The sequence below is a fragment of the Ursus maritimus genome, unplaced genomic scaffold (assembly GCF_017311325.1).
Source record: "Ursus maritimus isolate PB19 unplaced genomic scaffold, ASM1731132v1 scaffold_7, whole genome shotgun sequence".
Lineage (NCBI taxonomy): Eukaryota > Metazoa > Chordata > Mammalia > Carnivora > Ursidae > Ursus > Ursus maritimus.
The window spans coordinates 79911578-80043126 of NW_024426885.1; the positions used below are offsets into that span (position 1 = coordinate 79911578).

General features: G+C 45.4%; 3 protein-coding genes and 1 long non-coding RNA gene across 5 annotated transcripts in view; 3 read left to right on the forward strand and 1 right to left on the reverse strand.

Moving 5' to 3' along the window:
- Positions 1 to 26132: 26132 nt before the first annotated feature.
- Positions 26133 to 71411, forward strand: STAMBPL1 (STAM binding protein like 1). Of its 2 annotated transcripts, none has more exons than XM_040624740.1 (11): positions 26133 to 26230; positions 50514 to 50596; positions 54164 to 54381; positions 57303 to 57378; positions 59164 to 59259; positions 61342 to 61699; positions 62757 to 62881; positions 64846 to 64983; positions 69014 to 69126; positions 70258 to 70357; positions 71090 to 71411. In XM_040624740.1, exons 2-11 carry the CDS (start codon positions 50567 to 50569, stop codon positions 71144 to 71146), a joined length of 1311 nt encoding a protein of 436 aa, XP_040480674.1. In that variant the 5' UTR covers positions 26133 to 26230; positions 50514 to 50566; the 3' UTR covers positions 71147 to 71411. The 2 variants fall into 2 exon arrangements, with proteins under 2 accessions (XP_040480674.1, XP_040480675.1); XM_040624741.1 differs by lacking the exon at positions 26133 to 26230 and adding an exon at positions 53702 to 53957 and having other exon boundaries at positions 50556 to 50596.
- Positions 71412 to 78271: 6860 nt separating this feature from the next.
- LOC103661932 lies at positions 78272 to 81036 on the forward strand. Its single transcript, XR_568331.2, has 2 exons — positions 78272 to 78355; positions 80781 to 81036. It is a non-coding gene; the product is annotated as an uncharacterized LOC103661932 (long non-coding RNA).
- On the reverse strand, positions 80936 to 97735 carry ACTA2 (actin alpha 2, smooth muscle). The gene is made up of 9 exons (XM_008689605.2): positions 97661 to 97735; positions 93456 to 93610; positions 91804 to 91932; positions 89109 to 89219; positions 87215 to 87299; positions 86697 to 86858; positions 85072 to 85263; positions 83691 to 83872; positions 80936 to 81228 (listed from the first exon to the last, which is right to left on the reverse strand). The coding sequence occupies exons 2-9, from the start codon at positions 93582 to 93584 to the stop codon at positions 81085 to 81087; spliced, it is 1134 nt and encodes a 377-aa protein (XP_008687827.1). The 5' UTR covers positions 93585 to 93610; positions 97661 to 97735; the 3' UTR covers positions 80936 to 81084.
- Positions 97736 to 130899: 33164 nt separating this feature from the next.
- FAS (Fas cell surface death receptor) overlaps positions 130900 to 131549 on the forward strand; it is a 27429-nt gene continuing 26779 nt past the window's right edge. Inside the window, exon 1 of the mRNA XM_008689606.2 lies at positions 130900 to 131031. Within this exon, the coding sequence (XP_008687828.1) occupies positions 130987 to 131031 (45 nt within the window). The 5' untranslated portion in view covers positions 130900 to 130986. The remainder of the gene's footprint in view (positions 131032 to 131549) is intronic.

A 131549-nucleotide genomic window follows, 5' to 3' on the forward strand; every position in this document is an offset into this window, starting at 1 on the left:
ATGGAGTTTTTAAGCTATATTATTGTAGATACATAAATGTGTTCACTTCCAAGGGCATTTTGAATAAAGCTGGAGCAATTCAAACCAAAAAAACTAAAATTTTTGAAGAATCAGTCCCATTTACATCCTAGTTAATTATCTTTAAACGTTTAAATTACACTTATAGTATTACTATATTTCATTTTCTTTAATAAGCACTTCAATTTGGAACCTAACAAGTAATATTTCCCAGCTAAATTGTCTTGTAAATCTAATAAACATATTAACATAATAAATATTAAGGTGTCTTAAAAATTCTAATACAGCTTATAAATTCAGCCAGATTATTTTATAATATTCAGTTTTAACATTGTAAGTCTGAAATCAATTGCCCCATTACATATTTTAAATGGAATCACCAGGCAGCTTGGTCAAACATGGTAATATGCCAAATCTCTTCAACATTCTAAACACTTTATATAATAATAATGCCAACCATTCACACATTGTCTCTGAACACAATCATAGCAAAGTGTGGAAATTTCCCAGAATTAGAAAATCCATACACACCCATAAAAGAACCAGTTTCAACCATCCCAAGCAAATTGATGTGATTCTTCCAATCACAGAAGGCTCTTGGGTGGCCAAGAATGAGGGGCCAGGATCCAAGACCTGAGCCTACGTATATTCAGGGAGTTTCTTCCTACTCCACTGATGGACATAATGAGCTATTTTCATAAGTTTTATAACAAGAATCACATACTTTACCTTGGACTTGGCTTTCGGACCCACCTCCCTGGAGTTTAAGAATGTACTAATTCTCCTGTTGAAGATAGGAGTCTGCAGTAACCACTAAAGTTGCAGCTGACTTTCCTTTTGGTTTGGTTTATTTTGCATTTCTTAAAACGCTTAAGACATTTAAGTGTCTTTCCCTTTGACGTAAACATTAATGGTTTTTCCATTGGGTACTTCACGCTCTTATGCAAGACTTCTGTAACCCCTTTTAGCTTCTTTTGTAACCTCTTTTAACTAATTGGTGTGGCCAGAACTCCTCACTCTCCCTACCTCTCTGCTAGGCTGCTGCTAGCTTCCTTCTCCAAGCTCCTTCCTCCGTGACTGACCTCAAGAGGATTCTTTAACTTCCTGCCAGGACCAAAACTCACCTAATTGGATTCTGCGTCTCTCCCTTGACTTCATCTTGAGGGGTAGCAAAATACACCACCCTAAAATATGCCTCTTTGACATAAGGATTGATTTGATGTGGTTGTTTTTGAAAACCTTCAGACACACAAGAGAATCTCTGAAAACAGAGCAGAAGTTACCTTTTTGTAAAGGACATTTACATATATAAAGGAAATTTCCCATTTATAAAGGTGTCTCCCCCCAGGAAGGAGAGGCTGACTCTAAATCTGCATTGGAGATTAATTCTCCAATTAATGGAGAAGGCAAGGACTTAAATCTGCAGGACAATTGACTGTGATTTTCCTGGTAGCATCGCCATAACTGCCCCTCCCCCAACATCTTCCTTTCTCTTCAGCTGGAGATGATATTTAAGGTGTTGGTTTGGACTATATCAAGGGGTTTTACTCAGTTTTCCTGGGTCTCCTGTGGGTACGCATGAGGTACACACGTTATTAAACCTCAGTTGGTTTTTCTCTTGTTAATCTGTCTTTTATGACAGGGGATTGTCAGCCACAGAACCTAGAAGGGTAGAGGAAAGACTTTTCTTCCTCCCCTACAATCTGGTTCTAAAGGCATAATACTTACAATTATAGAAGAGGAACTCATTCGGTGTGGGGTTGACTCTGAAAAATAAACCAATAAAAAAGCAATTGACTCATTGCAATTGGTAAAAACACTGCAGGCCAGTGATTTGCCCCCGGGTAGGGCTGCCAGGTTTAGCAAATAAAAATACAAATGTTTAGTTAAATTTGAATTTTAGATAAATTTCTGAAATACCGCAGGGGGAATGCTTCTACTAAGCAATTATGTTGTTTAACTGAAAATTAAACAGGCGTCCGGGGGGCGCAGTCGTGGAAGCGTCAGCCTTCAGCTCAGGTCATGATCCCAGGGCCCTGGAATTGAGCCCTGAGTCTGGCTCCCTGCTCAGCGGGAAGTCTGCTTCTCCCTGCACACCTCCCAGCCCCCTGTTCTTGCGCTCTTGCTCTCTCTCCCCCCCTCGCAAATAAATAAATAAATAAATAAATAAATAAATAAATAAAATCTTCGATTAAACAGAATAACAAAGTCATCACTCTGGCCACTGTGTGCAGGTGGATTTGAGGCAGGCGGGAGAGGAAGCAGCAAGATCGGTTAGGAGGCAACTGCAGGAGGTCAGAGGGGAGATAACAGCACGCAGGGCAGGAGAGCGGCACTGGGGACGGAGAGAAGGGGAAGTAGGAGGTAGAAATAATGGGCTTTTTGTTGAAAATGCTCTGTTAGGCTGTGCTGAAATAAACTTCTATGTCCGAGATGGAGCTACACGCTTGCCCAGAATGCCACGTCAGCAAACCAAAACTGAGAGAACTTTCGTGTTCCTTGAAATGCTGCATTTGACCAGAAAGGCAGTATTTCCAGCCAGCCATCCCCAACTGCCAAGAATCTGTGCTAATATCGTAGTTCTAAATGACGGCAGATACGCACCCGGCCCATCAGTTTAGACCAAAGACATTTTTACCTTTTTCCCTGATTGACCTGCTAGCCAAGGGTAGCCCTGTTTCCATAGCTTATACTCCATAAAGCTTGACTCTGCCCAATGTCCCTTGAGAAGAGTGTCCCCGTGCTTGGGTGGCACTGTACTCCCCCAATCCAAAGGATATCAAACTAAATTGCTTTATTCTTGTCATTGGACAACTGTTTTCTCCTGGCACCAAACACACGTCCCTATACGTTGTTCTGTGATGCTCATAGTAGCTGTCTGTAAATTACATTCCTCTTCTCCCCACTGGCCTCCTGTTAGATTTCCCCCATGAGGAGCCCTCAACGAAGACTGCAAGACTGAAGAGGCAGAAAGAGAGCCGCTCATTCCTATGGGTTTGCTGATCTCATCAGCCTAAGCCCACAATAGCCCTTCCTCCTGCAAACAGCGATAGGTCTGGCTTTGATCTGCACTCCCTGGGCCAGCTGAATCATACCCTTCAAAGGTACAAACTCCAAACACCTCCTTCCTCCAGCCCAACTAGGTGCAACTCCTCCCCTGAGCTCCTGTAGCAGCGAGCAGACGGTGGTCCCTCCACCATGCCTGGGTCCCAAGAATTTCAGGGTCCTTCCCCCCATGCTCCTACCTCCTGGTAATCCCAACCTCCAACCTCTGGTCCTCGTTCTCCCAGTCCAAGAGGTGGTAGCTGCATCTGCAATTTTGTCACCTCAGTGTTCTCCCTTTGCCTTCTCAGCCTTGCCATACCCACTTTACTGATTTCTTATACTAAATTTTTTCAGTTAAAATAACTGGTGTGGTTGAGGCACCTGGGTAGCTCAGTTGGTTAAGCATCCGACCCTTGATTTCAGCTCGGGTCACGATCTCAGGGTTGTGAGATGGAGCCCCACCTCTGGCTCTGTGCTGGGTGTGGATNTGAAGATTCTCTCTCTCCCTCTCCTTCTGCCCCTACCCCCCACTCGCCCTGGCTCGCTCTCTCTCAAATAAATAAACAAATATACACCAAAAAAATGAAAATTAAAAACTAAGTTGTATGGTTTTCCTTACTGGGCTCTGGCTGATATAGGCTCTGGAGATGCGTAGAAGCTACAGAGAGCCGGAATTCTCAATCCGGTACAAGCGACGTGTGGAATCAAGGAAGGCAGGCATGTTTCCAGCTGGGTGCCGTTCACCAAAGTGCAAAACACTGGAAGGGGAACAAGATTAGGGAAGCGCTGGGGAGACACAATGTGTCCCAGTTTGTAGGAGTGGTGTTTAAGAGACACATCTGCAGTGCATCTCAGTGGAAATATCCAATGGGAAGTTTGTTATCTGGTTCTAGAATTCTACAGTTAAGAGTTGTTCTAGAGGCAAAGATTTGGAGAGTTACCAGCAAATAAATCAGTAGTTCCCCAAATAAGAAATGAGAGAGTTTAGATACCTTATTAAAGTCTTTTCCCCCCTCTACAACCTGTGTAAATTCCTTGACTATATAGGGTTATTTCTTCTTTAAATAACATAAGAACTTTTTCTTTTCATTTTAGCACCTTTAAATGGGAACAATGGCTATCCAATCAAGTAAGTACTTTTGCTAATCAGAATGTTTGTGTTTCTAAGTTTTACGCACTGGAGTCCTGCCATGCCTTTCTGCAATCCTCTTGCTTATGAAAGCTTCTTAGATCGTTTGTTCACTTAAAATAAGGTCCAGGATTCTGTTTCTTTTTTTTTTTAAAGATTTTATTTATTTATTCGACAGAGATAGAGACAGCCAGTGAGAGAGGGAACACAAGCAGGGGGAGTGGGAGAGGAAGAAGCAGGCTCCCAGCAGAGGAGCCTGATGTGGGGCTCCATCCCAGAATGCCGGGATCACGCCCTGAGCCGAAGGCAGACGCTTAACCGCTGTGCCACCCAGGCGCCCCAAGGTCCAGGATTCTGAGGCCAAATTGTAATAATTGTTGTTTTGTACTAAGACCGGGTCTTTACTCCAAGACTTAAGAAATCTTGTTGAAATTTGAAATCACTTTTGAATTTTCCAGAAAGAAATTTATGGTAATGGAAAAGGAAATGGGGTCAGCCAGCCCTTAAAATAAAAGAAATAAAAAATAAATAAAAAAACACATTGGCATTGTAAGTTTACATGTAAAGTAGGTCACTTAATTGTTTAGCACTTACGCAACACTTAATTCCACGGTGGGTTCTATTTCTGTGTCATTGTCCGTCATGGACTCACAGAATTAGTTATTATCATGTACTTCAATGGACAAACAAAGAGTAAATACCATGCTTATGATCCCACAGTCATTGGAATGCTGTGATTTGTGTTTCTCAATTTTTTAGATATGTCCATATATCTGAGATGAGAGTTTATTTCTATTTCTTGGTAAAAACTGAAAAGAAGCTAAGCAGTAACTATATTACGGACAAATCTTGTTACTTTGGATGACTGTTTCAGGATATAACCACCTACATCTGCAAACTGTCCACTATTCCTCCAGTGACCGGGGAATCTCCTGGATAAATTAAATTATAAGGCTCTCGCCATTCTGCAGTAAACCCAGTTTCACAGTGTGAGACAAGCTATACTCTTTAGGGTGTGGATTTACTCCTCTGCCCTGGGACCGAGGATGTTATCTACTTTATTTACACTTTGAACTGCAATTTTCTCTTGCTCTTGGTGCCTTTTAGGGCTTGAAAAAGAGGATTTATGTCTACTTTCTTGTGGGGCCTTTTTGTTCATCCCGTTACATTCTCTTCTGAGGTTATGAAATGCAATCTCAAGTTTTTATGGGGTTTTGTTTCTTTTGCTCTTTTTCATAATAAAGGGTTGTTTTCTGGATATTTTGTTTTGTTTTTTGAATTCAGCTGTTGTTAAGGTCAGGCCTGTCGGACTGTGGTGGGCCCAGATGCTGATCATTCCTCTGCAGAGCTTGACCTATCTCCCCCAGTTCTTGGTAAAGCCCAGATCTTTTTGGCCAACCTCTTCCCATAGAAAAAGGCAGGGTCCCAAGGCCATTGTCTCACATACCACTCTTTCAATGCAAGGCTTTCTGTCTTTCTCCCCATCAATCATGAATCCACGAAACGAGTGAACAGAGCTATCCCCTGACCTGAGACATTCCATTATGTTGCCATTTTTAAATTGCTTTGAAAGCATTAAGAATGGCAGGATCGAAAAGGCTGAAAAACCATAGTATACCATTCAAGGCCAACCATTCCAGAAGGCACTTAGCATGCTGACTGATGGGAGTTTTTGTCTATGTTGTTAGCCGCTCTTCCCCTTTTTCCATTTTGCATTCCTCACTCTCACAATTATGTTATGAGCCAGCTGTGTGATGCACTGCTTAAACAGACTAATGAAACTCTGGCGGGTAGGCATTCCATGGGCCATTTAAAGTATAAGAAGCATCTCACATCCTTATTTTTTTTTTTAAGATTTTATTTATTGATTTGACAGAGAGAGACAGTCAGTGAGAGAGGGAACACAAGCAGGGGGAGTGGGAGAGGAAGAAGCAGGCTCATAGTGGAGGAGCCTGATGTGGGGCTCGATCCCAGAACGCTGGGATCATGCCCTGAGCCAAAGGCAGACGCCCAACGACTGCGCCACCCAGGAGCCCCTCACATCCTTATTTTTTAAATCAAATTGAAAGTGACTTGAGCCTACTTTCCGAGGCTTTGAAGAAATCCAAGATTGCTCAAGTTCCCTGGGTTTTCCCCTCCTTTGGGATGTATGGGAACCCTTGGGGTCTCGGCACACACCAATTTATGCAAGTGAGCTACCATGGTGATTAGCATCACCCTTATCATTATTCCATAACGTGCTTACAAAAAGCTTGGCAGCTTGCTAAAATGTCAATTCCCCACACTCACACCAGAATATGTGAGGACCTGGGGAACTGCACGTGATAAACATTCCAGATGATTCTGAAGCTGGTGTCCATGGCCACTTTGAGAACTGGTGACTTTTGATCTTTCTGATCCAGAAGCTTGGACAGGAAGCATTCACCTGGCTCCAAAGGCAGTTTTGGACTTGTATATAAATGCACTTGTGAAGCACCTGCCTGGCTCAGTTGGTAAAGCATGTGACTCTTGATCTTGGGGTCATTGAGCATGAGCCCCACATTGGGTGTGGAGCCCACTTTAAAAAAATAAATAAAATATTTAAAATGAATAAATAAATGCATTTGAGTTTGAGATTCTAAAAATTCTTCACATAAAATTAATGAAGCTGTGGGGTGCCTGGGTGGCTCAGTCTGTTAAGTGTCTGCCTTCGGCTCAGGTCATGACCCTGGAGTCCTGGGATTTATCCTTGCATCAGGCTCCCTGCTCAGCAGGGAGTCTGCTTGTCCCTCCCCCCCATTCATGCTCATTCTCTCTCTCTCTTAAATGAATAAATAAAATCTTTTAAAAAAGTAATAAAGCTGTAAAACAAATACTATTCCTGACCTTTGTGGGTCTACTTTCTTGACAATGACACTCATTTCTCAACAGGCAATTCTTGGGCCAGAACTGCCTGCTCATTTCTATTCTAGGCATAAAACCTAAAAAAGATCTTATGGTAAATAACCCATGAAATAGGAACAGATTCAAGCATGTGTTCGAATTGCTGCTACCAAGGTTTTGACCTACTAAATTTTCTACCCTAAGTTTTTCTTCCTTGGCCATCAATATTTGCTTGTTTCTTTTAACTAACGTGTGCACAATGGGGATGATATCACTCCTGCCTCCCAGCAAAATTACTTCTTGGAGGGAGAAGAAAAACTTAGTTTTTGTGAATGTAGCACAGATATAAATACAGCACACAAATGGATATCCAGTATGTCTGTGGTACTACAATTTCATGGAGAAGCATCAATTAGGGAAGGATGTCTGAAAGCCTTCCCTAAAAGAAACAGGAAGAAAAGTTTGAGAAATAATGCTTCACCTGATTTCAATCTTAGTTTTCCAGTTTTTAAAATAAACAACTTTTATGGGGGCACCTGGTTCGCTCAGTCAGTTAAAGGTCTGCCTTCGGCTCAGGTCATGATCTCAGAGTCCTGGGATCGAGCCCCAGGACTCTGTGCTCCCTGCTCAGGGGGGAGCCTCCTTCTCCCTCTCCTCCTCCCCCTCCTTCTGCTCTCTCTCTTTCTTTCTTTCTCACTCAAACAAATAAAGGAAATCTTTAAAAAGAATAATATAAATAAAATAAACAACTTTGAAATTTGGGAAATAGAGAAGAAACTAATTTCCAAGAATCCTGGTGCACAAGCAGCACAAACCTGCAGCATTATCAAACACATGGTTGGCACTTCCTGTTTCAGAGAGTAGTCTGAGCCCTTTATATATATTAACTCCTCTAATATGATCAACAATCTTTGACCACGTTAAACCCAACAATGATTTAACAGATGAGGAAACTGAGGCCCAGAGACATTAAATAACTTGCCAGGGTGATAACGACTCATGAATGGCAACATGAGGTCAAAACCCAGGACACTTGGGCTCCGAATCTGTCACTAGAACCATTATGTTGTCTGGCCTCTCTGTTGGTATATAGCCTTCCAATCTTCTATGGATGTGTGCACCCTTCGTTAATTAACTTGCAAAAAGTGAGATTTTTTGTGCAATTATTTGAATCCTACATTTGCCCCTTACCGGTACTTAGTGACTCCCTCTCCTGTTACAAGATAGTCCTCAGCATCTTTTTTTGTGACTACCTTAACATTTCCTTGGTATCGATGATAACAGCGCTCATTTACTTAGCACTTTTCATGGCCAAGCTGTCTGCCAGGTGCTTCACACATAGTGTCTGAATCAAACTATGAGGATAGTAATTCCCTGAGATAATAATATAAAATAATGGCTAGCATTTATTGAGTGTTTACTATTCACTGGGCACGTCTGAGGGCCCTCATCCACATGAGTGCTCTTTTGCAATCACCCAATGAGGCTGATACTACTATTATCCCCATTGTACTGAGGAAGAGACTAAGACTTTGGAAGGCAAAATTATCTGCTCAAAATCAGCAGGTGGCAAGTGGCCGAACATCAAAAACCTTCATCTCGGTGGACTTCTTGCTGCCGTGATGGTGTCTTGATTGCCAGGCGTTGGCTCATTTTGGCTCCCCAGACATCACTAGATCACTGAAGCTCCAGATTGTTCATTGTGAGCTTGGATTCCCTGACCTTTTTCAAGGTCAACTTGGCCAGCTATTGTCCTGTTGCATTACCACATGAGCATTATTAACTCTGACCAAATAAAGGGCACAGATGATAAATCCGTAATTCTTAGAAAGTCTCCCTCTCAGAGTGGGTCTTCCTGACACTAGCCCAGAGGCAATGACATCATTTGCAGCATTATTTCTAGGTGGTCAAACAAGAAGACTGAATTAGCTAAGAGCTAGTGTCAGGTTTCCCGTGCAATTTCAACAGGAAAAATATTAAGCATATAGGAGTCAATATTTTTCATATTTTATGTTTAAAATATTAAGTAGAAAAAAAGTAACAAGAGTATCCATATTCACTGTGGCTATGTGATGTCTCCATGTAGAAGATGATAAAAAATGCTATTTTCCAACTGAAATCCATATTTCAATGTGTGTCTTCAAAACTGTAAAAAAGAGAGAAATATGCAAAAATTTATTGTGTTGCTGAGTGAGTTGAGTTCCCCATGAGCTTTTGAACCTGGTTTGAACCAAATGTTGACTTCTAGTTTATAATTCTGACCCTTAGGGGACTATACTCAGGACTTTGGCAGTGATTCGGGAAGAAACAAAGTGTGGGTGAAGGAAAGAGCTATCTGACAAAGAAGGACAGTGATTTAGCTGGTGCTAAGAAATATGCGATTCCTATACATACATTCAGTCCACAAACTCAGCATGGGGGCCAAGGGCAGGCAGACCCAAGATGGGCCACTTGGGCATGAAGATCATTTTGAGTTAAAAAGCAATCAAAACCCAGCAGATTCAGGGAAAGCTCTTTTTACCTCCGCCCTCAAAATAATTCAGATAGAGGACTTGCTCCAGTAAGAGAGCTATCACGATCGATAACTCCGTACTGATATGAACTAGGTGTGGTAACCAGGGAGGTACTTAGCAAGGGCTGTTTGATCAAAGTCCTCCATGCCACATTGTTTCTGAAGGGCCCAGTATGCATTTGTTGAAGAACATTTGCTCTTTCATCTTCCTGTGAATTGCATTCCTTCCCTTTGAAGTCCCAGACCCCTACCACCTTTTCCTCAGTTCTAACTCACAGAGATACTTCATTTTGCCTGACTGTCTTTGGAATGTCTATGTCTCTGTGGATTCCACATACACATAAAATTAAATTTGATTTTCTCCTGTTAATCTGTCTTATGTCAGTGTCAATTTGATTCCTACTCCAGCTAGAAGGATCTTGAATGGCAGAGAGAATTCTTCCTCCCCAACATCAGTTAACCACACAAAGAAGTTTGAGGATCCAAGATGGAAGATTCCATTCATCTTCAGACATTTGATGTCCCTCAAAGTTAAAGCCCAGTGCAGGTGGAGTGTGAAATGTTACAGCCACTTGGGAAAGTTTTTTTGGAAGTATCTACTTCAACTCCACCCATAAATATCTTATGATCAGAAAATTCTACTCTTAGCATATGCTTAACCAAAATGTAAATACCAAAGACATTTAAAAAAAGTTCAGGTGGCATTATTTGCAGTGGACCAAAGTTGGACTCCACGAAATGTGGAATAGATAAATAAAATTTGATACAGTAATATAATGGAATACTATATAGCAATACAAATGAACAGACTATGTTACATGCAAAATATGGATGAATCCCACAACCATAATGTTGAGTGAAGAAGCTAGACACAAAAGAGTATGTACATACAATTTCATTTTTATAAAGTTCAAAAGAGCAAACAAATAAGATATTAGAATCAGAGTAGTGGCTATCTTTGAGGAAGGGAAGGAAATGGTAATTGGGAGACACTTGAGAGAGTTTCTGGGTATCGGCAAAGTTCTATTTCTTGATCTGGGGGTATCATTTCACAGGTATATTCACTTTAGAATAATTAATTGAGCTTATTATCTGCACATGTGTGTACATGAATGTTACTCTTAAACATAACACACACACACAAACACACACACACACACACACACACACACACACACACACACACACACTTAAAGACTTCTACAGAATGAGTAGACTAAAACCTCCAATAAATGTGTTTGTCTAGGACCCTCTTCCCCCAGGGCTGCTTCCCCATCTCCACCAGCGCACCATCCTCTTAGAGAACATTCCTATCTCCAGTCCTGCCTTCTCCTTATTGTCCCAGGTGGTGATGACTGAGTTATTGTCTGTTGTTATGGTAGCCGTTGGACACCTGTAACATGCTTCCTCCTAGCCCTGAATCACCCATGGCCCGAGAAGCCATCTTATTTGAGAAATATGATAGGAACAACTGGAATCTGGCCACATTGATCTTCTTTTCCTAGAAGGATTCTGCTCTGCCCTAACAATGCACCCAACACAGCTAGGGGAAAGCAGAAGTATAATCACTACTTAGAGTGCCATCTGGTGTATTTTTTGCTAAGTGGTACAAACATCTCTGCCAGGAGCCATGGAATTTAAAGTCTTTCCCTGAAGAATATTACAGACCTCTGGCTTTGGATTTAACCTTTGATGAAGTCCTAAGAATTCCTGTTCTGTATCAATTTGGGAACTATAGACTAACTACTGATGTAGTGGACATTTGTCTGTTTTTTTTTCCCCCTGTCATCCTGAACAAGCTATGTTTGGAGGCTTTCCCACTATGGAAACTGTAGAAAAACAAATATTGTATTTCCCAGACTCCCTTTACCTCAAGCATCACATGACCTAGGGAAACCAATTAGAAGCACCTACCACCTGAGCTTAGAATTAGAAGCTCAGAAGAGAAAAAGCAGAGACTGCCATCTCTGTTCTAATGACTGGCTCCCATTTCCGAAGACAGCAATGGGAGCAATTCTAGCAGCAAGTGCAAAAGCTAAAGGGTATGAGAATTTGCCCTACTTGCAGGCTAATAGGTTCTTGTGGGAGCAAAGTGGATGAGCCAGATAGATACCTAAATACACAGGAAAACACACTGAATCTTTTATAATGGGCAGTAAGAGTGTCTACCCCTTTGCTCAGTAGGAACATACTATTTTTACTTTCCAAGACTTCTGCTATGCAAGCATCCTTTTTAAAAAAAAATTAAATTTAAATTCAATTAATTAACATAGTTAGTTTCAGAGGTAAAGTTCAGTGATTCATCAGTTGTATATAACACCCAGTGCTCATCACATCACATTGCCAGACACGTCTCCAAAGACAAGGGAGACAAAAGCAAAAATGAACTATTGGTACTTTATCAAGATAAAAAGCTTTTGCCCAGCAAAGGAAACCTACAGAAGACAACCTACAGAATGGGAGAAGATATTTGCAAATGTCTTATCAGCTAAAGTGCTGGTATCTAAATTCTATCAAGAACTTATCGAACTCAATACCCAAAGAACAAATAATCCAGTCAAGAAATGGGCAGAAGACATGAACAGACACTTCTCCAAAGAAGACATCCTAATGGCCAACAGACCTGCAATCATCCTTGACAGATAGTCTGGAACACGGGCAACCAGGGCCTCTGCTTGTAAGACATGCATAAAAACAAGATGCCGATGGAGAAATGTCTCCTAAGGATTCAATGACCAGTGTTGCTGAAATTAGGGGTGTTAATTGCAGTGACTCAATTGAATAATGGTGTCAGTGGTGTCTTCACCAGACCGGTTCTGCGGTATTATTTCTAGCACTGGCCCTGGCCACATTGTCTACCAACCTGGTTCTTGGACCCATTTGGAGTTAGTCAGCTCTGGCCAATATTTTCTACTTGGCTTCTTTCGCTCACACCTATCTGTCCTGACTGATACACCCAAAAAGTGGTGACTTTTCATTGGAAAATGCCTGTACATACCCATCTGTTGCCCTTTATTTTGGTTGGTTCATTTAGTCTCTTAGATATTGGATAAACCATCTGCCTTCTCATCAGGTGTAAGGTCCCTCCTGAGTCCAGTCTTAAAGAACAACCAAGTGGGATCTGTATCACCCAAAGGTCCTGGACCTGAGGTTAAATTCCCAGATCATATGCTTTCTGAAGGCATTGGACGCCTGGCCTGCAAGTTGCCAGGACCCTGGAAATTTTGTCTTAAACTAGGATATAAAGAAACTCAGCTTCATGAGGACCACTGCTGAGTTTCTACATTTGTTGATTGTGTTTGTTGATCTTGTACCCCACCACAGAGCTTCCTAGGATAGTGTCTCATGGTTCTTGCAAGATACAGTCTTTGCTCATAGATTGTTGGATAAGGACCAGAGTTTTAATATTTCTGGGTTAGTATCCACTTTCTTTGCTGAGAATCATTTTTAAAAAAGTTATGCTTGAAGGATCATCTCCCAGTTTCCAATTTGATATTATTTTTCTTGTCTAAAAATGTTATCATTTTTGCATTGTCCTGATTCTAAAAAATACTTTTGTAGCAGTTTTCCAAGACGGAGTGTATATACTGCATCATCTTGCCTCTACGATCAGCTACGTTGATTATATTTTAACTGCACATTTCAAGTAAATTACATATCAAGTCATTCTTCCTCTTCCTTTGAGGACTCATAAACTGGAGTGGGAAGGGGCTGAAGGGGTCGTCCTCTGGTTTACTGCTCAATTTTTAAAGAAGGAAGGAAATCACACATGCTATAAGTTTTAATGCCCTTTCCGTTTCTTTTAAAAACATGCCATTTGTTAGATTTATTTTGAAGAGTAAAGTAATACTTGCTTATTTTTTATTAGAAAATAAACGAACTAGTTTTTAAAAAGTCATCCAAAGAGTATTCGCTATCAATGCCTACATGCATTTTTTTTCCAGACACTCGTTTTTCACTGTATGTATATTTTTACATGCTTTAAATAAAAGTATATATTTCATTTACATCTTGGTTATTTTTCCACTTAGCTACATATCATTGCTTCTTTTTCTTAACATGCCACTGCTTCTAAAGGTGTCCCCCATTCTTTCCCAAGTGGTAAGGAAAGTGAATGGTTTTAGGAGGCAGTTTCTAGATTTTAAGTTGCCTGCAAATTTACTTTTCATTTTCATATACAGAATCACATACAGGTTTGGCTGGGACGGTAGGGAGTAAAGTGCAGTGGCTATAATGAAATGTAAAGTTAGACTTACATTCCTAAATGATGTAGGTGAATGCTGGGCTGGAACTTTCTAGACCAACACGGTCATTAATGTGCTCTGTAACTATGTCACCTGCAAGAAGAGAAAAGAATACAGGAATCCCTACTGGGAATGGCCCAGCCATGCAGGATCAGGATGACAGATGTCACGGATAAGTGTCAACACAAGCATTGTTTAAAATGTTAACAATGGGGTGCCTGGGTGGCTCAGTAGGTTAAGCATTTGACTCTTGGTTTTGGTTCAGGTCGTGATCTCAGGGTCATGGGACTGAGCCCTGCATGGGGCTCTCTGATCAGTGCGGAGCCTGCTTGTCCCTTTCCCACCCCCTCTGTTCCTCCCCCTACTCATGAGTGCTCTCTCAAATAAATAAATAAAGATAAAATCTTTTTAAAAAAATATATTTAAAGATGTGGGGAAATGTTCACCATATGTTAAGAGAAAAAAAGAAGGTTATTTAGGAGCATGTATACGCTAACATTTATTTGGTAAAATAAACACATAGAGCTCTATATGGCATGCACACACATGTGAGTGTGTGTGTGTGTGTGTGTGTGTGTGTTTGCCTACATAGATGATTCCAAGAGCATATATGCCAAGATGTTGGTTCTCTCTGGATAGTAAGATAATGGATGATTTTTATTTTCCTCTTTGAGATCTCTATTTTAGAAATATTCAAGTTTTACAATAAGAAGAAGCAAAAAGGTTGGTTTGGTAGCTGGTTGAATGGTGTTATCAGTCAGGGTTCTCCAGAGAAGCAGAACCAATGGGGTAAATAAAGACATCTATAGAGAGACATATTAGGAAAGATTGCCTCACATGACTATGAGGCCATGGGGCTTCACCATCTGTAGGCTGGAGGCCCAGGAAAGTTGATGGTGCAGTTCCAGTCTGAGCCCAAAGACCTGAGAAGCCGGTGAGCCTATGTGTGAGGGCAGGAGGAGACAGATATCCCAGCTCAAGCAGAGAGAACAAACTGAAAAGCCAGTATGAAAGGGGAGTCGGGCACAGGAAGGGCACAGGAACCTTTTTGTTCTCTTTTCAGGCCTTCAGTGGATGGGGTGGGGAGTGCCCACTTACCCTGGGAAGAGTGATCTTCTTTACTCAGTCTACCAATTCAAATGCTAATCTCTTCCAGAAACATCCTCACAGACATATCCAGAAATCATGTTTTACCAACTCTGGACATCCCTTAGCCCAGTCAACTTGACACATAAAATTAACCATCACAAATGGTATCCTACATCCTAATGCCTGAGATGAGAGGGAAAGAATATCCGTATTGTCATAAAGAGGATGCTGTGGGAAGCAGATGTAAATACCAGCTTTTGTAAAGCCAAATCTCAAGGTCTCATCCTAGATTTATCCTGCAAAACACTCACCAGGGGTTCTTAGTTTATAGTAGAGTGTTGGGGGGCATATCCTCAATCCCTTCATCAGAAAAATCACTGAAGGGCCTTAGCTTTTTTATAAAACCTCAGAGCAATCAGGTCTGTCTCCTAAAGCGAAGTCTTGAAATCCCACCCCACCCCTCCGGCAGCATCAGAAATCTCATATTTCCAGAATGGATTTTTTTTTCCCCAGTGAACAGGAAGACGGGAATGGGAGAGGAGAGAAAAAAAGAACATATTGGAGATAAACTCAAAGTTTTACCACTTTATGCTCAGATGCTTGCCTCCAGGTCCTCCCCTCCCCAAATCCTCTTGACCTTGGTGGCCCCACTCCCCTTTCATACTGGCTTTTCACACTGGTGTGTTAGTAAGACAGGAGATGTATTTCTTTCATAACTTTTAAATCCGTACTGTTATACAAGTAATAGATGTTCTTTGCAGGAAGGTTGGAAAAATAACACACTTAGAGAAATGACAAAGGAAGAGAGGAAACTAAAGATCACATACAAATCTGTTCCCCATCCTCTAAGCACTTCTGGAATTGAAATCATTCTCTAGGCACTGACATAATGCTAGGGGCTGTTCTTTCTCTTGCAACAGCTTCCGTAGGCTAGGTCAATATAGATTTAATCAAGCTAAGTCTGAGCTTAATGAAACATCTGCTGGAGGATGCCTTTGTCTGCTGAGTCTAGCCTACATTGCAGACTTCTCTTTCTGGCTCTGACATCGGGGTTGAAAGAGGAACCAGGGCGTCAAAGCAGAGCACAGCTTTTCCTAAGAAAGGCAGCTTGGATATCTGCACACTACACGGCCCGTTAAGTAAAGAGACAGACTCTGCCCCCCCCCCCCATCCTGCTCTCCCCCAACGCACATGGTTCTGTATCACCCTGTGGCTGATGAACTGGCAGACAGCTCCGGGATGTCTCCCCAGCCGACTCGGCCCATCTGACTGACTGGCTAATCAGAAATTCTCTTTTACTACTGGCCGTAGTGATGACTCTTTACTGAGGGCCCAGGGCATGCTGATCCCCGGGCTGAGCATTTGAGTTTGCCAGATCAGGGAACACTTAACAAACTCCCTGTGAAGTAGTACAACTATCTCTGTCTTTTTTTTTTTTTTTAAGATTTTATTTATTTATCTGAGAATTTGAGAGAGCGAGAGCCTGGGGGGGGGGTGGACAGGGGGAGAGAATCTCAAGCAGACTCTGCACTCAGTGCAGAGCCTGACGTGGAGCTGGGTCTCCCAACCCTGAGATCATGACCTGAGCTGAAATGAAGAATGCCCAACCGACTGAGCCACCCAGGCCCCCCTTACAATCCCTGTTTCGTAGATGGGAAATCTGAAACTCAGAGGAGTTAATCTAATGGCTCAAAGGTCACAGGGCTGCAACGTGCTGCAACCAAGATTCAAACCCAGTCTGTCTCACTCTACATGCATTCTCTTAACCGATCTAGTTCACAGCCTCTCTCTAGTAAATGGACTCACTTTCTAAGGCCGTGGCACATGTTCATGACTCTAATGGTCTAAGAACAGAGGATAAAGCGTCAGCCACTCAAACCCTACCTCCCAAAATATTCCACCTTGAGACCTAAAATCCATTGCTGTGAGGTTAATAACTGCTATATGGTTGAGTACAGGTGACTCTTGAATTTTTCTACTTGGTAAGACCCCTCTTGACTCCCAGAAGCTCGTCTACCTTGTGGAATATCAACTAAAAGAACTTCTTTTGGGGATGGATACAATGTATCTTTGACTCCATACTTTTCATCCTTTCCTTGCATCTCAGATGAATTGTGTGTGACAAGGATACCAGTTTCTCAGGCTTCCACCATCTTCTTAGACTTGGAGAGGCAGCCGAAGGTGGTGAGAGGACCCTTCCTTGCTAGGTTAATCCTGGTTTCTCTTTCCTTGGAGGGAATCTGATTAATGTGAGACTAGATCAGTACAAAGAGTCTAGGAGGCCTTATAGATTTAAAATAAAGTGAAGAGGCTTCGAGTAGAAGAGGAACATAACAAAAACCTTGGAGTGACCACCATTTATAAGACACTAAGAATAAGAAAACAATTAACATTCTGAAAATGACTCTTTTGGCATTTTTGTGACACATACAACAATACTTTAAATTGCTATCTAAAGTTTGGATGCTGGGACACCTGGAGGGCTCACTCAGTTAAGCCTCTGATTCTTAATTTTGGTTTAGGCCATAATCACAGGGTCGTGAGACTAAGCCCTGTGTTGGGCTCTGCGTTCAACTCAAATCTGCTTGAGGTTCTCTCTCTCCTCTCCCTCTGCCCCTCTCCCCACTCTCTCTATATAAATAAATAAATAAATAAATAAATAAATAAATAAATAAAATCTTTAAAAATTAAAAAAAATAAAGTTTGGGTGCTGAATGGATATTTCTTTGAATGCAAAAACTTGTTAAGAAAGAGTTACAACGTAGTAGACTGCGACTCAAGTTTGGTCTTCTTCCCCTGAAAAAGAATCCTCACGCCTGCGTTATTGATCTCAGCCTGTCCTGACTACCTCAGGATCTTACTCTTCTCCTTATGTCTTTCTGTATTCCACAGTCTTTCATCTTCTGTCTACCAGGTCCTTCCTTCTGCTGCCCTGCCTTGCAGGCAGAAGGTGCCAGGCTCTGTGGTTCCCCTGACTGTCCATCTATGTCTTACCTTCCGTTGGGATAACTGGTCCGTGGTTGGCATCCCAGTCCTGCCCCAACACTCACTGATTCCGTGGGACCTGGTGTATGTGCCCACTCCTCTTCTGGAAGCATATCCCCCTTCTGCTGCCCAGCACACATGGACATCCATTGAGCCTCAATCTTTGGTGCTTAGGCCTTTTCCATTCACTGTCCTTGAGGCTTTCATCCATCTTCTGGGTTGTACTTTTCACTCCTCAGCAGAGGACCCCCAACTCGCCATCTCAAGGTTACTTTCGTGGGATTACTAGGTCGTCATTTCCATCTGGCTCTTCATCATCTTACTCCAGCCTTCATTATTGCTTGAGTCGGAAACCTTCGTGCATCCCTTCCCATGCTAGAAACAGTGCACATGCTTTCTAGAAGTGATTTCATGTACTCTTCCTAAGAGTTGTACTGTATTTACTAGTCATTTGGGGCCTGGGAGAATTAATCGACTTGGCTTTAAAGTCCAATCCGTCCAACTCTAAGTAGCCCCATTCTCTGTGCTCAACCCCTCTGCCACCTAATAATCTACTTCCACAAATTCACTTAGCCCTTTACCATATGTAACAGATGCCCATGTGTTTCCAGGTGGCATCTGAGTCCCACTTTTATTCTGACCTTTATTGTCCCGTGGTTTACAGATTTCTAGTCTTGTCCCCATTCTCTTCCATGTACCATTTCTAAAAACACAAGCCTTCATCCTTTGCCCTAACACACGGCCTTCCTTTCACAAGATTGTGAAGAGAACCAATTGGCACAATGCCCAGGAAAGTACATACAATCAGTGAAGGCAAAATCTAACCACACTAGCTGGTGGCGAGCTCATGGCATTTCCCGGCTGTAACAGAACAGCTGCGTGTCGTCCTCAGTGACCTTGACAAATTACCACCGCCTTCTAAGACTTCCGTTTCCTCTTCTGTGAAGTAAGCAGGTTGGACCAGCTGATATCCGTGGTACCTTCTGATTCTAAACCTTGAAGACTCTCCTCTTTCAGAACGCGTTCTAGCTCCCACCTCAAAGTGGCAGGTTTTTCTGATTAAAAAAAAAACCATTAAGTCAGAGAAAGGCAATATCAGCAAGCTTTTAGAATTTCCCCCTTCTCTTTCCAGAGGGGGGAGGGGCTGTTTCCTTGTGTTTATTCGAGCCTCTCAAAACATAAGTCATGCAATATGACTGTGACCCATGAGGGCAAAGTGTGACATTTAATCAGAGAAACTGAATAAATCATTGTGTGCCATGACATACTCATGATTATTTTGTCCCTTGAAGTGCAAAGAATCCTGTAGTTTCTAAGAGACTAGTAGGAAACTATGGGGTTTCATCCATGGTTTATTTTGTACTTATGTTCAAATGGCAGATAAGTGCTATGGACTGAATTCAGTCCCCCACCTCCCCCAAATTTCACATATTGATGGTCTAACTGCCAATGTGACTGTATTCGGAGACAGGAATTTCAGGAAGTAACTGAGGTTAAATAATGTCATGAGGTTGGGGTCCTAATCCTATAGGGTTGGTGGCCTTATAAGAAGAGGAGGAGATGGGGCACCAGGCTGGCTCAGTGGGTAGAGGGTGTGACTCTTAATCTCAATGTTGTGGGTCCAAGACCCACACTGGGTGTAGAGATTACTTAAAAGTAAAATAAAATGTGGGGATCCTGAGTGGCTCAGTCGGTTAAGCGTTGGACTCCTGGTTTCGGCTCAGGTCATGATCTCAGGCTGGTGAGACAGAGTCCCACATCAGGGTCTGCACTTAGTAGGGAGTCTGCCTGAGATTCTCTCTGTCTCCCTCTCCCTCTGCCCCTTCCCCTGCTGGCATGCTCCCTCTCTCTCTCTTTCTCTAAATCAATAAATAAACTTAAAAAAAAGTTAAATAAAATCTTAAAAAAACAAAAGAGTATGAGAGAGGTCTCCCCCCGCCCCACCCATGTGAGGACAGGGCAAGAAGGGGAACATCCGAAAGCCAGGAGGAGAGCTCCCAATAGGAAAGCAATCAGCCAGCCCCTTGACTGTGACTTCCAGTCTCCAGAGCTGGGAGAAGAAATCCCTGTTCCTTAAAGCCCGCAGTCTGTGGCATGTTGTGAAGTCAGTCTGAGCAGGCTCACGCGTAGTGTTACCTGCATTATGAGCCTGAGTTTGAAGCCCAGCAGCACATGCCCCAATATTTATTTACAGATCTGCTATTTTTACTATTTGTCCTTGGAAAAGGTCATGTCTTTGCTTACAGAGCCACAAATTTAAGAATTGTATTTTCAAATAGTATTATTCACTCCAGTAAAAACTTTAGTGGGCACTTTCTTTGCCCCATACACAGAAGATAGCTTTTTCTCTGCTGACCAAAGGGATTTTAAATTTAAAGAACCAATATCATGCCATCTCGTGTGTTTGCACTTTCCCTTTCAAAGGGATGCCACTCGGACCTACTGAAGAGCTGTTCAATACTAGTTAAAGCCTACCGTGGAAGGATTTCTATCGCACAGGAGCAGTCCCAGGAGAGATGAGACTGTTATAGGATATGTTTTGACAGTGAAGGTCAGATGTTTCTATCATTTCCCCTTCTCCTCCCCCCTCTCTCCTTCCCCATACACACTTCATATCTGTAAACAACCCTGCAAAAAAAAAGGGGGGTCTTTAGAAAAAAATCTAACAATACCCCAAACACTATTAGTACTTTTTTAAGTAAGCTCCATGCCCAACGTGGGGCTCGAACTCACAACCCTGAGATCAAGAGTCACACACTCTTCCCACTGAACCAGCCAGGCACCCCTATTAATATTTGAATCACATTTACCAGCATCTCATGGGCCTAAATCCAAGGGATCAAATCATATCAGCTGAAGAGAGAATCTACATTTTCATCACATATCTGCCTGGGTGTTGAAATGTTTAATAGCAGTAAGTCTTCTATCTACAAAGCACACGAGAGTTTGCAAAATGCTTGCGTATTCATTAACTTCTTGACAACCTCAAGAGCTATCTGGAGCCATCATTCCTGTGTTTCCAGGGGAAAACTAGGCTCAGGAAGATGGGTGGGAGGAGAGGACACAGTTCTGGGAATTCTGAAGCCTCATCCAGTATACTGGCTACGGGAACACAGTGGACATAAAGTAATCTGAGCCTAGAGTACTAACAGGAAGGGAGCACTGCAATAAATCTCACAAATGGAAAAAGTCAAATGTGCCTGCCATTTCTGTTTCTGGAGCACTTCCTGCGTTCAGTGATGCGGACTAGTCGCCATAGTTACGATGAAAATCCTCAAATGAAGAATAGGTCATTTATTTTTTTTTAAAGATTTTATTTATTTGACAGAGATAGAGACAGCCAGCGAGAGAGGGAACACAAGCAGGGGGAGTGGGAGAGGAAGAAGCAGGCTCATAGCAGTAGAGCCTGATGTGGGGCTCGATCCCAGATCGCCGGGATCATGCCCTGAGCTGAAGGCAGACGCTTAACCGCTGTGCCACCCAGGCGCCCAGAATAGGTCATTTAGAACTTACTAGTTCGGTAATACCCGAGACCAGTGGTTTGCAAGCTTTAGGGCCTCCGGACTTCTTGACACTCTTCAAATGATCTTAAAAACTATCAAGGACTCAGAGAGCTTTTGTTTACATGACTTCTGACTACCCATTTGTATCGCATTAGAACATAAAATTTAAAAATTTTAAATATCTTATCAATTTGTTAAAAAATAATCAACTGATCACATGTGAAACGAACTATCTCATTTTCACTACAACATAACTATATTTTCCCAAACAAAACCAAAATCGGTGAGAAATCTAGCATGTTGCATAAGTCTGGAAATCTCTTTCACATCTGGCTTCAGAGATCTGGCTCCCTTCTGCTGCCTGGGTCTGTGTTCTAGCTATGGCGACATCATACGTGTAGCTCTGGAAAATTCCACCACAAGCCCATGAGAGAAAGAGAGTGAAAAAGTCAAATGATGTATTCATGTGTTTATGAAATCCGTCTGAGAGGATTTCCAGGGTCCCTGAGCCATACTTTGAGAACTATTGGAATGAATAACAGCAAACCCCTAATTTTAAGAACACATGTTTTTAAGGTACAAGCTTTTAAACACATAATCTCTGAGATGAATATCCCTTCCAGTGCAATCAACTAGGTATTAGAGTTCTTGTCTTTCCCTTGACTTTAATGATAATCCAGAGCCAGGAAATTCTATACAAAGAACAAGGACTCCGGTGCATCTAGACTCAGCAAGGATCCTGGGTGAGGGCGGTTATTACCCCAGGGACTATCACTTTCTGTGCAAACACCGAACAATCACAGAAGTGCACAAATGTAATTTTGGCCTCCTGACTTACATAAATTCAACCCTGCATGCTTCATCTTTGTACTGTGAGTGCCGACAAATAAGTTTCTCCTAGGAGGTCAACAGATGTGGCGACTAGAGACCGTTCCAAACTCTTGGACTTCTGGGGCCCCAAAGAGAGGGCAGACCTCCCTGGGGCGGCCAATCGGAGGCAAAGGGGCCTCTTTGTCTTGAACGCCGACACCCTGTGGTTCTCACACCTTCTCAGATCCGTCTCTGATGTCGTGGGACAGGAAGAAGTCTGAGTGTTGGCTCCATGTTACTCCTCCAACGAGAAAGATATTCAGTGTTTTGCCACACGTCACAATTGGGAAACAGTCAAACGCAGCATAACTTAATAAAGCAATTTAGGCGGCACCTGGGTGGCTCAGTCAGTTAAGTGTCTGCCTTCTGCTCAGGTCATGATCCCAGGGTCCTGGGATTGAGCCCCACATGGAGCTCCCCATCGCGCCAGCAGGGAGCCCCGCATTGGGCTCCCTGCTCAGCGGGGAGTCTGCTTCTCCCTCTGCCCCTTGCCCCACTCTCGTGCTCCCTCTCACTCTCTCTCGGTCTCTCAAATAAATAATATCTTAAAAAAATAAAGTAAAGCAATTTAGAATGCGCTGTCTTGTTTCTACATATGCCATCAACTGAGCAAATGACAGAAGAATCATAATCCCTTAATTCATCATTCTTTGTAAAACAGCGTGACCCCCCTCCCTTCCTCTCTTCTTTCTGCCTGTGTTCTTACCTCAAATATCGATTATGTACCCATTATGAATGAGGCACTGTGATAAACAGAACCTCATATTTTTCTGGCTACCAATTCTGTTTATTTGTAATTATTAAATATTCTTTTTTCCTAAATAAGAGGAAGGCTTGCCCATTATAGGACATTAAAATTATAGTAAAGTGCAAAGAAAGCAAGTATAATTGCCCATAGCTAATCTGTAGGGGTAATTTTAATAAATTCTAGATTTTTTCCCTGTGGTTTCACCTAGTCGAGATTATATGTGGACGCCATTTTGTATCCTGATTTGCTTAACATTGAATCAGGGGCAGCTTCAATGTTATATAAAACTCATCATAAACCTAACTTTAATGCCTAAAGTCGATGATAAGTATCTCAATGGAGAAATCTTATTTTCCAATTGAGATTTCCTTAGCATCAACTCCTTCCTGGAGGTGGAATTACTTGCAGGGAAGGCTACATTTCCCAGCTTCTGTTAACATACTGACAAATTCCTTTCCCTGGCAGTGTCTTAAAGTGACACCACCAGACAAGGGGCTCATTCCATCGCACCCTCACCGGTATTGAGGGCAATGTTTGTTTACGCATGATCTTTGCTAGTACGATGAGTAAGGGGAAAAAAGCCTACCTTTTAAAAAAATTGCACATTGGATTCATAGGAAAATAAAATCTTTAAAAGTGCTAGTAAAGGAGCCCTTGGGTGGCTCAGTGGGTTCAGTATCTGACTTCCACTCCAGCTGGTCGTGATCTTGATATCAGAATCAGGAATCATCCCCATTCAGTGGGGGTGGGGGTGGGGGGTGGGGTCTCCTTGTCCCTCTCCCTCTGCCCCTCCCCTGGCTTATGTTCACTGTATCTCTAAATAAATAAATAAAATCTTTTTAAAAAATTGCAGGTAAAATTTAGAACACTTTAAAATTCCAAGATAAAAGTTGAATAAAAACACTTGTGCCCACTTTTCATTAATTCAATTAATGAAAGGGAGGCAGAGCTGGGTCATCCCAAAAGTCCTGGAACAGAGTTTTGGTGGCAAACACGGAAACCAGTTCTGATTACTTAATCAGAAGAGAGATGTCTCGGAAGGCCAGTAGGTAGCAAACCAAAAGAGATAGGAAGGCTGGAGAATCAGGCTCATCAAACAGGCACAGTTGCTTGGTAGTTGGAATCAGAACACGTCACACAGTCCACATAGGACACCACTTGGAATTGCCACTGGACGTGTCCAACTGTCCCCTCTAGCACTGCTGTCACTTCATAAACATTATGTCTAAAATGTCTTCCATTTGAGTCATAGACTCTGGATTCAAATCTCTGATGGGCTGAACATAGGTCACATGATGGTGCCTGGGATGCTACGGGGTGGGGACAGTGGGCATTAGGCCATTTTGGCTTTTATGAGAGTATGGATTCTAGGTTGCAAGACCTTGATCAAAGACCACTATAAATATTTATGTAAAATTCTTTGTTTCATAATATATTTTAGGAATCTGGTTAATCTTAATTACAACTGAATGTTTATTGTGTAGTAGGTCATGAGATTATCTAGTCCAGAACTGCAAACTCAAATGTCTATTCTATCTTCAAATGTCAGTGGGGTGGGGCATACGGGAGTGGTGGGGACTGTGGAAAACTGAAGAGACTCATGGGTCAGGGGGACACCTCTGACTTGGCTCCAGCTGATGGTGGCTAGAACCCATCACGAACCAAACATTGCCAATTCTTTCAACTTTTCAGAACATGCCCAAAGTCCGTTTTTGTGAAATTTCCTGATTTTAAAATTTGCAACTAAACTCAAAATGAGAAAAACAATGACACCATGGCTTTTCAAAAGTCAGGGCTGCAGGCCGCCTCCAAGAGTGGAAGCTTTTCATTTGAAAAACCAGAACAGGGAGATGAGGCCTAAGAAGGTGGACCATGCCTGAGGCCCAACAGCTTAGCTGGGGGTAGAGACAGGACTCCAAGCTTGGTCTCTCCAAGAAAAGCCAATGTTTCACTACCCATCTCTGCAATCACTTCTCTTGGAAATAACCTCCCCAAATTCGGGAAAAGTGGAACAGTGTCTGTGTTTCTTCCAGCAGCAGCAGTGTTTGTAAAATGTTTATAAATTCCTAGAATCTGCCAGGCCCACAGAAAGAAAGACCGTGTAGTGACGTCAGGTCAGAATTTAAATCTTAACTTGTACTACTTTCTAAGTGGGTAACCAGGGACAAATTACTTCTCCGGGTTGCAGTCATGGGAAACGTAAGAGCACTTTTCATAAGGCTGTGGAGAGGATGAAATAAGATTTCATACTGAGAGTGCCTGGCACGGTGCCAGGACCATACTAAAAAACACTGCACGGGATAATAACACGATACCCAGCGGGAAGCTGTCTTGTTCTCTTACCTACCCGAGTACGCGAAGCAGGGAGGGAAGGACGAGGACTAACGCGTTTCTCGGTGGGGGTGAGTTATGGATGAACCTCCGGACGAAATTCTAACACGAGGATTAAGTGCAGTTTCCACCCACACCCCAGCCTTCCCGGGACTCCAGTGCGAGTTTAAGGCCATGGCCAGCGGCATGGGGCGCGCGTACCCTGCCCGCAGCGTTCGGAGGCACTCTCTCGGGGAGACCTCGGTGAAGCGGATGGTGGAGCACACGCCAGTCCCAGGGGTTCCGGGCTGGGGAGGGGACGCGCGGCGTTTCAGAGGAGAAAGTGGCAGCGGGCGGTTTCACTGGCGCCCTAGGCCCGCCCGCCGGGGGACTCGCTGCCACCTGCGAGCTTTCTCTGCAGAACGCGGGAGCCGCCGCGGCGGCGGAGGGGCGGAGGCAGGGGCGGAGGCGGCACCCAGGGGCCGGGGCCGGGGAGGCCGGGATCATCGCAGCGACAATTTCTTCTCCGGCGGCGGCGGGGACGGCTGCAGGCTCGGGTCGGCCGGCCTGCGCGTGGGTTCTCCAGGGACCTGCCGGGCGCGGGTTCTGGGGAGCGCGCCGCGGAGGGGCGGACGGGGACGAGGACGAGGACGAGGAGAGCCGGGCGCGGGCCGGCGCGAGCGGACGGAGCAGAGCCCCCGCGCTGCGCGGCGGGGAAGCGGGGCAGGCACGGCCGAGGCCGGCGAGCGGGCGCTCCTCCCTGGGGGGGCCGCATCACCCGGCTGCAGGGCCTTCTAGCAAAAGCCACCGCGGCCGGGGCTGCAGAGGCCAGACGGATGCCACGGCCACAAGGCAGGCGCGGGGACAGCCGCCGCAGCCGCCGTCCCACGCGGGCTCCGGACACCGGGGCCGCTGGTGAGTGGACGCGCGCGTGCGTGAGTGTGAGCGCGCTCCGGCCCGGGCGAGGGGGCACGCCGGGGGCAGGTGCCCGCGGGCCCCTTTCCCGCCGGCCGCGTCCAGGGCTTGCTCGGCGGGGAGAAAAGGCGCGCTGCCGGGGCTCACTTCCTTCCTGCCGGTCCTGCGAGCGGCCGCCTCCGCCGCGCCGCCGGTGCGCGGCCCCCGCCGGCCCCTAGGGGTTACTTTCACCTTGATGGGGAAGGCAGGAAGCGGTGGCTCCCGTTGGCGGGGCGGGACTCCGGCGGCTACCTATGCGCCTGGGCTTCCGATCCCCACTCGGGATGCAGCCTTGGGGTGGGTGCCGGCGTTCGGAAGGCCCACTGCGCTGTTTGGGGGGCGCGCGGTGTGGGGACGGCAGCGCGAGGGGCGCGCCTTTCTAGATGGTGTTTACTTTTGTGCCTTTTCTGAGCGACTCTAAGACACGTCCCCTCACCTGAATCATTGTAGCCTTAACCAAAGAATGAGTCCATAAAGGAAGTGGAATGTCGCTGGGACATAATTTTCCAGAACTCTCCAAAACAACCCCCACTTCTGATCCAAGAGCCTAAGGTACTCTAATTACTGGGGGGGAAAATAAGTTGTATAAGTCATAAGTTGTGTAGGAAACAGAACCTGATCGAGAGGATTGAAGAAATTCTTGTGTTTGGCTGGCATGGGGGCAGGGATGGTTTTCTGGAAATCCGTGTTTGATGTTAAGTACAACAGACATCTTTCAAAGTAAGCTCCAGTGAGCACCGTGCTTTCCAAACATCCTGCTAATCACTGAGAATAAAATGAAGGCCTAGGTTTTAGGGGTGTCCAGAATGGTCGTGGCTCTCACTAGGGTGCAGATTTAGATCTCATGGTTCAAGGCCCTGTCAAGGTCAATATGGCAGATTTGTTCCAGCAGTTAAGTTACACCTGGATGTTTGATTTCCTGTTCCAAGATTGGAGTGGGGGTGGGGGTGGGGGCTACTTCTTCTATGGTGGTTTTACACAGAGATTAAGCCACTGTGTTCTGTTTCTTTCCAGGCCTTGTTTGGGTCGGCAATCTTGTATTTGTGGGATGGATGTTCAACTAAACTTGGAGAGTGTGCTGGGCCAGAGCTTGGTAGCGGGCACCGTGTAGCCTCTTCTAAATATCTCTGCTTCTTTTTAATACAAGTTAGTGCCTTGGAGAAAGAGCCTCCTCTTGTTTACCATTTTCTCCATGACAGCGTCTTCATTCAAAGACATGAGCTGTTACTGCAATCTACCTAGAAAATGAGCCGGCTGCTTGTTTTCTGTGCAAGCATGGAGACAGCACATGGTTTGCCCCTTGGGAGTCTGCTTTTGCATGTACTTCAACTGTCATTTCTGTATGGTTCTTGGGAATTTTAAGAAGAAATGTGTTTTCTTTTATTCTTTTGTGAAATAAACACCATTTAAACAATCAGGCAGAGACTCCTAGCCCGATATTCATATTGCCAACTTCCAGGAGCCAGTTTCTTGCCTACTTTTGTGCCTTTTGGTAGGACCCAGTACCAGTGAGAGGCTTGGAGGAAGAAATGGCAGAATCATAGCCCCAGGGTATCTTCCATAGAGAGGTTTCTTCTGGAGAGGAGAATGACTCTGGGGTTGGCCCCTGAAATGACTGATAAAAATAGTTAGGGAATTGTTAATAACAGCTACCTCTTTTTACTTTCAGCATGTAGGACTTAATACAGCTTGGCCAAATTCCTCCTTTAAGGACCCTTCCCAAGCCTACGGACAGCTACAACCCAGGAAGCGAGGTTGCCTTTTACAGGGGAGAAAAGCCTGGTAGTTCTTGCTCAAAATATGACGGGGCAGGAGGAATGTGAGAGATGCCTAGGAAGCTGGGTACTTGGAAGGATACTTTTACCAACTGGACTACATTTTAATCCACTTGTGTTTATGATTGTGTCCAAGGCTAGCAGTTTTTCTCAACACCGTGAGGGATTTGTAAGTAACTTCAGTTGAAACGATGAGGAATGATTCATGGTCATCCTTGAAAATATGTGAGTCACGTTTTGGTCCCTTAGGGCTAATGGATTACAGCTGCTTAATAAATATGTGTTACATGAATAGCAATTCTACAATTTTTATCTTCCCAACTTAGCTCTATCAGCTCTTCTAGTATGGATTGTTATTAGCCATAACTTGGTTTGAATTACCAATCATTTCATCAAAATGAAGCCCAGTTGATACATTCAATGAAGACTGACTTCCTCAACCAAAGGAACAGTAAGGATCCCTCCAACACAAAACAAAAACAAACAGCAGGGTATTGGTACCTGTTGGCTTGCTCATCCCAGCTCTCTGAACATGTGACCGGTCCAATTGGACATGTGAGTGGACATTCAGAAACCCTGAGTTGACATCAGAATGTTCAACTCAGGAATAATCTGGATGTAGCTACATCTGGATGTGGCTTTTGTCAGAAATGATTTGCATCTCTAAGCAAATCAGGTGAACTTCTGGTACATTCCTGTATCTTGTCATGCTAAGTAGAAGAGCCAGTTAAACAGCTGGCAAATTGCTAAGTCTTCAAAGCACATGTTGTTCGAGTTTTTAAATTTTAAATTAAATCCGTGTTATGTTTGTCCATTGATGTGATTGCCTCAGAGATATTAATTCAGACTGCTGGTTACTTAGTAACTTAGATTTATTAAAAGCAGTCCCTGGATATAAGTACAAATAATTCATATGTTTTGATTTGCTCTAGTTAGCCTCTCAAGTTACTCTTGGAAGTGGGAGCATTCCCCGATCTTGAATATTAAGGGTATTACAACTTTCTTTTTCTTTTCTTTTTTTTTAAATAGTGTGACTTTCCGTCCCTAATCATTAGAAGTTTACCCTGTGGTTCGTGATCTAGTTTCAGGGTGCAAGATTAGAAAGCTGTCTGAAATTTACCTGGATATTAACATTAGGGTGCATATTAATAATGCACATCTTCTCTTTGATATCCTTCCTTTTACATCTTTCAATCAAGCTTATTTCATTCTGAACAAAAGTCAGATGAGATCCTTCGACTTGTAAAATTTTTTTCTATTGGGCTGTGTTCAAAATAAATACATAAAATTAAACATTGCTTATCACTGTTTTGAAGTAGCATCAACACTGCTGTTCTCTGTGTAATGAAGCATGACCATTCTTACTAAGGATTTGCTTCATACGTAGGCACTTGAGCACTTGAACCTGAGATAAAGGCATGTTCCTTCCGTGTCTTATTTAGGCCCTTGAAAGCCAGGATGTGGAATTTTGATTAGACAAGGTGGCCAGTTCAAGGTAGGTTCCTTGAAAGGAATAAGTGACAACAGCGTCCTTTTAGAAGAGTATTTGGCACTTGAGTGGATTCATCGAAGAAGGGAATTGGGGTGGAATCTAGTGGCAGATAATGACAGCCTGACGAGGTTGCATCCCAGTGACGCTGAATGGAGAAGGGAGAATGTCAGGCAGTCAGACCGATGTCATGTGGAAGAGGAACAGTGCACCTGACCATGACCATGACCGCTCACCTGTTCCCCATCCAGTTGATCACAGCATCCTTTCCTGCTGAGCCCTGGTGTAACCTCAGAATCTTGCAAACACTTGGCAGGTATTTATTAATAAATATTAGCTACTTGTACAGTGCCAGGCACTGTACAAAACCTTAAGTCATGTCATCTCAAGGATGGTGAAGTGGTTAGAAACATGGATTTTTTTTTTTTTTTGGTCATTGATGAGCTGTGTGTCCTTGGGTAAGTTACTAATGTCTCTGAGCTTTGGTTTCTTCATTTTTCCATTGGGATATTCATATCGGTCTCATAAGATTTGGAGCAGGGTTAAATGAATAAATAGGTGTAAATGAAAAGTGTTTAGAAGTTTCTGGCACAATGTTTAGTGCTGTATGTGTTATTATTAATTCACAGAACAACCTTATGCAATAGGTATCATTTTGCAGATTAAAAAATTGAGTACAGAGAGGCTCAGGATCATAGCTGGGAGTGAAACACAGACAATGACTCCAGTGCTTTCCTAGCGTGTGTACATGCCTGTCTGCTGTACCGCATGCGCGGGGCTCCAAATGCTGCCTGGGGCAGGACATGTGGGCACCGGTCCCATGGAGAGTCAGGGCTCCAGTCATTTCCATTGTGGAATTGGCCATCTCCAATATAGAGTGAATACCCAGATTATCATACAAAATTTTTGCTAGTTTTCCTTGATATTTTGGTCGTGTTTTTCATGAAGTTCTTCGTTAAGAAGGATTCCAATTTGTGTTTTCACATGTGCTTGAAAAACAGGCTGTTTTTTGTTTCTGGCAGGTGACATATGCAGTGCATATCTATTTGTTACATCTTATGCTCAGTGATTCTTTGCTAAAGGCAGAGAGGCTATGTCTCCCTAATGAATGCATAATATTATAATGTATCCATTATATTTATATAATATAATATGGTGTATTTGTATAACATAGGGTATATATGGTTTATACAATGTATATAGTGGGGCGCCTGGGTGGCACAGCGGTTAAGCGTCTGCCTTCGGCTCAGGGCGTGATCCCGGCGGTCTGGGATCGAGCCCCACATCAGGCTCTTCTGCTATGGGCCTGCTTCTTCCTCTCCCGCTCCCCCTGCTTGTGTTCCCTCTCTCGCTGGCTGTCTCTATCTCTGTCAAATAAATAAAATCTTAAAAAAAAAAAAAGAATTTATACAATGTATATAGTATATATATATTGTATGACATGTATTATATACATCTCTATACATTATATAATATATACTTTATCCACTATGTTAGGGAGACACAGTATGTGTAAGGAGTCACTGGGTATGAAGAGAGATATTACTAATGAGTATGTGTATCTTATATTTTTGGGCAGATATCAGTATTCTGGAAAACACCATCCACCATTCCACCATCTATGCGATCCACCTCTCTCTACACCCCCAGAGTCTCATATGTCTTCCACTCCTCAGCCATGGTGGAGTTAATGATGACATTTCATAGCCATTGTTATTTGGGAGGGCACCTGGGGGGCTCAGTCGGTTAAGTGTCCGGCTCTTGATTTTGGCTCAGGTCATGACCTCGGGGTCCTGGGATCAAGCCCCATGTCAGGCTCCCTGCTCGGCACAGAGTCTGCTTGAGATTCTCTCTGCTCTTCCCCCTTACTTGCTGGCTCTCTCTCTGTCTCGAAGATAAATTAATAAATCATGGGGCTCCTGGCGGGCTCAGTTGGTTTCGCATCTGCCTTCGGCTCAGGTCATGATCCCAGGGTCCTGGGATCAAGCCCCATATCGGGCTCCCTGCTCAGCGGGGAGTCTGCTTCTCCCTCTCCCTTTGCCTCCTCCCTGCTTGTGCTCTCTCTCTCTTGCTCTCTCTCTCAAATAAATGAATAAAATCTTTAAAAATAAATAAATAAATCTTTAAAACAGTAACCATTTTTATTCAGAATATTTTATAGAATAACAGCAAAATAATTTTAGCTATTTTTGACTTGCTCAAAAATTATGTTTAATTATAAGGGGCCACATTTTAATTATAGGCGGGAAGACTGCCAGAGCAACAAAGAGTAAAAAAATCCATAATTCCGCCAGAGGTTCTTTAGGGTGGAATACGTCATCACAGATTTCGGTATTTTTACCATTACGTTAATTCTTGCAATTCTTTGGTCTTATAAATATCTTCCAGAAATCTGTAACTGGTATTGTGTTTTTGTTTTTCTGTTTTTTGTTTTCCCTAAGGAGGCAAAAGCTTTCCTTGGTCTTGTAAAAAGTTAATGGGTACTGTTTAGTTGAGAAACATTTTTGAATCTCATCTTTAAAAAAATTGTCTTCGTCCTTTCCTTTAATTTTTCTCATCAACTATACATTATTATTTAAAGTTCAATTCCTTTTATTTTTTTAAAGATTGTATTTATTTACTTGACAGAGAGGGAGAGTGAGCGCAAGGGAGCACAAGCAGGGGCAGGGGCAGGCAGAGGGAGAGGGAGAAGCAGACTCCCTGCTGAGCAGGGAGCCCGGTGTGGGGCTCGATCCCAGGACCTTGGGATCATGACACTCTGATCCACCCAGGTGTCCCTAAAGTTCAATTCCTTTTAAAGGAACTGTTTTTAAATGTTGTGAGTTTAGATCTGATTTAAAGGAAATAAAGATGGGGTTTCCCGCAGGTCCCCACCTGTGGCCGTAGTAAACCTGGAAGGCTTCCTAGCCTGGATTGATCCCTGGAAGCCTGCCTGAGGGTTGGGAGGAGCCGGCTGGCACCCTCTTTGTTTCTCACCACACCTCCTGCCCTCCTGTTTCCAGCACCCCTCCGTGGGTGTGAATCGTGGGCCAAGCCGGCTCATCAGTCCCTCTTTCAGTAGCCTGGGGCTATCACCACCACCCCTAGGATTGCAAGCAAGTCAGGAGCTTGGGCGAGATGCCCTGTGGCCCTGTTCCCCAGGGAGCATAAGGGCACCTGAGAAAAATGTTTCCTAAATTTTAAAAAAAACAAAAAACAAAAAATATAACCCTTATTAAGGATGAAAGAATTTGAGTTCCGGTGGATTTGGTGTTTTGTTTTTTAGACCTTTGCTATACTTTCGTCTCGCTGGTTATCACAGTAACTGAACCAGAGAATCAGCTCAGCCTCATACAAGAGATAACTGTTCAGGGACCTGTCAGGAATTATTCATTTTGATTGTTTGACTTGATGACTCTCAGGGTAATTTGGAAACAGGAGGCCAGTGATGACTTATTGTTAACCCTTCCTGGCCCAGAGTGAAACTTGCCTGTTTTCCTTGGCAGGTGCTCAGAAAGCAAGTGCAGCGTGGGTCCCTTATGAGAGTGTAGCATTCTGAACGTCGGTGGCTGGGGCAACCACCAGCTGTGCCCTTTTAGTTAAAAGGCAGAAAGAAAACCAGAATCAATAATCGCAATTATGGTTCCTTTCAGTTCATCTAAGGACTGTGTGATTTTATTCACCCTGTTACTAGAACCATAGCTTTTAACACTGGAAATGTGCATTTCAACCATGAAGAAGAGAAGTAGAGAGGCCTTTATGCCTGTGGGTTCTTGCTTCAGTCTTCTGATAGGTTGGCTCGGGTTCTTTTTCCAGTCTGTTTTGTCCTTGAAAGGCTGGTTTATGAACTGTTCCACGAGATAAGTTTTCTTTCATGGAAACAAAAAGACATGATGGGTGGAACAAAATTAGAAGAGAGAGGCCTGAAATCAGTCCTCGTAAAAATGGGTCAGAGAAATGGTTCACTGCAGGGCTCACGAGAGTACTTTAAGCAAACAAAGCAAAACAAAAAAGGTGAAAATCACTTGGAATCATTAGTGGGTGTGGAACTTTCTTTTTCCCGTTAATGGAAAATCTATGAGATGAAAATACAGGTTGAAAGCCATGTAGATGGCATCACGTTCTTAGGGTATAAAGGTTATTTTTCTGTTGCCAAGTATAACATTATTGAAAGACCTAGATTATTAACTGGAGTGATGCGTCTCATACTAGTCTCCAAAACCCAAAATGGCCTCCATACCACCAACTTGTAATTCAGTAAGTTTGGATGGGGCCAAGGAGCCTTCATTTTAACCACCTTTGCAGAGGGTTGGTTCTGATGTGCAGTTGGTCAATAAACCACGCTTTGAGAGAAAAGAAACCCAAGGAGCTAGATCTGATTTTGTATTCAGATCTGTGTTTCTATTTTTAAGTAATAACGTTTACAGTAGGGCCGCCTTGGAGTTTTTTTAGTGGCACTGGATTCCGTGGTTCATTTTCTTATTAATACCAGTTTTTGGATGCATGGAATCAGAAAACCACAGGGTTGGTGGGAATGTTTAGACGGAACACCGCACATCCCGAATGGCGTGTGTTGGGATGGAGCAGAGAGGGTTTGATCAAAGAGGGAAGTAGGGGAGAGACATCCACTGGGGAGCAGTGGAACACAAAGTCTCTTCGTGCCCAAGAAAAGGGGTCCGCAGATCTCTGGCACTGAAGGGCCTCCAAGGAAGGGTGTTTAGACCTCTTGTGGTAGGCACTAGGTTACCAGCGTGCCTTGTTGCGTGCCGGTCTTACCCGATGCAAACAAGTGTGACACATGCTTGGGACACACAGCATCTGGTCCAGAAACAGAGGATTACGGAAGAGGTGGGCAAAGCCAACTGGTTTGTCCCCATGAAGGCAGAAGGGAGAAGGGAGAGGGGGCACTTAGGGCCTTCAATTTGGCAGAACTGACACCAAAGGGTTTATGCAGCAGATTTCTCTGTGTTTGACGGTCTGTAGCCAGTTCCATGCTCTTTCCAGCAACTCCGTGTGATGTGTGATAACACTGAGGCCACGACCCAGCGGGGCCGTCAGGCCAGAGCAGCGCCTCTGGATTTAGAGAGCCCCTGAGTAACCATTACGACTCCCTACCTTAAAAATATTGTGAAGGAAGAAGGGCAGAATTCAGCTCTGTTTGGACTGGAAGAACAGACTCAGGAGTTTGCCAAAATTCACACATCTGGAAGGTGGCAGGGCCAGGATTAAAACCTGGAACTGCCCACTCAAAACTGATAGACGTCACGGAGGTATAATTTGTCTGGTTATGAAGTGATACCTGCTAGGAACAAACTGTACAGAATGGGACGAATGGAACGTGGAAGGCCTTCAACCTCCCATCCGTGAGCGAACACCTGGGAAAAATTCAGTGTGTGTTGTTCCAACCTTTTTCTTGCAAATGCCGATATACATTAACTGCATATGTATCACAGGGATGGAGTCATACTTCCTATGTTACTGTACGACTGGCTTTTCCCCCAGTTCATCATGCTGGAACTTGGACATCTTCCTGGTTCCGTGCGCGTAGATGTAAGTCCTCTCCACTGGCTTCATCAACTAGAGATGTTCTCTATTTTAAGTAACACCCTTTTGATGGCTATTTTTACTTCCTAAATTTTCATATTTTTAAACCATGCTGAGATGAGAGAGAAAGAGGGAGGGGTGTGTGTGTGTGTGTGTGTGTGTGTGCATATGGTATATTATTTGGCTTAAGGGAAAATCTTAGAATTGCTTGCTCAACAGGAGTGCGTATTATTTTTAAAAATTGCTAATTTTTCTTCCAATCCTCATCATTGTTTAGTACAGTCAATCATGAGGTTGTATCAATCAAATAAAAGAAGATGCCTTGCTCAAATTTGTGGTTTCTTAATTATTAGTGAAATGAAGCATTTTTCCCATTACTTAGTTGTTTATATTTCTCTTGTGACTTATTCATTCCATTTGCTTGTTTTTACTCAACCCTATCTCTTTCTTATGTTTCTGCAAATGCTCCCTATGCTTTAGAAGCACTAGATGTTATAACTGGCAAGGGATGGAAACTCTTTTTTTGTCATTTTCCTTTCTGAGGGATTTTTAAGGTACTAACTGGACATTAAAAGTAATGCTTTAAAATAATGTCAGACTTTAGTTTTATTTTTTATTTTTTAAAAGATATTATTTATTATTTGACAGAGCGAGAGCATAAGCAGGGGGAGGGGCAGGCAGAGGGAGAAGCAGGTTCCTCACAGAGCAAGGAGCCCGATGCGGGACTCGATCCCCGAACCTTGAGATATGACCTGAGCCGAAGGCAGATGCTTAACCTACTAAGCCACCCAGGTGTCCCAATAATGTCAGACTTTAAAAGTAAATAAATGAATAAAATCATGTCAGACTTCCAAAAAATTGCAAAAATAGTACATGGAATTTTTGTATATCCTTTACCCCCCTTTCCCCAAACATGAACAGCTTACATAGTCACAGTCGTTATCAAACTCAGGAAGGTGATACAGTCACATCGTTGCTGTCTAACGCACACACCTCATTCGCATTTCCCCGGCGTCCTTCTGGACCAGGGTCCCCTGCAGGGTGGTGCCTGGCGTTCAGTTGTTTTGTCTCCGTGTTCTCTTTTAATTTGAAAACCGTTCCTCAGTCTTTCTCTGTCTTTCATCATCAGGACACTTTTTGAGAGCGTAGCCAGTTGTTTTATGGAAACTCCCTCCATTTGAGTGGGCCTGACGTTTCTTCATGAGCGCGTGTGCGCGCGCGCGCGTGTGTGTGTGTGCACGTGCATGTGCAGTGGCAGATTGGCTGTGGACTCAGGGAGGCGGCAGACATGGGGGGAGCTATTTCCAGATTTCACCAGGTGTCGTGCAATTGATTAGATGTTGGTACCGTTCATCGGGGTGGGGGCAAGTTTCGTCTGTGCCAGTCTGCCATTCTGTCCACATCAGCATTGACAATATCTTTGCCTGCGTTTGTCCCACACCTCAGTATGTCCACTAACTTCCAAGGTCTGTGTCTTCTCAGAATCTCCCCCAATAGCTATGTATCCTTCTCCAATCTTTCTACCACTCAGTCCCCGTCTGGGCTACCTCACCCACAGTTGCCTTCCAGCCTGGGGGTTGGTTCCTCTCCTCTGTAACTTGATCCACTGCTGCTAGACTTTTTTTTCCTTTCGGCTTTATTGAGGTGCAATTGGCAGAGACTACTTGAATTTAATAAAGATGTACTAAGTGCCTAGTTTGGGCAGGTGGCCTTATGGGGCAGAGTTGCGAGAAGCTGAGTGTAATCGAGGAGATTCAGGGCCATTTCGCCTAGTGGTCAAAGGAAGCTGTACCCTTGTCTCGCTCTTTACAAAGAACTAATTCCACACAGATCAAAGGTATTTATTCAGAAATATCCAACCATAAAATTACTGGAAGAAAAGATGGGTGGACGTGTTTTTAAAAGTTTTTTTTGGTGTCAGCGAGTTTGAAGATCTTTTATAAAAAATGGTGAAAAACCCAGATCCCATAAAGAAGAGGTGGAACCGTTTAACAGGGTGAAACGTAAACATTTTGTACAAAAACTAAACAACCTTCAAGCAAAAATGCCACCTAAACTAAGAAATGTCGAAGGGAGAATGGAAATAGAAAATTCACCGTTTTCAGGCACCATAGTAATCAATGTTCAGGCAAGAATCGTCTTGGATGTTACAATTAGTGGGCCCAGGTGTATTCGCAGGTTCTCGAAGTAACTCCCTACAAGATACTTTGTAATTATGAAGGAAAAAATAGTATCTTCACAGGGAAGAAGCCTGGCAGACATGATTTAAGCAAGAGATCACAGTTGACATCAACGATAATGGGGCAAAACACTGCCTCCTGTTGCACTGAGGAAGACACTATTGTTTCTGAGGTGTTTTTTTGCAAAAAAAAAAAAAAAGCCTGTCTCTGTTTCCTGTATTTTGTCTTTGTAGCAGTTCCCACACGTCTCTGCCTCACCCTGTCCCCAGCAGAATGTCAGTGTCCTAAGATCAGATGTGATCCGTCTCTTTGGTCACCGTTGTATCACTAGGTCCTAGCACAGACTGTCGGTTAATAAATAATGTTGTCCAAATAAATGAAGAGCTGGATTTACTTGGAGCCGGCGACATTTGTAGGAAAGATGCATTTAGCCGTGGGTGTCCTGGTGGAAGGGGATGGAAGACATTTGAAGACAGCGCTAACGCTCAGATGAAGCGTCAGTTCGAGTCATGAGAGAAACGTGTCCTAAGGAATACAAGTATGTTAACAGAAAAGACAGGAGATTGGTAGTTGAGATGCAGGGTGAGGACAGGTGTGCCTCCGCGTCACAGAGGCCTAGGCAGGAATTTGTTCTGCGGGAGGGAACATGCGGCTGGGCCAGGCCTGGCGGGTTGTAGGAGGTGATTTGTAACGGTCTTACCCACGTGGTGAGCCTCGGGCTTCCACGTGCGTCAAGATCTGCTGGGCTGCTGGATAAAAGTAGAGATTTGTGGGGCGCTCTTCAGAAAATCTGACTCGGTGGCATCTGGAAATCTGTTTTCTTGTGACAGGCACTGTCCTCCTCTACCACGTAATCGTGGTGCAGGTGGCTCAGGAACCACACTCAGGGGAAAGTTATGTCAGAGCGGCGGGATGTCAGCGCCAGGGCGGGAATGGAGGAAGCGAGTGAGCGAGCGGTGAGCGCGCAGGCACAGCAGGCAGCCGGGCCCTTGCTGACCACTTCGGCAGCGTGAGGGGATCGTTAAGCAATTTTAAATGGACTGCCAGGCAAGGCTATCGGAGGACACAGCCCATGTCGCTCCGGTCCGCTCTGTCGAAGAGATCGTCCAGTACAAAACCAAAAATGTGATTGCCGCTCTCCACAGGAACGCGTCGGACACTTACAATCCCTGTGGTCGGGGAACATTGGAGAAGCGCTCGTCCAGAAGTATTCTAGGATCGCTTTTGCTTTTGAGTAGTAGTGCTGGGCTCAATTCATCTTGGTCATGGGCGGTCCTTAGGAAATTTATGAAAATTAAGTAAAATAGATTCATAATGCCCAAGGACTGACCTTGTATCTCTGAGCTTCAGGCAACTGGCAGGCAAGAAAATGAGGTTATTTTTAAAATTTATTCTGACTCATTATGCTTCATCGAATTAGATAACTCCTGGATAGTATTTTGTTACAGGCTTACTGCAGCAAACAAGAGGGAAGTATGTTAAAGGATACATTAAAGCTTACTGGCTTATGGATGGCTTATTTTTATTTTTTTGGATGGCTTATTTTTAGAAGGCCTAATTTCCAGGAAATTTTAGTACCTCCACACCAGAATGACACAGCTAATGTGCTCGTATGGATTTAAGATGACAAAATAATTGTGTACGAATGTGAATTTCTCCCTGACACCTCAGATTCATTTTCTGAGTGTTTTATGATGCATATTAATTGGATAATCTCATTAAGAAAAAAAAACCAGAATCCTAAATTAGCACACTTATGAGCACGTGAAATGCTTTTTGAATATCGCAGTTTAGAGCTTACATTAAAAACCAGCATGTATTTTGAATTGAACTGTGTCTTGGTAGAATAATTATGCATTTGAATTTCTCAACCATGTATTCCAGGTGGTCAATCCACAGACTAAAAAACAAGTGAAGGCAGTGAATGCCCTTTTCTTTCTTTGGCAGAGAGAAGATTAAGAATCAGATATTTGTAAACCTGAACGGAAATTTCATTTCTTTCTTTTGTCTGCTTAGACACATTTGTTGAAAAATTATAAAACGTAGAAAACAAGGAACAATCCTCAAGAAGCTAGAAATGAAGTGGTATCTTAATTCTAAATATGGTGAAAGTAATGAAATAATAAAAAAAAGAACAGAAAGTGATCAAATAAGGTGGTGAGGATAAACCAACCCAAAAGCTGATTCTTTGAAAAACATCAATGAAGTAGCTAAATTTCTGACAATGTTAACCCAGAAAGAGGAAAACCCACAAATAATTAAGAATAAAACGGGAGCCGTAACTACAGACCCATTAATAAGTTATATATTTATTTTGAAACTATTTATTTATTTGAGAGAGAGAGCAGGGGGAGGGGTGGGGAAAGGGACAGAGAGGGGAGAGGGACAGAGAGAGAGGGAGAGAATCTAGAACAGACTCCACCTGAGCCTGGAGCACGACGTGGGGCTCAGTCTCGCAACCCTGAGATCAGGACCTGCGCCGAAACCACGAGTCGGACTCCCAACTGACGGAGCCACCCAGGTGCCCCGTGACCCATTAATAATTTAAAACATCCGAAGAGAACACCGACTATCAGCATTGGACAAACAGATAAAATGGGGGAAAAATAGAAAATTTGAGCTACTAAAATTGACTCTAGAAGAAAGCAGAAAACCTGACTATTCCAAGAACCCTTAGAACAATCCAATCAGTGGTTACGAGTTTCTCCCCAGTTGCCCCAACTCCCCACACCGCCAACCACCTGCATGTATATTCATGGCTCAGATGATTTTTGAAGGAGTGAGCTTTCATTTCTGCAGTAAATCCTGCCGCTCTCATCCAAGCCCCGAGGATCTGACCTTGGCCTGATTTGACCGTCAGCTGTCACATGCTGCTTGAGCCTGACCTCGGGGACCCTGTGTGCCTACTTCTGAGTCTCTGCTCCACCACTTGCTCAGGTTTCTCACCTACTCTGGTCTCTTGCCTCCTCATCGGTAACATGCAGATAATGGTGTGGTCATTTGTTAGCACAAAGCATCGTGCTCTGTGGTTTACAGGCATCACCTCACCCTCTCAGCAACTTTTTTCCTTACTTACTGTTCTCAACCCCACTTTGCAGCTGGAGAAGCTTTGATCCTGCATTTAGTGGTTAGAGTCAGAATATGAACCCAGGTGGTCTGATCCTGGAGGTTGCACATCTGATCTCTAGGCTCAACTGCCCCCGATCTGTTCAGGCTTTGGTGAGGGTTAGTGCTTTATTCCAGTTAACCAGGGAGGGAAAGCTACCTGTTCATAGTCCTTATGATGATGATGATAGCTCTTTTGCTATATTAAAGGTGAAATATAGTGCTGCAGTAATCCCTCACCTGCCCAGAACTTGCCTTGCTCTTATCTGGGAAACAGTGGAGGAAAGAAGGAAGGAAGGAAGGAAGGAAGGAAAGAAAGAAAGAAAGAAAGAAAGAAAGAAAGAAAGAAAGAAAGAAAGAAAAAGAGAAAGAAAAGAAAGAGAGAGAGAGGGAGGGATGGAGGGAGGGAGGAAGAAAGAAGGAAAGAAAGAAGAAGGAAGGAAAAGAAAGAAAGAAAGAGAAAAGAAAGAAAGAAAGAAAAAAGAGGAAAGAAAGAAAGAAAGAAGAGAAAGGAAGGAGGGAGGGAGGGAGAAAGGGAGGAAGGAAAGAAAGAGAAAGAAAAAGAAAGAGAGAGAGGGAGGGAGGGAGGAAAGAAAAAGAAAGAAAGAAAGAAAGAAAGAAAGAGAGAAAGAAAGAAAAGGAAGGAAAGGAAAAGAAAGAAAGAAAAGAAAGAAAAAGAAAGAAAGAAAGAAAAAGAAAGAAAGAAAAAGAAAAGAAAGAAAAGAAAAGAAAAGAAAAGAAAAGAAAAGAAAAGAAAAGAAAAGAAAAGAAAAGAAAATGGTTGTGTAGCCAGGTTGGAAACCCTATAGCACATTCACTGTCATCAGCATACAGTTTACTCACAGGGGGACCCTTTGAGATCCATGTCCAGTCTACACTTTAATTTTACAAATAAGTGTCAATTATTTTGTCAGTGATCTAAAACTAAAAGGACAGAAAGACTGAGGTCAGAAGTTTAGTAAAGCATTGCTTTTTTAATTGATTTTCTAGACAAGAGCAAATGAGAAATGGAGCAACAGCATTGCTGTTGGCAGGTACCAACGTACCAATAAGGTTGACTCATCAAGAAAGAGTTAAGTAGGGGTGCCTGGGTGGCACAGCGGTTAAGTGTCTGCCTTCAGCTCAGGGCGTGATCCCGGCGTTATGGGATCGAGCCCCACATCAGGCTCCTCCGCTATGAGCCTGCTTCTTCCTCCCCCACCCCCCGGCTTGTGTTCCCTCTCTCGCTGGCTGTCTCTATCTCTGTCGAATAAATAAAATCTTTAAAAAAAAAAGAGTTAAGTAATAAGGCTGTTTTAATCAAAGAAGAGTGTAATATCTTGGAGATATTCAAAAATAGTTAAATCTTACAAAATTCTATTATTATTATTTTAGTGATGCAGAATCACTACTTTTGCCATTGGAATTACATAGCTGAAGAGTTCGTCATGTTGCCAGAGAAACCCTCTATCAATTAGGCAATATCTTCCAGAATCCTGGGAGTGTCTCCAACAATGGCACTTCTATCTTATATGGCAACAGTTCAGAGGAGGATAGTTGTAGGGTAAAACTCAGCAGCCTGGCCACGTCACCAAGGAGCCAGGCTCATGCCACTCTTTGGCTCCACCATCCTCTGCACACCGGAAGCTTCTCCGGCTTGACTCCCGTGTCGCAAGACAGAAGTTGCATTTCAAGTCTTGCATGAGGACACTTGTCTGGCTGATGGAAAGGCACATATTCTCCAGAATGTCTCCTGGTATTACAAGATGAAAAGCTCTCACGGAGTCCTCCCAATAGTATTCCCCGTTTTGGTCCCATTGCCCAAGATTTGGTCGCTTACCAACTAGCCAACTAGTTCTGAGTGCAAGGGACACCGGGAAAGGGAAGGGTCTCTGGTGAGGTTAGCGCCTGTGGCAAGAAAGACGTGGCGGGCATGGAGAGACGGTGGCTGCTGGGTGGATAACTGAGAGTGTCTGTCAAAGCTAATTGAAATAAAGCAAGTCCCTCCACGTGAGTCATCTCTGATCTCTACAACAGAAATCAACCCTGGAGGACAGAGGCAATTAACCTCACTTCCCTAGTCACCTCATGTGAGAAGGGGCTGGTTTTCTTTGATTTTTCTATTGCATGCCAGGAACTGTAATAGAACTTTTATTTATTTCTTTATGTTTTACCTTATATATATCCCTCTTATTTATTTAAGCTCAGTCGAGTTCTTTTGGAAAGGTGTTCTTTCCCCCCATTTAATAGAGGAAGATGAAGTACACAGAAAAGGTTAAATAAGATGTCATAGGGGTGTCTGGGTGGCTCAGTCGGTGAAGTGTCTGCCTTCAGCTCAGGTCATGATCCCAGGGTCCTGGGATCGAGGCCTGCGTTGGGCTCCCTGCTCAGCGGGGAGTCTGCTTCTCCCTCTGCCTCTGCCTCTGCCCCTCCCCCTGCTTGTGCTCTCTCTCAAATAAACAAATACAATCTTAAAAAAAAAAAAAGATGTCATAGCACTCCCAACTCATAAATGGTGAAAGCTGGGTTCTCCTACGGGTGTATATGGCCCCAAAGCCTGGGCCGTTGGTGCCAAAGGTCCTCAACCACTTCATTCTGGTGTCAGGTTAAAAATGCTATTATGCTATGAGAAATAATAAACTTAATGGCCAAAATGAGACTTGATAGCTTCCAACGTAGCCTGGACTTACCTTGAAGTGATTTACAACATGCATCAGAGCAGTAATTTATTCAATCACCTTTCCTGTAGGGGCGCCTGGGTGGCACAGCGGTTAAGCGTCTGCCTTCGGCTCAGGGCTTGATCCCGGCGTTATGGGATCGAGCCCCACATCAGGCTCCTCCGCTATGAGCCTGCTTCTTCCTCTCCCACTCCCCCTGCTTGTGTTCCCTCTCTCGCTGGCTGTCTCTATCTCTGTCGGATAAATAAATAAAATCTTTAAAAAAAAATAACCTTTCCTGTAGCAAGTGCATTCTTGCTGATCTAATCTAAACCACACGATTGTGGTATGTTTAACCTGGACTATCCCTCTAGGGGTAAGAGAGAGCACCTGACATCTGGTAGGTTCTCCCCTACAGTACTTACAAGTATAGGGGGAAAATGCAATAAAGCTGTTACTAATATTCTTATCAAGTTTCATATTTATCTTCTCAATGTTTTAGTACAAATAAGGTGTTATCTTACTTGTAAAGGCATATTTATTTGTATCAGCATATTTCTGCTTTGCAGATATTTACAGACGAGGATAAAAGAAAGCAATCTTTGGTTTAGTGTCTGCATTTTTAAATCTTTTGAAGTGAACAGCACGTGTGTGCCTAGGTCATTTGGTCCTAAAGCCGGTCCCAACCTGCAAGAGAGTGACTTGGGCGCTGCTTCTCCCTGCGCCTGTCCTTTAAGGCGTGAAAACGACCCTTGACCTCCTTTTATCTGAATCAGAGGATGACACCTTTGCTCACAGCCTAGCTTATGATCGCTTCCTGTACTTACCTCCACCACAATAAACTGCACCGTGTCGTTCCTGAAAAACATGAACTCTAACCCGGTGGGGACAAGAAGGGCTGCTGGTTGGCCAATTAGAAATGAGAGTCCGGGAGGTGGCATGAGGTGCTCCCAGCCTCTGTCACTGGCCACAGGGCGCCCCTGCTTTTCCAGTTTACCAGGGCGTTCTGGTCCAAGGGAGCGCCCGCAAGCAAATGACACGCCTGGGAGCTTGCCTCGCTGCCTCTTCTGCATGCTGGCCCTCAGAGGGGACTGCTCCCTTCCTGGTAGACGCTCCCTGCCTGCTAGATGCTCCCTGCCTGGTAGATCCTCTGTATTCTGGAAAATATGGTTGTGTGTATGGAAGTGGGTCCAAATTCTGAGCTTAGCCACAAGAAAGTATAAAAAAAAAAAAAAGAAGAAAAGGAGAGTTAAGGACTTAATAGTAAAAGGTCACAAGATAACACTGTGCTAGGTGAGCTATTTTCTTCGTTCTTGGCATTATCTGCAGCTGATTTTTAATGCAAAGGCAGCATCGGAGAGCTGCTTACACACTGCCTTGGGGGGGCAGTTGAGACTTGGACACATCCAACTGGGACCCCAAATTCAAAAGGAATTCTGCTACTGGGCTGTAAAGCTGGGGACGGAGGGAGCGTAAACTCTCACAAACTCAGAGCTGTGAGGTGTCAGCTTGGAGAGGGTTCCCGCCCCCTCCCAGGCCACTCATGAGCGAGACCCGCTTTCTGTCCTGTCCGCCCTGGGCGTGGTTGGGAATGGTTCCATTGGTTCCAGGAGGTACCCCTTAGCAGGACTGCGGGGACAGGAGTTGGCCTCCAGATGTTCAGTGTGAATATACATGGTTTTGACCAGTTCCCCAAGCCCTTGCGTGCCAGGATTCACAGAAGGCAGACACTCCTCCTCTTCCTCTTGAGAAAGTCATTGGAAGAGGAAATTTGTGTCTTTGGAAGCTACCATGGGGAAAAGGGGCTGGAGGTCTAGGCAAGAAGACAGGGGGCTCTAAAGCAAAAAGTACTCTCGAGAGGCCTGCTACATGTTCAGTGTATCTGAGGGCTGGGGTTTGGGTTTGGGAAGTCACAGAGATGTGTGCCCCCCTGGGGGTGGGGGGTGGGGTAGCAAGCAGGCTGAGAATGAAGTGGGTATTCCTGGGGAATGTTTGCAGTTGGTCGTGGGCCTCTCCCAAGTGATGAGCCCAGTTGTGAAGGAGGGAGGTGAGCCTGGGAGGGCCCAGGAGGGCCCAGCGGCAAGTGGACTCCCGCCAGGCCTCTACTTCCAAAGGGAACTTGGGTGTTATCGGTGCGCGCGCCCGATGCTGAGTACTTCCCATCTGCCTTTGGCATTCTCTGCTGTTGATTTTTGATCCTCCAAATTCCAGTGTTTATCTTATCTTTAGCACCTGAAGTCATTGTTGGCCTGCTTCCCGTATGCTTGCTGATGAATGAGGAGCTCGAGGACACGGCCCCGGCCAGCGTAGGGCCGGCCGGCCTCCTCCAACCAGCTGCCTTGCTCTCTCTCAAGCATGGGATGCTTCTACCTCAGGGCCTTTGCACTATCTCTCTCCTCTCCCTCATGTCCTTCAAGCCCTTGCTTCATTTTTGGCCTCAGATAAGACCTACCATGAAAATTCCATTTCATACTTCCATTTGCTGCCCAGTCTATCCCCTCCACAGGGCTCCTGGTTCCCTTTGCTCTTTTTTCTCTTTTCAAAAGCACATATTACCTTCTAACTTACTATACAATTTATTTAAATGGTTTATTGTTTGTCTGTCTCTTCCGACTAGAATGTTAACTTCACAAAGGGCAGGAATCTTTGCCAATTTTTTTCATGTCCTGCATGCTTGGAACAATGCCCGGTATAGCCTAGCTGTTCAGTTGATGTTTGTTGAATGAATATGTGACTGAATTCACGGACAGACATGTGTTAAGAGAAATAAATGAGCTGCCTGTAAGTTCTGGAAGGCTGGTACATTTGGGGGACATATCTGAGCACAGATTTAGAGCCAAACATTTACCAAACTTTTGTTATACCCCCGGGAATGTGATGGGGGAATATACTGTAGACTTAAAGGGAACTGCTTCCTCATTCACATAACAAATACATATGTGTTCTAAACTCAGGATAGATGATAAAAACAAACAAATGTCCCAGGCACTGGGCCCAGTGGTGCCAGATCCTCTGATTTTTTTTTTTTTAGGAGAGCTAAAACCTGAATTTTTCTATGAAATCTCCCAATTTGTAAATATTGATAACTAACTTAATTTTTTTTAATTTACCGTAACAACCAAATTAAACATTTGTAACAATCAAATGTTGCCTTTGGGGCCATAGGTTAATAATATTTGACGAAGTCTGAAACTTCTGGCTGGGAATGTGGGCTCTCCCAGGCTGGGCAGGATTTGGGTGAGTTGTGAGGTCACAAGGAAGGAACAGGCTACCGCCTGATCCCAGGGCCGAGGCGTGGAGGCAGCACAGCCGAGCCCCGGGGCGCACAGGCGCAATGGAGGATGTGGATTTCCTTGTTGGTATCGGCCACCATCGGCCTTGGGCTGTGCTGCGTCACCCTTTCGAGGTCAAACCACTGCATTTGTCAGGATGCAGGCGCAGCTGCCTAAACAAGACACAGGACTGCACAAGGTAGACATTTGTCCCTGTCATCGTCTGTGTGCAAGCACACTGGAGTGCTTCCTTTTTCTTCTCGCTTTTCCGTGCCTGGTGCTCCCGACGGCTCCGGCACCGGCGCGGCCGCACTGCCACTGGCAGGAGGGGCGGGGTGGGTGGAGGAGACCCGGTCCCTTTCTCTACGGGGTAGGATCCAGACTTTGATCACAGAACTTCTGTTCACACCCCACTCTGGCAGAGCTTGGGGATACGGCCACGTCTGAGACCAAGACAGGCTGGAAAATGTAGGTTTTTACCTGGGTGGCTCTATAGCAGCGAAAAATTGTATTTTTTCTATTAGAAAAAGAGTGGGAATGGTAGATATCAAGCAGTGTGTGACATTTGCTCTTCTGGATCTCAGGTTCTGTGAGGTCAGGCACCTCTTATAGGGCCCTCCGTTGTTCGGTTTTTTGTTTTGTTTTGTTTTTAAGATTTATTCATTTATTTTAGAGAGGACCGAGGGCAGAGGGAGAGGGAAATCTCAAGCAGACTCCCCGCTGAGCCTGGAGCCGGACGCGGGGCTCGATCCCACGACCCTGCAATCACCACCCGAGCCAAAATGAACAGACAGTTAACTGACTGAGTCCCCCAAGAGCCCCTGCCCTCAGTTTTTAAAATTATTTTAGCAGGACCCCAGTAGTGCCAATGGCAGGTGATACTTGACATGTACTTTTTCTCTTTTAGATTCTTCTGGGCCACACTATTTGTGTTTAGATTGAAGTCACGTGGCAAGATTTTGTTTTGTTTGTTTGCGTAGTTGGTCTAGTGTGGTGTTTTTCAAACGTCTTGGTCTTGGGACCCCTTTGCATGCTTAAAAATTACTAAGGATCCTAAAAAGCTTTGCTCATGTGGGCTACACTGGTTTATGTTTACCATATGAAAAATTGAAGCAGACATTGACAGAAATATGCAAATAAGCATTCCATTCACTTGGACCCTCTAGAAGTCTCCACTGCAGAGTTGTGACACTTTAATGGTGAAGGACCAAATAACATTTGAGTGATATTATGAAAATAACAGTGACTTTGCACACCCCTTAAAAGGGCCTTGGGGATCCTGTACACACTTCGATGCTACTGGTCTAGAGAACATAACTGGTTATGTTGACTTGGGTAACAGATTGTGTTGAAACTGATGGGTGCTAGGATTAGAGGTTAAAAAACAAATTAAGACAGGACCACTGCCACTGAGTAGTTAATGGTCCAAAGAAATAAGTTGACCGGCCCATCTATAAACTTCTTTCATCCTAGACTTGAGGGGAGTTGGTTTCCATTTCTGAACTATAAATAAATGTATGTGTGGGAGTTAATAGTGACTGGGTTGCATCTATGGCACGTTAATAAATTCTGTTGTCTGTTCAGAAACTCATTACAGAGAAGCTGGTTTGAGTCTTTGGCCACCCAGGCCTGGCACCCGGTACCTTTTCTCACCGGGCATAGCCCACTGCCTGCATTGCAGGTGTCAGGGGCTGGGTGTTTGCACTTTCTGGTGCCAGGCTGCGGACGTGTGACCTATGCTCTGCCAGCCACACACCTCCGTCCCATACTTTGAATGGGAAACTGGTCACATCAAGCAAGACATGGCAGCTGGTGGTGGTGCCGGAAGCTGGGGGCCCCCCCTTCCCACCAGACCAGTGCTGCTGAGTGATTGGGGTGGGTTCTGGATATGGAGCCTCCAAGCCCTGTTTCCCTGGCCTCCTGGAAATCTGTGATCTTTCCATTATCCTGTGAATTCAAGAGTCAGTGCCTTTGCTTGCAACTAGGAACCCTGCTTCAGGCATTCTCAAGGACAGTCTCTCTGCGAGTATTGCTTGGAAACCTCACGTTTCTGTGAGGTCACATCCTAACCGTCAGTGCCCATTGGTGGGCTGACAGCTGCTGGATTCAGAATCCTCGTGGGTGAGTTCTAGGAATCTGCATTTCAAATAAGACTCAGGCATGCATAATTTTTAGATACAGTAAAATTTAAGAACTGCTGTTGTAATGTTTTTAATTTTTAAAATTATTTGTTCTCCGTTTAAGGATCTGAGTGACCTCTAAAAAATAACTCTAGGCTTTTACATGACCCTAGTCAATGACTAACTAGTGTTTCATTGTCCCCTTCCCTCCCTTCCCCCCACCCAGCCCTAAATTCCTCATAAGTCTTTTTGTTTTATCTCTTTAACTGTTTTAATTTCTTTCTTTTTCTCCCTCCTTCTCTCTCCTTCCTTCCTTCCTTCCTTCCTCCCTCCCTGCCTCTTTCTTTCTTTCTTTCTTTCTTTCTTTCTTTCTTTCTTTCTTTCTTTCTTTCTTTCTTTCTCTTTCTTTCTTTCCCTGGTTTATTTCTTCTTACTGAGGACTGGTAATTCCCCAAATGGGGTTGCCTACATTCTGTGACACCAGAATTAATTAGGGTGTTAAGCTACACTGTGACTGTGGCACTCCCCAGGTCATTTCTTTCCCAGCTATTTCTGCAACCTGCAAGCTTAGATCTCCCTGTTTACTCCAGGCATCACTAGAGAGGATGAAGAGGAAAGATTAGAACATGCCACGTGACTTTCCTTGGAGGGTTTCTCGGGCATGGATTCAGGCCAGAAAAAAAGCAGGAAGGGTTGAATGATCTACATGTGAGATTGCTAGAATCACAGAATGCTATGATCTGAATGAATGAATGAATGTAGGTTAAGCCCCTCCTGTCATAAATGAGGAGCTGAAGGGAAGATGTGGCCAGCATCACATAAATGATTAGTGGAGTAAAAGGCCAAAATAAATTTAGAAGAAGTGGGAAGTGGTGATGCAGAGGCTGACCTAAAGTAACGTAAGAGAGGAAACTCATATTCATTGAGTGACTATTTGAACTTGCGTAATTTCACGTAACCCTGAGCCTCCGTTCCTACAACTGCAGAAATAAAGATTGTAATAATAGCTAACACTTCTGTAATCTTCACTGTGCTAGGAACTATTCCAAGCACTTCATATGCTAACTGATTTCATCCTTATCACATCGATATGACATAGGTCATATTATTTCCCCTACTGTCGCTTGCACACAAAAAGGCTGTGTAACTTACGTAAAGTCTCATAGCTGGCATATTTGTTTTCTTGTGCTGCTTTAAAAATCACCACAAGCTTCGTGGCTTGAGACAACGTATATTTATTATCTCAGAGGTTTGTGGGTCTGGAGCCTGGGCACGGCATAACCGGGTCCTCTGCTCAGGATCTCACAAGGCAGCAATGCTGAAAAGGGTAAGGGTCTCATCTGAGGCTCAGGGTGCACTTCCAGACGCACATGATTACTGGCAGAACGATGTCCCTATGGCTCTGGTATTTATGGTGGCTGAGTCTTGAAGGCCAGCGGGAAACTGTCTCAGACTTTGAAAGATTTCACCTGATTAGGCCAGGCCCAGGCAGGATAATCTTTCTTTGGATTGCTTCAGTGCCAGCTGGTTGGACGTCTTAGTATATCTACAAAATCTCTCCATCCTTGCTATGTGACATAACATAAACATGGGAGTAGTGTTCCATCACCTTTGCTGTGTTCTATTAATTAGAAGTCAGTTACAGGTCTCATCCACACTCCAAGGGAGGGAGTTACACAAACCCCGATACCAGGGGGCAGGAGTCACAGAGCTGTCTTATAATTCCGCCTTCCACAGCTCGTAAGGCTTAGCTTGGGCCCAGACGGACTCCGGGTGTAGGAGTCCATGGCCCCAGTGTCTAAGCTCTTCACCCTTAGGATCTTTCTTCCTTTAAACAAAGGTAACCCACTTTATAACCTTGCATGGAGTTCTAAGCAAGACGACGCCCCGAAGACACACTGCGTGCTAAGCAATAACGAATTCTCATCCCCACTTTAAAAGGTCTGCTCTTCAGGAACCCGTAACCACCTGCTGTTTTGTATTTTCAGGAAGAGATTTCCAAAGTCTCTCTAAAAACTCAGGTTATATAAGTCATTTCGATGTGTTTATATTCTGAGCCAGAAATAACCCGGGGTTTGAGATTTGAGACTCGAATTCTCAAAAACAAAAAATAACTGTAACTCTGCTTTGTGTCTTTGAAACAGATGAGGTAATTGAGAAGAAACAGTGAAGAACTTCGTTCTGTGGACAGGACAACATGGATCAGCCATTTACTGTGAATTCTCTGGTAGGTAGCCCCAGCCGATACCTTACATATGGTCTGAAAACCCAGAAAGAAGAACAGAAACGTACCACATGTGAAATGAGTCACCGTTACTTCACGAAGTTTAGTGCTTGTCGCCCTTCATCCATCTGTGCGGTCCTCTCCTTTGAGGAAGTGACTAATAAAGCCAACTTCGCTAGAGTTAAAATAATTCTTTTTGTCCACAAAAGTGTGAAATTTTAATCTCTCTGGTTCGATTCCAAGAGTGTGGTCCTTTAGAACGCTGGGGGAGGGGAACTTGAGACTTGACTTTGTAGCAGGGACTTCAACCTCTTTGTGCCTCGCTTCTATACAGATAAAAATTGGAAGCTTCCCTTGTGTGGCAACGACCGAGGGAAACGTTGTATATATAACACGTAGATGTCGCGTTGGGATCCGGTGTAAAGGTCCACACGCTTGAAACCCTGGTTCTTCTCACGTTCCCCTTCAGAGCCCAACACGGTGCACACCTTCTCTAGCGACAGCTTAGAAGGGGCAACAAGCCTGAGAAGAAATTATGGGAGCCCTGGGGTCACAGGTACATACTGTGTGTCCCAGATCGTTCTCTGGGTGACAATGTAGGCACCTTATATAACCTCCATGGCCCCGTTTTTTGTACTTTGCACATTACGACAGTTGGGAGCAATATTTTTAATGTTCCCAGCCGATCGTGGGGGCTTGTTCAAGGGAAGCTGTGATGACCGTTAGCCTTGTCCTGACGACCGGCAGTGTACTGAACACCTGCTCACGCAAAGCTTTAGCCCGAGGTCACAAGGAAATGGAGGGGGTGCCTGGGTGGCTCAATGGGTTAAGCGTCTGCCTTCGGCTCAGGTCATGATCTCAGGGTCCTGGGATCGAACCCTGCCATTGGCTTCCCTGCTCAGCAGGGAGCCTGCTTCTCTCTCTTCCGCTCCCCCAGCTTGTGTGCTCTCTCTCTTTGTCAAATCAATCAATCAATCAACCTTAAAAAAAAAAAACAGACAAAGAAATGGAGGGCCTGGTTCTTGCTCTGAAATAGGTTGTGACCCAGGAATGTCCTTCACAGATGCTCAGTTGCTTTGAAAGGATAAGGAGTGGAGAACTGTAGGAACTTCTTCACTTTCCGACCCCATGCTTCAGGGCACCGTGGGTGAATAAAGGCAGCCCCCCTTTCCCACTGCGAGGAAGGGATCATCCTTGTGGCGTGTCTTACGTGTTTTCTGGAATATTAGGTAGGAATGTTCACAATGTTAGCGGACATGTCACTGTGAAATGAACACTAAGGCTTTTTCATCTGGAGATTTTGTATTTTCTTCCAAGAACCGCAAACCTAACGTTATAGATTGATGGAGACAGGAGGCTCTTTCCCAGTTTACTTCTGAAATCACTTTTGAATTTGGGAAGGATAGGACTATTCAGTAGAGGAAAAATAAATCTTCTTTTTCCTTCCAGGTAAAAAGATAATCTAGTTATAATCACATTGCTCCTGTTGCTCTCTTCCTCCTTTATTTGGTACCTGTATTGATTATCATCTGTGCTGCCAGGAGTATGCCGCATCCTGGGGAACAGGGATGGGTGGACACTCTACACGAATAATTATAATTCAGTGCAGACTGTATAGCAATAAAAAGGGAGCAGATTACTTTTGCACGTGCAGGAGCATGGAAAGGAAACCCTCTTTGGAAGATGAGCTAATTTCCATAGATTTTTTTCCCAATCATTTTCTGATGTCACTGAAGCCTTCATCTGTGGTCGAATAGCAGCATTTCCTTGAGTGCTGCTGAGCGTGACAGGTACACGTGGTGACGGAAGGGGGGGGTGTGTGGCTGCCGTGTCCCGGGCTGCTCCCTTGGACAAGAAGGCACACACTCAGGCCTGAGGCTCGGACGCCACAGGCTTCGATTCCTGCTTCTCAGAAATTAGAAAGTCTTTCTGAAAACGAGAGGCACGGCACAGCAGGGTTTGGCTAGAGGGAAGTGTGCCTTTGTGTCAGGTGAAGTCAGCGAGGCGGGGCTGAGCGCTGTGTTCAGTCACGCCTTTCCAGATGCCCCGCCCTTGACCTACAGAGGCAGACTGGGGAGCTAGATTTGCTCTGGGCTAATTCCATCCCTGGTGATCAGAGGATGCTAACGGGGTCTAAAGTGGCGCTTCCCATAAGGCAGCGTGTGTCCGTGCCACTGAGAACATCAGTTCAAACATGGGTTCTTCAAGCCCACCTCCAGTCTGTAGATGCCGGGGCAAGCCTGTTGGGAATTGGTACTTTTTTTTTTAAACATTTTTTTAAGAGATTTTATTTATTTACTTTGAGACAGAGAGAGAGAGAGAAAGCAGGAGCAGGGGGAGCGGGAGAGGGAGAAGCAGGCTCCCCGATGAGCAGGGAGCCAGACGCAGGGCTCGATCCCAGGACTCTGGGATCATGACCTGAGCCGAAGGCAGGCACTCCACCGACTGAGCCACCCAGGCGCCTGGGCAATTTGTACTTCTAAGAAACTCACAGTTGCTGCTGCTGCTGCTGCTGGGGCATGGACCGCACTTGGAGAAAAGTGGTCCAAAGCTGGGGTCAGCGAAGTGTGGTCTGAGCGCCAAAGTCACCTGCTCGTTTTGGAAACATTTTTGAAAACAGAGCCGGGATCATTTGCTTACATGGTGTTTGTGGCTGGTCACGCAACGGCTGAGCTAAGCACTTGTGATGGGGACTCTAGGGCCTGCAAAGCCCCAAATATTTGCTATACGGCCTTTAACAGAAAAGAAATTTGTTGACTTTTTTGCCTTTCTGAAGCGCTGACCTTCTCATTGAGTCATTGGATAATTATCCTGAATGTATGCGTTCTGTGTTTTCCCAGATGTGTACAGGTGCTATTTTTATGAATGAAATACAAATGTATGCCTGTATATCACTGACTTTTCTTAGTAGTGATTTTCGTTATTTTCTCAGTCAGGGACTAATTAACCGTGCCTGTTATGTACTGTAACTGTAATGTGCAGGTCTAAGAGTCTTTTTATGTTGAAAAGAAATAGGAGGTATCCTCATGCTTGAAAAGGACTTATGTGTGGGGTTTCATTCCCTTGGTGAAGAAGCAGAGAGGTCCTAAAATCTTCTTATTAAACTAGATATATTCTGGAAGAGAACTGAATCCTTAGAGTGACTTTGAATGAAGACCAGCTCTTGGAAGCCCTTCGGAAGAGAACGACGTGAGCCCTGCCCAGGCAAGAGTCCGCCTCTTGGCCTGCTTTGCATGGGCCAGATGGAAATACCCACGAGGACATAAGGGTCAATAATACTTCACCTGAAATGACCTAAAGCATTTGCATACCCAGGAACTACCACGTACCCTGAACCCTAAAGGAGGTCTACCCCAGCACGAAGGTGTGTTTATCCGAGAGATGCGTGTCTCGTTGGCCTAGGGCCCGTGTGTTTCTGCACCAAGACTCCACTTTTATCGCTACCGTGAACTCTCACGAAACGCTTTCCTTCGGTGCTGGGTGTTGGGTCTTCGGTACAGAAAATACACCTGTAATTTCAGTCCTGTTCCTTTCTTATTTCTACTCAGAGACTCAATTTTTGCTTTGCAGAAGAAGCTAGCCGCTCTGCCTGACCACACGGATGTTTCCCTGAGCCCAGAAGAGCGCGTGCGTGCCCTCAGCAAGCTGGGCTGTAACATCGCCATCACGGAAGACATCACGCCGCGTCGCTACTTCAGGTCTGGGGTGGAGATGGAGAGGATGGCGTCGGTCTATTTGGAAGAAGGAAATTTGGAAAACGCCTTCGTCCTTTATAATAAGTTTATAACGTGAGTCTTTCGTGTGGGAGGTCTTCGAAGAGAGAAAATGGGGAAAATATTTACATGCTATTTCCGTGAGAAAGGTTTGGATTCCAGGAATGTGCCTCCATGTTCAGACCAATTTTGTAGTCTCCAAAAGCATCAAATGTCCCAATTCAAGCTACCAAGTAACGTATTTGAAGGCATCCCCACACCATCCCTGAGGCTCAGGCCCGGAGGGAGGCTCAGGGACGTGGAAGAGTCGCTCAGTAGCCCAGGGTCGTGACCTGCATGTCCCTGCCTCCGGGATTCTTCAGCAAGAAAATGTTGTGTTTTATGCCGTCCTCCCCCCACAGGAATGTAAGCTTTGTGAGAGCAGGAGCCATGTGGCAGCACCGTCCACAGCACCTGGAACAGACCAGTAAAAGTTTTAAAATTCGGCTTGATGGGTTGGGATGGGGTGATACGTTGGCAGTTATAGGACGGATCTGATTCAGGGATAGAAAGTAGCAGTCAGTGTCACATTGTAGTTAGTATTTATTTATATATATATATATACATATATATAATATTTATGTATTTGAGAGAGAGAGGGAGAGAGAATCTCAAGCAGACTCCCCACTAGTGCAGAGCCTGACATGGGGCTTGAACCCAGGACCTGAGGTGAAATCAAGACTTGGCTGCTTCACCTACTGAGCCACTCAGGCACCCCTAGTTAGTAGTTTTTTTAAGGCAATTTACTGGGGCGCCTGAGTGGCTCAGTCAGTGAAGCGTCTGATTTCAGCTCAGGTCATGATTCCAGGGTCCCCGGATCGAGCCCCACATCGGGCTTCCCGCTCAGTGGGGGGCCTGCTTCTTCCTCTTCCTCTCCCCCTCCCCCTGCTTGTGCTCTCTCTCTCTCTCTCTCAAATAAATAAATAAAATCTATTTTAAAAAGAGGCAATTTATTTAGCTGCGTAATAGTGCTATGTATGAAAGAGTTCCAGAGTGTTGAGTACGAGCAGCTGCCCCAGAACAGCCGTGTGAAAATACCGTCCTTGCCAGTAGACGCGTGCTTGTTACTGACATATCCTGAAACCTGTACTTTTGGTTTAATTCACAGTCACGTGCTGATTGACTTCCCTCGCTCAGCCAGGGACTTAATCTGAGAACACGTGAGAAGTGGATGGTTGGCCACACGCAGCCTACCTGGGAAAACCTCTTGTTTCTAGAGAGCTTAACAGTAAATACGAACTTGGAAGCTGTTGGGCATCACTGATAGCACACATTTTCCAAAAACTCTAATGTCTGAACTCTAAGTCACCAGTTGCTAATATTTTTGTTTTGCCTTCTGCGGGTGTGTTTTGCCCATGCTCCTGAGGGGCCGTAAGCACGCAGAAGCAAAAGGCCCCTCCACTGTCTGCGCTACTGAGTCATCAGACCGTGGGAATTTCCGCCTGTCGTTAACCACGTGACAGTTTGTAATTCAGTTATGCTCCAGGGGCCTCGTTCCTGATTACAAGTGGAAGACTTCTCTAAGCTCTCTTCCACTCCAAACACTCGTGACCTTATTCTATTTATAAAGAACAGTTAGTTACTTCAGGCAACTAACAATTTGTGTAGCCTTTTTAAACCATAATTTTCTCCCTAAAGAAATGAGTGATTTTACCATCCCAGTGTCCCCTGAAGGCACCATGATGAGAGCACGTGTGATCTGTAAGCGAGAGGACACCGATCGTTATAAGGTATCACATGTTAGTTGGTCATAAATAGTATTTAGAGCCCATGATGGTCTATCAAGGAAGGACTTTTTGTTTATTTAACAAACATTTATGGAGCACACATCATGAGCTGGACACTATTCTACCAGCTACGGATACATCAGTAAGAAAACAAAAACAAAAACAAAACAGAATTCCCTGCCCTTGTGAAAGCAAAATCTTGACTTTACGTGGAAGTGATGCATCTGGTTTGGTCTAAGGATTTCCCTTTGCCTCTGCTGTCCCTTGTTCCTCAAAAAGGTGATGAAAAATAATGAACTCCTAATTAGCACCTCCTCATCCACTAGGGATTCTGTCATTTCTCTTAGTTGTGAATTTTCAGTTAAGAATTTTTGATATCAGGGAGCCTGGGTGGCTCAGTCGGTGAAGCATCTGCCTTCAGCTCAGGTCATGATCCCGGGGTCCTGCGATCGAGCCCCACATCGGGCTCACTGCTCCTCCACCCTGCTCTCGCTCTCCCGCTCTCTCGCACACACACATAAATAAATAAAATCTTAAAAAAAAAAAAAAGAATGTTTGATACAGACACATAGACAGCATGGCACTAATGATTCATCAGTGGTCCTCTGAGTCTTTTTCAATGGTGAGAAGAGATTACATCGATCCTCCTAAACTCGACATTTTCACATGATCTCTGTGTTGCCAGCAGCACCTGAGAGTAAGATTGTGCTCTGGCAGGATCAACCCCCTGGGACCTGAGAAAGGACCAAGGTGACATGGTCCGTTAGGGAGCATCCTGACCCTCTTAACCTCAGTGCCAAGTCCGCTGAGCTTTCTACCCTGTAATGCCAAAATCATATGCATGCCAGCCTTTGGTAGAAAGGCTGATGGAAAGAACATAGGTTAAATAATAATGTATTAAGCATGTCCTTTTTGAAAAAGAGTTTCATTCTCGTATTAGAAACCATCACTCGTGGGGCTCCTGGGTGGCTCCGTAGGTTAAGCGTCTGACTCTTGATTTCAGCTCAGGTTGTGATCTCAGGGTCATGAGATAGAGCCCCCCCTGGGCTCTGCACTCAGCGGAGGGTCTACTTCTGTCCCTCTCCCTCTGCCCCTCCCCCTGTTCATGCATGCCCTCTCTCTCTCTCTCTCACTCAAAATAAATAAATAAAATCTTTAAAAAAAATAAATAAAGCATCGCTGAGCTTTTTCTGCCCTATAATGCTAAAGATGTGCTTTCTCTTTTCCTAGCTTGTTTGTAGAAAAGCTTCCCAGCCATCGAGATTACCAGCAATGTGCAGTCCCAGAAAAGCAGGATATTATGAAGGTATTGTGGGGTCGATTTTCCCTGGGGATATCAAATGCTCCACACGTCTCCATTATTGATCTCCTCCTCCTCTCCTCCTTCCTCTCATCCTCTGGAGAATTTGAGCACAGAAAATTCATTCCATTAGCCAAGATGTTTCGATTTCTTCTTGGACCTTTAATCATTGTTACTGAGTCAGTGTGGGATGTCTAATTGAAACGGGGGGGGGGGGAAGATCAAGAATGTGCTCGATCTCTTTGTGGCATGAAGAAGGAAGTAGTCACTGCCCTCCCCGGGGATTGCAAGAAAGATGGTCCAGTTCCCCAGATTTGTTTGAGGGTCATTTTGGCTGGTTTCCATTCTTCCCTACAGTCCTGAACCCAAAAACTATTGGAAGATCAGTGTTGATTATTAGGGCAGCCCCAGAGTTCTAGTTCTCTTTCTTGTAGTACCCTGAAAAGCAGGATATTAGGAAGGTATTGTGGGGTGCTAGCCTCGGTGTAACATAGTGTTTAAGGGTAAGGGGTGGCTTGAAACAGTCTCAGGGAAAAGGAAGATGCTCATTGAGAAGTTATTATTCACCATCAACCTTGGCAGCCGGCAGAGCTTCAGGTATTCTTAGCGGAGAATATATATCCTTTTAAATAACATTTTTAAAATGTTTCCCTTGTATCTGTGTTAAGTAGTTTGGGTTGACCTTATATGAAGGAAGATAATAACAGTATATACAAAGCCAATCACAGCATGAAATTTTAAATAACTCTCAAATGATGCTTGACCATATAATGGATGAAGGGCTCTCTTACCAGTATGTCTGGCCTGAGGCTGCCTGTGAGAACTCAGATTTTGCCAAATGGTCATCTACATTTTTAAAAATGTCTATACGCACTAATCTGAAGGGGCCTCGCTGCCATGCCTTGTCTAGCATTTCCACTGAATCCTCTTGTCATTCAAACTCAGGCTGTTCCATATGGGGCTCAAGGGGGCCCAGCTGCCAAGCTGACTCTTCTGATCTGATTTAGTTTTATTCTTATTTCTGCAGAAAAGAAACAATTCTCCGAAAGCATATACATTTTCTTTGTTTATGCTTGGTGAATAAATGGATGGATGGGAGGATGGATGGATGAGAGAAGATTAAAAGAAATTTTAGTAGAAGAGCCTGGCCAGAGTTAGAAGATTGGATGCTAGTCATAGTCGGGCCACCAACTAGTTGCACTTCTGACCTCTGTAGGCCTTTGTTCCCTCATCTCTGAAAAGGAGGGTGATGCTTGGACTAAATCAGATTTCCCAGATTTTCTGGCCATTAAGAGGAATCACTGAGAAGTTGTTTGAGATCTCGATTCCCCAGTTCCTTCCCTAAACATGTTGATTCAGGGGAACTGGGAGTAGGCCTGGGAATCTGTATTTGTATACAATGCGTCAGCCTCTTTTTTACAGTCAAGCCTAGCAATCCCCACCTGCCATGCTCTCCAGTGTCCCTTGTAACTACGATACCATAGCATTTGCATACAATGGACTGTGCAGTTACAAGCCCACTGCTTAAAACTGGGTACCTACCTGGATGGAATGCTTATCTAACTAATGGAGTCCATAGAGGTCTTACAAAAAGGGATAATACTCTCCCTTCCCTACCGAAAAGTTGTGTTCTGGAGCCATAGCAAAGAGAGCTTTATATTTCCACCATCATCTTTGGTTACTTGTGTCTTGATTTCTAATACACATACCAGCTGTTTTTCTTTCTCAGCTGATGAAAGACTATACTGAGAATCCCACTAATCAATATGTATATATATATATTTTTAAAAGAAACTGAAGGAGATTGCATTCCCAAGGACAGATGAATTGAAAAAGGACCTTTTAAAGAAATATAACGTAGAATACCAAGAATATTTGCAAAGCAAAGTAAGTTCAATTGGTACATTTATTTCATGACTGTTTTCTGTGCAAGTATTTTTTGAATTTCATGTTCATGTGAGTTTTTGGAATGTTATGTGCATTTAAATTAAAAATTAAAGGCGCAGTGATGTAAAACCAATAAAAAATTCATATTGATATCCAGGTTAAGCACTTGCACCAAAGATGTGGTGTTTTTATTTCCCTGCAATATCTAATCATGTGATGCATTAGAAAATAAATTTCCTACAGCAATTTAAATGGAGCTTTTTGGCCAACTCTTGCCACCGTAACCTTGAGGCAGATAACAGCTCTTTGGTGATGAACAGAGGCAGTAGGGGATAGTGACAACAGTATATAGTTTCTGATTTATCTTATTATGCAGGCTTTGGAAATGTGAATTCGATTCTTCAGTCACACAGTCAGTATTACATTGAGAGGGAATAATAGCTAACCATATGAGTGAAATGTAATCGTATCACCAATGGATGATGGCTTCTCGATCATTATTACATAAAGAGTGACAATGATAGTGATGTCTAAGAGATTGATTGGCATTAAGAGAAAAAATTGACCAGTCTCCAGGACCTCGAGTTCAAAACTTGGATTCTTAACGTCTTTAACATTGTTATAAAAATGGCTTTGCTTTTTTTGTTCGACTGCATGTTTATGTGCTTCAGAATTGTCATCTGTGCTGACTCTCACTTGGGTTCGGTCGCATGAACTCTGAATGTGGCCCGGGAACTTCCCGGCTTCCTGTGGGCGTAGCTGGAAGTCAGGGTTGAGGGCAGCGTTTTGACCTAGAACAGAAGGAATGTTGAAATCTGAATGTTCCCTATTGATGATGTGCATTTGACTTGAACTGTGAAAGATGAGAATGCTCTTGGAGGCTCAAGCAAGGCAACAGAGGAGAGAAAAGCCCAGGCCCGTCTTCCTTCCTGTCAGCAATGCACGTGTGGCCGTCCCCTTAGGGTCTCCCAGGGAGGGACAGCCTGGCCTGCCTTTGATGACACCAGTTAGGTTCCAGTTGGCAACAGTATCCCGAAGTATATGTCACGGAGAAATCTCTGCGAGATAGAGTGGCACCCTTTATGCCTCGGAGGGATGGACGTGCCCGTCAGTAAGCCCTTGCTATAGGCAGGACGGGCATCATCGGGGGCTTGTTAGAAATGGAGACTCTCAGGCCACACCCCACACCTGCTGAGTCGGCATCGCCCCTTCGGACGAGACCCCAGGGGATTCGTGCACACCACCAAAGTGCTGCTGTAAGCTGTGTCCCCCACCCCGCCCCAGCAAAGCTACTTTTAATCAAAACTATTTGAGGAGCATATTCAAGATGTATATTCTCTGACCTAATAATGTCTGGATTGTTTTTTTTAAGACTGGAGAGCCTGGGAATCTTCATTTTAACAAAATTCCTGGTTCGTCCTGGTAGAGATGATTGGACCACATTTTGGTAACCGTTTCCTAGTGGTTCCCCCTTCTCTGTGCCAAGTTCCAGCAGTCTGAGTTCCAGAGTCCAAGGCAAGAGGTTCTAAAGCAGCGCTGGCCAGTAGAGCTACCGCCCATGGTAGAAATGTTCCGTGTGGCGCTCTGTTGCGGGAGCCGCTGGCCACGTGGTACGTAGAAGGTGGCAGGCAGGGCTGTGGAACTCGATGTCTAATGTCATTTCACTTAAATTAATTTAAACTTAAGTAGCCCACAGGGCTGGAGGCTACTGTCCTGGGCAGTGAGGTCTAGGGTGATAGAACCATTTCTGAGATATTTCGCTCTGATATTCCGATCAGTCAGGCCAAGCAGCCGACCCTGACCTTGATTTTCTACTATTTTTTGAAGGTGCAGGGGAATGGAGGGAACTCGACCGCCATGGCCTGCCTCTGGTAAAACACAAGTGGGTTTAGAGCTGCTGCCTCCGTCAGGCTCAGGGCCTGTGGCCGTGATGGTTTATTACTTCCCTCGCTGTCACCCCCATGTCCCCACGGGCACATTGCAGCGTCTGTGTCTCTCTGTCGCCGCTAGCCTGCAAGTGTCTAATCCGTTTGCTGGCGTTGCTCTGGAAACTAACCTCTTGTTCGGCCACGCATTTTCCAGAACAAATACAAGGCAGAAATCCTCAAACAACTGGAGCATCAGAGCCTGATCGAGGCCGAGAGGAAGCGTGTGGCTCGGATGCGGCAGCAGCAGCTGGAGTCGGAGCAGTTCCTGTTCTTCGAAGACCAGCTCAAGAAGCAGGAGTTGGCGCGGGGGCAGACGCGAAGCCAGGAGACCCCGGTGCGGGCGGAGCAGACAGACGGGAGCGCTCTGTCCTGCTTCTCGGCGCACCGCAACCACGCGCTGCTGGACGTGTTCGCAGACCAGCCGCAGAAGAGCGAGGCGGCGCCTGACGCCACCCACTCTCCTCCCGTGAACCGGGCGCTAAAGCCCGCGGCCGCTCTGAGCGCAGTGCAGAGTAAGTGATGGGCCGCGTCCCTGCAAGGCCCTGTGTCGCTTCTGACCAAGCCTCCTCTCGGTGACAGCTGGGAGGGGGCTCCTCTCTCCATTATCCGCGGTGGTAGGGCCGCAGCCGGATCCGGTGTGAATTTCAGCGCCAGCCGGCTCTTCCCAGCGGGCCATAACCTTAACCTTAAGGATGCATGACTTGTACCCAAGAGAGCAGCCACCCTCTCATAAATGGGACCGTATGTGGTCATGGTGCAGAGATTTGAAAAGAGAATTCCGAGCATTTTTTTTCTTTCCTGTATTTTCACCAAGAAACACCTGAATCTGAAAGGTGAACACTTAACACTGGAAAGAAGACGCCGAGAAAATGATCGGTGCAGACCTCGGCTTAAAAATGTAAATGTAACGTTTCGCCTTCTCCCTGTCCCAGGAGGGTTTGGCGCACACAGGCAGACAGCCTCCAGGTGGATTATGTGCTTCGGCCGACGGTTAGAGCTGCTGCGGGGAGCGAGGGGGGGCCTGCGTCACTGCAGACAAGTTCCCAGATCCGAGCGCAGACACTGTCCTACGGCAACTTGTTTTCATTTATTTTAAATACAATGATAGGCAACCATTTTATAAATTACCCCATTGCGAATTCTTTCTGAAAACGGTGCTTTTATGTAACCATCACCAACTTGCATAAAGACATAAAGTAACACGGGGAAGAGTATCTATCCTGTCGTACGGTCTATGAGATACATTCTCTGCAGCCTCTGCACTTAGCAGTGTATTTGCTTTGTGCTGCAAAAAAACCCTCACACATACGTGTAAACAGTTGATCTAAGGCGCAAAGGTGTTAAAGTGCTGGCACCCCCCCCCATGAAACAATTTATACGCAAAGCGGAATTTTACCTTCCTTCTCATTGATGCTTAGTCCAGTTTAAAAATAACATACAGAAAGTGGAGCGCCTGATAATTTCATCTTTTCTATTTCCATTGCCCTGCAGTTGCTTACCGAAAACAGCGCTGATGGATGGGATGTAAGACTTGTTTCTTTAGCTTTTTCTGCCTTTCCTGTTCCTTAGATTTAGTGGTCGAAGGACTGCGGTGTGTAGTTTTATCAAGAGACCTTTGCCACAGATTTCTGCTGCTGGCAGAATCTAATACCGTGAGAGGAGTAGAAACGTGTGGAATACTGTGTGGAAAACTGGTATGGCCTTTGTTTCGTATCTTTCTGCCCACGATACGTTCATAGTCGTGACTTCCCTGTGAGAAGCAGAACAGAGTGAACGCATCCTAAGAGTTGCAAAAATTATGAAGTTATCTTTATTTAGATTAATGACACAAAACTGCTGTCATTATTAATGGAATGATCCTTCCAGGAAATGGGTTGTAGAATTTTAGGGATACCGTAAAAGCTCTTTGTAAAGAATGAATCAAACCACATATTAAACCTTTGTTTAGCAAGATGATGGATTAGGGTGCCTGGCTGGGTCAGTCGGTTAAGCATCCCGACTCTTGGTTTCAGCTCAGGTCGTGAGATCAAGTCCTGAGTCAGGCTCCAGGCTCAGTGCGAAGTTTGCTTGATAGTCTCCCTCCCCCTCTGCCCCTCCCCCTGCTCTCTCTCTCCCTCTCAAATAAATAAAATCTTAAAAAAAAAAAAAAAGAAAAATGATGGATTACAGGTCTCCAGATTTCCAAAGCCATCTAAATCAGATTTCTGTTGCAATTGTTAGTTTCCCATGTATTTATCTAATTAAGTCTACCCATTCTGATCTGAGGCAGGTGGTCATCTCGCTGCCCTTTTGCGGATCCGTGTGGAATAAAACTCAGGTTTTGTTGTTTCCTTTAGTTTCAGACAGTACTCTCAACAAGATTTCAGCTGAAATCTTACGGCGTAAGTCCTAGTTACGTATGGAAGATATTTTCAGAAATATGCGATGAAAGACAATGTCAAACTAGAAGGAGGACCAAAGAGAGATGATGCGTTTAATTTGCTACTTGCAAGAAGGATGAATAATGTCTTGTGGAAAGTGCCCTTTATAGTGTCACTTGGGTCCAGGCACATCTTCTTCCCTAAACGTTTAGCTTGGGGACCGTTGCTTAACCAGATGTGTTTCATTCAGCACACATTCCCCCTGCAGTATTCCCGTTCTGCATCTTCACGTGTCCTCCAGGAGAGAGGAAGCACAGAGGACCGACGCAGGAGCGTCACCCGCCATGTCCTCCCCTCAGCCACCTTTTCTGTCCTTCAGGGGCAGTGTGGTCTGGATGCTTCCTCAACACCATATGTTGTACTTAGTTTGACTGATTGATTCAGTCATTCATTCCTTCAGCAGACAGACATGTACTCAGTACAACCAGGCATCGTGCTTGGTGCTGGCGTCTGTAGCCTATAACAGCCATAGTTTTTGCCATATGATGCTCACGTGATGGCTCTGAAGAACCAGCCAGATGATTAATTCTCAGAGGGGCAGGAGAGCCCTCAGACCGGAGAGAAGGTGGCACTTGCAGAGGGCGGACAGCTACTCCCAGCACCAGCATCTCCTGACTCAGCATCCGATCACCTCCTCCCAGCCCCCTTCCTTCAGCTCTTCCCTTGGCCCGAAGGGACTAATGTGTTTTTCCTTTCTCTTTTTCTAACTGCGAATCCAAAACATCACCTTAATTATGGAAAATCTCCATGAGCTCCCCCAATGGCTGGAGCAGATTAGGTCTGGGAGGTGAAATGAAGTATAAGCAATAAAATAAAAACAAGACCGTCAACCTCCACAAACCTTAGAAACGTCCTGCAGTAAACCCACAGAATCATTTAATATTTCCCTTCCTAATAAACCTGCTGCTGTTTTGTTCGGATCTTTTCTGCTGCAAATGTAATATATCAAGACATTATTTATTAAGTGAAGGATCACGGACAAGCCCCGGGATGCAAACTCCCTATTTGTCACACGTTTTCTATCATGATAAGAGGTTTTGAGGTCCGGAGAGCTGCCTTTCAAGTTTGGGGCAGGTTGTCCATTTTTAAGTGTGAGACTTTGATTTTGAGGTGGCGGGTGGTGGGGCCGTCTCTAGTCTTCCAGCAAGACAGTGTACCCCCAGCTCAGGCTCTGGGGGTTTGTGTTTTGTTTTTTTTTTCTCAGATGCTTGTTATTCTTTCTGCTGATTGTTTTCTAGACGCATAATGAATTTACTATCACCCATGTAATTGTGCCCAAGCAGTCCGCGGGGCCGGACTACTGTGACGTGGAGAACGTGGAAGAATTATTCAGCGTTCAGGACCAACATGGCCTCCTCACGCTGGGGTGGATCCACGTATGTGTGACCATCGGGTTTCAGTGTATTTTCCGTGGGGCGCTATTTTCCTCCTTGAGGAAACTGAATTTCCTTGAAACCATTTCTTCTTCTTGATTTTTTTCAAGCGGAGTAAATGTTATCCTATGAAAGCATTCTCTTCGGGGCCACGTCTCAATCTGTCAAATCTGGATTTGGACAGGGCTATATTCTGCTCTTTTTTCTTACCATCCAACATTAAAGGAGAGAGCAACGTTTGGAAATTGGGTGATTTGCTTTGATGGTTTTATATAGTCTAATGGAGACCTAATCAGATTTTTAACTAATTTGACAAGACCATTATTAATGTTCCCTTTCTCTTTGCCGTGGGTCAAAAGTAGATGATTTTAAGAAAATTTCTGAAAATGTTACTTTGAAACAGATGCTTTTATATATCAAACAGGGACCATACATTCTTCCACATCTCCCCTACAGGCCAAGAAGGAATTTTTACTGTATAAACAGCCAATGTGGGGCCAAAAATATTGGGTTCCATTGTCCACTGGGCCATCATAGAAGCGAGAAAGGGCTTCTGAATTAAAAGATGTGAGTTTAAATCTCGGCTCTGCTAAAAACTCCTTGCAGGAATGTCGGTAGATTATGTAAGCAATCTGGGCGACAGCTTCACCATCCATAGAACAGATGTCCTCATAATCGACTTCCCACAGTGGTCTGTGTTAAATGAAATAATGTCAGTGAATTTCATGGCCCATTTTTCTAGGAACTCAAAATTGTAGCCATTGGTTTTGGTGTTGATGCTCGAATTTTCCTATCCATGGTTTAATCTGTCTGGGGGACATTTTTCCATTCAGTCTTATACATGTGGACCTAGGGTAGGGACAAGTCATCCCACTGTCATGCGATGATGGCCAAGATTTTCAGAGAGAGTGTGGAAGAATTCAAGAGCGCTTGAGAGCTCTTGAGAAACTAGTGACCATTTTTCATTTTACTTGCTTTACAAGGACACACTGAGGAGGGGCAGGACACGCACTTAGACCCCCCGTCCCTCCCCACACACAAAATCAGCAAGCGCTTGGTGGTACATAATTGCAGAGGGAGAGGAGACTTTAGTCCCAGCTCTACCTAACTTCCTTTTCTTTTTTAAGATTTTATTTATTTATTTATTTATTTATTTATTTGAGAAAGAGCATTAGCAGGAAGAGGGGCAGAGGGAGAGGGAGAAGCAGGCTCCCCGCCAAGCAGGGAGCCCGACATGGGGCTCAATCCCAGGACCCTGAGATCATGACCTGAGCTGAGGGCAGGCGCTTAATTGAGCCACTCAGGCGACCCTCCACCTAGGTTCCTGTGTTCTTCGTCACCTCCTTGCTTCTAGGTGCCCCCACTGAGCAGCTGGGGCTAATGAGTGCCCTCTCTCCCTCACTGGATTTGTGTGAGCCATAAACAGGACATCGAGTGTGAAAGTCCTTTGAAAAATATAAACCACCTCTCAAACGCAAGAAATGATTTATGATGAAGAGTTTGCAAAACTTTCCATAGATCTATTTGTTTTACTTAACAGTAAGTAATGTGCCTTACTGGGTGATTAAAAACCGCTGCATTTTAAAGGTGCTCTTTAGTTTAATGTGATTTTCTGTAACAGGAATGCATTTTAGAGCAAAATAAAATATAGCAAAGGAATCATAACATAAACTGAGAAAGAATGACAGTCCATTAAATTATACTTACATCGAAGAGCCAATGTTAGTTTCTCTTATAAAACATTTTCCAAATTAAAAACAGGTTTCCCTTCATGACCTGTAATACAATATATGCAGTAATGAAGTTAAGTCACTTAGATTATGAATTTAGCAAAATTTTAGAATTCTGGAATTTTGCTTTTTGTTTCACCATGGCAAATCATTGCAGTTCAATGAAAACCCTAAAATGTTGTATTTCTAAATTTTAATGGTTGCAAGTGATATTTTTGTGATTTTTTTTATTGACATAATAGTAGCAACACATTCCAGAGCTATCAGAATCCGATAGGGCTGGATTTGCGTGTGGACTTCTCAGCTTAACTGGCTGTCTGCACGTTGGCATTATTTACTCTTGTGCTTACCTCAGTCTCCTCATCTGGAAAGTAGGGATGATAACAGCACTTTTCTCATGTTGTTGTAAGAGTTGAATGAGGTAATGCGTGGGAGGCGATTCCATCCGTCCCTGAGCGAATGGCACCTGCAGCCATCATCATCATCATGGGCATGGCCATGGTCATGGTCATTTTTATTTCCATAGAGGGGGTAGGGTGGGAGCGCCATTCTCCCATGGAAGAGCTGTTATTATCCGAGTGGAAGTGAAGGGCTCAGGTCTCCCGCGGTGTGCATTCAGTATGCAAATAAATGAACAGGCAGAGCCATTTGTCTGTTTGGCAGTCTGCTTGCTGCCTCACAGTGCCGGGTCCCTCTGAGCAGTTCGTACTTTCTCACCAAGGCATAGACGGTCTGTGTAGTAACAGAAGGTCTGAATTGAATCAGATTAACAGGCAGTCAGACCCTCCTACTCAAACCTCACTAGAGCTTTGGGTTTTCAAAGGTAGGGTAATTTCCAGTCCTCAGTTGACCTATGTCTTTGTAGACCAAGACCAAGAGTTATTTTTTCCTCACAGAATATGTATCTTCTGTAAATAGATATCAACAGCTTTACCTTCATTCTGTTAAATCTATTAAATAAAGTGGAAATGAGTTGTAAAATCTTGCATTTCTTTAGCAGACCATAGTGAAGTGTAAAGGCATGAAGCTATTTTTATGGGTCCTTGCCCTTTAGTTAACAATGACAATATTGGGGGGCCTGGGTGGCTCCGTCGGTTCAGCCTCCAACTCCTGGTTTTGGCTCAGGTCACGATCTCAGAGTCGTGAGATCGAGCCCTGCGTGGGGCTCTGCGCTCAGCAGGGAGTCTGCTTAAGATTCTCTCCTCCTTCTCCCCATAATCCCCCTCTCAAAAAAAACCCAAAAAAAACAAAAACAAAAAAACAATGACAATATTAAAATAGCAAAAGCAATAAGACAGCAACAAACATAGCAAATGATTTTGATTCCTTTCTGTGCTAGGCGCTGTTCTAAGAATTTCGTGTGGATTGTCGCATTTAATTTTAATGTAGCAACCCCATGAAGAAAATGCTTACTGTCCTTGTTGTATAGTTGATGAAATGCACATGAGGGGGTTAAGTAATCTTCTCAGTGTCATAGAGCCAGGGAGCGATGGGCCCAGGACGCAGACAATGCATGCTGGGGGTCTTGCTTTCATGCTTAAAGTGGTCACATTCCTTTTTCAAGGGGAATTGGGGTTAACTATGAATTTTAAAAATCATGATGGGTGCGTGTATTTTTCATATTCAAGTGTAAACCTCTGATTTGTCTCTCACAAGCGTAAGCTTGTATATAGCTAAAACCCTGGAAGATACAGCTTTCGGTTTATAATCTCCCCTTCCTTCTCATCATGCGGGTATTTACTTGCTGTGGGAGATGAGTCCCAAACGCCTCCAACAACTTGGAGAGTTCTGTTCCCCCATTTGTAGGGAATGACGGTCACGAAAGGACACACAGCAAAATGTGGTAAATTCACTGAAAACGTTCCTTTCGTGTCCATGGTTTTGTCTAAAGCATCTCTGGGTTTCCAATCAGAGCTGTGCTGCTGACCAGCTGTGTGACCACGGGCAAGTTACTTAAAGGAGCCTCGGGAGCCTGTGTGTGAAATTGAGATGCCCCTAGAACCATCTCCTAGTTTCGTTGTGATGAGAATCTCTTTAAAGCCTCTGGCAAATTAATTTCCAGTTCTGTCTGTTCTGATAAAGCAGAACACACACGAACGCTTCCAAGAGCCTCTTCTCAAAGCTGTGGTTATTCCAAGGCGCACGAGGGGAAGGATAATGTCAGCCACACATTTTTTAAAATCCTGATTTGATTCATGACGGTAAAAAAGAAAAAGCCAGTCACTAGAGATTTCCCTTAGAATGGGCTGTGGCCTCGGCTAAGACAGCTCCTCCAGTAAGATTGTGCTCTCTTCTGTTTCCAGACACATCCGACCCAAACTGCATTCCTGTCCAGTGTTGATCTTCACACTCACTGTTCCTATCAGCTCATGCTGCCAGAGGCCATTGCCATCGTTTGTTCGCCAAAGCATAAAGAGTGAGTGTCCTTGTGGGCGGGGTCCCAGGGAGGGGTCTGAGGCGCTGGGTCAGGTGCGTCCACGCAGCATGTGGCCACGTGGCAGCACTGGGAGAGGCGGGGCCCCATGCCCTTGGGAAGCAGACATTGGTGGCAGTCAGCTCCCTTTGGTTTTTAAGGTCCTTTCATAGTGGGATTACTGGTTCTCTTTCCTTAGTGAGCACGATCTCCAAGTGGATAAACCGGGTGTTGTTTCAGTTTGCCATTTGAGATCGTAATTCTCCTGTTGTAAGAAAATGCCTAGCCTTAGCTTAATGACCTCCAAAGCCTTTCTAGGTCTGGGAGACAGTGATCATTAGAGAGTGATTATGAGCAGAGGAGTCAGACAAACTTAGAGTGCAGTCCTGCCTCCAGCCTCAAAGGGTGTGTGACACCACCATGAGCCTCAGTCTCTTTATCCCTGACACCGCCTGTGGGGGTTGACGTGAAGAGGCAGGTGAATGGCAGTCTGTAGAAAGGGCTCAGCATAGTGTCTGGCACCAGTTAGCACTCAACAAATATTTGCTGTTTCTTTAAACAGCATCTGCAGTATTAGAAAAAGTAGAAATAACTGCCACCTGTCATTTCCTCCCACGGGGCCTCCATTTTCCATTCCGGTCTCACAGGACAGTTCAGCTGTCTCTTCCCCATTGCAGCCCAGCAGGTGCGTGGAGTTGGCATTGGCCCCTCGGGAGTTTCTCTGCTCTGGGCCGTTATTGCAAAATTGGTTTAAAAGGCCAGTGATGGGTGTTAAGGAGGGCACATATTGCATGGGGCACTGGGTGTTATACGCAAACAATGAATCATGGAACACAACATCAAGAACTAAGGTTGTACTGTGTGGTGACTAACATCATGTAATAAAAAATTATTTAAAAATAAAAAAATAAAAGATTACTGTGGAGGGACGTCTGGGTGGCTCAGTCGTTTAAGAGTCCGGCTCTTGATTTTGGCTCAGGTCAGGATCTCAGGGTCGTGAGATCAAGCCCTGTGCTGAGCATGGAGTCTGCTTAGGATTCTCTCTCTCTGCCCTTCTCCTTCCCTCCCACCTGCTCGCTCTGGAAAGCCAAATGATCTTTAATTTTTGTACCTTTTATTTCCACCCTGAAACAGCACCGGTATTTTCAGGCTCACCAATGCCGGCATGCTTGAGGTTTCTGCTTGTAAGAAGAAGGGCTTTCATCCACACACCAAGGACCCCAGGCTGTTCAGTGTGAGTAGACTCTGCTGGCTCTTTTTTACAGATGCTTATTTTTCACCTCTTCCTTTTTTTTTTTTTTTTCCCCTTTAAGGAGAGAAACAGTAGCAGTATAATACGGGATAAAACACTGAGGTGCTTAGTTTGGGGTTTTCTTCTCCTGAAAATTAATCAATCTTTGTAGTTACTTCTGATTTCTTTGCATTATTATTTTATCTACAAGAAAATGGCAGGATTTCTACAGCACACTTGATTGTGCATGAAGTTACTTTTCCATTTATGTATCTGTGTGATACGTAAAGAAATACAGTTTTCCTCAGACTCCAAGGAAGCAGATAATGAAAGAAAATGATATTTAGTGTCTCATGAGGTCTTTCTGCTCAGTGTGGCCAGATTAATTTTTCAGAACAGTTCACTGAAAGCTGTAATCATACTTCTTGGTTGGCTACATGTAGCCCCAAAGAAACACTTGTGACTACATCTTTTCTTTCCAGCTGCTTGGCTGGTGGTTCTCTGGCGGGAACACCAGAGGAGCATTGTTTTGAAGTTAAGACCTACTTAAAATGACAATCACTTGGCAACCTTTATACGTGTGTTTTTGTTGGAAATGAAGAAATATGATTCTATTTGTTCTCATCAGAAACATTTTCTGAATTAGGAACGTTTTTAAGTTAGGAAATTCACATTCCCTTTCTGCAGAGAACCATGGTAAATATTATGATGTAAAACCAATTTTTTCTCACCTAGATATGCAAACATGTGTTGGTAAAAGACATAAAAATAACCATGCTGGATCTAAGGTGATGTGTTCCGAAGACTAGCACCATCGACAGCAGACGCGAACACGTGGACGTGCGGCTGCCAGATTTTCTTAAGACGTTTCCTGAAGTGACTGATATTTTATATTTATACATTTTAGATGAGAAAGTTTGATATTTATTGTTCTGGCCCATTTTGAAGTTTTCTTTTTGGGTTGCTCTGTCTCCGGAGAGTCACAGTTGTGTTACATTGATAGCTGTGAATTCGCCCAGCTGCTCCGACCGCGTAATAAATGACGCTGCAAACAGTACGTCTGATGCTCGTAGAGCTCTCTGCGCACGCTTTCAGAGCTTTCTGTGCCTCGTTCCCGTGAAAGGCAATTCCAGGGGGCGCCTGGGTGGCTCAGTCGGTTAGGCATCTGCCTTCGGCTCAGGTCATGATCCTGGGGTCCTGGGATTGAGCACCGTGTCGGGCTCCCTGCTCAGCAGGGAGTCTGCTTCTCCCTCCCCCACTCCCCCTGCTTGTGTTCCCTCTCTCACTGGCTCCTCTCTCTCTCTCTCTCTCTCTCTCTGTCAAATAAATAAAATCTTTAAAAAAAAAATCCAAAAATAAAAGTAATTCCAAACGAGAGATGCTGAGTACCAGGGGGTCTCCCAGACAGGCCATCTGTTTCTGCCACCCTTCCCTGTGGTCGAAGATGAGCAGTTTCCACGTGTGAGAAGAAACGTGGCCACAGATGGTAGAGCCATCTTGCGTTCAGTGTCAGCAGGTGGGCTCAGAGATATGTCTGCAGCAGATCCCAGTGGAAGATACCAGAACAGTGAGCTTCTACTCAGGGAGCAGGTGCCAGAGGACTTGGGGTAGCAGACGGCTCATTAACTTGACCGAGAGGACTGAAACCAGACACACTTGACAGAAGAATGTATAAAGTCTCAAATAAAAGTGTACAGCTTGTTACTGTGAAAGGTAATAGGGGTGATAGGGAGAAGAAATGCAGTGTAGGAAATAACTGATAGTTCTTAGCCTGAGAGAATATGTAAGAAAATAATTTGGAAAGCACACTTGCAATTAAAAGCATCTATCTATAAACCATGGCGCAGGGAACTGGAAGAAAAAAATACCTTTAAGCTGAATAAGGTAACATAAATACAACATTATGGTTTTACTGAGGCTTGGATTAGGATTTGTGACTGGTATCTAGATAAGAAAAGCATGTATCTGGATCAAAAGACAGGGATTAAACAGAAGGAATGGGAGGTTTGTGGTCTGTGTTGGCAAGTTGAATTAGGAGGAAAAACATTGTGGAGACAGAATGTGACCATATTCAGAGGTAGAACGTTTAAAGAGGTGATTAAGGTAAAATGAGGCCACTACAGGGCCCTAGTCCAATCTGACTGGGGTCCTTATGTGAAGAAAAAATTAGGACACAGACGCAGAGGGCAGATCACAGGAGGACACAGGGAGACGACGGCCTCTACAAGGAAAGATGCTTCTGAAGAAACAGACCTGTCCACACCTTGATCTCAGACTTCCAGCTTCCAGAACTGTGGGAAACTGAATTTCTGTCGTTTAAACCACCCAATCTGTGGTATTATATTATGGCGGTCCAGCAAACTCATACAGTACTTAATAAATATTTACTGAAGTTGTTTGTCTTCTTTTTCTTCCTCGGGGACAGAATGGAAATGATTTTCTTTGTCATCACGCAGAAATTACTCTCGTCTCCACAGACCTCGTCAATTATAGAAGAGCAAGCAGGCTGTCTGTGGGTTATTCTCAGGTCCTGAAGTTGCTCCTGGATTCCTTTGAGAAGTGTTTTGTTTGTGGAACAGTTGGCATTATATTTGAAATGCAGTGTCAGTGAAGGCCACATCCCAGGGTTGGTTCCATATCTCCCCCCATTTCATCCGTGCTGCAGACACACAGGTCATCCTGGAGACTGTGTTATCACAACTGCTCAGACTGAGACCGAGGTTTTCATTGGGGAACCAGCCACAGAGGCCCCAAAACATGGGAAGCGGACGTTTCTCTCCTGGCACGTCTTGCAGAATCGTATAGCAAGAGAATGTTTTCCATGAAGAGGGTGCTTGAGAAATGTCATGTGTTTGGCCCTGATCAAGGAAGAGATGAAAACGTTCAGCTCCTTGTTGTTAGAAGAATTTAGCGTGTTATCTGTAGTGAAGACAACAAATATGCAAAAAACTCCTCTGTCCTTTAAGAAACGTGTTTCCTTTTCTGACGTCTTGGCTCTTCATGAGGCAAGAATGTATTTTCCTTGGGGACGGCTGACAAAAACATTAGTTAGTGGCTCTGAGAGAGTCATCATACTGATGTCCGAGAAGACTCTTTGTTTAGTTATCAAAAGGCACGTCTTCATTTGGGTTGCTCTGACAAAAATAGCACAAACGGAGTGGCTTAAACAACAGACATTTACTTCTCTCCGTTCTGGAGACCCGGAGTCTGAGGGAATGCCAGCACATTTGGGGCCTGAGTGGGGGCTCTCTTCCAGGTTTACAGATGGCCACCTTCTTGCCATGTCCTCACGTGGTGGACAGAGGTCATCTCCCTCGAGTCTCTTCTTATAAGGACACTAATCCCATCATCAGGGCTCCACCCTCCTGACTCAACCCCCCCCCACATGCCCCCCTCCACACACCGTCACACTAGGGATTAGATTTCAATGTATGGATTTGGGGACAAGGGAGGTACAAACATTTGGTCCATAGCAAGGCAAGTGCCAAAAAGCTACTGTTTAACCATTTGCCATGCTTTATGGTGGCACTGGTATACATGTGAAATCCCATAATTCCATGAGAAAGTACCATTCATGAGAATATGAATAGCTGTTGTTCTGTTTCCTGTGATCTGGTGTTCAAAGGCCTTCAAACAGATTTACAGAATTACTCTTTGCAAAGATAGTTTTCAGAGAGAATTGCCAGTTGATTCAGTCATACTAGGTATTAGTTTCCAAGAACAAATTTCTCGAAAAGAAAGGGTTTTTTTAAATTAAAGCAATATATTTTATGTTAATAATGTTTTATACTTATGATTTTAATCTTATATTTTTTTATAATTAAACAAATTTAATAAAATCCATATTCCTGTATATGTTTGAATAATCAGAGAGGAGCTAGAGAAATGGGTAAAATGATGAAAATCCAGGGGAAAGAACATTACCTAGAGAGGAAAATAGCCAGAATGCAGGGGGCAGTTGGAGCAGTGTGGAGGGTGAGGAAGAGAAAACAGAGTGACAGGGAAGGACCCTGAGGAAGGGGGGGTGGGTAGGAGTGTTGTAGACTGCCGTACTGAATTTGTTTAAAGTAAATACCTTGGGCATTGTCTAGACCAAAAGACATTCTAAAACCACAGCGATAATTTTTTCCCAACCATCAGGGAGGATAACCTTCACAGCCACCTTGACCGTGAAAGTGGTTTATTCAACTTAGTCATGGTCTCCAGGGGTCCCCAATGTACCAGTGAATTGAGTGGTGACACTATATTCTTGAGTCTCAAGAGGATGTTTAAAATTCTTCTGTGCAGTTATTCCAAGAGAGAAAAACATTGACAGACTGTTCAAAAAAGTAAGTTTCATAAGGTTTTTTCTCACCAAAAGACTGATGGACAAGAGAAAACAAAACAACTAGAAGACATTTGCTCTAATCCTGAGTTCAGGCAAGGTTTTCTCATCTCCAGAAATGAGGTGTATGAATTATTGATTTCGCAGGTTCCTTGCAGCAATAAAATTTTGTACTTACTGAAGTTTTTGGGTTTTTTTTTTTTGCAAGGCAATGCATTATAATTTTTCCCTGTTTTTAAAAAACTATTTGTTGAGGTAAAATTCATGCAACGTAAAAGTAACATTTTGAAGTGAACAATTCAGTGACACTCAGTCCGTATGTAGTATCTTCAACCACTACGTCTGACTAGTTCCAAAACATTGGCGTCAGTCCGAAGTGAAACTCCTCACCCACTAAGCTGCTGCTCCCCATTTCCTTCCCTCTGGCTTCCGGCAACCACCAATTTGCGTTGTCTTTGTAAATTTATCTATTCTGGCTATTTCATATAATTGAAATCATACAATGTGTGAACTTTAGGGTCTGGTTTCTTTCACCTTAACATTGTGAAAGCTCATCACATTGTACCGTGTATCAGTACTTCCTTCCTTTTTCCTGGCTGACTAATATTCCATTGACTGGATATGCCACCTACGTTCGTCCATTCATCCGGTGATGGATGTTTGGAATGTGTCTGCCTTTTGGCTATCGTGAATAGTGCTTCTTCGAACATGTGCGTAGATGTACTTTTTGAGTATCTGTTTTCATTGTTTGGGGGTATATTCATAGGAGTAGAATAGCAGGGTCATATGGTAATTCTATGTTTAACTTTTTGAGGGACTGCCAAACTGTTTTCCGTAGAAGCTGAACCATTTTACATTCCTGCCAGCAATGTACAAGGATTCCAATTTCTCCACATCTTTGCCAACACATTTTTATTTTGTGTGATAGCCATCGTAGTACATGTGTTTTTGTAGTATCTCATAGTGGTTCTGACAGAGCAGTACATTATTAACTTAATTCTTTTAAAGTAAAAAATATATATTTTAAGATTTTATTTATTCATTTGAGACAGAGAGATACAGAGAGGGGGAGAGGCAGAGGGAGAGGGAGAAGCAGACTCCCCGCTTAGCTGGGAGCCTAACACAGGGCTCGAAACCAGGACCTGGAGATCATGACCCAAGCCGAAGGCAGAAGCTTAACTGTCTGAGCCACACAGGTGCCCCTAAAGTCAAAATTTTTATAAAAATATTTATTTAAGTAATCTTTACATCCGATGTTCGGGGCTCAAACCCATCACCCCGAGATCAAGAGTTTCTCTCTCTTTGAGCCAGGCGGGTGCCCCAAAGTCAAATTTCAATAATAAAATCCAAGCTGATGTTGAAGATGCCTGAGGCTTCTAGAACTGTCATCACACGCTTATTATTGTGGGACACCCAGCCCCAGGCACTTATTGAGCTCACTAGAATATGTTTAGAAGAAGAAGTCATCACACGCTTATTATTGTGGGACACCCAGCCCCAGGCACTTATTGAGCTCACTAGAATATGTTTAGAAGAAGAATTTTATTTTATCAAGGACAATTGACTCTTTTGACCGGGTAGGATTAGAAAGACAGGAGAGAGAGGCATTTGGGTAGCTCAGTCAGTTGAGTGTCTGCCTTTAGCTCAGGTTGTGATCTCGGGGTCCTGGGGTCAAGCCCCATGTTGGGATCCCTGCTTGGTGGGGAGTCTGCTTCTCCCTCTCCCTCTGCTCCTCCCCTCTGCTTGTGCTCTCTCTCTCTCTCTCTCAGACAAATAAATAAAAAAATCTTAGAAATGCAGGAGAAAACAACCAACAAGAGCCATACCAATGGCACCTAAATATTACTTTTCTTTGCATGAAACTCAGTAGTTTATGTATTCACACGGGAGAAGACCTGGGGACGTCCATCTGAAATCACAAACTTTTCCTTTTTTTAAGAACAAGGGCTAGTTCTCAATTGGAAGGATGGAATTCACCTGCTTCATGTATTTTTGTGTGGACAGGTGATGCTCTTTTGCAGAGGAAGATCTGATGTTGGATGATTTTAGGCCGTTTCTTAAAGGGTTCCAGGTTGTAGCATATGCAGAGGGGAGGAAAGGGTCAACCCAATGATAGGACAGAGGAATACGCTTCAAAACCAAATTTGTTGGGAAAGAAAGAGACATGACCTACGAAGAATACGAACATACCATCTTTGGATTGGGTGGGTCTAGAGTGCCACAGACTTTTCTCAAAGGGACATCTGAGTTTCAGCCTCTGAGAAACTGTCATTAACTACACGGTGTAAAAGCCTGTGTCCTCATCAGTTTTCTTAAAGATAGCAAATGTTACAAAAGCACCAGGCAAACCGTAATCATTTATATTTCCTTCAGACTTCCAAGGGGGCATGGAGTGATTACAAGAACATTCTAGAAGAGCGATAGCATCAGGAACGAATTAGCAAGATGGCAGTGCCTGGATGTTTACTTCCTGGTTATGTTTCTGAAAATGAGATGAAGAATTTAACCCACCAGATGAAGCCCCCGTGAATGGCAAATGAATCCAATACCAAATTTCTCACTCAAAACGGCCTTCATGGCTTATAATTGCTGTCTGATTTCAAGACTGAGGTTTCACAGAGAAAATGTTATAAACTCTGCTTTGGAAAATCAGTCAAGGGGCGCCTGGGTGGCTCAGTCGTTAAGCGTCTGCCTTCGGCTCAGGGTGTGATCCCAGCGTTCTGGGATCGAGCCCCACATCAGGCTCCTCCGCTATGAGCCTGCTTCTTCCTCTCCCACTCCCTCTGCTTGTGTTCCCTCTCTCGCTGGCTGTCTCTATCTCTGTCGAATAAATGAAATCTTAAAAAAAAAAAAAAAAGGAAAATCAGTCAAGTCATAGTCAAACTTCTGAAGTCTATGTGTGGTTTGATTCTTTGGGGTTCTCTTTTCAGTTCCACATAGGGGTGCACTGTCCCATCTCGGCCTCTGCCAAGAACTCGGGCCACCTACACCCTACTTCCCCTTCCCCAGCCTCACCCCCTCAGCTCTCCCACCCTGTTTTCCTGGTTAACTCTTACTAAGTTTCTCGTAAGCACTACCACCTCGGGGGGAGGAGGTTCCCCGGAGCCTCTGGCTGTACGAGCCCATCCCCCATATCCATATTTCCACTTTTGTGATCCTCACAGTGCACCCTAGCTACCTGTGGGATGTCCGTCTTCCTCACTAGACCAGAAGTTCCATCTGAGCAGAGCCAGGCCTGTTCTCTGTATGGTTCCCACCTATCCCAGTCCTAGCTGAAAGCAGGTGCTCTTCACGCAGCCCTTGAACTAACTGGGGTCTCCCGGAAATGAACAGGACTTGTGCATCTGGTTTTCATACTCTGACGTGCAACGGCCACATCTAGGGCTGGGTCATTTTCTTCTCCTCCTCTTTCTCTTCCTCCTCCACTTCCTCTTCCTCCTCCCCTTCCTCTTCCTCCTTCTCCTCTTCTCCGTATCTTTTTGAATAAGCTTCGCTGCAGCAATGGCTGCTGGTGGAACCATGTGTGTTGGCTCAGACGGCCTCCTCCCCCACTGCAATCGGGAAACCTTCCCCAGGCTGTTCTGTATTCGGAATTCTCTTCAAGAGACTCAGGCTCAGCCTGGCTGCATGAATGACACCACGCTGACAACAAAGACTTACTTGGTTCCAAAAAATAAGTGAGTAACACTCCCACTCATCTGTTCATAGCAAAAGTGTGAATCAATGTTCCTAGAAACCTGTGTCATCTTTTGGGGGGTTTTGCAGAAGCCTGTCATGGGGAAATTTGAGTGGGTTTGAGTCTGGTTCCCTATTGCTAAGGGAGGAAAGGGGATTCAGGAGGCAGCCAAATACGTTGCTGGTTTTATCTCCTCGAGATTCATAGGAGGCTCATCCACAGGACTCTGCCACCCGTCCAGCCCTTCAAGGTCACCGGGCATCTTGTGGAATCAAAGGGAGGAGGAACTAACCTGAGACTGGGCAAAGGTGCTGAGGCACCAAAGCTGGGTGCTCACAAGGGAGGAACAGTTCACGCATGCCCATTTAGTGAGGGGTTCTGGTTCTCCTGATTGCTGCCTCTGGCACTGGCGTTTTCAGGTTCTTGGATGGTTCCAGGCCTCATTCCCTTATCGAGAGTTCCCGTGCTCCGGTGGTAGATGTGAGGTACAGCCATGCAGCAGATTTGTTTTACTCTATGCAAACCCTGTAGTGAGGGTGGGAGCCGTTGGGGATTTTTGCCTGAATTACAAGAGCCATCTGGCTATAATTACCTGTGCACTAACGCCCAACTTTAAGTTCTAGTAGGTACGGAGCGCCCTTGACTGGTAAGCGGAAACCTGCAACTGGGAAATTTCCCTCAATCATGACACATTACAGCGGTTCTCAAATTTTGATGTGCAAAGGAATCATCAGAGAAATCTGATTAAAACTCGGGCTCCCAGCCTCAGCTCCAGAGAGTCTAGGTCAGCAGGCTTTGGATTATGACCCAGGAATCTACCCACTTATAATGAGCCCCCAGTGAAGTTGACCTGTGTGACCTGTGCCTTGAGACTTGCTGGCCTAAGGGCTAAGAGTTGGGCTTGGAACCAAGGTCAAGTTGTTCTCTGCCAGGGGCAGGACCACTCAGAGTCTCAGTTCCTCCTTCTATCAAAAGGCAGTAAGAATACCAACTCCATAGGGTTGTCATTGGATAAAATGAGGTCCTAATATATAGGGTTTGGTATGTAGTATTAATATTAATTAGCTCAAGCCACAGGGCCAGAGAAGACCAGGGAGAGCCTGGATTTTCTGGGCCAAACAGGCGTTACGTCTTGGGTAAATCTCTGCAGTGAGTTGCTGCCCTGAGCAGAGACCCCTCACTGGACGGACAGCCAGTGGTTGCTGAGCCCCGCTCAGACTTCCCGCACAAGGGAAACGTGGTGCCCAGCTGGGGGCTGCAGAGGGCCCTGAACAGCCTGGGCAGAAAAGCGCTTTGAGACGAAGGCCCTTATGAGGAGGGAAGGTGTTTCTCTGCCTCTTTGTACCTCCCAGGCCAAATGGCTCAAAGAGAAGTTGAAGTTGATGGCTCCTCTGCATAATGGTATCAAGGGAACAATTTCTGTTTCTTCATCTGTGAAATGGACACAGTAATAATATTGTGCCCGCCTCGTTGTGAAGAACACATGAGGGAGGAGATGCATTAAACCCTTTGTGTGATGACGGACACCGGCGGGACTTGGAGAGACTTGTTAACTCTCCCATCCCTTCTTGTGTGAATGTATCTGTAACATCTTATTTGGACAGATATCGATCAGGAGAAGGGAAACCGACGATCTAGATGGATAGTGAGAGTTTGGAGCATTTCTTGTTCTTTTAAGAATCTGTTTCCCCTGAAAGACTTAAGGTCATACTTTCTCCCAATACACCTACCCAGCTTTTATAATGGTTCAACTTAAGATTTTTTGACTTTATGAGGGTGTGAAAGCAAAAGGCATTCGGTAGCAACTGTACTTGGAATTTGAATTTCGATCTTTCCCCAGGCTAGCGTTGGGTGGTAGGTACCCTCCCCTGAGGCTGGGCTGGAGCAGCAAACACAGCTCCCAGGGTCAACGACACACATACTTCCCGCAATTTTGGACCCATGCAGTCATCTTTCACTTTACAGTATTTCATAAACTACATGAGATATCCAGCACTTGTATTTTTGTTTGTTTGCTTGTTTTTTATAAAATAGGCTTTGTGTTAAATGGTTTCGCCCAAATGGAGGCAACTGTCAGTATTCTAAGCACATTTGAGGTCGGCTGGGCTCATGTTCCGTACTTAGGTGCGTTAAATGCATTTCGACTTGCAATATTTCCAACTCAGGTTGGGTTTGGTGGGATGTAAGCCCATCGCAAGTTGAGGAAAATCTGTATACTTACTGTTTCATATGTTTCATATATATTATAATTATACACCTGTGCGTGTATAATACAGAGTTGTTCTGTTTTCGCACATCAGCCTCCCAGTACTGAGGTTATAAGACAGCAAAGTAATGTGATGACCCAGCAAGTGGTGAAGTCAGGGTGGCTTATCCTATTGATACACTTTCATCCACGTTTCCATTTACCTCCCATGTATTTTCAGATTCTTTCTGCCGACAGCATTTAGTCGGAATGTCCCAGGTTAGTGTGAGCGAGCCCCTCCTAGCCGTATCATGTCCCAGGATCCACCACGAGGGGGAGCCACGGGTCCACCTACAGAAACAGGTGCGTCGCCGGGTGCCTGGCTAAGGCTGCAGGTTCCCAGTAACATATTTCAGATTTATTAAAAAACACATAGGTAACAAGTCAGAGCTTTGGCTAGGAATGATTCGGAAAAGAATTGAAGGCGTTACTCCACATAACATTCACAGTTGTGTGCCAGAGACAGACAGAGAGCAGTAAGTGTTTTAGAAGCATTTGCGGTGGACAATGGATGGCCCCGCCTCATCGTATTCCTGTTTGCTGATCCACATTTGCTGGAAGGTGGACAGAGAGGCCAGGATGGAGCCTCCGATCCAGACAGAGTACTTGCGCTCCGGAGGGGCAATGATCTGTTGGCCAGAATGAGAAAGAAGGGCCGTTAGCACGCTAGGACGGGGCCTGGCATTCCCCCAGGGTCCAGACTGGGTGGACCTTGCTGAGCTCAGTGGACAACAGGGACAGTCTTGCTCTCAGATGCCTGGCCCTAACCCCATCCGGACCCTAAGCCAAGGGAGGCGACGAGTGAATTTAGAGACTCTCCAAGGAGCACCTTTGTTTCCCTGGCTTCCGTTACAGCATCTATTCTGAAACACCTCTGACGACTCTGATGGCGTTGGTCTGCTCAACAAAGGACGGAAGTGAGCCCCGCATCCCGTCTGGCCTCTGCTCAAGAGCCCGGATGATGTCTCTGATTTCCATAAACTGTGTCTCAGAGCTCAGCAAAACACATATATTTTCTGTGAAGACAAACACCGGTGTCCTCCATGAGGGGCTTTGGTTTGCTGGAACTGTCTCTAGGAGTCTCCTTCCACCTGTTTAAGTCCACCGAGCTGCACTGTTTCACCTAGGGGGCTCAGGGTCCCCTGTGGGATGACCGTTTATTTCCCTGGGGTAGGTCCCAGTGGCTCTCCCTGCTACCCAGGCCTGACAGGCAGGGCATGCTAATGTTCCTTAAACAAATGAACGGTTTAGACGCAGAGAGCGGTGACTCAAGCCAGGGGTCCCATCTACCTGCAGGAACCCCAAAACATAACTATAGATGAACAATTCCCAACCCCACTCCCGACTTGGATACTTGGGTAGAGACAAATATCGACACTTGGGCAAAAGGACAAGGTATTTCTGAAACCACGGTGGAAAGGTTTAATTTCTGTTTATCCCCCTAGCTCTGTTTGAACATTTATTTTTCATACACGTAGCTAATATTTACTGAGCACCTACTATGTGCCTACACGATGCTAAGCGTTTTACACGTATTCAGACCAGTGTAGAGAGTGTTGAATTAGCACCATGTTACACATGGGGAAACAGAGCCTGTGAGAGGTTTAAGTACCTGACGTTAGGTCACACTGGTTGCACACCTGTCAGACCCGATATTCAAACCTGGACCTCTCCTAGGTGTGGTTTTGTTTTGTTTTGTTCTGTTTTAGAAGCAACCTTTTCATTTGGGGGTAATTTTAGACGGACAGAAAGGTGGTACCTATAACCCCACCATCCAGTGTCAGTTGTCCCTAAAGTCATCACCTTACGGCCCCAGGTCTTTTAACGGGTTTTCTCTCCCCACACTGGAGCCCCACGTTCCATATTCGTGTTATTCAAGAAGCCAGGTTTGGGGAAGCAGGAACCGGCCGGCTCTGGCTGCCACGGTCTGTAATACACCCCCACCTAGGCGGACTTTGTCAGTGAGCCCTGAGCTGGTGGTGTGGGAGGAAGAGGGGAAGACAGCCAATCAGAGGAGCATCCAAGAAACATCAACGTCAGGAAAGAGTCTCTCCTCTCACCATGCAGTCTTTCAGAGCCTGCACATCGCAGAGAGCTCCGGTCTGGCTCTCTTTCTGTTATCTGCAAACCCTTTTCAAAAACTGACAAGGGAGTGCAAATAACAGAGACCGTGTTTGAATACTTCTCGCAGGTGTGTGATCTGCATGCGGAGTGCCCTTTCTTCCGCTCCCTGGGACATGGGTCAGAGAGTCCCAGCGTGGCTTCTCATTTCCGAGCGCGGTAACAGCCTTTGAGAAGTCACCAGGTACATGTAAGTTTGCCTCCAAAGAACCCTCTTTATTTAATCTCTGAGCTCCCGCGACTGGGACTCAAAACGCATAATATAAGGGTCTTTGGTGGCTCGGGGACTGAGGTGGGTCATCCTGGAGGGATTCTGTGCTTCTGAGCATCGAGATCAAAAAGGAGAGCCAGACGGAGAGCCGAAGATACAACTCATTCTTGGCCACTGAGCTGTGATCACTTTTGGCAGTGGAAAAAAGAGTACAAGGTATAGAATCTACCACATTTAAACCTCTTTGGAAATATGTCCGGCTCATCCAATTTTTTGTAACATTCTATGTGTGAGATGCACTATTTCTGTGATGGGGCAAAATGACACAATGTATATTTTCAAGGGATATGACAGAAATCATCTAGACTTACTGTGGGGATCGTTTCACAATATATGCAAATACTGATCTATGTTATACACCTGAAACTAATATAGTGTTACATGTGGGTTATAAATCAATAGAAAAATAAAGGGATATGCACACATGGGGAGCTCAGTTGAACTTCACTCCTGAAAGTAGCTGATGGACAAGGATAAGTACAGATTAAATTTTGTGCAGAATAATTGAGCTTCTCTGATGAACTGGGCTGACTTCTAACCTGTAAGGGGTGGAACTTGTGGACGTGTACTCACTGCTTAGCCTGGGAAACCACAAGCACATGTGAGGAAGACATGGCCCCTGAAGAGCCCGTCACGTCTGGTGATGGGGTTGGTGTCATAGCCGGCAGCATCGCCATGACACCTGACCTTGAACCGTACCTTGATCTTCATGGTGCTGGGCGCCAGCGCGGTGATCTCCTTCTGCATGCGGTCAGCAATGCCGGGGTACATGGTGGTGCCCCCGGAGAGGACATTGTTGGCATAGAGATCCTTCCTGATGTCAATGTCACACTTCATGATGCTGTTGTAGGTGGTTTCATGGATGCCAGCAGACTCCATCCCTGCAAAGGAGGCATGGGCCATGATCCTTGGGTGGTGGGCAAAACCCAGGTCAGACCTGGAAGAGCTGCGTGAGCTGCTGGAGGGTCTTACGCTGGACTGAAGCTAGGCAGGCACCGCGGTGTAGGGACCACCCTCTTGCCTAGAGAGGAAGCCTAATGTGGTCCCTCCAGGGGAACGAGGGCTACAACATTACATCGCTGATAGTTAACAGACTCACCGCTATGTGCGGTTCAAGTAAGTGCAGAAGGTCCCGTGCGGAGCCAGCGTGCAGCCATAGCTCAGGGCCACCCCAAGTCTCTGCCTGCTCCCTTGCTCACGCCCCTCAAAGCTAAAGGGCACCGAATTACCAGGAGGGTCCTTCACCCGATTTGGACAAAGTCTCCTTTCCCTTCAATTTTGATAATAGTTTGGTTTTGGTTTTTTGTTTTTTTGCCTGCACTTTTAAAAATTTCTGATGTGTGTCTTTTGAAAAGAACCTCCAGGTGGCCCTTCATGATTTGTGGTGCCAGAATGTAATAGTAATAATACCTAGTTAATCATTATTAACAATATCTAATCGTTACCGAGTGCTTGTTTTGGTCAGGCGCTGGGTTAAGTATCCCATGCGTATCTGTCATACTTCTTAGAACGACCCTGTGATGCCGGTACCCTCACAACCCTCACTTTATACACGAGGACACGGAGGCCTGGGGACCTTGAGTGACCTTCCCAAGATCATGACAGTAGAACTGAGACTCAAGCCTGGGCTTACCCCTCTCAGAGCCCACCCTCTGTAAACAACTATGCTAACCTTTGTCCAAGGTCAATGCTAATGTAGGAATAAGCTCTTTCATTTTTCTCACCCCGCCCCCGCCAGCCCAGCAGTCCTCCTGAAGTCTTGGCATTCATCACATCCTTCCCATCCATCCATGGCTCCACTGTGGCCTCATCACAGGCAATATCTGATTTTTTCCCCCATACTCCCCACAGCAAGGATGCTTTTGGCTTGACTACAGCATAGACCGTGTTTGCTCAGAAAGAAAACTCCTTTCCTGACCTCCTTCTGCTCTCCCTAAAAATCTGACACTAGAAATACATTTGGTCTTGTGGCCCCTGGTCCCCGTCCCCACATGCAGAAAGATGCTGAGAGCCAGGGACTGGCTGGATTCGGGGGGCTAGGGTGCTCCCCCCTGCCCAGGGATGGGATGCTGAAGCCTACCGATGAAGGAGGGCTGGAACAGGGTCTCTGGGCAGCGGAAGCGCTCGTTCCCAATGGTGATCACCTGCCCATCGGGCAGCTCGTAGCTCTTCTCAAGGGAGGAGGACGACGCAGCTGTGGCCATCTCGTTTTCAAAGTCCAGAGCCACGTAGCACAGCTTCTCCTTGATGTCCCGGACAATCTCCCGCTCAGCTGCCGAGATACAAACATGAGGGTTTGTGTAGAAATCCACCCGCCTCACTTCAGTTTCTCCTCCAATAAGGGTTCCTTTAAAAACGTGTGTATTCGATATTCTGCAACCCAAAATCCGTGATGGCAATTAAACTACAGGTCCTCGAGGGACCCACTTCTGTCCCTAGCAGAGGGGTAGGCTCCTCAAAAATGTGGTCTGGAAAACGCATAACAGGAAGAAAAGGAGCTAGAAAAGGCACAGAGCAGGACATCCTTTTGTACGTTACATTTGGGGTTTTTTTTCCTCCCAGAATTAACTAGTCACTCTCTGTTATGATTGTCTTACAATAGTTTGTTATATTGGATTTTCAGTGGACCAGGAAGTCTTATGCTTTGAGGCCCCCACGGTTTTCAAAACGCTCCAGAGACCCATGTTGCCTGGCCCGGGCAGGTCCCAGTTCACACCACTGGCATATTCATTACCTTCCAGAAGAAGGCAGGCCGGGGAGGCTCAGTTATGCACAGTCAAAGAGGAAGAAGCGAGCAGGCAGTATCTTTCAGACTCCTGCCCTCTGACCTTCTGAGCTATTTACTCCACCTAGGCCCCTGGAGCCTTTTGGAGATCTTCTGGGGTTCTTTTGTGAGGAGCAGAAGAGGAACATAGGAATGAATTCAACTCCCTACCCCCAAAAGAAACTTTAACACCCACAGGGCTCAAGCTCGGAGTCTGTAATAAACCTCAGGTGTGTCCAGACACGGAAACGTGTGGACAACACCAGATTGATGAGGGGAGGGTAGGCAGCCAGGGCTGGGACACTGAGGACGCCCCAACGTGTCCAGCGCCATCTGAGGTTGCCTCTTGAGGTCACAGCCGGGCGGCACCAGCTTGGGGGCCAAAGACGCAGGAAAAGCTTCCTGCTGGGTTGGTCTTTATACTAACTAACAATTATTGACTTACTGACTTTGAAATATGGAATTACTCAGTGCTGGGAATTCCACATGCTCAGGGTCGTTCGATACGACAATCACGGGAGGGTGAGGAGACCGTGGTTTGCTGAAGTCGGGTCACCTGGCTGGTGAGTGGCAGGACCGGGACCCGGGCTCTCCCCTGGTGTATCCAGGAGTGCCAACCACTGAGCCCAGCAAACGCTGCCCGATGCTGTCCCCTGTATCTGCCCATTCAATGATCTACTTCTGAACAGAGGAGGTGAAAAAATGTCCAAGTGACACAGCCCAGCTTAGCTCTTCTCCTAGAGGTTCTCACTGTCCTTCTCAAGGAAACCGTTTCACGACTTAGAGCGAGAAAGGCCATGCTTCGCACTGGGCATTGGAGTCAGGCCTTGCCACCTGCACGGTCCCCTCCCATCGTTTCCCTGATGGTCACCAGGGTCCTGGACGTCACTCTGAAGGAGACGCGGCCCCTTCGCCCCCGGCCTCACTCCCGCGCCCCTCACCGGTCGTCACGAAGGAGTAGCCGCGCTCAGTCAGGATCTTCATGAGGTAGTCGGTGAGGTCGCGGCCGGCCAGGTCCAGACGCATGATGGCGTGCGGCAGCGCATAGCCCTCATAGATGGGCACGTTGTGGGTGACCCCGTCTCCGGAGTCCAGCACGATACCTGGGGACGAATGGGCACGATGAAATCACCGCGGCAGCAGGGACAGGGGCCCTGGATGGCCGAATGGAAGGGGAGGTTCTGAGCCTCTGATACAAAAGAGAGGAGAGAAAGCACGTGAGAGCATAGGACAAGCAGGACAGGGCTTGGGGAAGATAGAGAAAGGGCAGGAAGAGAGACAGAGAAAATGGCTCGCTGGAAATAGGAGCCCGAGGACTTGTTTTCCAAGGTGGGAAGAAGGCTTTCGGGGCTGGGATTAGCCCTGTCAGTTCTAGCGACCCCCCAGTCCATCCAAAGGCCATGTTTACCACCATCAAACCCCGTCAGGGACGGTGCACCCAATGAGGGCTCCCCCCTACCGGTCGTGCGTCCGGAGGCGTAGAGGGACAGCACAGCCTGGATAGCCACATACATAGCTGGCACGTTGAAAGTCTCAAACATAATCTGCAAATCAAACCAAAGAGCTAAGTTAGTGATGCTGCCCGCCAGTCTCGGCAAGAATGTTCAAGAGAGCGCCCCTCGAAGGTGGGCTTGGAATACAGATGCCCCCCCGCCCCCCCGCCCGGCTCTGGGCAGAGGACACTCTGACCTGAGGGTGCAGGGAAGGGAAGGGGCGGTGCACACATGTGACAAGTGGGGGTATGCAGGGCTCTGGCTCCCATGTGACCTCGGAGAGCTCACCAGGCTACCAGCTGACCACTGTGGGCTTCCCTCCTGGTCTCTCAACCGTGAACAGAGGAGTTTGGACTAGGCGAGCTCCAGTGTGAGCAGCCTAGGACGTATTAATGATATCAAAGCCAAAAGACCAAGAAAAGAAGACAATCGGGCTTGGACTTCTCTGGTCTACAGTAGGACACCTTTGACCAGAAGCTCGGACCGGTTGGGAATGAGCCCAGTTCTGTGATTTGCCTGAGGGTCCTGTTCATCTGTTCCACTTTTTCATGTAGTTGCTGAGTCAATGGCAGCCCTAGAATCCGAGGCCACTTTGGCTTCAACGGAAGGAACCTTGATCCTGGAAGATGAGAAATGCCCACTGGTAGCAGGGGGCTCCATATGAATGCCAGTGTCTCTGCTCGTGCAGTCTGGGGACAAGATTAGGACCAGAGCAGCTGCAGGTCACTCGTAAGAAGGTTGTACACATGGAGATGCCCACGGACCTCCACTTCTCCATCCGCCAAACCCTCCCTGGTCTATCCACCAGAATATCTGACATCATTTCCTAGACAACCGTGATTCCCAACCGTTTTTCTGTCCCCACACCATCCCAGGGACAAGAGCGCCCATCCGAAATGACATCCCTCGCCACATGGAGGGACTCCCAGGCACACAAGCGCCCCCTGCCAACAATGACCGCACGCGTGTGTTGGTGTAAGCACCAAGAGCTCTTCTGAGGAATCGGCCATGCCATATTTACGTTTGTTGGTCTCCAGGCCCCAAAGATCCCAGGTCGGTTCCAGGCTCGGCCGCTTCTATGCGATCCTTGAATTTCTCATTTATATAATCAGATATATCATTGTATAATCACTTACATAACTCTTCCTTTATAGAATATGACCTGCTTCCCATTGTTCAGATTGAAAGAGACAATGCACATAAAATGCTTAACCCAGAGCTTCACTATAACAAGCATTGAGCTGACATTGGATGCTTTTATTGGAGAGCACAACCAGACTGGGAGGCTTGTCCACCTGGTGGAATGGATGCTCTCCTACTCTAAGGTCTTTCAGCTTCAGGCAACTCATAATAATGACAATAAATTCTAGTATTTGTTGAACGTTCATTACATCGGGCACCACAAAACATGTTTGGCATTTTGCCTCATTCATCCTCACATCAACGCTTTGAAAAATAATAGCACTAGTCTTATTCCCGACACATAGACAAGAAAACCAGGAATCCAAGAAATGAAGTGGATTCGTGAAGCTCACGTAGCTGAGAAGTGACAGATTCTCCGCTGTATGTTACCCCACATTTTGAGATGATTTCTTCTTAGAAGTTTTTAACCCAACACATCCAACTTTTTCTGTTACATGTGCTAATTTCCAATTGCTTTTGGAGTCAAGGGGCAGTTCCCCTAGTAATGGTGTGAGGACCATCAAGCTGTTTCCATCCTTGGGGATCCCCAAGTTCCTGGCAAGTCGTTGGTTGCGAGTGGGCTGCTGGGGTGGACCTCCTCTCTGCTGTCCTGCCCCATCCCTTTCAAACAGGACTCTCCCCCAACCCTGGGGGCTGGATCCTGCAGTGGCTCTTTACCTGGGTCATTTTCTCCCGGTTGGCCTTGGGGTTCAGGGGGGCCTCGGTCAGCAGAGTGGGGTGCTCTTCTGGGGCAACACGAAGCTCATTGTAGAAAGAGTGGTGCCAGATCTGGCAGGGACCAAGGAGAAACACAATGAGGCGATGTTGTGGGGGGCTGCAGACCCCCAGAGAGGGACCAGAAGGAGCTGAATGAAACTAGGACCAAATAGTATGCTGCAAGCACTCATGAAATGTCCACGTTTTTTCTGACACAGACACCGAAGCTCAAAGACTATGAGTAACTTACCCACAGTGACTCAGCAGGAACCCAAACCCAGGACAGTGGGGCAGGATGGCATCACGGTTAAGGACACAGGCTCTAGTGTCAAATCTGGGTTCAAATCCCAGCTCCACCACTCCTTGGTTGTGCTTGCTAAGGCAAATTTAACCCTTCCCAGCTCGCCTCACTATGGGTAATATAAAAATAACTAGTACGTCTTGGCGAGAACCCTAGAGTTACTCTTTAGGCCAGTGCCTGGCCCAGAATAAGTATTATTATTATTCTTCAACTATACTTTTGTTTAAACTAATCTTTATGCCCAACGTGGAGTTTGAACTCACAACCCCGCGATCGGGAGTCTCATGCTCTTCGAACTGAGCCAGCCAGGCGCCAACTCTGTCTTTACCCCTACTCCCACTTTAGTTAATATTCCTGGGGAAATGGTTTAGTTTAGCAAGTAAAGGGATAAATGAGTGAATGCATGAATGGATGCATGAAACTGGCCTGAGAAAGCTAGTTACCATTTTTAATACTTTTTGGGACATTTCCCGCCACAACGTATGCTGAGAGAGGAGGACAGGTTTCCCTGTTTCTGCCTCCACGCCCTCTGTCCCCCCTCTGCTCTCCAGGGCTGGGAGAAGCCTGCCCTCATGGGCACACTCCGGGCCTTCCCTTCGTGGGCAGACTGTTGGCCTTCAGCTGTTTTGAGCAAAGTACTGCCTATCGATACCGCGTCCACATGGTGTACTTTGGGCATGAGTGTGTTCGCTTCATGGTTGAGCAGCCTCTTTAATCATCGATGCCAAAAAGAACAGACCATTGTAAGAAGGGCTAAACTGATTATTTTTAAGGGCCTGGAAAGTCTTCCCTAGCATCAGGAATATTAGATTCATCCAAAGCTGAAACAAAACAAAAACTGCGAAAGTTTTTATAAATCGACAAAAGCTAGATTGACTTTAAAGAATCTTTATCTTGTTCCAGTTTCTTTGGTTTTAAAGTTGTGGTTTCTAGAAAGGAAAGAAAGCTCTTGAGAGTTGTACTCCTTTGATGGAATAAAAGTAGCAGAGTGCTCAAGAAATCCCGCCCTTCAGATTAGATACTGTGTTTACCCCAAAACGTCACTGAGAAAACAAGCCCCCCCCCACCGGCAAACCTCTCTCCCCATCCCACCCCCCATCTCTCTCCAGAAGACACATTAAACTGCAATTTTAGAAATGATGAAATGCTTTATTCATCACAATTCTCTAGGTGCCTGCATTCCGAGATGCTGTCGGCCCCACGGAGAAACTCTTAGAGCATTTCCTGCTGCTATTTTTAACTTCTCCTCCGTGCAAACAGCAGCCTGAACCAATCTGGCATCTCAGACTAAGAAACTGAGTGAAATGCAATTGTTGTAGAGAAGTAGAGTCCTGAGCACTATTACTGATAAATTCTAGCAATACTGTTTTCTATTAAACTGGTGTGATTGCGTGTGTGTGTGTGTGTGTGTGTGTGTGTGTGTGTGTGTGTGTGTGTAGGGAGCTGACAAATAAAAGTCCAGATATCGTGTTCTAATATTTTGCTACAGTAAAAAAAATTAATGTCATTTTCTCATTAGTCTGTCTGCTTTTTCTCCAATCACTTGTGTTTCTATGATGTCTAATAACAAACATTAAAATCCTAGAATTTGGGGTGGCTAGGTGGCTCAGTCGGTTAAGTATCCGAATCTTGATTTCCGCTCAGGTCATGATCTCAGGGTCATGAGATCGCTGGGTGTGGAGCCTGCTTAGACTCTCTCTCTCCGCTGCCCCTCCTACCCTCCCCACCCTCATGTGCCCTCTCTCTCTCTCTTTTAATCTGAAAAAAAAAAAATCCTAGGACTTAACTCTTCCCATAAGCTCTTTTATATGAAATTGGGAGATAAAGCAACAAAGAGAGGCAATTTCTAAAATACTTATTTAAAAATTTTTGTCGGTTGCTTGTGCTTCAATATACTGGGGAACATTAGGAATGTACCGAACTTGCAATGTCATGGCTCCCGCTTCTATAGTGAAAACTAAAACACTTAAAAAAAAGGTTCAGGGTGAGTGAATGAAGAACTTTCCGGCGTGGGTGGGGCAGAGCTGCTCCAGCTTCCCTCCTCCGCTGGGAGGCACAGCCTTTCGGCTGCCAGTGAGAGCAAGGGGGGTGGGGGAATCATTCTCCTGGCTGCTGGCCCGGGAAGGTAATCCAGCTGACTGAGACAACAGACTATTAATTCCCACCACAGGCAAAGGGCTGCTGTTCTCCGCAGAACAGTCTCCCTCTAATTAGTTTATAAACCCTGTCAGGCAAGGGATAATTTTTTTAAGAAGCATTTCAGGATTTTTTTTTCAACAGTAGCAAGATGTTTTGAACCAGGGCCACAGAAATTATGCTTCTTGAAGGCTCGACCTCCAGAGAAGCTCCCAGTACCTTTTCCATGTCGTCCCAGTTGGTGATGATGCCGTGTTCTATCGGGTACTTCAAGGTCAGGATTCCCCTTTTGCTTTGTGCTTCGTCACCCACGTAGCTGTCCTTTTGTCCCATTCCCACCATCACTCCCTACAAAGATTCAGCACAGCCTGAGTCAGCCTCCCCAGAACTTGTATGCTCCAATCACGAAGAGTTAAATCATTGCCATAGGAAGTTCCTTGTTCGCTGCCAGGACTTGACATTCTGTCTACGGTCACTATGCTCGTAAACAACGTCCCTCAGTTGATGGCAACAGCCCTGAATCAGTCTCTAAGCAGCAGAGGGCCCAGAGGGTGAAGCAACTTTACACTGTATTTTTTTTTATCCGCTCTGTTTCTTAACGAGCTCTGTTAGGCCAGAGACTGCCCTTGTCTTTTTCGCCACTAGAACAGATTGCCCAGCAAGCATTTATCACTCAGTAATTACCTGTTAAACGAACGTATGAAACTTCACATATTAGTTACATGGCACTTTGCTTCTTATAAATCCTTGGAACTACACTGTTAAAGTTGTCACCCGCCGAAGAGATGTGAATATTTTCTAACCATTATAAGCAAAAGCATTATATCGACAAATGACCACTCAGTGCTTGATTTCTAATAAATAAAAATCCATACCAATCAACATTAAGACATTTACCTAAACTAGTCAGAAGTGTTTTCTTAATCATTAAAGTGAAGCTTAAACAAACAACAACAAAAGAAAGGACATTCTTGTTGGGATTTTTTAATGGCACTGGAATGATTGTTTCAGAATTGCCAAACAGTCATGGCTGCTAGAGAGCCGTAAATGGTGGTTTGTGCAAAATATTTCCATCCCACACAGTTCAACAAAGAGACAGGTTTCAGATTTCATTCATTGGAAGAGGCCATTATTTATTCTTGTGACTATATGCCAAACCAAGAGCCCAATAAGCAACTACATTGCTGATGCGAAGGAGAATTTCTAAGGTGAAATTCTCTGTTTTTACCATGTGGCTGCCCCCAACATTTTGTTTATACATAATGTCCCCTAAAATTACCATGTGGCTGTCCACGCATATGCCATTGACCCCTACAATATGTAAAATTACATCTGGTAGCAAAGCCTCCCCTCATCTAATATCAGGATCTTTGAGAGTGAGTGACCTAGGCATTCATTTTCGTTTCCTTCCAAAGACTGGTTGTGGTAGGCATTACTAGGTAACTCACAGTATTTCTGATGATGATAATGATTGTATTGAGACAAAAAGGAATTGTGAAAAAAGGTTAACTTTATGTCTGATAGACACCCACCAGAAAATCTGTCTATGTGATATATGAAATTCATACTTATTCCTAGACATCAATCATCAGAGGTATGTTTTTAACAAGGTTACATAATTTCTGGGCAGAGAGGAAGAGACAGTCTGTGGATACTCACGGACACACAGACCTAGAAGGACCTAATCTATACCCCCATTTCTCTCTATTCCAGTCAGAATTTCTTTTATTGAATACATTTCATGTGCAACATTGTGTGAGTTTTAGGTGCACAGCTGTTATCTTGATGCATTTATGTATTATATGTTGTCATGTGATTGTCAATGTAGCGATAATTATCAAGTTAGGTAATTATAGTACGATATTGCTCACCTGATGTCTGGGGCGTCCCACGATGGATGGGAAAACAGCCCTGGGAGCATCGTCCCCAGCAAAGCCGGCCTTACAGAGCCCAGAGCCATTGTCACACACCAGGGCAGTGCTGTCCTCTTCTTCACACATTTTGGCTGGAGCTGCTTCACACTGTCCTACGGGAACAGGGAGGAAGCCCACCCAGCTGTCACCCAGCAATCGTGGCCCTTAACTAAGCACTCCTACTCTGTCCTCCTAGAGTACAGACTTCCATGTTCCTACAACTGGCCTCCAACACAGTGTGCTCAGAAGCTCTCTAAAGAACGACCAAGCAAGGGGCGCCTGGGGGGCTCAGTCGGTAAAGCATATGCCTTTGGCTCAGGTCATGATCTCGGGGTCCTGGGATCGAACCCCACATTGGGCTCCCTGTTCAGCCAGGAGTCTCCTTCTCCCTCTCCCTCTGCCCCTCCCCCTGCTCGTGCTCTCTCTCTAATGAATAAATAAAATCTTTAAAAAAAAAAGAAGGAGGAGGAGAAGAAGAATGACCAAGCAAGTGAATGAACGAACAACTGTAGAGCACAGATGGAAATATCAGACTGTGAGACCAGATCTTCAGGGAGACAAGTCACTTGTCATATGTCAAAGAAGTTTCTGGAATTTGCTGTCTGTATCAACCCAAACACATTTTTCTAGATAGGTTATGATGTTTAAGTATTTTCTTAACAAGGTAAATTTTGAGGGATGGGCAGCAGGGGAAAATTTGGAAATGTTGAGATGTTAAAACATTTAATGTAAAGTGTTGAGTGTTGAAAAGAAAAATCTCTTCTTGGTCCTGAGAACAGTTATTTTACCTTTGGAAAAACATGAGCCAATTGAAACTTTCTAAGAAGGTGCTTTAAATTGTAGGGGCCACCGTTATTCTCCATTAACAAAAATCACAGATGGGGCACCTGGGTGGCACAGCGGTTAAGCGTCTGCCTTCGGCTCAGGGCGTGATCCCGGCATTGTGGGATCGAGCCCCACACCAGGCTCCTCTGCTATAAGCCTGCTTCTTCCTCTCCCACTCCCCCTGCTTGTGTTCCCTCTCTCGCTGGCTGTCTCTGTCTCTGTTGAATAAATAAATAAATAAATCTTTTAAAAAACAAAAAAAAACAAAAATCACAGGTAACCTAAACATTCAAGTGAGGGACAGTCTAATAAATTGCAAGTCTGGTAGAAGAACACCTGCTGCCATTAGGAAAGCTGAAGGAGAGGGAAAAGTGTATTCCATGTAAGAATAATAGATTAGAAAAAATCACATTGTACAATCCTATTTAAAATGTATTTTTATGCATTGAGAAAAGATTAATTGTATTTACCAAGACGTTGATGGGTATTATATTGAAGCAGTGGATTTTGTAGGTGTGTTTAATGATCTTCTCTGGGTCCTGTCATATTTTCTAAATTGAGCATGTATTCTTTTAGTAATAAAACAATATTTTTAATATCCTACTCTTACGCTTGGATCCTATCACCAAATTTGAAAGGTTTGGAATGAAAGTAGTAACTTTGTAGCTTTGGGAAATTGAAGGTTTGTTAGAGAGACCATTTTCATTCAATGCCCTCATTTTTATTAATGAGAAAACCCAGAGGAAGTGTTTTGCTCAAGGGGACACAGGACATTGGAGGCAGAGTTGAATCAGAGATCAGGTCCCTTTGGCTACCCCCTTGACTTTCAGTTTAGATTCTCTTCCATTTTTCCAAGCAGAATTAGGTGGAAATATCTCATAAAGAAAGGGACACCCAGAGTTCTCTGCTCAACTTTGAGATTTTAAGATTTCAAGCTGAGGAAGATTTTTCTAAGTTGGTGAACTCACTGCACACCCAGACCCAGATATAAAAGGCAATTCCTTTAAGGAAATTTCTGGGGTGTGAGAAAAGAAACAAAACAAAACAAAACAAAACAAAATGCTTTGCTGTTGGAGTTCTTCCAGATCATTCCCAGGAAATCAGTGCTGTATCTTTCCAGATGCTGTGTAACCCTTTGCAAAGAGCATGAACCTCAAATGAGACCATGCATTTTAAAATCTGGAACAGGTGTTATTCTCTCCAATTGACAAACAAGGAAATTAAGACTCAAGGAATTGAAGTGACTTGTCCAAGATCCCAACACTGGTAAAGTTAGGAGAAGACAGAGCGTGTTTTGTTACGGGCTTGTACTCTGCAGTCAGACTGCCTGGGTTGGAGTCCAGACTCCACCCCTTAGAAGCTGTGTGACTTTGTAAAACATTTAACATCCCTAAATCACAGTTTCCTTCTCTGTAAAGCAATAAGAATATCAGTACATGCTATATAGAGTTCCTATGATGGGGGGGTAGATTTTTTTTAAAAAGCATTTAAAATAATTTGTAGTGGCATACACATTATGAGTTCTCGATAAAGGTTAAAGTTATATGATTCCTAGTATCCTTATGTAATTATCCTCATTATCCGGATCTCTGTATTTCTAGTCTTTGCTTTCTTTCCATACTGCCTCCAGGCATAGCATGGAGATCCTGGACCTGTGGATTCCACTTGTAAGAATGGAAAACAAGGAGGATCGAAGACNTTTCCATCCCCAGCCATCCCTTCCCTTCCCAGACACTGGGTTCTGTTCGGCACTCGTGCGATCTGGCTTCAGTCCTCGCAGAGTGAGAAGCTGGAGGAGAAGTGAGAAATGCAGAGGAGACAAGACAGAACAGGCAGGGAGAGTCAGAGGCATGTGCGAGGGGCAGCCAGCTCCAAGCCGCAGGCTCCCGTGGGTGCGCTAAGCAGACTTTCCAAACCAAAAGAGTTGAAAACAGGACGAATTATGTGGAAATAGGACACTCTGAAAATGTGACGGAGAAGACCACCGTGAGTGCACATGTCCTAACTCTCTTCGCGTCCAGGAGGGCTTGGCGGGGAGTGTTTGGATATGTTGCAGAAAGGGAGGCTGACTTTCAGCATCAGTAAGCATGCAGGAAAAAAAATCTCGAAATTCAATAAATGTGTTTTTATTCAGCAAAAAATGTCCAGAAGGGATTTTCTAATCTCTCGGATGAGCACTGTCATCAGGGAAGAAGTCTCTCTGTCCCCGGAAAGGCTGGGTGATTTACAACCCTTATCTATAACCTGAATGAGCAGCTCGGTTTGGAGCAAAGCATTTCCTAATTAGGTAAAATACACTCGAGTGTCTGCTTTTGGAACTGCCCCCTGGTCAGGGGGGCTGCTCCAACTGCCTGTCATGCATCTTGTGCCAAAAATGAGTAGTTAGTGGCAGGGCGGGGGCGGGGTGGGGGCGGGGTGGGGGCAGCGGCTGAGGGGAGGAGGGAGCACTACAGTTCCCAGCTCATCCTTCTTGAAATGCAAACCATATTTAGTCATGGATCACAAAATGAAAGGAAAATCTCAGTGTGGAAACGCCAGTCCGGGCTGAAGCAGCCCAGCCCTGATTTACAGAGAAGTTGAAGTTCAGCCTGGGGTGGCAGGGCTGGGCTCCGTAGTCCTGCCTGCCTCACCAGGGTGAGAGAAATGCAAACCAGACCTGCCATAGGCTGAGACTGGAGCAGCTGTCAGATGCACGCCCTGCTCCCTCCCTCTTTATTCACAGAGAGTCAGTTGGTTTCCTGCTGCACTCTGCTGCAAATGACCAGTGGGCCGTGTAATGCCCGTCCTGAAGCGTAAGTTCACGGACAGTCTCAAGAGACATGCTTTTCCTACAGACCACACTACCAATCAGAGCCCAGGATCCCAGATGCAAACACACACATAGTCAACACCAAAGACCAGGCAACTAGACTCTGTTCACTTCTAAAACCCACTTCCAGGCACCTTGGCTGCACCAAAAACAGTCCAGTGAGAAATCCCCACACCAAACCTAACCGCAAACAAATGCTGGAGTTTCCAGTGTCTAAATATAAATAAATTTCCTGGAAATAGCTAGACTGCATCTCTGAAATGCCCTGCAAGATCCAGGCTGCTGATTTAGTATAAAGAGATTCTGCAGGTGACACACAGATTCCGTTCCCTCTCCCCCACACCCAGCTGCATCTTTGCTTTGTTTTTGATGTTAGATAATTAGAAGCTAAGAGCTACAATCATTTCACTACTACAGTGTTCATTCAGAAATTTCAGAGAGTGCACCAGCCCAGCCAAATCTCCGTGGATGACGTCTGGTTGTGCTGAGTAATATCAGAGCTGCTGGGATCTGGGTCCGTGCCACTTACCCTGACGATGCTCGGCTGGGCTTCTCCGCTCTGGGTGGTGTTCAGGGAAGCTGAACGCTGAAGGGTTATATAGCCCCTTGGCCTGCTTCCCTCCCACTTGCTTCCCAAACAAGGAACAAAGACAGACTTGGGCCCAACGTTCAGGCTAACACAACCATATAGGGACCTCAGCACAAAACTCTCTAATCTGGGTGGCCGGAGGTCTGGGTCTCTTCCACCGCATTCCACTGCTCTGCTCAAGAACGGGAGGCAGTTCGGCTGCCTGAGGGAGATAAACACCCCAAGCCTTCGGAGCCACTGCTGAGAAGCCCAGAGACACTGAGCTGGTGCAATGGGGCAGAAGCAGGTCCAGGCTGTGCATTTCTGCCGTTGCGCTGGCGGGTAGGGCATCTCCTAGTGAACTGAGCACGGGGAGGAGTGGCCTCAAGAAGTAGGGACTTTAAAACCTTCTTCTACAAAGGTGGCCTGCAACGACGATATTGCTTCAACTGTTCATAAATAGAGCGAGTGCCGTGATTTAAGGGCCGTCATGGTGTGTTTCTAAATCGAGTCCATGTGTGGTGTTCATGGACATAAGAATTGAGGTGTAGACAGCATTGACGGGCCCATGTTTCCCAGAGGAGCTTGGGAGTCAGCATGACCTTAGCCACTTTAGTCCTTTGGCACATCGGAAATGTCCACCATATGTCACAGTGATTTAGCAGAACGATGAGGGGCCACTTTTGACCAGAGCCCGCACAGCGCCCTGTCACAGAAGCAACTTGGGAGAGAAAGAGGCATGTCTAAGGGGGTGGGGGGTGGCTCTCTCGGACCCCCCTCTCTACCTGCTGACCCATATGACAGGTGACAGAGAGAAACAGGCGACCCAGGCAGTTCTCAAAGACAGGTAGTCAACAGGCATGAATCTGGCTTTAAGTTCTCATTCCCGAGGGTCCGTGCATAGCTTCAGGGTTTGACATTTGTCAAGCCAGGGTTCTAACTAAATTCGCAGTAGAAATCTTGTTGGTGGGTATCATGAGTATTTCTGGACTGCTGATACGTGAGAACAATGCCAGAATGAATGGCCTTGTGTTACAGCTGCGGCGAGCTGCTCACGCACGTTACCGGGTCTGGCACATTGGATTCGTGGTACCCAAGCACATACCCGTGTATTCATCTTGGAGAAATGGTACTGTTGATTATTTGAAATTTCAAATGGCTTAAGACTACATAAATCATAACAGGTTTCTCTGTGTTTTTCAGAATCTGTCAACTGGGTCTAGTTTTAATCAACCAGAAAACACAACGGTGTGAATGTTCAAATATGAAGACTTCACAATATAACATAAAATTGGGTTTGGGGGACTAAGCCAGTGTTTTTTAATCCCAGGGACCATGTGAAGCAAAAATTCCTTGTTTTCCTGCTTGGAGGGCAATTTGACTAGAGGTCGTATTCCCGTCTCAGGTAGTGTCTGTGTCATGCTTGGTAACTTCGTAAAGTGAATATTCCTTTAAACACCAAAGACAAGAGTTGTGGTATTCACCTTATTAATTTTTACATTAACTTCTTCCTTGATAATAGTAGTATACATCCACAGCCCTGATAATAACCAGACTACGATGTAAACATACAAGGAGACTTAAGATTTAGTTTTTCTTACGAGTTTTTTCCCTTTTTTCCTTTCTCCCTCCTCCCTCCTTCTCCCCTTCACTTCCCTCCTCCTTCCTCCTTCCTTCTCTCCCCCCGCCCCCGTAACCTCTCTCTCTCTCTTTCTTTTCTTCATCTATGATACTAACCAGGGAGGACCCTTCCCTCCTCCTTCCTCCTTCCTTCTCTCTCCCCCCCCCCCGTAACCTCTCTCTCTCTCTTTCTTTTCTTCATCTATGATACTAACCAGGGAGGACCTAAAACCGAAAATAAATTTCTGAGCAAGTGACTAAACAGTCTCACTGTCTGGGTTTGAGATTTATACTTCCATGCCCCATCCAAGTGCCTTCACTGAGAGAAAGCGGCACCGCGTGAGTGCGTGTGCACGAAGAAATCTCCAGCCAAGTGGCCAGATACCTTCTGTATCCAAGGAGTGAGGAGCCAATTAGCAAAACAGAAGTGTCTGATGACTTGGTTGCAATTCAGGAAAACCATAAAGTAAATTCCAAACCCTAAGCACATAGTCAAGAATCCCCTCCAGACACGCTGTTCTGCAAACATTACACAGACCATCTTGGTAACATTATCCAGTGATGATTTATTGTCAATCCCTGAAGATCTGGGACAAGTTTCATCCTCTTAGGGGCCCCATCTAGAGCTGAGTAAGCAGTGAGTGCTCAATAATCGGTTAACGATTTCTTGATCATTCTCGAGCCCCGTCCCCTTGTAGACTTCACTTAGACCAGGTCAATCCTGGCAAACAGCCATACCATCTGGATTCTGGTAAGGAAGATGATTTTCTGTGGCTGTTGAACATTTGGGCTGTAGGACTAGCTTTCCCTAGACTGATCACACTCATCGGCTATTTTGTATTTTATTCAGCTCATAAAATTCATCTCATCTGAGAAGACACAATGAGAGCAAGGCTCCTATCCTGCCTCCCGTTTCTGACATTCTCCGGGTGTTCTGGAAATCTCTGATCCAAAGGCAGAGTCGTCTTAAGACAGCCCGAGCAGACACACACGGTGCCCATACGGCACATGGCCCCTCTCACCTCCCCTGCAGGCCTTCACCAGGCTCCACTGGGCTCTTCCCTGGAGCGTCGCAGGATCTTCGCGATGGAGGTGGAAGGGCTGGTACCTGGGGGTTACGCTAACTCTCAGTAGATGATTTTAATGTTAGTAGTCTTCTCATTCATTCAAAACCTGAGAAGCCCAAGGACTCTCCCATAAGAGAAGACACTCTGCACACTAAACGTGAGAGGAATAATTCCCAGCACGAGGAAGGAATGCAGTGACGACCGGCACTCACACCCCGGCTTTAAACAAAGGCAAACATTTTTGGAGGGATTTTGGTTCAGACACCAAGTTCTGGATCAACTGTTAACCAGCCCCGTGTCCTCTCTCTGCCTTAGCTTGCTTTCTTTTTCTTTCTTTCTTTCTTTTTTCTTTCTTTCTTTCTTTCTTTCTTTCTTTCTTTCTTTCTTTCTTGATTTTATTTGAGAGAGAGAGAAAAAGCAGGGGAGGGGTAGAGGGAGAGGGAGAAGCAGGCTCCCCAGGCAGGATTCGATCCCAGGACCCTGAGATCATGACCTGAGCCATCAGACACTTCACCAGCTGAGCCACCCAGGCACCCCTGCCTTAGCTTTCTTATATGAAAAATCCGGTTAATAATCCTACAATATCACAAGGCGGTCATGAGATGTGGGGGGGAAATGAGCGGAGTCTGGAACACCGCCTTGCCCTCGGATGTTCTGTAAGAGGAACCTGGATATGCAGGTGAGGAAGATGCTTTCTCAGACAACAGAGGCGGAGAGGAAAACTTGGCCAGAAGAACGTGACACGCCGTGTTCGTTTTCTGTTGCTGCTTTAACGAATCACAACAAACCGACAGGCTTCAAAGAACAGAATTTACCATATTCCAGTTCCCGAGGTCGGAGGTCCACACGAGGTTTCACGGGGCTAATGTCAAGGCCGCTCTGGGGGGAGAAGCTGTTTCAGCCGGCTGGTTTTCAGGGGTGGCCTGCATTCCTTGGCATGTGGCCCCTCCGTCCTCGAGGCCAACAATCTCAATTTCTGACTCTACCCATCCCACCTCCCTCTTCAAAGGACACTGTGATTCCATTGGCCCTGCTGACACAGGGTCCTTTTCCCATTTGAAGATTAGTAATGTCATCACAACTGCAAAGTTCCTTTTTTTTTTTTTTTTAATCTCAGGTACCAAGCCCCTAGGCTTTGGGGATTGGGATGGGAGCACGCACGTGTGGCAGGCCTGTCCCAGCACACACACAGATGTTTCCCGTTGCACGCCAAGGCGTTTGTAGCAGTTTCTCAGTTTAGAAAAAGAGATTTCCACGCATGGTGTTGACATTAAGCATACTTACTAACATTTAATAGACACTTCAGAGATAGTGCCCGGGTCCTGTCTTAGGAGAGGGATCCGAGCACTTCAAAGCTGTCCACCCATGATCCTGTGAAGCCAGTGAGGAAGACGGAGGAAGCCTGTGGACTCCTAGAAGCTTTTCAGAGTGTCTAGAATATGTCACATGTTTCAAGGTTAAGAGACTCCCTACGAGTGCTTTATTTTATTTTTATTTCATGGCATTGCATTTGTGAAAGCATGGAATCGCTGCTGGATTCTGGACACAGAACAACTTCAACACTCTCCTGGTCACCAGAGGATGACCTGGGAAAGGAGGCTGGCCCATGCAGGACAGAGAGCTTCAAAAGCTGCGTTAAATCCCTGGAGGAAAGGACACTCTCTATTATGTCTTTGTTAACTGCACTTAATTTCTTGAGCTTCTTCCCCCTTATCTACCCCCCTCACAAGCACTACGCTCTAACCTGGCCCCAGTGATACTGAAGGATAGACTTTTCCACTAAGAGGTCAGACCAACTCCCAGCTCAGGACCTTTGCTCGTGCTGTTCTTTGCCTGGATCGACCTTCGCACGTTCACCTCTCTACCTCTACCCCCCACCCCAGGTCTTCTTCTGCCGCTCTATGCATCCTCCCCAGCTCAGTCAGGTGTCCCAGCCCTGTGGACCTGCCCTGTCCCCCACCCCCATGGGCCCCCCATACCTCCTGCGGTTGCCCATACCACGCTATGCTCACCTCCCTCGCAGGACTCATGACGCTGTTCTGTAACGACGCACCTCATTCCCAGGCTAGACTCTAGGGTGTCTGAGAGCAAAGACTAAACCGATTTCATCTTTGCATTCCTAGAACTTGGAACATTCAGTAAATGTTTCTTGAGTGGAACTGAACTGAGGCCAGAAAATGCTTAACAAGGGGTTTTCAACCACTAAACGTCGAGAGTATTCTGAGGAGAGGGTAAATAACACTGCGTGCTATCACACGGTACTATGAACTATTTTCCCTACATCCATGAGCTCATCTGAGCAGCACAGCAGCCCCGAGGGAGGCTACCGTTCCCCTTCGTAGGCGAGCACATGGAGGCTCAGCTCAGCTAAACCTCTTGCAAAAGGCTTCATAGCTCATTAGTGGTGGAGACGCATCTGAGTTTGACCGGAGGTGGAGGTCAAGCACAGACACAGAACTGTGGGTAGTGGCCTGCTGTCAGCATCGACTGTGGCAGTGGGGAGCAAGAGGTGACATCATCATGCAAAGGCAGGTGACGTCACTGTTCAACAGTATCTACACGAATCATCCGGAATGGAATCTGTTTTTGACAAGATCCTCAATGATTCATATCTATCTTTCATTTGGGACTCACTGGGCCGAACGGACAGAATCACGTGATGTCCTGGGGTTCTTTCCAACTTGGTAACTCTCTGATTCTCTGAGTGTGGATGACATGGGGAACGGGTGGATTTGCTGGACTCCAGTGGAGACTAACTGATAGTCTATTTAGTCTAGAAACCAAGTCGCGGATCCTCTAGACACAAAACAGTGAATAAATACAGAACTGTTGATATTACCGCCATGGGGTGTTTTGGAATTGGAACCCGGCTTGTTGGAGGAGAAAAAAGGCCACGCCGTGGAGGATGCATACATATATATACAGTGCTCTGGGCCAGAGTCGGACACTGTTGTGGACCCAGCTAAGGAACAGAAAGTACCAGCACCAACTGGAGAAAGGGAGCTATGGAGGAGAAAAGACCTGGGATATAGGAGGCCATGTGAGGAGGGTGACGAGACAGGTGAGTGGTCTGGGGCACTTCAGAGTGACTCTAGCATGAGGAGTAACTCTAACCAAGATTTACTAAGCCATTAGTATGCAGCAGGCATCAATTGGACTAATAAAATACCCATCCCGTAACTTACCCAAGGTCATGCCATGACTGAGTCAGGATTCAAACTCAGGTCCGTATGACCTTAGATCTGAGGTTAGAACAAAGGATCAGGCCAGCTGCATTCTTAGAGGAGCAGGATATCCCCAAAGATACGTGGAGAAGGTAGGGCACCTACAGCAGGAGACAAGCAGCCATGTTCCCACTCAGGAAGGTGGAAGAAGAAAGTAGCCTTACTCACGTCACTGACGCCCGAGAGACAATGTGGGACAGGCCGGCCGAAGGTGGAACCATCAGCCAGAGCGTGGACACGTGGACTATTGACAGAGTTTAGGGCATAGGACATACTTCCGAAACTCATTTATGGAAGGCAGAGCTGTCTCACCGCGGGGAAAGCGCTCGGTGACTGCTGTTTATAAGCCACAGAAAGTCTCCACCACCTGGATCCCTGTGGGCTTTAGCAAACCTGAGGTTAGAGACTTGACCTATCGGTTTCTCAAGTCATGGATGGCTGAAGTATTTTATTTTATTTTATTTTATTTTATTTTATTTTATTTGAAGTGTTCTATTTTAATAGTCAAGGAAATGACCAGTGATGCGTGAAAGGGTGGGGGGGAGGCCCAGAAGCCTGACTACACAGAGGAGAGGCTCAGAGCAACGGAAGGCGTCATGGGAATCAGGCCCTCGGGGAGACTAAGGGCTGCCCAGATGACGTGCTATGAAGGAGGACGGTTGGCATCTTCGAGCTCCTCGTGAAGGTAGAATAAGCACCCATGGGTCACAAGGAAACAGACTTCATTTGCCATCACCAAGCAACTGAAGCGTTTCTAACAACCCAACAGCGCAGAGGATAAATGTCTTTGGGAGGCCCAGAGTGTCTTGTCCATTGAATCAATTAATTGGAAACAAGATGTTATCGGGGCTGTTAGAGAATGAATCCCTGTACTCTGTAGACGTTTGAGTGCCTTTAACTACTTGAGTCCCCATCCGGTGATACAGTATGAGTGACCCCGTACTCAGTGTCTTCAGGAGTGTTATTGCCCATCTCCATTCCTCAAAAAATCCGACAGATCGAGGTCTCTCACTGCCAATACTCGATATACAGCTCTAACGGTGCGATGGTTTTCCCGGTCTGGCTGGTTTGCACACATCAGGCGAAAACTTAGTACAGGTGAGCAGAGAACAACCGACCACTCATGGGGTAAAAGAAAGACCACGGGTGTGGGAGTTCCACAGTCCCGTCTCTGCCACCAGGGAGCCACTGTGGCAAGATCTGTACGTCTCTGGATCTCAATCTTCTGTTTCTAAAGTGGAAGTGTGAGCGATTTCGCCGGTGTTCTTCTGGTCCCGACCTTCTGTGCAATCTTCGCTTTGTCCTTACCTTCAAACAGCGTTTGCTACGTCTCAGCGAGGAAGTACCAGGCTTTACCATGGGATGAAAATCACAGAAGCCTGGCGACTAGGGTTTGCTGATGGAGCTCGAGAAAATAGAAACAACGGGGTTATTGCTGCCGCATGAATGGACCTTTCTCCTCGCACAACCTGTATATGACATTTCTACCCGCTGCCAGTCATCTCTCCGTGTCTCAGAATCCAGGGAAAGCTTTGCAAACCCAAATGCCTTTGGCAGCAAAAATAACTGAAAATGGCCACGTGACTGATGCCTCTGGCAAACGGGGGCCTAGGCAGCCCGCAAGGGGGTCAGCTCCCTCTCAGCTTCCATGCCTTGCGGATATGCTAGTTCAGCGTTGCTACATGTCCCACTTTTTAAGAGAAGGACAAAATTGCAAGTTTTATGGGTAACTCCCTTGCTTTTCAATGTTTCGGATTTTTTTAAAAAGTGAAAGAGGCCAGATAAATCCTTCCTGTGGATCTTCAGCTGGTAAACGGAGATACAAATGATCACACCAATCCAATCACAGCCCCAGTGCTCCCTGGTACCCCACCCGACAGTATTTCAATGGATTATTACTTTTAGGATGCGTGAGGGGGAGTAGCAGTATAAAATGCCGTCAAGAGTTAGTTTTAAAAAATGTTTTACATGAGAGGTGCCTGGGTGGCTCAGTCAGTTAAGCATCCGACTCTTGGTTTCGGCTCAGGTCGTGATCTCGGGGTCCTGGGATTGAGCCCCACATCAGGCTCTGTGCTCAGCTAGGAGCTTGCTTGAGAGTCTCTCTTCCTCTCTCCCTCTGCCTCTCCCCCTGCTTGCAGGCTCTCTCTTTCTCTCTCTAAAATACATAAATCTTTTTAAAAACGCTTTATATGATTTGACAGAATAGGGGTAAAAAGGCAACAAATCCAGTGAACAGCCGTCGCAATGGAGACGTCTTCATACATGCATCCTCTAGCCTGCTTTGTTACCCGCTTCTTAGATGTGGTCGTGCAACCTTCACTCAGGAAGGAAGTCGTAACAAAAACTCTCTCGGGTCCGTGTCTCTGATGACAGTACCACGGTTGGTGCTTGTCCTGCATGTGCAAACATAAAAGCATCACACACTATTTCGGTGTCTAAAATAAGCAAAAATGACTAACCAGCTAGCAAGTATTTACCACGACGGGGGAAAAATGCCATCAGGAAATCTGGGGAAATTTCCAGGATATCATTCTCTGGGCAGTTTTAAGGAGCTTGGGACTTGGAGCAAATGGCAGATGACATTGTAGGGGATTCCTAGGGAAACAGAACTTATGTTGAGGGCCAAGGTATATTCCCAAGTAAGAGCACCTAGATAGTGAGATAGTTTCAGACCTTCCAAAGTAAGGGATTAAATAGCAAATCTGAACTATGAGCAGAGCTATGATTAGAAACAACTGAGAGTTCTTATTTTTCAAACTCTCACCTGAGTTTATAAAGCCAGGAAATTTCCACTCCTCCTCCAGAAGTGGCCTTAGGAAGCTAACCGATTTGAACAGTACCCACTACAGCTTGAATCTGGACCTGCAAACCAAACCAACAGCACGTTCTTTTGGGTCACCATAGTGTTGGCACACCTCTGACCTTGGATTGACTTTTGTCTTCAGCCAAGTGTCATTCTCATCAAAGGCTGACGGAGAAGGTGAGTGGGCAAGTGTGGGTATGACCACTTCGGAGCAACACCGAGGGGAGTTCTGAAGTAATCAGACCTATTTCCTTGCGTGGCTGGTAAAGCACCAGGCAGGATATGCAATACGCAGGGAGCTATGCATTCTTTCAGGTTTGCTCAAAGGTCTCTTTTTCCCATGTTCACACCTCATTTCCATGCGATAGGCTCTAATTACCTTCCAGCGTTCCGCCCCCTCATTTCTGATTTCTGTTTTCCCCAGGAGGCCCCATCTCAGTCTAGACCGTGCACCCACGTAGTCTGCTCACCGTATCTGCATATTGTACAACTGGCCCTGTCCCTCTGGGCAGCCGCAAACGTTCCACGATTCAGGGAGCAAGAACAAGCAGGAGGCTCCCTCCCACCACTCCCGCCCGCTGCCCCCCTGCAATCTTCACACCAAGCTTGCAAGCCTCCTTATGTCCTGGGCTCTCCCTCTGCCCCAGGCACACAAATCCAGAGTCCAGCCTCGAAGCTTCCCGCCTTCCACTTCCAGAGCCGGAGCTCCCTTCTCACTTCCTATTCAGCTAAATCATGTTCCTGCCTTTTCTCAAAAGCCTGTTCAAACAAACCTTCTCGGATTAACGTTTCCACGTGGAGGATGCGCTACCCTCCCAGCAGTTCCCTCATCGCACTTCCTTGCTATGAGCTCTCCTGTTTTGTCACGCGCGCCCGTGGGTCCCCATGAGGGTGCTGGCCTCCGCAGGTTGCCAGAGTGGTGCTCGTTCTCTTAGGGCAAACTGCCCTTCTGCCCACCCTGGGGCCTCAGGAACGCAGTTACCGAACTTCCTGCATGCCCCCAACCTTCAAAGAGCCGTAATGACCATCTCAGACGTCATTCTTTTCAGAAAGTTTTCCTAACTTATTTTTAGGAAAGGACCGATAAGATGCGTAAGATAAGGCCGTTCTCTGGCTCCGGGTTTTCTTTAGCACATTTTGGGATCATTGCCATGTGACAGCTTTGCCCTCTTTTCCTTAAGCAGCGTGCGGCTGTCTAGCACCCCAGCCCTAGGAGATGGGACACGTGAGGGAGAACAGAATGCATCACCCACCCAGCCACGCGCAGAACAGAGCCCTCGGCCAAGCAAACTGGGCCCGTTTGGGAGATCAGGTCATTAGTCAAAGCAGGCGAGGGTAGGCATCTTGTTTCTCTTTGCATTTGCACAAAGGACAGGTTTTCCCAGGACGGCGAGTGAAGGAGCCCCTCACTAACGGAACAGCGGCCTCCTCGGACGAGGCTCTGTTTATGACACGCCTCGGGTTTTGGCCAGTGAGCAGCTCACCGATTGTCGATCACCATTACGGCTGGTCTCAGAGTTACCCTACCAGAGTGAGTTGTTCCTTCAGTGAAGCTCAGCAAGGTTTCTCCCACCCTGATCCTTAAAGAGAGTAATTTAGAGCTTCTTAACGCGTGGCCTCTGCGTATGGAACCATAGTCATCCGAATGGCGTGGGCGGTTTGTCAGCGTGTACTTTCCTGGGGCGCTCCGGAGCCAGGTTTTCTAGGGTGGGGCCTGGAGGTGCATTGAAATAACGCCACCCAGAAGCCCCAGAACAGAGGCTGGGGGATAAAGGCGACTGAACTCTCAAATGTGTAGAAACATAGCAAGGATCGCTTTGGTGTTACAATCATCATCGCCGCTCCTTGGTTACGGGTCCCAGGCACACAACCTCGGAGAGCAGAGCGGGCAGCAGACGCGTGAACACGGGGAGGTAGGCTCCGGACTAGCCTGGAGGCCTGTCTTCTATTTCAGTTCTGCCGCTAACTGTGTGGCTTGGAACACTTCCCTCACCCCTTCAGCCCTGGTTTTGTCACCCACAACTGTAAGTGTGTGAACCTATATATTTTAATGTCCTTTTACACTCTGCCAATCTCTGAATTCTTACATTTTAAAATATGATACTCTCCCGATGGCCTCTATGAGGGACTAGGCCAGAGGGGTTGAGAGTTTTCACAAAACGAAAGTGTGTCTCAGATACAGTGGGTGAAATTCTGCCCTGGGAGCCGGAACTTTATCATCCATCGGTGGGGCATGTGACTTGTGTCTCAGTTTCCCCATTTGCAAAATGACAATGACTCCTGCTCAACCGCTTTGCACGGTTCCTGAGCTTATAGCACTTACGGAAAGACATAAACTGCTCAAGTGTTTTTGAAAACTCTAAAGTAGCAGGCAAGACAGCACCAGCTGCTCCTGTTAGGATTAGTTTAGGCGCACGTCAGGTGTTAGGAGATGTTCACACGGTCGCCGTCCAGAGACAGGTGGGAGGCACTAGGAACTTAGGGTTCCATTAGAAGATCCTGGGGCTGCAGTGAGAAGACCCTACAAGGAGCAAAGTGGCCTGGGTGGTGCTGAGGAGGGCAGGCTGGGTGCCAAGACAGCCCCAGAGTGCGTACAACACTCTTTTTAGCATCAGACATACTTGAGCTCCTAGAAAAGAACGCGAACAGGAAGGACCCTGGGAGATTTCTTTGGATGCCTCAAGAATTCCAAAAGCTGCAACTTGGAATTCAAAGCATTCACTTCCTTTTACAACAAAATTGAGACCCTATAGGGTAATTTCATGCCGAGGAGCTCCCCCTTCTTTAAAGGCTGGTTGGAAATTCGAGCTAATTGGAACAGTCCAAGACTCTTATTCCCCACGATGACAGGCATCAGCAAGTAGGAGCTCTGAAATTCAGCTGGATTCAAACACCAGTTTTCCAACTTACTTCGAGACTCTGGGCCATCACCCAGCATGCCAGCTCCTCGGTTTCTTCATCTGAAAAATGGGAACGAGGCGACATCCGCTTCATTGGGTCATTGTGGGGAATGTCAGATTCGAGCACTTTTCCATCTTCTGCCCCTTCGTGTCGCTCCATCCCTGCGTGCAAGCTCACCACAACCCACATTGCTTCGATCCAAATTGCTAAACACAGCACATCCTGGCAAACACAAATAAAAATAAACATAAGAGCCTTTGTGTCTTAAGCTTCCAGAGCTAGAAGATGAACATATGAAGTAGAACATTTCGTTCCATGATTTTCTCCCTTGGAAGTCAGGTCTCAGAAAGGCCCCTAAGAGAAAGCAGGCCAAATCTCTGTGAAATACTCCGGCCAGGGCAGAAGCCATGAAAATCAACACTCCTGCACATGTTTTAATTGTCACAACACAAGAAGAGGGTTGACAAGGTTTTCTTCTCCCTGCCCCCCCCTTTGGGAAGCTACTTGGAATATACCCTAAATTGGACTTTTTTGAATGAGATCTCAAGATTTTTCCGGGATGATCGTCATACTGCAAGTTTATATTTTACCCAGAATTCAAACGACCAGAGTGCCCAGATAATATCTGAATTTTTGCTGTCACGCACAACAGTAATCGGGATTTTTCCTATTGTGACCTAAAGGCGTGGCAGGACCCTGCCTAGTGCTTCTGAAACCAAGTATTCACTTCAATACCTTTGTAGATATTAAAATTTGTATTTAACTCATACACTGTATTTTCAAGCTTGCATTTACATCTTTGAAAACTGTTCCTTCAGATATGTCAGATCTAGCAACTCTCATTTATCCAGAATGCTGGACTAACCACCATATCTCATTCTGTGTTTGTGCGATCAGATCGGTGCGCTTAATAGACTTTCTGATTTTGCAGCAAGAACGTACGATATAGGTGATTTCTTTCAGGGAAGGAACCCGCCAAATCCACATGCAGAGTCTTTGGTCGCCTTAGGCTTAAAACTCATAATAGAACGATTGAAAACATGTTTGTGTTCCTGAGTCCATGACAACGAGAACTTATCCAAAAACCCGCCATGGATGCTGGTACCACAGGTTCTCAACTGAGCTGCAGGAACGCAAGCGAGGTCTGCATTTTGCACACATACTTGTCCATGGAGGGCTTTTTTTGGTTGAGAGGAACAGAAAACTTCTTCAGACAACGGGAGGCAGGCAGCCCCTCCTCCAAAAGTAGTGAAAATACCGCTCCGGAGAGCCTTGACTTTATAAGGGCAGGCAGCTTCTGAGTCACAGAGAGCCTTTTCCTGCTTCATTCTCCCGGGCTGGCCTGGAATGAGGCTCGGCTAAAAATGTTTCAGGCAACTGTTGATGTAGGAATTTCTGCCCTCTATTCTAGAAACAGAATGTGTACGTGGTACAAAGTTCCGCAGGTCCCTATACCTCGCTCATGCCTTTTAAAGCCTTCTTCTTGGAAAGTGGCGTGCGGAAGGCAGACTTCTCAGACTCTGAGAAGGAAAAGTTTCTGTCCCCCAGAACTTTGTATGGGTTTGGAATTTGGGGTAAAGCATTGCATTATTTTATTTGTTTCCAGACTACATGCAGATGGGAAATGCGTCCGGGTAAAGGATCCTTCTGGGTAAGGAGAAACATCCCAGTAAAAAGAAGGGTTAGGGGTTTGGAAAGCTATTCTCTGTGTTTTGTTTTGTTTTGTTCTGTTTTGTTTTGTTTTGTTTTGTTTTGTTTTGTTGACCCTCACCCAACAGTACTCAATCCTACTCAGTAAGTATAATCCTAAGTGGTAGGGATGGGGGAAATAGGAGCACAGGGTTATTTCCATAAGATTAAAACAGATTTTTCCCATGCCCTGTTGGCCTTCATTTCTCTCATCTCCCAGAAAACTTCACTGACTTCAGTGTCAATATTGCATCTCAAAAAAACAAAAAAACAAAAACCAAAAAACACCCCCCCAAAACACAAACCAAAACCAAAACCAAAACAAACCCCCAAAACAAAAAACCATAAAACAAAAAACCCCAAAAACTGCTATGGAAGAAATGAATATTTCCACGTTCTGGCATGTTTGGGCATCAGCCATGCCTACACTCCTGTTGTAATCTGAGCAGTCTCTCTGCCTCAGTGTGACTTTGCAAGGAAAAAACACCCCCAGAGGACATAATGTCTGTTGGGCAACAGAGACTTTCAGAGCTTTGGGCTTCCTCTGTCAGGATCCTTTGTGGGGGGAGGGGTCACTCCTACTCACATTTTTCAGATCTCTGGGATGGTGGATTTCTCAAGGAAGCCTTCCCTGACCCCCTCCCGACCCCACTCTAATAGCACCCGACCTTCCGCGGGTAGTACTCACCAGTGTCCGTCGTCGTATGTGCATTCATAGCCTTGCCTCTCCCTCGGCTCCGGGCAGGGACTCTGACTGCTCACCGTCCTGTGTCCAGCGGCTGTCACAATGCCCGGGGGCTCGCAGGGGCTCAGTGAATGTTTCTCACGTGGATGTTGATAAATGATAAACTCTGCCTGGGCTTTTATGATGAATGAACGCTTCCAATCCTTCAGAAAATACACACGTTTCAGGAACGACGCAGTTGACACACCTGAGCTGTCACTGCACCGGCGACGGGAAAGAACGATGAATTTAGATGAGTTTTTAGAGCTAGAACATTGTCCCCAGTATTCAGGCAATCAGTAAATCCCTCATGTTTAACGCTAGGATGTAAGATATGATGCTTAAGAAAAATCTTAACTCTTACGGAGCTGGAGAAGAGAGACAATTGTCTTACCCTTCCTTTCCCTACAGTTGAAAACTTCAGTTGTTTGGATGGGTGGGTGTCGCTCTTCCAAGTGTGTAGGGTAATAGATGGCATATTTGTTTCTTCATCTTGTTCACTGGATAAAATCAGAACAGCTCAGGACAAATACAAACACAAAATGAGCAAACATCAGCGGGGTGTTTTGCAGAGGGAGTCAGTGGGATGGCACCATAAGATTTTGTTTCAATTTTGTCAATGCAGCCTATTAAAATTTAAGTTAGGATCCGAGTGTTTGGATAAACAGAATAAGCTAAGAACGAGTGGGAGACATGTTTCCTTAAGTTCCATCTGCTAAAGGTTTAGCTCCAAATCTCATTATCTCCCTAACTCCTTCCTCTCTAGACCATGTGGGTCTGATGTGTTCCTGGTGGGCTTGCAAGAAGCAGAGGCAACAATGTTAGCCACTTGAAGAGCTGTCGCTCCTTATGATTTTGTTTCTTACGTTGGTAAAATGTGGACTACAACGCAGGTGGGAGCCCCAGCAGCTAGAAGCTTCAGCAATTTGTGCGGGTCTTTCTTCTTGCCCTTGTTGCACTTTATCCCAGAAAACAGCCAGGGATGGGTGTTCAGAGGGTGGTCTCTGACGGAGAGCTGACATACAGATCTGTAACTTTTCAAACAGTTTATTTAGGCCCGATTTCTAGTTTCTGGAGAGCCCAAAGCCTGCTGTCCAAAGGAACCACTTAATAATTACCCACTTCTGGTGAACTGAAACAAAGTCACCAATTGCTGGCAACTAACAGGAAAGGAGTTTGAATTCAGCTGGTCTTCAGGCAGCAGGAAGAGATTGGCTGCTATTATTATTTTAAAGATTTTATTTATTTATTTGAAAGAGAGAGACAGCTAGCGAGAGAGGGAACACAAGCAGGGGGAGTGGGAGAGGAAGAAGCAGGCTCACAGCAGAGGAGCCTGGTGCGGGGCTCGAACCCAGGACTCTGGGATCACTCCCTGAGCCGAAGGCAGACGCTTAACCGCTGTGCCACCCAGGCGCCCCCTGCTATTATTTTTAATAGTGATTGATGTTAAAAAGGAGTTTGGGGGACAGAGCATTTAGGAAAACAATCTATCCCCATTTAATTTTTTAGTCCATTAACGTCTAATGTCATATTTGATATGGTTGGATTTCCACCTACTATTTTATGACTGACCTGTTTGTTGCTTTGTTTGCTCTCTCTCTTCTCTCCTGCCTTCTTTTGTATTATTTGACTATTTCCTAAAAGTCATTTTAATTTCTCTACTTTTGTTTTACTATATCTTTTTGCATTATGTGTAAGCAGTTGCTCCAGGGTTTACTATATACACCCTTACACATTCTCTGTCCACTTAGAGTTAATATTGTACCAGGTCATGGGAAATGTTGAAATTTGACAAGTGTGTAAGTACATTTCCCCCTCATCCTGTTACAATGTACATGACGGATCCCTTTCATTTGTATAATTTTTGCTTTAATATTCTCTGCATTATTTCTATTTTAGTATATGTGCTGTTAAAGGAAGCACCCTATCTAGCTTTTGATCTATTTCTGATCTATCTCCCCAATACCCATTTTAACTGAGAACCCTAAAGGTAACTTTGTAGCATTCGAAGTGCTGTAGGTGGCTGATACAACGCGCGCGTGTGTGTGTGTGTGTGTGTGTGTGTGTGTGTGTGAGGGCCCAGCTATTGAAAAGTGCCGCACAATACTTAAGCAGATTGAACCCACACAGAGTTTGTGGTTGTTTTACTTTAAAAACTAAATTTGTAAGTCCTTAGTTTTTCCAAAAATCAGTTTTAACTTCTAAGTTTCATTTTCCTATTTGTATTTTGCTGAGACCTTCCCTTCCCTTCTCCCCACCCCCACACCCCTTTGCCCCGTGTGACCCATTGAGTCAGAAATTCCTTATCAGGATAATTTCTGGCACTGCTCTGGAGACAGTCCACAAAGATTGACCCTTAGGATCCCTGCCTGGATCCACTGGATCCCCGCTCTCCGTGACCTCCAGGTCATGGCCATCTGAGCAGGTTGAAGAGAAATAGGAAGTGGGATGTCCTAACGGGGAGTGACAAGGCAACCCCAGACAGTGTTGGGGGGAAATTGTGAAATCCTTTCATAGAGTTCACAGCAAAAAGAACACTTTCTTATTAGAAATTGTATCTTCCTCCCCCTTTCTATTTTTTTATTATTATTTTTAACGTTTTTATTTGTTTATTTGAGAGAGAGAAACAGAGACAGAGATAGCGAGACAGAGCACAAGTGGGGAGGAGAGGGAGAAGCAGATTCCCCGCTGAGCAGAGAGCTTGACACGGGGCTTGATCCCAGGGCAGACACTTCACCAACTCAGCCACCCAGGCACCCCTTCCCTCTTCCCCTTTCTAAAGCAAAATAGATTGTATCATCCTGGTTCATCGATTTAGCAAGTACTCACGGATTTGAGGCAGTGTGCCCCCCCTCCCGTGGGCTCTGTCTGGGATGCACTGCTGTGCTTACCCCCCCTTTCCCTGTGCCCCCCAAAGCCTCTCTAACATGGGTTATTCTCTCTTCTGGTACAAAGCACATGACCTGCATGAACCTCAAGTGGCCCCTATTAATTCGCAGACATTTGAATAAAATCTGTATTCATTTCTGCAACTGTACCAAAGTCACGTGGCCGCCTCGGTTTTTGTCAGGCCAAATGCAACGAGATTTATATGCACATACACGCACGTTACCCGTGTTTTGCATATTTACATAAACATGGATCTTTTGAGCTTTTGATTTTTGTTAAACTTTCAAAGTGGGACTAAACCAGGCATTGAGGTGAACTGTAAGTATAGCCTGATTAAAGTAATATTTCATTTGGCTTGAATCTTTGTAAAGAAACAGACTCTCAAGACCCCTATTTAGTAAACCCTTAGCAGAGAGAAAAATGTTCTTGGCCTTTTCCCCAAAAATAGATGTCCAAAGAATTTGCACTTTGACCTTCATGCTTGCTTTATGCTTTATGTATTAAAGATCAGATGAAAACTAAGGTCCTACCAAACTAATTTGAAAATACGGAAAAAACAATTGCCATTGCATGTAACATATTAAATGTCAGTGGTCTTTTTCAAAATGAATTCCTCTGGTAGCCAGATAGATCAGTTAATGGTTATTAAGTAATAAAAATATTTTCATGAATTCCACCTGACCATTGACCTTGGCATTCATGGCTCACTTAAGACTCTGTTTGGTAAAATGAATCTCTCTCCTTCTAATTAGGAAGCGTTTTTGGGAAGCTGACCAATGCTCTGATGTTGTGGGGTCAACAAGTATGTGGAATGTTGCCCCCCCTTTGAAATAATATTCCCAGTGATTGCCAGGAGCAGGGTAACTTTCTGGGACAGAAAGCAGAGGGTTATAGGTGGTTTAGGACTCAGTCTCCGGAGTTAGCTGAGCTCATTTCAAGCCCCAGATCAGCGACCTGCTGACTATGTACCTTGGGCAATTTATTTCACCTCTCAAAACGGCATCTTTAAAGTGGGGAAAATGCTAAGGTTATTTTGCAGTGAAATGAGATATTGCAAATTGTTTAGTACAATGTCTAGCATGTAATTAGTGCTCAGTGCATTTGACTATGATTACGGATTGTGTTCATATCACATTAAATTACCAACTGAAATCAAAACAAAACTGATTTACGTCATCAGTTTTAAAAAAGACAACTATCAAGTGAGAGCAAACAGTAGTACTGCCTTCACTAAATTTTTTTAATCTTTGAACATTTGGGTATTTTAAGGTTTGTGAAGAAGATTGCTAAATTTATAGAAAGGGGTGTGATAAATCAGAGGCAGAAGACTCCTGTCTGGAGAAGCTGAGAAAGACACCAGTTCCGTGATTTTTTTAGGAAACTAAAAATACTGAAGGTGTTTCTGGTTGGGGCTCGTTACAGATGAGACAGGGCGAAATTGTCCTGTCGCCCCTGGTCTCCCCAAGGTTTGGTGAGTCAAGGATCTCAGGTGGTAAGGCAGGGCAAATATAGGAAGGGACACGGAGCGAGAGAAGGCAGCCTGCGGGAAACCAGCCTGCGGGCTCCAGGCTCTGCAAACTGGGGCCAGGCCTGCTTCTGCCTTGGGTCGCGAGCTGCATGAGAGCAGGCCTTTTTTTTCAGCTTTGCTCGTTACTGCATCTCCAGGGCGTAAAACAGTGCCCGGCACATGGTGGGCTCTCAGTAAATATTCTAGAATAAAAACAAGGGCACAACCTGGGGGCTACGAGGACGTGAAGGTAGTGACAGCCTTAGTAAGCCTTAGCTGGCCACTTACAGCTTCCGAGGTTCACCATCCTTAGATCTGTCTTCTCCCCTTTGATGTGGGGAGTGTTTAGTGTACTTTTAGCACGCAGTACTAATACTATAGCACTAATACCACGTACTACACCATAGTACTATACGGGTATATTTCAGTGAGTTCATTCAGAATCAATATTTATAACAGAGGCCTCATCTGGCTCCTCTTCATTCGATTCTCAAATTAATTGTGGCCAAAATCTGGGATCCTTCTCAAGCTTGAGGCCAGGGCCAAATGGCCCAGCCACAGAATCTTATGTCTTTTTTAAATTAAGACTCCATCACAGATTATTATTATAAATTAAATGTAGTAATTATAATGTATTATAGATAATATTTAGCTAATAGATATATAGATAATATATAACTAATATATTAATTAAGTGATATTATTACTAGGCCAGAGTAAAGATAGGAGGGCAGAATTACTGTTAATTATATTCAAGATTTGTTACAGACATGTTAGTTGTTTTCAAATCACCGAAGAAGTGGATTTTAGCTATGGAATTATAGAATTTGAGAGCCAAAAAGCTTGAATGAGATCAGTACAATGAAACAGCTATTTAACTGTGATTAATATCACTGTCTTTCTCCATTTTGCATGATTCTCAAAATGAACCAATGTGTTGACCTCAACCCTATCAACCCCTTTGTTTGAGACTAAATATAATTAACAGTAATTTGGGGATACTGTATTGTAATATTTAAAAATACATGCTAAGGATTGAGACTGTAATTTTAAATCAATGGAATTATATTCTACTGATGTTTCAAAATGTGTATTCTTAATGAAAAAGCTATGATAGTGACAAGGCAAGAAACAACAATTGTTGGAGAGGATGTGGAGAAAGGGGATCCCTCCTACATTGTTGGTGGGAATGCAAGTTGGTACAGCCACTCTGGAAAACAGTGTGGAGGTCCCTTAAAAAGTTAAAAATTGAGCTACCCTATGATCCAGCCATTGCACTACTGGGTGTTTACCCCAAAGTTACAGATGTAGTGAAGAGAAGGGCCATATGCACCCCAATGTTCATAGCAGCATTGTCCACAGTAGCTAAATCGTGGAAGGAGCCGAGATGCCCTTCAACAGATGACTGGATTAAGAAGATGTGGTCCATATATACAATGGAATATTACTCAGCTATCAAAAAGAACGATTTCTCAACATTTGCTGCAACATGGATGGCACTGGAGGAGATAATGCTAAGTGAAATAAGTCAAGCAGAGAAAGACAATTATCATATGATTTCTCTCATCTATGGAACATAAGAACTAGGAAGATCGGTAGGGGAAGAAAGGGATGAAGAAAGGGGGATAATCAGAAGGGGGAATAAAGCATGAGAGACTATGGACTCTGAGAAACAAACTGAGGGCTTCAGAGGGGAGGGGGTGGGGGAATGGGATAGGCTGATGATGGGTAGTAAGGAGGGCATGTATTGCATGGTGCACTGGGTGTTATATGCAACTAACGAATCATAGAACTTTACATCAAAAACCAGGGATGTACTGTACGGTGAATAACATAACAAAAATATTATTATGGGGAAAAAAAGAAAATTTTGAACAGAATGCTTGAAAATATCTCACGAAATAAAGCTAAATGGAACTCTCCAGCTACTAGGGTAGAGTTGAGGGTTAAATATTGAATACTTATTTCTTTTATTAAACACTGTTAGACCTTCTCAGAGGCTTAAACCAATACCAGCGTTTGTGGAGATGTTTACATTATCCGAAATGCTTGCCACTGGTTTCGGTAATGTTGCCTACATCCCCCAGATTCCTTCGGATGAGTAACAATATATATTCCCATGGACCCCGAAGCAGAAAATATATTCCTTGCATCTTTGGTCCCGAGTGAATTGGTACTTTCATGGGCTGAATTATTAAAAACCTCAAAGAAGCCCCTACTCTCCCTTTCACATAAATAGGTGAAGCTGAAAAAATATAACTGTCAATGTATTTGTCAGAAATCTGCAAATCTGCACGATCTTGTGTTCTGTGGACACTGGGAGAGCCTCTGTCACATCTGCTCTGACCTGTCAGCCTGTCAGCAAATGGTAGGAGAGAGAAAGGATTCTATTCTGTGGGGACCCAACCACAAAGGAAAGAAGAAATAATGCCCAGTCAGGCTCACACCGGTGCATTAGAACATCAGCTCACCCTCCTGCCAGGGAACCCACAAAGTCCAGGGCATCCCAGGACTGCCCTGTGAAGGGTAGGTGGTCAATGTGAATCATCTCTCCCACTAACAGAGGCTAAACTGTTTCACCCCAAGAGGCAGTGTCTCCATAAAGCCTTCCATGACACCTGAAGCTAGAAGCAACCCTCAGGTTCCTGGTTCTCTTAGCAATTTCGCCTCACTTTTAGTAATAATAACACCAGTAGGAACTGCTATGCATCCAGAAATTCTGTGTCAGATGCCATGGGACATCCTTTTCACCAATCACCTGTACCCTCATGCAAGCACATAAAGTATATCCTGTTGTGACCACCTCTTTACAGACGGGAAGCCAAAAACTCAGAAAAACGAAGTAACTGCCTGTGCCTACGTCATTAATGTGTGTGGAGTCCATGCTGATAGGATTCTACTGGCCTGCCTGCATTCTTCTAGGTGGCAGGACCCATATCCCCTTCATCTCTGTATCCTAAATCTTTCTTCTCTCTTGCCACTGCAACGATAATGACTTGCCCAAAAGTCAATAAATATTTTTGAAATGAGAGCCCAGGAGCGAACCGGTCTTCAGGGGCGCACCTGCACCCGGACACACTGGCGTATCCCGGCTTCCTCGCGGAGGAACATGAACGTGGCAGATAGCAGGGGGAGCTATTTGCGCACAGAATGAAAGATGCGAAAGTTGTCTCCGTAGACCTGTACCTTCGGAGTCATAAACCAAGTGAAAAGCAAGGGGTGGTTGGTTTTCAGGGTGACCTGGAGAGCTCCTCTTGTCTCTCACCCTGTTTACTAAGCCAACTCTGTTTCATTTCTACACCCAGAATCCTAGCATCTTCCCTAAGATAACGGCGGAGAAAGAGTAACACAGGGGAGCAGTAAGTGCGGGGAAACGTGGCTCCTACGCAGAAGTTTCAGTCCCACGAGGATCTAGCGCCCGACAGCCTCCGTGAACGCACGTGCGCACGCCGTGCTCCCCTTGTCCTCGTCTACAGCCACACGAAGCAAGTTGTCTCCCTGCCGCCTCTGTTTACCGGAGGAAAAAGTAGGATGAGCGGAGGCCGAGAGAAAAAAAGAAGTAAAGAACTGATGAGAATTCAGCGCTGGGCACCAGGGAGAAAGGCGTCCGGGACCCCATGTTGTTCTGTGTTTCGGCTCATGGTCCTCTGCCTGCGACGCTGAAACACCAAGGCCCATTCAAACCACAGGCTCTTTAGCGGCTATGAAGCTGGTGCTAAGGCGCCACACTGGTGTGGGGGAGGGAGGGAGGCGAGAGCTGGAATAAAGGGAAGGAAAAAATGGGGTCAGCGAGTTTCCAGGCTCTGCAGCAGGGAGAGCTTTGGCAGCCCTGTGTCCTGAGGCAGCCAGGCCTTGCGATTCATCACGGACCAGATGCTTGCTGACTTCAAAGAGAGACGTTCACTGGAACAAGCCAGCGTTCAGAAGGGATGACAGTCTGCCGAAGTAATTGTCAAGAACTCTTAAAATGTAGCCTACTCATCTTGGGATGATATTAAGCTCTGGTTAGTGTAGGTGGCAGTAACTCTAATTAACAAAAAAAAAAAAACAAATGAGAAAGCGAGCATGATCGTCTCTAGCTGAGGCTAATGTCTCTCTCTGTTTCTCTCTGTCTCTGGGTCAGTCTTTCTCTCTCTCTCCTTTCTATTGATGATGACACTGCTGTTTTTCTGAACAAGTCTGTCATCCCTGAGAGATGGGGAAGGGCAGCATGGATGTAATTGTTTTGATTTTTCTATCAAAAATCAGAATGGGGCGCCTGGGTGGCTCAGTGGGTTAAAAGTCTGCCTTCAGCTCAGGTCGTGGTCCCAGGGTCCTGGGATCCCCATGTCAGGCTCACTGCTCAGCAGGGAGTCTGCTTCTCCCTCTCCCTCCCCCTCTGTGTTCTCCCTCTCTCTCTTGCAAATAAAAAAAAAAAATCTTAAAAAAAAATCAGGACAAAATTCGAACTCCATTCAATCAGAAAAGGTTAAAGCTGTTTGGCATTGTAATCTGCCAGCCGTCTAGTCCTGACTCCACAATCCAGTGACAGGTGAGTCCATGCAAAAACAGCAAAGGTCATTTCCAGCTCTGTGTCCTCATCACACACCTCCTCACATGTGTACAGAGCTCCTGGAAGACTTTGGAGTAGGCGCTGGAAATACGGAGTGATGGAAGGTATGCTCCCTACCTTGAAGGAGCTTCCAACCTAATTACGAAGATGGACAGACACAGGAGAAGCACAGCGCGGTTGCTAAGGCTGTGGGTTCACAAAATGGCCAGATGGGCCCAAAGTCCAACATGGGCCTCTTTCCACTTGAAATTTCATTTTATCTTTTATTTTGTTCCCTGATTCCAATTTCCTCTCCCTTCTAGTCTAGGATGGAAAGTGAAGAGCTCAGTTGTAGACACAAGAAAAGTTCGAGGTGATAAGAGGGAAATGGGCAAAAATTAAAAATGGCGCACTAAAAATGTAAACGTAAGTCAGAGGGCACTAGGTAAGCAGCAGGGCATCGGGCGCAACCAGGGTGAAGACGCAGGGAAGGAGATCACCCCAACATGGGTGTCTGGTGAACCAAAGACGAGAAACGTTTCTCCAGGCAGGGAGAGGCCAGGGCTGATGATTGCAACCACTCTACTGTGCTGTCTGCACTGGCCTGCAAGCCCAGGGTGGGGGGCCATGCCTGCCCTGCTTACCGCTCGCTATTCCTAGGGCCTAGCTCAGTCCACGCCACGAAGTAGGTGCTCATACATTTTTATTTAATTAAGGAAGATTGTTGAGATCCAGACTGAAGCTCAAAGCCTCCATTCAAAGACTGTGGAACATAATGGCCTCTTTTCAAGCAACTCGCTTTCTGATCAGTATCTAAAGTCAAGGGTAGTTGGGGGGCAATGACAAGTAAGAGTGGAGTAGTTCAATTCCAGGTCCATATCGATTTATCTGAAGTGGAAATTTTTAAAGAGAGAGATACTTTTCAGAGACTCCACATAGGAAAATCGGTCTCACTCACTCCTCAAGAGCGTTGAGAAAGTTCTAAGTTTGGGAAGGTTGTGATGGGTGGGAGCCAGTCAGGGAAGGCTCCGAGTTTTTAATTTGGAATTATAGGAAAAGTGGGAGTTGGACTGTCAAAGCGGGGGAAGAAGGTCCTTCTGGAGGGGTGGTTTGGATGACAGGGTAGGGACAGGATGTGGGGAGGCAGAGTGTGAGGAAGTCAGCATGAGCAAAGGGCAAGATGACTTACCATCCAACTGGGAGTGGGGTCAGTTGGCAGAGGGAAAAATTAGGAGACAGATTCGATGGTTCCAGAGAGTGTCCCAGCAACACTGGGTATGTGCAGTATTGTAGGTTGTGCATTGCAAGGCTTTCAGACCGGCTCTCTGTTAAAAAAAAAAAAAAAAGCATAAGTCCAACCATCTCGATCACTGAGAAGGTGGAGATACGGAGATATTGTGCGAAGATCACAGGCTGTAGAGACAGACAGACCTCGGGCCCTTACTTGCCTCGGGAACCTGATCCAGTCACCTGTGCACGTGAAGAAGAAAAGTCACTCTTCTCTCACAGGCTTGGAAATTGGAATTAAATGAGATCCTACTCGTAACAGGGGTTGTGAAAGGGAACGCTCAGTTAGCACGTGCTGGCTCAGGAAGAAGGTGGCCTGTTGTCAAATGCAAGAAGCGATTCGCTGTCTGGTTCAGACCCCGGCTCTGCAGCTTGCTCGCCCTGTGACCAGCTCGTTAGCGGCTTGGGACTTACACCGCCCTCTGCAGCAGGCACAAGGACACCCACCTCCCAGGGTCTGTGTGAGCGGTGAATGCAAGCATATTTATAAAGCCCTTAGAAGACTACCTGGCTCGTTTTAAGGGCTCTAAATGTGTTAGATATTATTACAAAGTGATCAAAACTGCATGGACACTGGGGCGCCTGGGTGGCACAGCGGTTAAGCGTCTGCCTTCGGCTCAGGGCGTGATCCCGGCGTTATGGGATCGAGCCCCACATCAGGCTCCTCCTCTATGAGCCTGCTTCTTCCTCTCCCACTCCTCCTGCTTGTGTTCCCTCTCTCACTGGCTGTCTCTGTCTCTGTCAAATAAATAAGTAAAATCTTAAAAAAAAAACAAACTGCATGGACATTAATGCCTTTTAACATAAAAGACAATGGACTTTTAGATGAGAGATTCTACTGAGCTTAGTTTTTTGCGGGTATTTTTTTTTCTTTTTGAGATTTTATTTATTTGACAGAGAGCACAAGCAGGGGGAATGGGAGAGGGAGAAGCCACCAGCCCCTGAGCATGGAGCCTGATGTGGGGCTGGATCCCATGACCCTGAGATCATGACCTGAGCTGAAAGCAGATGCTTAACGACTGAGCTACCCAGGTGCCCCTAGAGCTTATTTTTGTTTTGGGGTTTTCTTTTCTCTTCTCTTCTTCTCTTCTCTCTCTTTTCTTTCTTTCTTTCTTTCTTTCTTTCTTTCTTTCTTTCTTTCTTTCTTTCTTTCTTTCTCTTCTTTTTAGAAGAGAAGAGTACAGACATAAAAGGCAGAGTTTGTGGCACAGAACAAGATACATGTCCCCACGACAGAAATAAAGAAGACAGAGATTCACTGAGGGGGGAATTTATGGACATTTATGGTCACATTATTCTGATTGGCTGAGGGAATCGGCAGGCTCCTGGCCAGTTTTCTTACTGTTCCCAGAAATAAAAGCTCAGCCTGTTTGAAAATGAACTAGGTTTGCTTTTCTTTTTCTTGATAGGAAGAACTTATTTATATAGTCAAAGCAGACTTGTTTCTGCTAAGTAAAAATTTGGCCTGAGTAGTATAATATGAAGGTAAATGGAAACTGGATACAAATACACTTATTAACTTATTATGACCTCACTTAGTTTGTGGATTTTCCTACATGCCCCACGTATTATCATAAAAGAGGTACTCGAATAATAATAAAACTGGCCAAAATGGTAAAAGTGGACTCAGTTTGCTTTTATCTCTAGGAGATCAAACAGCTGGGTGGATGGGTGGTTTCTCTGAGCTGGCTGGTCCCTCCCCAACCCAAGTGCCCCCTCCAGAGGGTGTTACTGACGTCAGCACGGGAGCTTGTGAGAACTACAGGATTTCACACTCCTCTTCAGACCTACTGAAACAAAATCTGAATTTTTAAAAAAGGTTTATTTATTTATCAGTTTGAGAGAGAGAGAGCAAGCACAAGCCATAGGGGAGGGGCAGAAGGAGAGGGAGAAGCAGACTCCCCGCTGAGCAGGGAGCCTGACTCTGGGCTTGATCTTGGGGCTTGATCCTGGGATTCTGGGATCATAACCTGAGCCGAAGGCAGATGCTTAACAGCCTGAGACACCCAGGCTCCCCCAGAATCTGAATTTTTATAGTATTGCCAGGTGAGTCACATTCACATTAAGATTTGGAAAGCTTTGAGTTAGAGGGTGGAGTTATGGCCACGCGATCTTAGTTGAGTCTTTATTTCAATACAATTTGCACAAGCAAGAGCTGTGATTTTTAGAAGGGAAAATAGATATAAACACAGCAAAGTTTCTTACTTGATCGAATTATTCAGCACAATAAAGTATTCCCTTAGCTCACGAAATTATGGTCTCAGTAAATAAAGCCTGAAATTTAAGCAGATAAAATGACAAACCTGTGACATTCATCAACAGGAAACCGCGTGTTCAAGAGAACAGCAAAACAGTCAGGTTTGACACTTCCTCGCGGGGTTTATGTCTCATTCAAAAAGCCATTGATGTAACTTTTTAAAAGAGGAAGTGGATCCAGCAGGGACACCATGAGATTTTTCTCGACACCTCGTAACCACATGATACTGGGCCAGTTGTTACAAGTTGCAGCTGTGAACGGGGATGGTCCCAGGACCTAGTTCAGGGGTTAGCTGGGAGGTTTGGACGAGTTAACAGGTATGCAAAGAACACGCCAAGGCCCCCAGCACCATATGAGTATTAAATGTTACTATTGGTGATACCTCATTTTTGTTTCATTTCACAATTCCTCCCAATCTCCCCCTTTTCAGGGTTTAAGTAAAAATAAATCCAAAGAAAAATTTTAAAGAATTTTGATAAACCCCTTGGATGACTTGGAGACTCCTAGGGGATTTCAAGGCCTGGGTGGTAGGGTATACCTGCCTCATATCCTTCTTCCGTGGGAAGACTGCTGGAAACATCTGTCTCCCTTAGTCTGCTATGATCAGGGAGTCAGGCTGACTCGTTATCCTTGTTGCCTGGATTTAAAAAAAAAAAGGTCTCAAGAACATGGGTTTGTGAAGAAGGTGGTTTTGGATGGTAAAAACGCCTCTTTCAACCTTGTGTGGAAGGAGGGTTATTACCAGCCTCGTTTCGTGGAGTTGGTCCAGCTCTGGCTCTAAGTAGTGCTCTTTGGATAATGATGTTGAGCAAACACTTGTCAAACTCCAGGAAGCTGTAACGTCAGGGAGAAATTTCTAACCATCGGAAAGTGTTCTAAAATGGAATGAGCCACCTCGGGAGGCAGTGAGAGCCAGCGCTGGAAGGATTCAAGCCAAGGCTGGGTCTCCAGAGCAGAGCTGGACTCAAGTGGGAAGGACCACGCTGCAGTCCCTGGGGTCCCTTCCACGCCGAGAGTCCGTGCCTGCAGGTCTGAGGCTGCGAAGGGGTCAGAACACCCATGAAGAGCCTCAGACTTAGATTCTTGATATTAGCCTCAAATGAGAGTCTGCACTGAAGTTTTAACACTTGAGATACCCCACAGTTTTTGCCAACCCACTTTGATGTTTGTGTTGATTGTTGCTTGACTTTCAGGCACCAGGAGAACTTCCAAAGGCAGATGGGGCCCAAGCTCTCTGAGCCAGACTTTTCTTGATACATGCACATAAATCTCTGGGGTCCACTGTCCCCTTGACCCATGCTTCTGTTTGGCCCCTTCTTTTATAAGAAATCCAATCCAACCAAGCATATTGTGATTGTCCACAAAGAGAGGACCCATCAAACAGCGCTCAGTGTAGAGTCTTTCTTTGGGGGGAAAAACAACAACAACAACAACAACAACAACAACAACAACAACAACAAAAAACCCCTCATCAGACAGATCTTTCCCAAGTCATCCCTCCTGAGCCTACATTGATATCACCTCCCTGAACTCTACCTTGACCCATCTCTCCCCACCAAATATCCTCACTCTCACTGTCCGTCTCCCAGCACCTTCTCATTCAAGGCCAACCCCTCCCAACTGGCAGACTCCTACCATGTGACAGTCATGAGAGTTTCCAAAGTTATTTCCTTTCTAGAAGGTGCTGTGTATATGGCAGGAGGGGGTGCTCAGAAATTTAAAGTAAGTTTAAATCCTGTGTCCATGTCTCTCTCCCTTTGGGGGGCATTTCTCCTTACCGTTGTGAACAATTTCATAATAACCATTTAGGCACCTCACAAAGCAGATTATTAAGATATTTGTTCTTTCCTTGGTCAATACCCTCTTAGTGGAAATGAACGAGTAGATGACCCAGAGAGCACAAACAGGGCACAGGTTGCATTTAGCTTCTCATGAAAACTTTGGGTCTATCTGAATGGTCACATTATGTATGGGGGGAGAGAGAGAGAGAGAGAGAGAGAGAGAGAGAGAGGCATCTCTGAACTTCAGACCAGACCCGGTCAGAGGTGACAATGGATAGTCATGGGAACAAAAGGTCTGATCCCGTGATTCCTTTCTAGGTCTTTCCTCAAAAAATGTGAAAATGCTATTTTCTCTGTGGAGAAGCCAAGCAGATAGGCCACGGGCAATGCTGTGTTCTCTTACCTCGTGAGAAGGCAGAAAGTTCAGAAAACCAAAGGCACTGATACCGGTAACCGTGAGCACAGCCCCCACATGTTGTCATCTGTAAAATGTACTGGTGACCCCCACGGTCTGGAGTGGACCATTTGCAAATTGCAAAAATAAAATAAAATTGAATTACAAAATGCAAGGCCAATACCTAGGCAAATCCTTGCTTCTCGAAGGGCTTATGTTAACTTGAGGCCGACAGAGGTTAAATATTAAACAAAGCTTCTTCCAGTTAGCGAAGTAACAAGGATTAAACCCCATGGGCCTATCCTTGTCACTATTCTGCATTCGTTGACCAAGACGATCTGCTGCAGAAAACCATCTACTTCTCCCTTCTGTGCAAGTGATGTGTGCTCTAGACTGGCCTCCAGCCCTCCCCCCGCCCCCCACAGAGCTCTCTCCTCCAACACCCCATTTGCTCTCCCTCTGGTTCTGCTCCCTTTCCCCTTTCCCCACCCACTGTCTCCCTTAAGCTGACCCAGCCACTCTAACAGGGAAAGGCGGGTGCCTGGTAGAGGGGTGCCTCTCACCCCGCCAGTCCAAGGACTGCTCCTCCCCCCACACTGCATAGCACCTCTTCTGGCTTCTGCACCTCGCCTCCCTTCCAGTCTCCTGGGGAGGGCCTGAGGCCCAGACTTGCTGGTCTTTCCCTGGCAGTCACCCGAGGGCAGGCAGGAAGACCAAAGCAGACAGAAGGCACTCCTGCTTCCTCGATCAACTTCATCAGAAGTATGGTGGCCTTACCATGGGCTGGTTTGGGAAACTATTTCTAGTGGCACGTAAGCAAATTATTTCATTTCAATAGTTGTAGATTTATGTTTATGGATACCCTCTGTCTTTTGTAAAGAATGCTGATTTTCCATTTATGGTGATATTACAACATAATGTTTTGTTTTAAAAATAAAGTCAGTTGATTTAAAAACGTATATTGTTAAAGAACAGGACAAGTGAACCCCAGAAATGGCAGAAGGAGGACGGAGGCTTGAGAAACATTGCCTTCATCTCAGCCTTCGATCTCTTCCCCCGGAAAACAGCACTTCTTGGAAAGCGTCCCGATTTTGCCAGGGGCTAGGTCTGGATGGCAGGAGGAGATCACACTTCTCAAGGGTGCTTGTAGGGCTCCCTGGATGCAGAAACAGCAGGAGAGGATGGCCCCACCGCAGCCCGAACCCAGGCCTACGGTGGAGCTTTTTCTCCAACGCCTTGTTGCCCGCATGCTCCCTGCATCGTGGCTAGTACTGTCCAAATGTTCTTTAATCCAGCCTTCAGGGTCTTGCTCAAGAGGTAGGCTAGGATACCACTATTCACAGTGGGAGAACTTGGGGACTTGAACAGCAAGCTCTGCATCTCTGCGGTCAAGCCTTCCAGCTCTGGCCCCAGGCTCCAAGAGCTTTGCCTTGATCTGCACTTTCAGGCCTGGGAACACATTCCTACAGGAAGTAGTGTAGGAAAGGTGCTCCAAGCCATTTAACTTGTCTTGCTCTCCATCTGAACTTTGACCCCAAATTAGCATCTCGCACTCCCCATTTAGGAAGGGCAATGCCGAAGTATTCACTAGTATTCATTGAGTGTGTCAGGGCCAGGGCATCTGTTATTTCTTTAACTCTGTAACACAGAACACGTTCTCAGGGAGATGAAAATGTCCATGTGATCAGGTTTACCGATTACCTCTCTTCCGTCGCCCAAGAACCAAGATATGTTTCTTGTAATTGATAGAAACAATGTTCCATTTTGCCTCTTGACTGATGTGGTATTTGGCGCCCTCTACTGGTAGAAGTGCTTCGGTGGCGTGGAATGCCTAGATCTTGCGCCATCTCCAGAGGCTCCTTTAGGCCATTATGCTGACTTGCACCTGAAAATGTAAGCGTAAATTTGTAACAACTAATCCGGGTACCAGAGGACTTCTTATGCTGATCATAAGGTCTGACGATACGTCATTCAAGATGCTTTTAGTTGCAAGAATCTGGCTTAAGCAAACATTGAGAATGTAGCGAGTTGGGTAACAGGGTGCTCCGAGGTTCCATTTCAGCACCAAATCAATCCAGAATTCAGGTGATCGGCCAGGCTCCGCCTTTCAGCGCAGTTTCTGCTCAGCAGGAGTGGACTCTGCCTTCAGCCCTGGCAGGGTTCACATGCTCTCCACAACCACGTCAGTTCCATATGTCACATATTCCCACTTCAAATCCAGTGGAGAAGGAAAAGTGTTTGTGTCCTACTGTTTTCAGCAAAGCTCACAGGGTTCATGCCAACAGAATGTGATGGGCTGATTGCTTAACCAAATGGAGTTCCCTGCCTGCTCCCTCCACCCACCTGCATACACACACAGGCCCTAGGATGGTTAATTTTATGTGTCAACCTGGTGAGGCTACAGGACCCAACTATTTGGTACCATTCTAGATGTTTCTGAGCAGGTATTTTTAGATGTGATTAACACTTAAATCCGTAAACTGTGAGTAAAGTCAGGTTCTCCGTAATGTGGGTGGGCCTCATCCAATCAGTTGAAGGTCTTCCCCGGAGAGAGAGAGAGGGAATTCTGCCAGCAGACTGCCTTTCAATTCAAACTGCCCTCCTTCCCTGGGTCCCCAGCCTGCCAATTTACCTTGCAGATTTTGGATTTGCCAGGCTTTATAATCACATAAACCAGTTCCTTAAAATACATCTCTCTCTCACTAGATAGATAGCTATCTCTTACTGCTTCTGTTTTTCTTGAGAACTCTGACTAATACGGCCAGCCACATCAAATAGTTGAAAAGAAGAAAGAGTGACAATTTTTGTAAAGGCAACTTGGAAGTGCCATTCCTAGGAAGACAGAGAAAACACATAGATAAAGACTCACGGCTGCTCACTACAGTTGGGAATTATTACAATCAACTTACCGCGATTTAGTAAGAGCAATTCGGTTGATAACAATTTTTTAAAACATCAGGTCCATGAGGACAAAAAATAAAAGTGGTTTTGGTGCTGAAAATGTATTGAAGGTTTTCTTCCCTCCAGTTTTTTTATACAGTCAGATGTATGTTTAAATGTTACTGAGCATGAGCTGGTGAGTGGCAAGGCTGTCTTCAGAGGAGAAGAAACAAGCTTTAACCTGTATGGTGTGGCTGGAGTAAAACCATGTGATTGTCCAAAATATCTCTCCCACATCTGGTAAAGTGCCTGAAATTCTATGATTAAAATTGTATTTCTTTGCCCTTGAAGGGTTGGAGGCCCTAAGGAGGCCCTTATGTTAAAATAAAAATAACCTTTAGAAATGTCCAAATGGTTTTCCCTAGAACACCAGCATTCGTGAGGTGTTCGTTCAGCAGGGGCTCCTGAAAGGATCCCCTAAGGAAGACACATCAGTGTGGGCAACAGTCTGCATCATATCCCCTCTTACACAAAACATATTAGCATAGTAAAGGCTCTGAGAAGTCTTGGAAAAGAGACCTGTTTAGATTTTAAAATCTAGAATATTCTAAAATCATTTGACCATGAAACACAGTCTTCCCACAAAGCTGCTATTACTATCTCATTGAAGCTGAGGGTAATTGTTGGGGTAGGAGGTGGGGGGGGGGGCAGAAAGAGCAGGGCCCAGGAGCAAAAACATCTAAGTTTAATTCCTGGCTCCGCTATTGATTAACTAACCAACTTTGCCAATGTTGCTTAACTTCTTTTGGCTGCAGTTCTTTATTTGTGAAGTTAGTTTAATAATCACCCACCTCCCTGGACTAAAATGATCAATATTAAGTAAGGGAGAACCATTCGTGCAAGTTGCTGGCTCATAATTCACACTCAGGACATGTTGATTTTGTCAATTGTCCTCTCTCTCTCTCTCTCTCTCTCTCTCCTTCTTTCCTCCTTCCTTCCTGCTTCTTATGTTTTTTTTTATTTCAATGAACTTTTTATTTAAGAATGGTTTTTGATATACAGAAAAGTTGCTAAGAGTCCCCTCTATGCCACCTCCCCGCCCCATTCACTTCTTTTGTGTTTATTCTGTGTCAGAACAGCAGCTGGAAGGGGCCTGGCCCACCAGGGTCTGCACAGGACTCACTAACAATAAACTGCAAGGGGAGGCAGAAACAACCAAATCCACCCCTGCAAGTCCGGGCCTTAAGTGCAGGGCAACCCCTACGGTGAGGGAAGGTGCCCAAGAGGGTGACTTAACCCAGGCTTTGAGGGGCTGAATAATCTTCCAAAAGAAAATGTCAACAAACAAGCCTGGCTAGAGGAGTAAGCCGGCCAAAGGGAGGAGGCTTGGAGTGTCCCTGATGGGGTGAACCCAACAAGAAGGAAGAGGGAAGAGAGGCTCAGAACTTGAGGAAGGTTGTGAAGAAATACTGAGTACTTCACTCCTGCCAGGCCTGGGAACTACTTTCAGAGTCACACTTTAGCGGTGTCATTATACAAACTTCCCTTCTGTAAAATTCTTGCAAAACCATCTGAACAGACAGGTCCATTGTTCCAAAACAATAGTGGTTTTGAGCTGTGTTAACCCAAGTACTGAAGAATTACAACTTTTTAAAAAAAGGAAATTGGCCAGGAAATAATGAGTAACAAAGGAGGGGAAGTCATCGTGAACGTTTAATGCGGCTGGAGCTGTGATGGGTCCTAACTACTTAGCTTTGTCCTCCTCTGCAGTGGTACAGGTGAAGGGATCCCCCCTCTTCAGAGTCCCCAGAGCGCCCTATCTGAACCTTTCCCTGGATGACTGTCACTTGGCATGGGGGTCAGGGGCGGTCGGTGGCCTCCGGGTGCAGCCACCGCACGCGAGCTGAGCAAGGCCGGGTCTTCCCCGGACGTTCCCAGCGAGCGTCCCAGGCTTGCGCGCGCAGAAGGACGCCGGGGGCGCCCCGCAGCTTCCCGGGGTGCGCGACACCAGCGTGGCCCGAGGACAGCGAGCCCGCTCCCGGGGCCCTCACCTGAACCCCGCCCGCCAGCCGCCCGCGGAAACGCCTCCGCACGGGGAATGCCGGTTTGTGCAACAAAGCCTGACCGCGGCCCCCACCCACCACCCCGGCCCCGCGCCGTCCGAGGGCGCACCTTCCACCCCCTCCCCAGACGCTCCCCGGCCGGGCTTCCCCCAGCGTCCCGGCCTCGGGGCCCGCCGGCCGAGCCCGCGCAGGTGCTCGGAGACTTCCGGGGAGCGAGGCGAGCGGCCGGGGCG

What these genes read in the sequence shown, in the direction of transcription:
- ACTA2 (XM_008689605.2), bottom strand. Translation starts at nt 93,584, where the DNA reads ATGTGTGAAGAAGAGGACAGCACTGCCCTGGTGTGTGACAATGGCTCT. An exon ending in ACTGGGACGACATGGAAAAG is followed by an intron (nt 89,220 to 91,803) that starts GTACTGGGAGCT and finishes GGTCCCTGCCAG; the next exon opens with ATCTGGCACCACTCTTTCTA. An exon ending in CGCCTCCGGACGCACGACCG is followed by an intron (nt 86,859 to 87,214) that starts GTAGGGGGGAGC and finishes ATTCGTCCCCAG; the next exon opens with GTATCGTGCTGGACTCCGGA.
- STAMBPL1 (XM_040624740.1), top strand. Translation starts at nt 50,567, where the DNA reads ATGGATCAGCCATTTACTGTGAATTCTCTG. An exon ending in CATTTACTGTGAATTCTCTG is followed by an intron (nt 50,597 to 54,163) that starts GTAGGTAGCCCC and finishes TTTGCTTTGCAG; the next exon opens with AAGAAGCTAGCCGCTCTGCC. An exon ending in AAAAGCAGGATATTATGAAG is followed by an intron (nt 57,379 to 59,163) that starts GTATTGTGGGGT and finishes TATTTTTAAAAG; the next exon opens with AAACTGAAGGAGATTGCATT.